The sequence below is a fragment of the Amia ocellicauda genome, chromosome 8 (genome assembly GCF_036373705.1).
Source record: "Amia ocellicauda isolate fAmiCal2 chromosome 8, fAmiCal2.hap1, whole genome shotgun sequence".
Lineage (NCBI taxonomy): Eukaryota > Metazoa > Chordata > Actinopteri > Amiiformes > Amiidae > Amia > Amia ocellicauda.
The window spans coordinates 33,242,488-33,364,383 of NC_089857.1; the positions used below are offsets into that span (position 1 = coordinate 33,242,488).

Below are 121,896 nucleotides of genomic sequence, written 5' to 3' on the forward strand. Positions count from 1 at the left end.
TAATCGAATTGGGAGATTACCCAGCCCTACCGATGGTTATACATACTAAGGAAATCTCTGGAAAAGTCTGGACATCACCAACACCACTGTTATTGCTGTCATTCAAGAACAAGGTGGTCTAACCAAAAAAAATAAAAACATAAAAAATTATAATAAAACAAAAACTAATAATAAAAAAAAAATATATATATATACACCTATCAGCCATAACATTATGACCACCTGCCTAATATTGTGTAGGTCCCCCTTTTGCTGACAAAACAGCCCTGACCCATTGAGGCATGGACTCCACTAGACCTCTAGAAGGTGTGCTGTGGTATGTAAGTATGGGACTAACTTACACCTACTCCAGCTACAGACTAACTATGAACAGTACTGTACTAAGGGGAACAAAATGTGTCAATCACAATGTATTGACTACTTTAGTTACTCGATTCATAACTACTGATCATTTTGTTTTACATATCAAATAGTTATGTTTTTCTTTTTGGCATTGACAAAATGTACTGTATTAATAATGCTCTGGTGTACACTGGTGAAATTGACACCACAGCTAACAAAAAACGTAATTAAAGTAAGAACCAATGTACAGATTGTCGGTTGAAAAGTTTTATTAAATGCTATGAAATAACTGAGAATATATTGAAAGCTGTACAGTAATTATTACCCAGCAGGAATTGTAATGCAATATTATATTAATTATATAGTTATAATACAATTGTGCTGTATGTAGCCTATAGCCAACTTCGTATGTTATATGCCAATATAGTATAGTAGTATACCGTGCCGGGCAGGGCTGAGAGCTCCACTCAGGCCGCAGCTCTGTGCAGGGGCGCTGCTGGGCTGCAGTGCTGGAGGCACTGGCTCCGAACCTCTGCCTGTGCATTACACCTATTATTTTCTTTTAAATAATTCAGACCAAAGTAGGGCTGGGCGATATGACTTAAAAATAATATCTCAATATTTTTAGAAGTTTGGTCAGTACACGATATATATCTTGATATTTCTTGTTTTTATCCAATCAAGCTACAAAATAAGACCAAAGACATTTAAACAAGTCTTTATTTAATCATTAAATATGCAAAACTAACAAATACCACATGCAGGCTGTCATGGTAATTATATGCAGAATGCAACACATTACAGTGCAAGTGTTGTGTGATCACTATTACGTGTGTTATGTTGTTATGTGATATATATGTACACAAATACACAGTATGATTTACTGTCACATCATAACAATAACACAAGTAATAGTAATCACACAACACATGGCGCATTGAGCATCTGCTACACTGGGACATTTCTTCTCTGTCGCGTTTCGATTCTGCTTACCGGTACAGCACGTGTTAATACAAAATAGTTATTATGATTATGATTATGATTATGATTATTATTATAAAAACTGTTGTACCACTTCACCGTCATAATAAAAAGAAAATGAAACTTTCTGCATGTGTTTGCATTGCTTTCCAATTTATTAAAATGCAAACCAGATTTATTATTTAATTTTATACATATCAATCTAAATTAGCGGGGGTGGGGGGTGCTTGCAGATCGAGTTTAGCTCAGCGACGAGAGCGGGGCGGAACGTATGCGCTTGCGCATTAAAGTATCTTTTGGTTGTGTTGGTTATTGTCAGGTCTCTCCTCGTGTCTGTCTGTTTCTGATGCTCATTTCTTGCCGCATCCAGCACGTGTGGAAGAACCAGGAAGAACGCAAAGCGTCCAAATGACCAAAAATACTGCCGTAAAGAGTGGGATTTGCGACACAACGATATGAAATAATATGAAACGATAGACGTTTTTCTATCATCACACGATACATATCGTCATATCGTACAGCCCTAGACCAAAGTATTAAATGCTTAGTCTAGATAATGTTTTGGGGTCTCGTTCGGGTAAATAAAGTGCAATAGGAAATGCAATTTAGCTTTAGCTATATATTTTTGTGCCATAAATATCTCGAGTTTAAATTATTAAATTATATATATAACATCACACACACACAAAAAAAAAACCATTACTGCAGAAATTGTATTATCGATTTTGCTACTAAAATAAATGTATCATTATATCGTGTTATATGACATTTGCATTTTAACTCAATTAGCATTGCCAAAGCGCAGCAGTATTAGCATGTCAGCACCGGTGCTCTGCTCAGGTTTGAGGCCCGGTCTCTTCACTGACTTCACTTCCTGTTTGGTAGCATAACACACTTAAGCCTTAGTACGGTACTAAAGCTGGGATCAGCTGGTCTCCAACTTTGCTCCGCCTATTGTTTCGTTGCAATGGGTACTAACGCAGCTGGGGATGATCCCGAGATACCGTATGCAACTTAGTACAGAGCTCCGTACTAACTCTGCGAGTTCGTTGCAACTGACCCACTGAGTTTATCATCATCATCATCATCATCATTATTATTAGTAGTAGTAGTAGTAGTTGTTGTTGTAGCAGTAGTAATAGTAGTTGTATTTTATTATATTTTTATTAACAGCACCTTTATATAATTCAGTGTATTTTTGATCCCGTTTAGCACAAATTGTTCTAGAATCTTTTCTAGTATCGTGCAAAGTGAGGTATAACGGTTTACATTTGTGCTCAATAGTAGTTTTAGTATGTCCGATTATTTCCTAATTCTGTTTACCAGCAAATACACTGCACTTAAATTGTTTATACACTTTTGTTTGTACATGGGATTTATCTGCAGGGTAACAAATTAATCTGATGTTTAAAAAAATTACAGCTCCTAAATAAAAAGACAAGGCCTGGAGCACAGAATTCTTTTGAGCAAAGGGTAAATGTTAATAATAATGAGGACTGCCTACATTCAACTTTTATTTCTGTCACTCCCTGCCTTTATAGCTGTAAAAATAAAATAAACTCCATAGTTTATTATTTTATTATCTGAAATATAGTACACATTTAGAGAATTAGGCTAAATTGCATGATTTATACCTTGGTATACCAGTTATCACAGTATTTTAATTTACAGTTATAATAATGTGGAAATTGTATACCGTCCCATATATATATGTGTGTGTGTGTGTGTGTGTGTGTGTGTGTGTGTGTGTGTGTGTGTGTGTAAGATCACAAAACCTGATTTTGCTGTGTGGCTGTTATTCCTGGAACAACATTACAGAGATGGTTATGGTTAGGTCCAGGTTATATTATTCCAGGAACTACAGCTACACAGCAAAATCAGGTTGGCATTGACTTTTTTTTACCATCTTTCTGATCACATCTGGTAATTGTTAGCCAGTAAAATAGGTGTAATATAAATCATGAATAAAAAAAAATGCCTGCCTTAAATATCTCAACACAGCATGTTTCCATTTGACTGTCAAATGTCTTTTTTTCTTACCGTTTATATTTTAGATTGGATAATTTGTACTTCGAAACAACACTATTTCATCACCAGCCAATGTAACTTTGTTATTCACCATTTCTTTCATTTTCAAATTGCTACAAAACGTCAAGTTACTTGACATTTAAAAATGTTTCAACTGGGGCATTGGGAAATCATTGTAATCAGGCCCTTTTAAGATTCACATCTCCCGGTAGGTCACCTATTAGCTAATTTCCATCAAATTCCATGTAGAGCCATCAAAAAGCAGGGGGAAGCAAAAGAACAATAAAGACAAGCATACTTGATGGCAGCCTCTGAGTGTTAAATTGTAAGAACAAGTATGCTACACTTACAAGCAGCATTTCCAAGGTTAAAACACAGTGAAGCAGTTTGCATAAAGATGTTTTGCATTTTGTAAAGGAGTTTAAATGGAAAGGTTGTGTTGCCATACTAAATGGGGCTATTATTGTCGTGGATATTAGCGTGCTCTAAAAATAAAGTAAATAAATATGAAAAAACATATAAATTAAGCCATCAGTCATTCAGATGATAAGCTAAGAAATCTTTAATGTCACATTTGTTAACTTACAATACCTGTCAGGCTCCTCCGCTGTGACATTTTCCCCACCGATATGTGTGGACAGAAAATTGGCCACCTGTCGCTGAGATGTATCTAAATATCTCTCAAACTGTATGTAATAATCTCTTATTATGTGTAATGGCCATTTTGATAATAGTCTTTAGTGAGAGTAATGGCCCTGCTGAGTGCTTATTACCCATCTTTAGTGAGAGAAGTTAGATGTAATGGTCAGAAGGGCAGCAAATTACTCAGGCTTCACTTTGAAGGCGTTTTGATGGAATATTTTTCTCAACTCGTTGAAAAGGCAGGTTTATAGAGTGAGACTGGAGTTGAAGATTATGTTCTTAGAAATACTGTTTGTGAAAATAATTGTGCACATGCAGGCTTTGTTAGATATATAAAATACTGAAGGAAGTATAAATGCAGTTTATACAAGGACATTAATGAGTTAAATTACTCATTTTTAAGTTGGTTAAAAAACCTCCTCTGCTATAAAGATATAGTGAATACAGGTATTGGCGTGGGTGGTATACTGGTATGAATGTGAGTACCGTTATGACGTGCCATGATATGGATTTTGAAAATTAAATTAATAAAAAAATAAATTAATTAATTAGGCAAAGGTGTTTCAGCCTATATTGTTTTGTTCCAAATTATAGTCATGTAATAATTACATATTTTTTGCTTTTACTATAAATATACTGTAGCAAAGAAAGAAAAACTAGAAACACGATATCATATTATTTTGTTCACATGAGCAGACGGGTATCACGTAAATTTGTCACGCACTTTACCTCGTGAACATTTCATCATGAGCTTTTCATCACCAGCAACAATTCATCATGGACAGAATAAGACTGAATTACGGTGGCTCGTTGAGAACATGAAAAAAAACAAAAAACATAGCCCCTCTGGTTATCTTGTGATCACGACATAACCTCACATCAGGAGATAATGTTATTGATAGCTATCAGAGAAAACGGAAGTGTTGTCATTTTCATGAGACAATGCTGAGACTGGGGCAGTGCTGTGTAACACATTCGGTTTTATTGTCAACAAGGCTAATATAGACAGAAATTGTTTAAAGCCTTTCAATAACTTAAGGACTACACATCAGTGTGCGCCACCTTAGACGTCAACTTGCCAGACTTAAGACTTTACAGACACAAACATCAAAGTGATCCTGAAACTGTAGTGAGCTTCATTACAACACAACTTATTGGCTAATGTTTAGGCTACCCATTGGACTGAAATTTGCATAATGCATTAAACTTCTGTGAAGTTTGCTTATTCTCTCCGTATCTCGCTTATCTTTTCGAAGTGCATTCTGGTTTCCTTCCATTTTCACCCAGTCCAAAGACATGTGGTTCAGGTTAATTGGTCACTCAAAATTGCCCATTGTCTGAGTGTGTGTCCGCGGTGCCAGTAGGGGTTCGACAGAGTGGTCTGGACCACCGCGCACTAGTCTTACAGCAAAATGAATGCGCGTGGCATTTGTTTTAGTTTTCTTGGCACAACTTATAAAAACTATCCAAACTATAATCATAATAATCGTAGACATGTTCATATTAGCATATTCTACGTGTGCCTGTTTGTAAATAGGCTCATTCTGCATAATGAGCATGTTACAAGTGATGTAACCCCTCAGTACAGCATTAAGCATCACTTGTAGGAAGGCTATGTGTTGTGGTGTAGCGAGCTGAACACTCTGCTATAGTGGAGAGCACTCAATGTACACGGCTCAAATCCCGTGTGGGGAGTTTCAAATGCATCAGTCACACATGTATTTATTGTTATTACTATAATAATGTTTTTACTGTTGTTATGATTTCATACAATATAGGGGTTGGAATAAGTCTGTTAACCACTGAGTATAGTTATGCCTGCTTTAAGTTACATATTTGAAGCTTTCATCTGTGTACAATTGCTGTGGTCCGAACCACACTGACCGAGTTGTCCAAGTGGTCTGAATCACCACACAGTGGACCCTTTTGACATGCATTAAATTGTTTGTGTATGGTTTTATACAGTTTTAACTGTTACATATGTAGCGGTCTCAGTCCACTGCACGTTTTTCACTTTGATTACTTTGATTAAATACACCTATATCACATTTGCACATTTTAATTTATGTTCTCCCCCTCCAGTCCCCATGCAGTTCAATGTTTAATTGAATAATTGAATCGAGTATTTAAAGCCACTGTGTCGCCAGTTAAGGGGTGGCCACTCCTTTGATGTGCAGTCCTTCAATTATTGAAATGCATAAAACCATTTCTGTCTGCATTAGCCTTGTTAAATAAAACCAAATGTGTTGAGACAGCACTGCCCCAGTCTTAGCATTGTCTCATGCAAATGACAACACTTCCATTTTCTCTGATAGTGACAGATAATGTTATCTTTTCATCACGACATAATGGCCCGTGATCACGACATAACAACTCATTATGTCGTGATCACAACTTAACCAGAGGGGCTAGTTTTAAAACAAAATGTCATGTCCTCAATGAGCCACCGTACTGAATAAACTGTATTCAACAAGTTTTCTGTTAGAAATCCCAACTTATACTCACCAAATAAGGCCACAATGTATGATAAGCTGTGCTAAAAATAAATAGCACAATAATAAATCATAAATAACAGATACAGTACATATTCACTTACAAATTATATAAATAAAAGCTCAATAGCGCTATTAATACATAATAAATAACAGATACAGTAAGTATTCAATTCAGTAGCTACATAAATAAAACCTGATCACTGACTGTCTTGTTTGATTTAGATAAAATATTTCTTAATGTCCTACAACGATTTAACAGCCTTTAATTAAATCCTACAGTTACCCACAGCAGTTGTAGTCTTTTCAACTCTTTAATCTCACCCCTTTATTTCGATAACTCCGGCTACATAGCTGTAAGCAGGCTTCCTACATAAAAATACCAACAACCATGCACACCACTCTGTCAGCATGTTTACATGGGGTGCATTCATGTTGCCCACACTTTTGTCATTCTGCACAGAATCTGATAATTTAGCCAATGAATGCTCAACCTTTCTGCAGATTCTGTGCAGAATGAAAAGTCTACTTGTCACGTCATACAGTGAGGGAAAAAAGTATCTGATTCACTGCTGATTTTGTACGTTTGCCCACTGACAAAGAAATGATCAGTCTATAATTTTAATGGTAGGTGTATTTTAACAGTGAGAGACAGAATAACAACAAAAAAATCCAGAAAAACGCATTTCAAAAAAGTTATAAATTGATTTGCATGTTAATGAGGGAAATAAGTATTTGACCCCTTCGACTTAGTACTTGGTGGCAAAACCCTTGTTGGCAATCACAGAGGTCAGACATTTCTTGTAGTTGGCCACCAGGTTTGCACACGTCTCAGGAGGGATTTTGTCCCACTCCTCTTTGCAGATCCTCTCCAAGTCATTAAGGTTTCGAGGCTGACGTTTGGCAACTCGAACCTTCAGCTCCCTCCACAGATTTTCTATGGGATTAAGGTCTGGAGACTGGCTAGGCCACTCCAGGACCTTAATGTGCTTCTTCTTGAGCCACTCCTTTGTTGCCTTGGCTGTGTGTTTTGGGTCATTGTCATGCTGGAATACCCATCCACGACCCATTTTCAATGCCCTGGCTGAGGGAAGGAGGTTCTCACCCAAGATTTGACGGTACATGGCCCCGTCCATTGTCCCTTTGATGCGGTGCAGTTGTCCTGTCCCCTTAGCAGAATAACACCCCCAAAGCATAATGTTTCCACCTCCATGTTTGACGGTGGGGATGGTGTTCTTGGGGTCATTCCTCCTCCTCCAAACATGGCGAGTTGAGTTGATGCCAAAGAGCTCGATTTTGGTCTCATCTGACCACAACACTTTCACCCAGTTCTCCTCTGAATCATTCAGATGTTCATTGGCAAACTTCAGACAGGCCTGTACATGTGCTTTCTTGAGCAAGTGGACCTTGCGGGCGCTGCAGGATTTCAGTCCTTCACGGCGTAGTGTGTTACCAATTGTTTTCTTGGTGACTATGGTCCCAGCTGCCTTGAGATCATTAACAAGATCCTCCCGTGTAGTTCTGGGCTGATTCCTCACCGTTCTCGTGATCATTGAAACTCCACGAGGTGAGATCTTGCATGGAGCCCCAGACCGAGGGAGACTGACAGTTATTTTGTGTTTCTTCCATTTGCGAATAATCGCACCAACTGTTGTCACCTTCTCACCAAGCTGCTTGGCGATGGTCTTGTAGCCCATTCCAACCTTGTGCAGGTCTACAATCTTGTCCCTGACATCCTTGGACAGCTCTTTGGTCTTGGCCATGGTGGAGAGTTTGGAATCTGATTGATTGATTGCTTCTGTGGACAGGTGTCTTTTATACAGGTAACGAGCTGAGATTAGGAGCACTCCCTTTAAGAGATTGCTCCTAATCTCAGCTCGTTACCTGTATAAAAGACACCTGGGAGCCAGAAATCTTGCAGATTGATAGGGGATCAAATACTTATTTCACTCATTAACATGCAAATCAATTTATAACTTTTTTGAAATGCGTTTTTCTGGATTTTTGTGTTGTTATTCTGTCTCTCACTGTTAAAATACACCTACCATTAAAATTATAGACTGATCATTTCTTTGTCAGTGGGCAAATGTACAAAATCAGCAGGGGATCAAATACTTTTTTCCCTCACTGTATGTAACACATAGCTCTCAAGTTTTCAAAACGTCAATGCGTAAAATTTGTCACTTGAAAAAGACAGAAATCGATCAGCCTGAGTGGGGGTGGGCGTGTGTACATAGTTTGTTGAGTGTGATCCTGTGGTTAGTACACAGCTCCGTACTAAACTAGTCCACAAGTTTAATACCCATTGCAACGAACTTAACTGAAGTTCGTCCCCAGCTGCGAACTAAACAAGGTCTCCATTGCAACGAACCCCAAAATCACTGCTGCCCTCTAGAGGAGAATAAGTATGGGACTAACTTACACCTACTCCAGCTACAGACTAACTATGAACAGTACTGTACTAAGGGGAACAAAATGTGTCAATCACAATGTATTGACTACTTTTGTTACTGAACTACTCATAACTAGATTCATACTTATGTGTTTGTTTTACATATCAAATAGTTTTTCTTTAAGCTGTACAGGAATTATTACCGAGCAGGAATTGTAATGCAATATCACACCCAATGCGCGTGACTTGAGAGCAATGTAACATACACTTCCTATCATAACAATAATACTGTTTAATTGCTTATGACCAATCTAACTTAAAATAAAATGTTATTCTTACAGTACTTGATCATGGAACAGCTACTGCGAGATTAAAACCCCGATCTCCACAGTGCAGCGACCTTACTGCATCACTAAGCTGCGAGGCTTCAGAATCGCAAAATTAATAATAATAATAATAAAATAAAATTACCGGTATTGAAAATAAATACTTTTTCACCTCAGTGAGGCGATATACCGTTTACAAGCACAGCCCTAGTTATGTATGTAGTTATGTTTTGTCAAAAGAACCAAAGATAATACTGTTTGTATTGAAAAACTAAATCATGAATCCTTTTGGTTCTGGATGTTTTCTGTATTTAAAAAATAATTGACAATTCTCATTCATGTAATATACACCTTGCCCCTGAAAATATCTCATTGTGCCAGTTTCCTCCTTTGAGAATCTGCTATTGTGCTGTTTTGTTGTTAATCTTTTTGTTTTCTGCACCAGGCATAGGATGACAAATGGGAGACTGTCTCTTAGTTTGAGAACATAATTCTATTTTAATTAATGCTTTCCAGATTTGTACAAGTAATCTTAAATAATTGATTTTAACAAATATCTTGTGTATGAAAATATCTAAAATTATACAAATACCAATTTCCATAAAGTGTACAGCCTTTGTTTTCAGTGCATATGGTTGTCACTGATATGTATTTAAACTATGAGCACCTGAAGCAAACACATCTTGGTCCGTGTTGGTCGTTTTATGAAAACTGTACCATAATGTGATCTCTGAACACGTGTCCATGTCTTAATTTAAAGTTTTTGTGAAATGCAAGCCATGGACACATTCATTTACCATTTGAGTGTGTGCTCTGGACTACCTTTGAATTTAAAGCATGTCAGCTATAAATGCAGTTCATCTACCTACTGCTAAAGATACAGCAGTCATAGCCCCTGTAATTTCAACCCAGTCGGAGTAACTACCTCAAACACATTTTTCGCTTAACCCCAATTCTTTGCATCCTCTGCATTGACTTGACAGAATTTGGTATATCTTGACATGACCAGAAGGCCATATGTAAAATACAAGAGAAAGCAATTACAACAGAGTGAGTTAAGTTGAGTTTTGGCTATTTTATGCTTCAGGGACCGTGCTAAGATCTTTCTATATTATTTGCTCCTGTGAAAGCATGAACAATGAGTGACACTATAGGTTTGAGGTAGTGAAGTCTGAATATGTGCATCACTCTCATAAGCACTTGTAACATGATTAGTAGACCATACCTGGGTATGGATTATGGGTCATCTTATTAAAATGAGACAATACATTGGAATTCCTTCACAATTTTAATATTTGTATTATTGTACAATATTTGCCTTTGCATTTCAGTACTGTGTTGTTCATCAAAATAGGATCTTATATTTTAGTCAGGCACCTTCTTGTGTAGCTCTTGCTATGTTGGATCATCTAGTGGGTTTCTCTCCCTTACCTTACTGTCTGTGTCTCTATTGTCTACTAGGTACAGATCTGCTAGGTAAAGAGCTGCTGTAAGTGACTCAGTCTGATACTAAGGTACCTTTGCATTTATACTGTATTTGTATGTGTGTTCATGTTAAAGTTCATGAGTCAGTTTAAAAGAGGAAAAAATTTAAGAATTTTGTTGATGTGTATGTTTGTGCACCAGAACTGACATAAAAAATGATGATCCTGGTTCTGATAAATTGTAGCCTAATTGTTATTTTCATAAGATTATTAATGATGAGAGATTCTTACCAAGACTAAATAGTAGACTGTCATATAGAAAGTCCATCTACATTTCTAGCAGAACTTGCTGCATATTTTGTTGATTTGGAAAGTAATTTTATACTATTAAACGAAAACTTGTTTGGAGTTGAAATACAGGCTGCAAAGCATTGGAAAGTTTTGAGAGTAAAATGCTTCACTTTCTATTGTGATATCCTTGCATTCTATGGTTGCAGAAAACAAGTAGTATAATCACTGCAGTACATCAAAATACTTTTTTTGCTTCAATTGACAATTCAGCAGCAAGAGTTATAATCAAATTCCAGTTCAGAGCACAGCATGGGACCCAGCTTGCTCAGGGATTGATCTGTCATACTCTGAATGGAGGTCCTTTGTGTTATAAACGCATGTTAGCTACATTATCATACCACTGACCTCCTAGCTCTGTACCTTCAAGTGACATTATTTTGACATCCAGTTTTTTTTTTTGTACTTTACACGTTGAGCCTCTAAACTATGTATAATTTCTGTTAATTGGTGTTACATGAATCCCAGAAAGCGAATATGAAGTAAAATACTTTCTGCGCTTGAGTGTCCTCATGTTAATGAAATAAAACATGATAGATTGTCCATTAACGCCAGTTTTTGTGCATTCTTTCAATTTCCATCTGTGTCAGTATGTGTGTATAGTGCACAGCTTTGTAAAAGAGACAACAAATCACATGCACATTCATAGGCGCGGGAAGGTGTTTTGAGCAGGAGGTGCTGCAGACCGAAAGTACAATCATGACGTCATTGCCATTCGAAATATTAGTTGCTTAATCAATGTATTTGTTTAAGTTGTATTTTGCAGGGAGGAGCTTAAGAATAGATAGTCGTACATACACCATCCACACACATACACGAATCATGGTCACATAACGACGAGAAAAAACTGATTAGCCTACTTACACAGACATTTCTGCGCGAAGAGGATTATAGTTAGCCGACTCTAAACGTCCGATCGCAACATGCATGGAATAAACAGACAGCACAGGCACACACGTCAACACACACACACACACACACTGTGGACACAGCAAAACAATACAAAACACATAGGCTAACTCCCGTTACGCTCTCAACTACATAGCCGAAGCCAAACAGAACAATAAATATTCACGTATTGACGATGTAGACGAAGTCTAATCAGCAGCACGTAAAAAAACAGTATAGTGCTGCAGCGTTGGAAGAAATGTCTTACCTACAACTATGCTAGTACTACCAGCACCTGCTTCTGTGATGTTATTGATGTTGTTGAGGCTCTCCTCACAATGAACAGTGTTTTTTGTATTTTTGGGAGAAACCGTTAAAAAGAAAAATCCGATTTTCGCTTCTGCCTCTTTTACCTTTTGCATGCCCACTCTATGTGAGCGATAGTTTTGCTCTGGCGCGCATACACCAGCAACCACGGCGCTGATTGGCTGTTGTTAAATTGAGTAGGCTACATATTGTCTTCCCTCAACAAATCACGATAAGCTATTATTGTGCCCGCCATTTATTTATGAAAATCGTATATATTGCGATCCTCATCGCCAGCAGGTAGTGCCGCCCCAACAGGACCTCTGCTCCCGAGCCTGTGTGCAAAGCAGAACAATTATGGAATAAGGACTACAAGGTAATGGACCACAATGCTACTAATGCCGGTTTCTAAAACTGACTGGGGGAAAAAATAAGTCCCTTAAGTTTCAAAAAATGGTTATAGACTTAGGATTGAGAATTAATAACAAGCACTATATGTTGAGGTAACTCCTCCAGGTCGCGTTCAATGCACTCAAGCCTCTTATGTCATTTATTTTATTGATGCAGAGAAGGCTCAATATTTCAATATGAAAGGTGGCATTATTAACACCACTATTGGAGCTGTCCTATGGGAAGCCCACATGTACAATTACACTGAGTAATTTTATTTGATCTGTGGCCAAAAGCAAAAGTAGATTTCAATTAAAAGTTTGACACAATTCTATAGATTTGGGGATTTCCTAGTATTTACATGAAAGATTAAAGTGAAATGCATACATAACATGTGTTCTGGAAATGTGAATTGCTACACAATGTAAAACAATAATAAAAAACATTAGAGTGCTCCAGTTGTAATGAATTGCTGTCTGCAGATTCCAGTCGTGCCAGCAGAGAAACATATTAGCTGATGGATCTCTTTAGTTGCTCTTTAGCTTCCTGATCCACTGTTCAGTCATGTCTTCTTCCCCAAAAGTTTTACTTCTGGAATATTTATGTATTTATATGTGACTTTTTTGAGTGCTATAATAATAATAATAATAATGATTATATATATATACTGGTACAATTCATTACTTTTTCATTTTTTCCATAGAAGAATACTGAGGGTACAAGTGGATTGTATGGCTTTTTTTACACCTCAACAGGAATACATTTCGAGGTTACTGTGTATATATATATATATATATATATATATATATATATATATATATATATATATATATATATACATACATACATAATTTTGAATTATAGATCATTTAAGAGTAATTTAATCCTAACCCCAGAGGCCTCCTTTCTCTATTCCCTTTTTTCTTACTTTTTATAACAGAAAAGTAGGATTCTGATTATTTCATTGCCCTGGCATTTGGCCATTTAGCTTTTACATTAGGAATGGTGGTGTGTTCATATCTGATTGTACAAAATGAGTTCAGCTCAAGGTGCAAGCCCAGCATATTTGTGCTTCCTTCCAATAAATGACTTTAAAGCTGTGTCCAATCATATATATAATTTCTGATTTTTCAATTTCTACTTGCTGCTGTGTCAGCGAAGCCTTCCTCCATACGTCTCACGCGTTTAGCTTAAAATGAAACGGATGGCATTTCATTACCTAGAAGATAATATTTTTGAATATGTTTACTGCATGGCAGGACCTGTCATCTCTGTGACACACTGTATTGTCAGGAAATCACATTTATTAATGATTTCATATATTTCATTATGATGTGTGATATTATTGTATTGATGCGACATTCATTGTAAACATATTTATCTATATAAACAAATATCTTTGATAGCAAAAAACAAACTTATAATAGTCTTCTTAGTTAAAGGTGACCCACATGAAATGATAACCATCTTTATATTTATCAGAAATAATGAGATAGTTTCATGTGTGTCCATACAACATAGGTTGAAGGCTGGAAATTCATTGTTTCTGTATTGAGAGTTTTCTTTCATACAGTTAAAACGCTTCCAAAGAACAACCTCACCAGCAACATTCAGAAGTGCCTTTTCTGCAGTAGTCAGGGGACACACCCTGATGCACAGATTTCTGGACTATGAAATGTATTTTTAAGTAGATTTTTACATGTGAGATGTTTGTCAGAATGTTAACAATGAAAATAAGGATTACTAGAACACTTCTTGTTCGCATTTAACAACATATGATGGGATATATCTCTACATCTTTAGAAGCCTTGCTACTTTATATGTATTTTTTAATACTGCATGTGTGTGTGTATATATATATATGTGAATTTAATTTCATTTAAAGACATAGGAATGGTTTATAAGAGCAGAAGCAACAAAACAGTTTACCAATATAAAAATGTAGAAAAAGTGACAGGTTCACTGAAATAGGTGGCAAAGGGGTGGCAACAAATCTCAGCATCCGTATGGAAAAGACTTCAGCTAAACTTCAGCAGAGGTGTTAGAAGGTAGATTACAGTTGCATCTGTCTCCCATTGTATTTGATAGCACATCATGTGATGTAGGTAAATAATGTGTTTCAAATAAGTCTTAAAAAAAGGCACACTAGATAAAGGTCAATAACCACAGAGAATATGTGGGTCAAATGTACAGTTTGTAAAATGGCATATTTTAGCGTATGGGGGATGAAAACTATGAACAGCATTAGGTGAGAGTTAATCTCTACTGCTACAGAAAGATGGTACAGTATGATCTACAGAGCACTACAAACATCTAGAGCCTGTACTATAGAGGGGGTACTGTACAGAGTTAATTTTTTACTATGAACTATTGGAAATTTTACTTTTAAATGTTTTCATTACATTTTTTAACATGCAATTCTGGCACTGCCATATGTAAAAAAAATAACATTAAAAAAAATGCCATAGAATTATTTACACTTGTGTATGATTTTCACCATTTCAAGTGCATCATTCTTGTATATTTTTGCATTCATTTTACTATCCATGCGTAAGATATTCCAGACTCAAAACGGTCATTAATAATCTCCTATTTGTTGTGAGATATGTTTAGTGCTACATTCGATTCAGAGTTTCAAGAAAAATGTCTGAATCCTTACTTTTTCTCTGCGTTAAATTAAGCTAATCAATTACCCAATCTTATTCATGCAGTGTTGCTCTCTTGAATATAATTAATTGACCTCTCCTCTGTGAATTCTTTTTTGAAAACTGTATTACTTCAGCAAAGTGGAAAATTCAATACAGGGGTGTTGGGGGGGGGGGGGGGAGTATATGCCTCTAGTCTTCTGACAGTGATAGGCTTTCCCATAAGAATTCACATCTCCGGTACTGTATCCGATTCATGGATTCTGAGAAAACAAATGTATGAGATGCATTTTTTTCTATGTACGTTGATTATAATGCGAGTTGACTTCAGCCTTGTACCATTAATTAGATTTCTTCACACCATCTCTCATGGCAGTCAAGCCCTTGATAGGAGAAGAGATTGATCTTGTACACCAGGATTTTTGTATTATTATTATTTACTTAGCATACTGGGGTGTTTGAATATAGGTCATATCTGAATATGACAGAAACATAAGGTTAAGTGTAAAAACAGGCTAATTACTCTGAAATGAGAACTGAAAGTGACAGAATGTAAGAAGAAGACAAACAAGTTTTAATTTTAATAACATGGCACAGAAAGATTGAACACTACCCACATAGCTAAGATTGTTGCTTAGCTCTAGAATAAAGTGGCATCAAGCTTCCAGTGTGGTATTGCATTCAACTTACTTTTGGGATTAATTTCAAGTAAATAATTCTTGGCACAAATAGTAGAAAACAAACAATGGTAAATGAATTGACTGCAGATTAGGTCTGATGTTGTACTTCTGTGAAGAAAAAAAAATCAGTTGAATGCATTGTATGTTGAAATACTAGGCATTTATATCAACGCTGTTAATGTGAAAATTTGATGTAGTCGTGGAGCATACTGTAGCTGTGTCATGTTTTGTTTCCTTGTCCTTGTGTTGTACATACCTGTCTGTGTTTAGATACCGCTCTGTCTGTTTTTATTTAACCAAGGCTTAAAACAAGTGATAACAGGCTTTTAATTACAACAATTCATCACCTCAGGGTATGCATCCAATTGTAAAAGGAAAACAAGCACTGCATACCTTTACCCTATAGTGTAGAGGATATTGTCATAATATAGTGGAGTTAATTTTCCATTTTCAGTCATCAAAGGTCAAAGTCAATTTGATGGTGTAAGGATCCACTTGGTACGCATGGACATAGCATTTTAGAAGGAAGTATTTGAAGAATGAGGTGGTGATCTCCAGACTCAATGTGTTGAGCCATTATCATTATGATTTAAGGCAGTGCAGCACCTGCAGTGTTTTGAAGTGCAAGAACTTGTGTCCATGGAAACCCAAAGGGCAGTCTGGATTGCAGCAAAAGGATCCATGAGATTAGAAGTTGTGCAGCAACATTAAGATAGAGAACAAGACACCGGGATGTAAATCAATACATTTTCAAATATACTCGGGTGTTCTTTTGCACTCCACAGGGAACAAAAGCATTTCCTTTCTTTTAACTATATTATTATTTTCTGTTGGAAACGCTCCGAAATCATTCATGTATTAAGTTTTACAGTGACCAAATCCTAATGATTTTAAAGTAGATGTTCTTAAGTTTAGCCAGTGAATATAGAATAAATATAGAAACTGGATCTGTACAACCTTCACCTTGTCACTTCTTGTGTTTAATGGGAAGTCTGTGACAGTGGCTCAAGGACATCACTATAACACCTGGTCAGCTATTGGTCACTAGGGTGTCAGTGACCGATGAAATTACGATTGTTGTTATTGGCCACTGTCCTGTATTTGATGTGAACAGAACAGATCGTTGTAAGAGGTTCAATGCGAGAAAATTTGGAAAAGGTTCAGCAAACACCTAATTCCATTTTACTTATACTTTAGTCGTGTTGCACTAGGCTAAGTACAGGTTAACAGCTCAAGTGCCTTTTTAAATACAGCTAAGTCATTTCACATATTCAGGTTGCCACCAAAACATCTGAGAGCTTGCAACATAATGAGTGTTGGTACACTGATTGTTCTGAAAGGGTCATTCTTCAAGAACAATACTCTCTATGTCTAGTCATTTTATTGTGAGAATATATAAAATATCTCAGTTGTATTTAAATAGCTGAATGCATTTTTCCACACCTTATATTGTGGTCAAGAGCTCTTAATTCCAGAGGGAAGTGTGGAAATTCTAGTTGTTTGCTTATGAGGTTCAACTCACAAGGCTGGTAGTGCCGGGCAGCTCCCTGTGGGTTTGAGCTGAGACCCGGAGTTCAGTTTGTAAGTGATTCCTCATTGATTTCTCACACAGCCTGAATCACAAGGATCAGCTCCTGGAACAACAACCAATGAGTTTAAAACCTTTGTGCTTCAGTGTCCATTTGTCAGACAGAACCTTTGTGATAGAGAACTGATTTAATGAAACATTATTTTTCATACTCCTTTTTTCCTTTTTCTTTTTTGTCTTTTTAATAACTACAATTTGTTCTTCTTACCTGGGAATGTGTACATTAAGGGTTAAAACTGGTTCAGCCAGGGAAAACCTGGTGGTTACTGTTCACAAATTGTCTAGAAAAAGATGACTTAATTCTTAAATGACTTAAGTGTTGAGGGGTTGACTTTCAGAAATCATTACTATGAATTAATTGATTGAAATTGTATCTGAACGACGGCTTGGGATATCCTATTTCATTACTGGAAGAGCACAACCTGTGCTTTTTGAAGATTCTGCAGATGACATTACAATCAATGTCCATTTTGTTCCCCTGAAGGTTTTCAGTTAGTGTCATCTTAGCTGAAAACACTTGCCTTGGAAGCACTGCACTCTTGTCACTTGATGACATACCTGCTGTAATGGATGACCCCTACTGGTTGGATATGGTATGTGAAGATGTGTTTCCTGTCCTATTCTATATCTTGGTGTTGCCCCTAGAGTAAAAGTCCCATATTCCATCTCTAACCTGGTTGTTGTTAAGCATATTGTTGTGAGAACTTGGTTTTGGAGTTTGAGTTTGGCATTGGATTTATTGTCTTTCAGAAATATTCAATCTGGTTGCCAGCCAGATAATTGTCTAAATCTTCCTTCAGATAGGGAGGGATTTTGAAGTCATAGTCAACAATGTAACATAGACTAACAGATGTTTTAGTAACTTCATAGGAATTAGTGTAGTAAAGATACAAGGCATAAACAACTTATGGTGTTACTCAGTAGGTGTGCATGGTGACATGACTTAACAGACAAGTCACACCAACCTGTTGTGGAGAGGAATCCCCAGCCCGGCCCACAGCTTCTTAAACTGAAAGTTTCTGTTATTGCCTTTACAATAAGTGTTTCGAAGCTTTTGATTGTTATCGGAGATGTATGTTTACTGCTCATGATCTTACAGTATGTACAGTACAGAACAGTATGTTATGATGATACATGCTGAATAGTGGCTTTAATCTAGTTTTGGTGTAATTCATTATTATATTATTATTATTATTATTATTATTAATAATAATAATGACTTGCCACTGGTTAATACAATCTGAGAAAAACTAGTATTGGAACAGTATGTTCAATGCTTTGGTCTTCATGATCATTCAGATTCATATGCTCTAATGGAATTTGCTCTTAAGATTAAGTGTCAGTGTAGAGGTGGGAGGGTTGTAATATTTATTGTCATGGTATTACATTTATTTCAGGCTGTTTGAATTCAAGTCTTGGCTATCTTGTTACTGGTGAAACTGTGATTATTGTAAAACTCCTGAATCACAATGTGTTTGTTTAATGTGGCAACATATTCATTAATACATTATTAGTGTGGTTTTAATGTAATGTATGGGTTTTCAAAGCTATATCAACATCCTGTACAGATGTGTCCATGAGCTTCACAATTTAAAAAGCTTTATTTTTTGTTCTATATGTAGGATTATTCTGCATTCATTTGGACCAGTCATGACAATTTCAAATCTTTTTATAAAATTCCAACACAATGAAAATATGAAGGCTAAGCAAAAATTCACAATCAGAGTTTTGAACAATTAAGCATACGCTCAGTTGCTAGGTGCAAGTCTGTATTTTATTCTTTGTTCTTCGTGTCTGCCTTAGGCAGTGGTCCCTGTCTTTTCAAATGTATGTGGGAAATAATGTGCACTTGAAAACAAAAGAGACATATAAAGAGACATTTTCTACCTCAAGAGAGTTTTTTTAAATCTACGAGTGCTAATACATTTTATTTTTGGAAAAGAAAAGCACACAATAAAGGTGTATGCTGAAATAAAGACTTTTAATTTCTTTATAATTAAATTGAACTTGATCTCCACTCTTAACCTTGTTTGCTTGGTAAAAAACACACATATATACGGTCTAATTATTATAATTTCCCTAAACAGATTATTCAGCAAGTTGCTGTTGCTAAGCTGGATATTTTTCTGCCATTTAATAGCCTTTAAAAGGATGCAGAGTCTCAATTTAAACGTCTCAATAATAATCAGAAATGCGGTTCATATTCATTTTACTGCTTTGACTAATATTTCACAGAGTCACAGTAACTATTAACTATTAATAAACAAGAGGTAAGGAATACTGGATACCTACCTCGATTAGCATTAACAAAGTGAGTCATATTGAAATAATTATACTGAGCAAAAAATGCATATAGAGTAGTACTTTATTAAGAACTGCTGTTCTTTCTCCATTTAAGACATTTTATGACCCGAAACATATGTTTAAATAAAAACAAATTTAAAGGGAAAGTTAGGGAAAGATTTGTTTGTCTTACATGCATCCAGAAGAGAAACCCTAAGTCCAGAAACAGCTGCAACAGCCCAAAGTGGTCAATGTCTCAATTGAAACAATGACAAACGGCCTGCATATAAATACAAGACCCCATGAACCATGCATTGCCTACTGACAGCCAGCCCCCATGGTTACAGTGGTGTAGATTAAATCAACAATTGACCGAGGTGTACTGGTCCCATTTTCTCACATGTTAGATATCCAAAATACTCATGAAAGGGTATATCATATAGTGTGAGATGGTGTTTATCAGGCTCCTGGAATGGTTCCTTGGTGTTTTGAGTGGCATCATTTTCCTAAGTAGAACTGGTCACCAACTTTTTTCAGTGTCATACCACCACTGTTTTCTCCCAAAACAATAAGTATAAATATTCCCGCATTACAATGCCCCGGCTTACTACTGATAGCTTCCAGAGCAGGAATATTCTCATGCTACCTTGGCCAGCAATATCCCCAGACCCTTCACCCACAGACTGTGTTTGAGACATCATTGCAGATGGGCCCAGCAACGTTGTGTGCCTTCACAGATGCTCCAGGTGTTGGAATTATCTGTCCAAAAGGAGTGGCTTCGCATTGCTCTGGTACAGCTGGATCACAACACTTGAGGCTTGAAACGCCACTGCCAATGTCATCTGAAGTGACTTCTTACCCATGAAATCAATTTGTAACCCAGGACTACCACTGACTTCCCCGCTGGATGTTTTAGTGCTCCTGAATGATACCTATGTGAAGTGATTCTGAACCAAATATAGCTAAAAAAATAAATGCATGTTTGACATTATTATTTATTCATTTGATTTAAAACTTTTTCCACTATAAGCAGGTTGAAATAACTACCAATACATTAAATATATACATTTGCCAGGAAAAACAAATAACAGGATTTATATAATTTATGTTTTATAAGATCCTATAGTAGTTTAGTTTACATAGTGCTGGAGCAAAGTAGCGATAAAAATACATGGAAAGGCAATGCAAAAGAATACACAATACAATTTATATGGGCAGCAAAATGGGAAACCCATGATGCAGAGCAGCTGCAATTGCAAGGCAGGAGCAGACTGCAGAATGTAGAAGTGCACCCGGAACAGGAGAGAGAGAAGGTGCAAAGAGTGCATTAGAAGGTCAAATCTAGCAGGATCAATTGCTTTTTTCAATAGTAAATCAACAGCAGCCCATGCAGTTGAGCTATTTTTGTTTATCTTTATCTCTTGGCTTATGTGGTGCATTTCGGGCTCAGAAAGTACATATAGCAAGGCCCAGCTTGGTTTATATCCCCGTGTCTCCATGGTTCCTGGTTTGGGCTGCAATGTATGTCAACACCACAGTGATCTCTGTGGTTTGAACATGGTCCCTGACTCAGACTGTATAATTTGATGATGGATATCAAGAACTTGCACAGTCTGTATATTATAAGCCTTGTTTTGCACAGTGGTGCACTAGATGGGAAGTCGGTTAGTAGTTATGACCCTCAAAGCTCCAACTGTGAGGTGTCAAGCGTGCTGAAAGAATATTGTTGATTCTGAAATTGCTCTTAAAAAGTAATATACCATAACACTCTTCTGGAATGCAATGGCAGAGGCAAGTCAACCAACGTAAAGACATAAGACTGTAAATTAGGAATTTTAATATATTTTTTTAATAGTGTGCCAGGCACAGAGAAACTACTGTGGTTGTGATTGGTTTTGGAATTGTATCTGTTTGTCGCTGTGAAAGATATTGTTTATATACAGATATATATAAAATAATGGAACTGCTGTAATCCCTCATTTGGACACACAGTAGGGAATCAAATCACAATTGTTTCATTAGAACACCACATTATGTATGTTTTTAAGGCACTGGCAATTAAATAGTGCCCTTTAGGGTGTGTTCTGAAATGCAAACCTTTCTGACCATTTATACACCAACTCATACAATGTGCAGTGTTAGGACCAGTGCATTTGTTATTTTTATTTATAATACAGTACTATGAAATCATATTGCTGTTATTGTTTAACAGTAAATTATAATTACTATATTCTAATTAATCAAATCAAATGTAATTCCACCCTTTTTTGTTAATAATAATAATTTGAAAAATAGTACATCTTTCAAATGTGCTGTTTTGATTGGAAATCATTAAATATTATGTATTATGTTTGGAGTGAAGGATTAACTGAACATTCTAATAATTTGCTTTTAGTTAAAACAATGTTGTGACCCTTTGCTTGCAACCAAGAATTTTATATCTTTAATCTGAAGGTACTGATGAGTCATATGTTCACTCGGCCAGTGCTTTGTAGCAATCATGCATCAAATAATTCATCCTTTTTTACATATGCTAGAAGAGTTGGATTATTCCATTCTGATAACAAGCACTTTATGTGTTTTAAAGGATGCATATATGTATGTTTGTATGTATGTATGCATGTATTTATTTAATCAGTTAATAATGGAAATGCAACGAATTGTTCGTGTTGTTCTAATTTCCAAAAGATCTGACTGCATTCTACTTGAAATGCTAAAGTGCATGATTCTGACCTTTGCTGTCACTTTTTTATTATTTTATAGGCAGTTTACAAGATTTCCTACTGTGCAGGTCATGTTATAGCCTTCACACTGCTCTCCTAGGTGTTAGAAGGAAGCTAATGATTACATTGAAATCATGCTAATTAGGCTCTGTTGCTACACATTGCCCTTTGGGTCTTCTTTTGTTGTCACATAAAATATTTTGTAGAAAAATAATTGGTGTATTTTTTGCCATCCAACATTTCTTTTAGTACAAGATAATTAAAAGTCTGTCATGTAACCTATTGCTGATAGTAACAGTGCACCATATCTAAGCTAAATTCACCAGGTGACTTCTAAGAAGCCTGAAAACTATAGCGTAGTGTGAAGCAGCACTCTTTATATTCAACCTCTTCTATTTGTAACTTACATTATTTACAGAAATAATTTAATTTAAAGAAATAATGGTTTGTGCCTTATCTCAAATGTAATAATAAAAAAAAATCTCTATTCTGTTTAATATTTCCTTACTGGGTATCAGGTAAAATAATTGCCATAACAGGATTCTGGACAATTCAACAACCTGGAGGCAACGCTTTAGCTTTCAGTCAGAAGTAAAGATTGGCCATTGCCTCAGACGTTGACAAGATTACAGGTACTAAACTACAGTAGTCTTTTAGTGGTGTGATTATGACATTAATATCCCTCTCATTGTGCGTTAGTGACAGGTTGTACAGACCACAGAGGTAATTGTGTCAACACAATCAATGGGAAATTACCAGTGAGCTGCAAATGTGATGAAAAATTATTATTAAAAACATAAATCAAATAGGGACAGTCTGGCTAGAGGTGATTGCTGAAACATAGGTAATGACTTACCAGGTGTATTGATGCACTTGATGAGACATCTTTTTAGATTCATCTTATATAACATGAATTATAAGGATTTTGGTGTTATCTTATTTCCCATATTAAGCCTGTAGCAGATCATTTCCAGTAACTCAGTGTTGCATTTGAAAAGCTGTGATACTGTGTAAACAATCTATGCTAAATATTAAGTGGGAAAAACCTAGGAGCCCTCTGCTGAAGGTCACAGCTAGCTATGATTATAAAACTACTGATGTATAAATAATTAATTCTCTATATAAATCATACCTACTGTTGATTCCTTCAGGTTAATTAGAGAAATGTTGTCATGTTGTGCCCAGGGAGCACTGTAGAACAACTGAAATCCTCTCAATAATTAATTAGTTCAAAACAACAAGTAATCAGGGGGTCTTTAGCTCTAAGTATGTTTTTCTTTAGGATAAAGGATTCCATACCTTACAACAATATAAATACAAATAAATAGTAAAATATTATAATTTACTACTCATCCAAAAGTATTTTGCAATGACCTGCACATAAACTTTGTAGCTTTGAAGAAAATTCACAATATGAATACCATATACACAAAGCACTAGATGCTGCTTATTATTTAATATTTTCCCCAGTAAAGTACATATGAATGAAAGCAGTACACACATGTGCATGTTTGTACAGAGAATTTCCAAATTCAGCCAATTTTTCATAATGCTGTAGAAGTGTGATTCAAATCGAAATAGTCTGTATTTCCTGTTTCTTTTGAAGTTTATACTCATTAAATTTAGAAGTAGCACGTTACAATTGTCAAGCAGTTTTGTATCTACCCATTTCAAGTGTTTTAATTAAGAATAAACCATACTCTTTGTGTTAAAATAGTTAATAAGTATGAAAAAATCTAAATAAGATGTAAAATCGCATGTTAATTCATGGCTGAATAAATATGTCCAACTTCCTGCTTTAAAGTAATTTTTGAAAGGCCTTTACCCATATCAGCTTCTGCCACAAAAAGGAAAGGATTTGATGCCCAATTAGATTGTGGAAATAAAAAAAGGGCTCTGCAAACCTCAGTTAGTCCTGATGTCTTATGAAAGCCATCATTTCCAAGGTATAATTATACACCAGTGTTTGACATTTAGCGTCCATAGATAATTTATTCAACCTCTGCTTCAGAGGTACTTCTCGAGAGCAATGGTAATCACTTCAATTAGGCTGGAACCCTTTCAGTGTTACAAGAATTTGTTTGACTCCCTGTTAGAAGCAGCACATTTCAACATGCCTGTTAATTTACCGGGAGCTGCTAATTCTAGGTTGTGCAGGAAATGGAATGGTGACACTTAAAACATTTTCTTATTATAAAGCCGGGAGACTGAAGTTTGTGTGAGGAGACAAACCACAGAGCATACTGCATACCAAATATCTTGTCAAGTTTCAAAAACGGGAAAGCGCTCCTCCTTCCCAGATATTCACTAACTGTAAGAAATCCAGTCTATTGTCTGCAAAATCATCCTCTTTGCTACCTGCTGTTTAACAGCTCTTCGTTAGCATTAGAGTAATATTTGGCAAGGTTATGTACAGTATGTAGGAAGATGGATTTTAAGCCTAAGATAGCATTCCAACTAGTTCTAGGGCCATGCCAGCGTTAGGGTTCAAGTTCTTATTAAACTTACACTAATGTGGAGGCTAGGGTTGTGTTTGAACTAATGTGCACATGGAGGTACTGCTTTAGTTCAGCTTCACAAATATGTGTGGTCTAGTTTTGAGGTATTGCGCACTGTTGGGGTTGTTCAGGGAGCAGGGTTAGGGTTAGTTAAGACTTAGGTCAAGGATTAGATTTAGATATTATGATGTTGTGCGCACCTAGAAAGGGCTTGATGTTTGCCTATTTGAGCAAAGAGGTGGATGGAGGAGGGGTGAGTAACACTGCTGGTAGGCATGAGTCGATGAGTCAGGGATTATGGGGAGGAAAGTATTTTCTCTTTGGACATCTGCAAAATCAGTGGCATGCTGCATTTTCAGGGTGTGTGTATGCACGTTTCATGCATGTTATATCAAATGCGTTCATTAATTTATTGAGCATGTTAATGCATAATAACAAATAATGAATATCGCAAATTTGTTTGCTTGGAATATGACATAGTTTTACATTTAAAAAAATAGTTAATTGTGTTTTTTGTATCAGTGCTGTTTGACACATGGCTCAAAATCCGATGTACTTTTTCACACATATTCTGAAACCTAAACAGTAAATAAGATGTGAAGTAATTAGGAGTGTAATGAAATTGCAATAATCACATTAGTGGTTCCATTGAGGAACAAATGATAGCCCTGTGTATGTACTTGTATTGGCTTCCTAACCACATTACACCATGCAGAACTGTATCAAATACAATTAGAACCATAGTCAAAGATTTAGAACAAAATAACAAATTAGTAAAAGAAAAATCTGTATCATAAATGTCTGTGTAACAGAAACACATATATATATTGCTTGTGATTCTGTGACAAAATAATATATTTCTAAATTGCAATAAAATATATCAACCATGTAGCCTACATTTTGTAAGTTTGAACATGTTTTTTACATATTTTTCAGAATTATACTGTCACTCAATATGTATCAGTTATTATCTACAATTTGTAGAATAATTTAAAGTGAATAATGTTTGCTTAGGTCTGTGTGTGTTGAGACATGGCAGGATGTTTAAACAGTGAGCCTGTAACAACAACAATAATAATAACTAGTGATACTTGAGATAAAGATAAAAGAGAGATACTTGAGATAGAGATACAGATACTTTAAGATACTTTGTCTGCATGTGACAGTACTTTTAGGTACTTGAGATAAAGGTGCTAGAGATAAAGATACTTTGCATGTGACAATACTTCTTGAATGATATATTACTGTATATATAATATTTTCTGGTAGTATGCAGGTTAATATCAATGATAGTGTGTAAATGAAGTAGTAGTATAATTTAGGTTAGTAGTAGTATGCGTCAGTATTAGAATTACAAAGTATTACATCAAATACATTTAGTGTGTTTACAGAATGAAGGATAAGTGTACTTACTTACAATGCCACAAAGCTATCAAGCAGAGTGATTAATAATAATCAGTACTAAAGAACCATACATATTAATTTTATTTCACATTATTATTTTATGTATTTATTTATTCTGCCATGACCCTCAAAAGTGGGCAAGATACGAACAACTTATTAGTATTAGTAGTGCAAGTATTATATAGTATTATAACAGGAAATCAAATAATATGTGATTTTAGTTTCTAGGGAAATCCTGGTGCAGCACAGGAATGTGGAGACAATAAACATTACTTACAGGGAAGGGAATGCACAGACATAGTGAAATTGACCGTTATTTAAAAGGGAAGCCATCTGTTTCAAATGTCTGTAATCCTTACTGTTGATTGGCTATCAAACATATGTTTGACTGTTGATTGGCTATCAACCATACAATGAAGAATGTGCTGTGTGAGGACTGCAGACTAATCATTATAATTAAAACCATTATTTAAATTTCAGTGTGAATAACTCCTAGATTTTAATAAATAATATCCCAAATGTACTGTATATGTATGGCTTTTTTATTTCACATACTAAATGAAAGCTGTCACTCACCATGACATAAACGAATAAGTGTTAAATGTCCAGTGTAGCAACTTCTTATCATAAATGGATATCATTTAATGTGTCCTTGCTTTTGTGATGTGTCGCAGTCAAAAGTATTTTTTTTAAGTTTAGTAGCATACCACAAACACAAACTCATATGTAGCTCTTCCATGAGAGTGACAATCCTTAGGCTACACTTTGTACAGTGTGTCTATTTCAAGCTCAATATAAAGTTGTTCATAGCATTCCTGTACTGAATGTGATGGTTTTAAATGTGAAAGACATTCCCTCACTCAAACCATGCAAATTACAGCACAAGTGTCAATTTTACTGATGTCTCCTGGGAGCAACGTTTATTAATGTAGTTCTCAAGATAGAATCATTTTGCATATTTAGAAATCATTGAACCCTAGACCACAATATTTTTTCATAAGTACCATGGGAGATTTGTATTTTTCCATAGAGTGGCCATAAAACTTTTACGTAACTAAAATCTAAACTACCACTTATGACCAAGTATTAGATTAACACTTTGCTCAATTAATTATAAAGGAAATTATAGCCATGGCACACACCTAGAGTATTGGCTTGGACACAGTTCCTTTAATTAGTTTAGTGGCTGGATTGCTGTTTCCTTGGAGTTGCTTGATTGACTGATTGGCCAGCATGAGACTGCAGTGGAATTCCTAATTCTTATTTGTAAAGGCAAGGAACCAGTCGGACATCACGAGTAGATGCCTTGAGCCAAATGAGGCCACATAGAAGGTTGTAGTTCAGTTTTGGACTGAAACAAATTGCTGTTTTGCTATTAATTGGTGTTTTGGTCAAAGTCAAGCCTTTGTTCTTCCTTGCCTTGTATTTTGGTGGGCTGATGTTCTTCTGGTGTCAGTTTATCATTGTTAATTTGTAACATGAAACTGAATTGTTTTTCTGATCATCCACACCTCAAAACAAACAAAATCCAGAGGAGTTGCAAATTAATTCCAGTATTGCTCATTGTGAAACATCTGTGGAAAGTAACAAGACATTGTAATTATTGTAATGATGCTCAGGGCAGTAGCTTCATTACAAAGGCAGAACAGTAATGATAGTTGTATAATTAAAATACTACATCTTTCCTTTTATTGTTTGCAAACACATTACAGAGATTTATTTCAGTCTCTGATAGGAATCACATTTTACATACCTGTGGGAACTCGCTTCTATAAAACATAATGTGTCCACGAGCCTCTGCACTGTTTTGGTTTTATTCCAACAGGAGGCAAATGAAAGCCCATCAGTGAGGCATTACCTGCTACCTATCAGCTTGTATTCGAGAAAACCCCAGGACCAGCTTGACTCCCTGTGTAGAAATCCTACGTGACAGCTCCCTCTCCAGAGGCTTAATAATATTACAAGCTGTCTCTCTGTCTCTCTCACCCTGCCCCCTTGGCCCCCTCCCACCCCCAACAAAAAAAAAACATGTCTCCCCTCCCTTTAGTGAATTAACTCATTCTGACTGCATGACACTCTTCTTGACTATCCACTATGACACCGGGAGTGGGGCACATGGTGCTGCATGCAAGGGCTGTCAGGATGCTTTGCGCACAATGCAGGGCAGAAATCACGTCAAGGGAGATAAACTCCTCCAGAGACTGAGGTATGCAAGCAGCTCACAGCCTCCCAGTATAGCTGTATGGGTTTTGTTCAGTTCAAGGACAGTGCCACCAGCAGTTCTTAAGTGACAGAAGTAGCAGATACATGAAGTACGCCTGACTGGGGTCCCCGAAAGGCTATCATCAAGCATTCACTGTCAATAATGTATTTTACAGGGACAGGCTCTCCAAGTTTATTGCCACTGATAGGACTGAAGTAGAACAGCCTTTGTGACTGGAAAGCTTTAGACGACTGAGAACTCTTTCACAATGTGTCCTTTGTTATTAAACATTCATGTAGAAAATTCTTCCTGCAGTCTTTGATCCGTGAAGCTCCACTACATGTTGAAAGCCTCCAGTGATTAAATCAAATCTGAACTACTGTTAAAGCTCTAAATGTACAGTATTTGGAAAAGTTGTCACTTTGTCTCTCTCTAGCCTCCCGCCCCCCCACCCACACACGCACACTTTCTCTATATATATTTTGTGTTGTATTTAGATTGCATTCATTTAAGGTCTTCAGTCAGATCATTATCAAATATCTGCCCAACTCAATTCATATGGACTTCAGTAATTTTGAGGTTGTAAGTTATGTTTTTTGTGTTGTTTCTTTATTAAGAAAAATAGTGTTTGCTTCAGAATAATACCATTGTTGTAGGTAACATCATCAGAACAATGCCACAAATCCAACTTTTAGGCTTCCAAAATTAAAATAGTCTATATTCATTTTCTACTGTACTCTGTTATTAAGATGACTTTGTAAAGCACTCTGTGAGGATGTTCACAAGCAAGTCACATTATAAAAATATTACATTAATTGGACTGACAGATTTCCAGTATGGCACACAGAAACGTAACTTAGAAAGTAACTGACCTATAAAACCAAAATCAAAATATGGTCAGGATGTTGACTCTTTCTCTGCAAAGGGGCTTGACAACAGAAGTCTATTATTAAATAAAAACCTTTGGTCACAAAAAGAGATTCTGATTTTATGTATTTTAGTGTTTTTAGGTTAACTGGATGTTGACTTTCACCAGGCTACACGATAGAGTGTGTAATGTATTAAATAAAAACATTTTCTTTTCCTGTTCAGTACTAATACCAGGCACAGTGGATATTACGCCAGCTAATTGAAACTGTCTTTCAATGCTCACTTTCAGCTCAAGAAGTGCTGCTGTAAATCAAACAATCCAATTCCTGATAACCTGGTAAGTGTTTGGATAGTGAATGCCTTGCAGCAAATATAAATTGGTGAATTACATTTGCTGAAGTACTTAACAGACAGGAAATAAGCAGAAGCACTGATTAGTCATTTCCAAACATCCATTTTGTGCAGAACACCAGAGTAACGCAAGAGAGGAGCTTCTAAAGCTGAACTCCATTTTATGGAAGACTGAGATTTACAGGTGCATGACAATTCAGCTTACACCTCCACCAATTAACTAATTATCTTTAGGATTATACTTTTTATTTTTTAAATCTTATATTTCATCAAACTAAACACAACACACACAAAAAAAAAATCTTAAGCCAACACTGAAAATATTTTATTATCCCAATACATGTAAAATTAAATACAAAATATATTTATAAATCACTTGCCATAGAATAGTTCACCTAATTAATCATTGATGTGGATATGTAGGTAGTATGACTTTGACATTGTAATGTGAATAAAAACAAAGCTACACTTCCCACTTCCCCCAGTAAGAACGTTTCCAAACTCCATTAAGGGAGCCAGGCTCCAGGCACATGTCTCTTGGAGAACTACAGCTGTGTGAATTGAAAAAAAGTGTTGTCAATTAAGATGACATTACCAGGATAGATCTTAATGTGCAGGGGACTGTTACATCAGACCTGCTTCCATGGGGATTGTGAGTCATTTGATGTGATTTCTACATATCCAGTCTTTCCATGTGTTCAATCAAAGGGACTATTCTTCTGGGACATTCTACATACAACTGTCTCTATGCCTTTGCCCTCAAAATTATTATTATTGGGCTTTTATTAATGAAAAAAAAAAATTGATATCCTAAGTCAGAATACTACAAAGTCAATATATATTTTATAGTTGCCTTTAAATGTTTTCGTACCCTTGAAGGCACAGAATTAGTGCAGAAACAGTTGTTTCAACTTATTGAAACCCACAAGTCTATATCAATACAAAATCCTTTTTTTTTTTTATAATATACGGAATAACCAAGTTGTCCTTTTTTAGAGGGTGTAATTCACAGACGTGTTAAATTACCCGCAGAAATCATTGACTGGAAGCTGAAAGAAACCTGTCCTGTCACTCGGGGATGAGGAGAAATCCTACTTTCCCACACTCTCTGTGTTGCAGTAATCACACTTCAGGGAATAGTAGACATCTTCCAATCAAACTAATGGCTTCAGTTACTCCAGTCCAATTTATTGCAGTTCCTACCAGGATTTTTTCTGATCTGACAGAGTGGAAATGATTCTCTACTCCCTGCAAACATCTCTGTAAGAATCTCAGAACTTTAGTGAGTGAAATTGCATACAGAGCATGTGTCCATATGGTCTGTTCTATAGAGCTGTAGTTTAGTGTGTTTTCAGTCGTACGAGAAGTAGACACATTGTGGTCATTTACAATCTTCTGTGATACTGCATATACTCAGACATGCATATAGTAAACATATTGAAATGTTTTCAATACAGTAAGACTCAGGGGAACATTGAACAAAATAATTTTAAACATTTATTTAATGCAGATGTCTTTATATATCATACTTGATACAAATACTTTCACAAAAACATATACTAATAATAATGTTGGTTTACATCTGTACAGGGTCCTAGACAGCACCACTGCACAGTACTGTAACAGACGAGAAAATAATTTCCCTCTTTAACACCAGATCTCCTTAAATATATGAAGGTCTTAAAATTGTGTTTGAATGTTCATTTTGAACATTTGTACTGTACAATTGACGTCATATCCAACATACAAACCAAATACATAGATATGATAAACATAGTAATTCAGAACATATATTTCCATAGGTTGCCTTTAATGTGCTGTTAATGAAATCATACTTTGTGAAAAATCTAAAATAAGATACCTGTATGTTTCTCGAGAGGGAAAATACTATGATAGCTTTATGATACTGTAGGGCTTATGAATTTAATCTCTTGCTTGTATCAGCAAACAACCAATTCCCAGCACGATCTACATCATTTTATACATTAAAGGCTAATTTGATAATCCCATAACCATTTCCTGTCACATACTATCGGGAAAAGCTTTTCCTTAGTCCCGAGCCCAGATCAATACAAGTAAATCATCTTGATTCAACAAAATAATACTGTCATCATCATTGTTCAATAATTACCCTGTCTGTGGAAGGAAACTTGAAGAACTAGAGATTCTTCGTCTAATATTTATAATCTAGATTGAATGGCGCTAATGAATGAGTGGGCGTACATTAGCTTGAAATGTAATGGTATTTGATTTATACAGAGTCCAGGTCTGATTACTAATGTTAAATCCATTAAACTGTCTCTTACATCTGCTTTAATGTACTTCCCTGAATACAATACAGATTAAATAAATCCATTTGCTCTGCTTGTTAGAATGCTTTGAGTTCTTTTCCCTTCATAACATACTTTTTTTCCCGATTAGCTACGATAATGCAATTTTTTGAAAGAAGATTTAAGAGCTTAAATAACTGCAGACTATGTGTATGCGTGTGTGTGTGTGTATTTTTAACTTGCTTTAATGTATATGTATTAAGAAAAATAACATAGTATGGTTTCCATGTTATATGTGTGAAGACAAACCAATACGTTTATAGATGAGATGAGGCAGAGTCCAGTTGATCTGGGCTTTTCTTCTTTCAAAATCTACTGATATCACTAACAGTGAAACAAATATATACCGATGCTGTGATGTGAATATCCTTGATGAAAAACATTACTTCTGACTCCTCCTTGTATTGCAAATCTGGGGTAGAATATATTTAGCATTACATTACTTTTCCATTACACAAAAAAATGTTTTTAGAATTAAATTATACATTTAAATTAAATTAATGTGATATAACCACCACCTCATTCCTTAAGCAGTAGTTAATGGTAGATCAACTAACAGGTTAACACAATAAGAAACAATGTTAAACTGGTTGTCACACTACAGAGTTTCATCTTTGGAATTCCTGATCCCACCACCAATAATGTTCATTCTGTGTTGATCTAATTCAGTTTTTACTGTCCGACATGTTCTGCAAATACTACCAAAGTACTATGAGTTTGTTAAACAATAATTGTCTAAATTTATGTTAAGATTCTGATTGGTTTAACTGAGTTAAAGGGAGGATGTAAAATTTTGACCTCCAGTTCCTCAGGTGTAAATAATATAGGCCTAGCAGTTTTTAACTAATATCATAATGGAAATGTAAACCTCATTTAAATAAATTATTGTAAAAGAGAAAATGTTTATGTTACAAGCTGACAGCCATGCATGGCAGTGTGTTTTTGACTGAACTTTTATATTCATTTGAACAGAGATCTTGTGCATTTTCTCATAGAGGAGAAAATAAAGTGTCCTAGACCAAATCAAAGCTTTGATCTACTTCCAAATCACAAAACACATCCAAGCACTGGTTTATTTCTAGTAAACGATTCCTGGGTATGGCATAGTTTTGACTGGGTCCCAGCCTGTCTCAGTGCATGGTAACCTCTCTATAAGAATAAAAATAAAGGAATACTGATTCTATCAAAATGAAACATTGAAACTTTTCTTGGAGTATATAGATACTTCAGCACCTTATAAGAACTAGGATGTGTGGAATATGTTTCACTCTTTAACCTCCGTATAAGAACTCACAAACACTTTACACACACATTCTTACTACCTGTTTGTTTTTATTTATTTATTTAATGTTACTGTTTGTTTAATGTTATTTTTCTTCATTTGCTATGGTACACATGCGCTATAGTCTTATATTCCACTGTTTGCTTTGTCGGAAAGAATCACTTTCCCTTGCACCATGAAAAATGACAGGGCCTGGATTAAATGTCATGTTTTATGAGTGAAGTGAACAACATCAATGACTTTGCGTTGTGCTTCTCTTGCTAATGATACGGCAGCAATTATAATTTCACCAAAAGGGATTTTTTTATGCAACCAATATAATTAGACATTAAATATGTATGCAATAATATGACATTAATAATTGCTTAATTTTAATTCCTGATTTAGTACCAATTTATTTTTCTCTGAATTACACAAAAAATGTTTGTCTTTAGTGTAAAAAACCTAACAAAGTAGGGATGTATAACAGCAACAATATTTCCTAGTTTTTTATTTGAATGCTTGAAAACAAGCCACATGCTTTTTGCATGCCTTGTAGCTGGTGTTGTTTCAGGTAATCTTCAAAGGTATTCCTCCATTTGTTTTGAAAAGCGTCATGATTCGAACTGCAATCAAAGATTTGTCTTTTAAAATAAGGTCCATGCAGATCTTATGATGCCAGAAAATTAGTTGTGAACAAAATAAACATACTATATAGTAAAATAATAATAATAATAATGATAAAAGACAATACTGACTTTCAAGATAAGAAAGGATTAGTAGTGGCTAATGCATTTTCCATGAGTGGATATGAGCCTCTTTGCTCCAGGAAATGCAGGCTGCATACAAATGAAAAGAATAAAAGAGCCGGGCCTGGGATGAGTGTGGAAAGGCCCGGTGCTTTGCTGGGGATGACTCCTAAAGTTACAATAAATCAGACAGACAGCGTTGGCCTTTGAGGATAAGCCTGTGATGGCTTGTTGTGCCTCTCTGAACCGCCTCAGAGGCCCAGGGACCAGGAAAGTGCCTGAATGTCACATTAAATCTACCAGGAGGATGGAGCACTTCAAAAAGAACCACAATCATATCTGATGGAAAATACATTTTCTGAAAGCCACTGACAAAAAAGTAATCTTTGATGTGGATGTTGAATAGCAATTGATATTGTCTTTCCTGACATTTTTCATTATTGCTGTCTTATGCTGCCTACTTCTTGTATTAAAGTAATATTAACTGTTTGACAGGAACAGATCCTCACACTATCACACAGACAATTGTTTTTGAACCGTCTTAGCCCTCAGCCAGAAAAGAAGGCTCCCAAACTGCTGCTTTTTTCCCTTCTTTTCTTCCAACAAGACACTGCAGGGTTATTTTTGTATCACCTGTTTGAAGACACCCTCAGTCACATTGTTTTAAAAATTCTCAGTATTCCCCAACTTTATGTAAAAGGAAAAAATATATATTCTCACTTATTCAACACATTAGTCGTTTTATGTATTGAGATTACATTTAATGACACCGGCAGCAGGTGAACCCGTTATTTGAAATTCGTATGCACAAATTAAACTAAACGCTGGGCTTCTGTAATGCCAGAATGTCATAAACATGACTGACAGTTTTGTGGCACACCACATCCAACAGTGTAATTCTCACAGATGCTGCCTGTCACATATTGCTGAATATTACAACAGGGTTGCCAGTGATAATTGTTTAATTAAAATATGTACATTGCTCTCTTCACTTGAGTTTTAAATTAATTGCATGTTTGTTTTTCATAAGTAGATGTTATTTTCAACAGCTGCTGTACAGCACCATCCCAAACTCTTCAAACCGCTGTACTACATCGGAAACACAATCATCAGGCTAGTATTTGCGTGCAATTTCTGGTTGAAATGGTTGTTTTTGTCTGTCTACTGCTTTCCTGGGTCAGTGCATTGGTGCAGTGGCGAGTGGTGTTGAATAGCAATGGGTAACTCTAAATTGAGAAGTAAAAATGGAAAATAATTGCTACTGCTTAATTAAAAAAAATAACTGTGACATGTATTTCAAATATCAAATAATTCATATCAGCATTCACACTGAAGAGCATACTGTTGACGTTTAGTTCACTATGATTGCAGTTTAATAATCAGTGATCCCGGTATTGTAAAATATACATGTGCATGTGTATATTTATATATTTATACTCTGTGTTATATATTTGTAGATGGACAGGTGTTTCGATATTTAGTGTTTCTCCTAAGTTTCTCCTAAGTTATTCAATTGAACCTGTTAACTATCCTATATCACTATCAGACGATTTACAATTTCTGAAAAAAGAATACATTAAATTGGTTATATTACATATTGAAACTCCTTATAGCAATGCAGTGAATAAATGTTAGTTGTTATCTTACAAATAATCATTCATCATTAAGGATTGTTCTGATTGTATTGTCCTCAAATGGGAGATTTATTAAAGCTAAACAATTTTCATTATTTAACAGCATGCATTGGCTGTAGATTTTGGTTTTCAGACATCACAATGTCTCCTAACACACAACCAGATTGCATCGCACTTAGAAGAAAGCATGAGATACCTCAGTGACCTGACCTTAAGCCAGTTTTGTCTTTCAGTAGTGTAATTTGATAAGTGAAATTCCTGCAATACATGACCACCATTGTATTTATTTATTCTATTCAGATAGAAATCAAAACTTTATTCTGATTTGTTCTTTCACAGTTACATTTCAATACGATTTGAAGGTGACACCCATCATTTTGACTCCCAGTGCATTTAGTGTGACAAAGATGTGAATCTGCTGTCGTCAGATCATTTTTTCAGCCTTCATGTGCACCTTGGCATTATAAATTGTTCAGTCTAGAAGGCGTTGAGAAACCTACAAGCAAGTCACTTTAGAGTGGGATCAGCAAGTATGTACATAGCAATTTTTGTAAATTGACTTGCATCTCCATGGCAGTTTTGCCTTTGATATAGACCATTTCAGAACTGGCAAGATGTGGAAATCCTCTCTGTCCCCCACCCACCAAGGACACCATTAATAAAATGTGTTTTTCAATGGATAGGGGTGTGGAGGGGGAGGGGGGTTAAATCCATTAATTCTCACCAAATTAAATTTAGTTTGCATTGAACCTAATTAGCCTAGATCTGTTTGTCAGGTAACTGTGTTTTACGAGAAATGCATATGTTAACTGCAGGTGGATGTTTTATATCCTTTGGAATTTTTGTGTAGTATCTAGAAATGATAGTAAACCACTAGGTGGCAGAAACTAGACATCCATTAATACTTCAGATTAGGAACCGTGACTATCCTTCACCCCGTGTAGGAAGTGCAGTTTGCTGTGTTCCGGATGAGATATTATGTAAGCCAAGGCCCTATTCGTTGGTTGTCAGATTTGAAGATGACTGGACACTGCATCAATAGAATTGAGTCATGGGCAAATCTAGTACTGATCAATCAAGGCTGCCTAAAACCTATCCATGCATTCTCTACTTTATTCTTTATGCAGACTGTCCCGGGTGTCGGTGTGTTGTATAGAGACACTGGAGAGCTGCCATTCCCCTCTACCCTACAGGAGGATGCCTTCAATTCTGTCTTCAGCTGATGGGGGGAATGAATTGAAAGTCTAATGCAGACCCAGCCATTTCAGGTTTCTTGAGAATACAGCTGTTAAAATATATTCAAATTATGTTTTTTTGGAGGAATATTTTAACAGAATACGTTCTGATGTCTTTATCAAAAATGACTGCCATGGCTGATTATTTTAATACCGTTGATGATGACTCAAGAATATAACTCGGGGTATGACTGATAAGGCTTAAAATACTGATAAGTAGATGTTATGTCAGTAGTTTCATTTAATATCAGCACACAGTGATTAGCATGGTGGCTTACAGCAAAATGCATTAGCTGCTTTCTTAATTTGTTTCTTTATGTTCCCATTGAATACCAAAATTGCTTAGAAAAAAAAAATAGAAATTTTAATTGCAAGTACTTGTCATTCTCCTTTTTTAAAATTAATATTTTTGTAGAACTAGGAATCTAGTATTTTTACAATAATGTTATGTAAAGGAGTCATAATGCACGAATTGAGTCTGTATGTCTGTATCTACCTTTGGGAATTCGTATTGTGCCTGAGTTTTATATTTTATATATACATTTGCACATTTACATATGCACCGTGTAAGCATGAGGGTCTTGTACTTCAAATTGGGGGCAATAGGAAGTCTAAGCCGGGTGTGAAATAGAAGAGTGGCTTGAGAGAAGTGAGGCTGAGACAGCAGCGCATTGAATGGTGAAGAGGGTGAATGGAAAGCAGGAAGGCCAGCCAGGAGAGAATGGCAGTAGTTCAGTCTTGATATGCCAAAAGCCTGGACTGAAAGCTGATTAGAGTAAGGAGTGAGAGATGGGACCACTGTGTATCTGTAAGGTCTTAGAAAGGGTCTCAAACACAGGTTTCCTGAAAAGAGTAGACCTTGGATACAAGATATTTTTGTGATATGAAGATATTGAGCAGAAAATATGAAAGAGAGGCAAGAGCTCCAACAATGTGCTTGGAAATCAATGAGCTGATGAAATAATGTAAATTGTTAACATCAAGTCTCACAATAACCAATCTGAAATTATTATTTAAAAATAATAATATATAGATTCATGTATTGACATTTAAGAGAAAAAATATGATATGGCATTTGTCTAAGAAGAATCTTGGAAAAAAAAGTGGATGTGTGCAATACCTTGGCAATTGTCCTCCATATTATAGGATATGAATGTTTCTTTAATGTCTAGAGTCAACATACACAGGATGCTTTTAGAGTGGAGCAGATAAAGTTAATGTGAAAAGACACAAGAACAGAGCGGGAATGAGGGGGAGGGAGAGTAAAAAAGGAGATAAATTCAGCAGCAGAAAATGCATATCCAAGTCTCTGGGCTCAGTTTCAGCTACAAGTGATTACCTGCATTCCATTCCTCACTGTCATCCAGAGCAATCCTGAGCCCAGATGCTGTCAGTACCAGTGGCCGTGTTTCTGGCCGGTTTGTTCAGTTGGTAAGTTTGAAAATATATAATGAACATTTTTTTTTAATTCACTGTTGAAAGTCTCTCCCTTTTTTTCTTGTCTGAAAGTATTTTGGCACCTTTGCTACCAATGCAACAGATCAGCCGTCTTTGTTCTCCCTCACACAATCACATGCCAGGGTGAAATTCCACTCATGTTTGTTTTGTTATGGCTCACAGATGGGCTTCCAGCTTTGGATGTTGTTCCTGAAGGTCTTGCATGTCTTATAGAAGGTGGGCTGGTGAGGTATACCACGACACTTAGACTAATTCAGCAAGACAATGCTGCGCTTCTGAGTTTCGTTTATATTACATTTCTTGTTGACTTGACTTTGTACCTAGAGATCCTCAGTTGTTGCCCTGTAGATTTGGATTGCCAATCTATTAATTTAATTCTACCAAAAATAGCTTGTGAAGATATTGCTCAGAGCAGAATACGAGGAAGAGTTGTGGAGAAGTATATCTCTTCTGCGCAGGCTTCGGTGCTCACTGCTTCGCCCAATGTGTTTCACAGGATAGCAGAGGTCTAATTTGTTTCCCCATTGTAATTCTGTGTAGTCAGCTGTGGTGAGTCTTCTCAGAGACTGTTTTTATTTAGCATGACAAATACCAATCTACAGCGAAACAACAACAGAGAGAAACACAGTACACATATAACAGGATATAGAAGAAAGAAATGGAATAGGAAAATGAAGATATGAGCCACTCAGAAGCTGGAGAGGTGTCGATGCACATGTGCTGTGTGGGCACAGTGGGATGTCAAATGTTGCTGTATTTCTACATTGCTGTAATAAAACAACTGTTGTCATTTGTGTTTTTAAATATCCCCAGATTCATTATTGGAAGTGGATGTGGTCATATCTAATCATAAGTTATAGAATACAAGATCCACAATCTACAGAGACAGCAGAGCAGTTTCCAGTGTTGGAAAATGCCACAGATGAAGAAATAGAGTGCATTTCATTTTAGTTTTGTTTATTTTATACAGTAAACCATACAGAAGACAGATATCATAAACATAAACACAGTTCCAGAATAATGTGGATTTAAGCAAAATCAAAAAATATAAAAGTGTTGACAGAACCAGACTGCCTGTGGATTGTTGTCACATACTAACTACATTGCAGTGCATTATGGTACTTGTCATTAAGTTTCTTTGTAAATGTACAAATGTGCTGGCTGGCTGCCATGAAGACCAATGATCACTTCATTGATGTTGATGGGAAAGCTTTATAATTGGGCCATGTTCTGTGCTACACACTTTTAAAGGGCTTAATGTTGTGTAATTAACATATTCCAACAGATCTATAGATGCTCTAATCAGGCTATCCTGTTTATCTGTCTGTGAAGAGCAAAGGCTAGAGCACAGCTAATGCAGGAGGACAGCAACTCCTGTCTGGAATCTGTTACATATGTATCCATAAAACCAGGATACAAAACCGAGCCTAAAGCAATTGTAGTTTTTACATGTGTCTACAACTGCTCAGATTTCTCTGATGAAGGAGAAGATGTGGTTAAGACTAAAAGATGTAGTTAAAAAAATATTTCAATAACACTCCAGTGTGCTCTGTGTTTAATAGTCTCATATCTGAGTTTAAATCTGATTTCAGAACCTTGGAGGTCTTGCTGCAGCTGTTCTTTGATCTGAGACATATTGCTAAACACAGACCACATATGTCTGCAACTGAAATTTATAGATTGCCTCATGTCTTTATTTTGTCAAGGTTTAATTCACTGTGTATAATGCCAACTACTCGGTCACACTAATTACTGTTCTGAGAAAAAAAAAAAATGTGCCTCACTGCTTGTATCCTTGTATTGATTTAATATGAAATTAATGGATTTTAAGATTTTAGTATCTTAAAAAAGACTCTTTGTATTTATAATCAGATGACAATACAGCACTAGAACTGTATGATACAGAATATTTTGAAATACAGAAATACAAACACAGTAACTCCTGTTCTACAGAATAAATAAATTTAGAGCTGAATTATTTTATTTTAAAATGTATTAGATTTTTTTTTATGTGTTCTCGTAATATAATTGCAATCTTACCAAATATGTATTACAGAATGAGCTACAATTTGTGCAATTGAAAATCATGTTAAGAAACACATTTTATTTTATTTTTAAGTATATATATATATATATATATATATGTTAAATGAAAGTACAAATGAAGAAAAGGGCAGTACCAGGAGCTTCAGCTTTTCTTTTTTTTCTTTAAAAAGTCTACACTGCCACCTAGTGTTCATTTCAGATCTGCTATATGCATTAATTTCACTGTTTCATTTGTTGCTAGGGGGTACCTATACAATGGCAAAAATACAATTAAAAAAGAAACATCAATTATATAACCATTCTAAGAAGATTATTTTAAAATCAAATGTTATGTTTCTACATTTAGATATAGCATGCATAGTTTTCATATGACATTAGAAAATAATAAAAAGCACAAACTCATTAAAAAAAAGATTACTATGTAAGTGTTCCTAAGTACTGACTAAACTGATAAACTGACATTTTTCCATATGAAATGTGTAATTTAATTATAATGTATGAACAAATCCCAGGGGTCAATTGGTTTAAAAAAAATGTGAGACCTCATACATGTATTCATATTCAATTGTCTGAGTTAAAGGATGTGAAGAACCCAGTTTATACATACAGGTGTGAAAAAAAAGTTGAGGATAAGAGTACTAAATTAGCCATGAAACATAGAGGAAACTATAATACCAAAAAGGAGTGTTCCCACATAGTTTAAAATGCCTGCAAACCAGTTTAATGAAATTATACATGAAAGATTGAATTTTTATTTTGTGATAGCAAAACAATCCAGAATTAATATAACTATTATTAGTCATTTATTAATTTCAAGGAAGTTCAGTACTCAATCCAAATATGGGCCAGTATTACAGCTTGTTACAAAAACATATTCTGACCAGCCATTCATTGTGCAGCATGTTACCCTACCACAAACATAACCTGATTGAAATAAGAATATATCATGATATTATATTCTTGCTATTGGGTTGGATTTGTCCTTTAAATTATCCTTTGGTGGGGCTTGACTTTTCTCTTGCAACTGTAACAATTTTATGTTTTTTTTTCTCTCTCTGATAAAAAAATATATCTTGCCTCCTTCACTGCAGCAAGCCTGAATGACTTTTCCAATGCCTTCTTCAATCCATTGCCCATTTATAATGACTTGTATATAGTAAATATCTCTGTACCATGAAGTCGATATAAGAACAATTAATTTCACCATGCACCAGAGATAAAGAGAAATTAATTTCTGAGCAAATCTTCTGCTTCAGAGAAGATCATTATAAAAAAAAAAAGTCAAGCATTCCTCTAAAGTCATTTGAAAAAAGGTTAAAATTTAATACAGTATTACCGCAGACTATTTTCATTATCTGGCCTTTCTGCCCTTTGTATTCTCTCCCATAAAGGTGTGACTTTTTTCAATAAGGATTAACCCAGTCACATTTTTCACAGGAGTTTTCCATGTGACAGAGCACATTGCAATTAGGAACCAGTAATTTGCTTGTAATTCAAGTCAGGAATTAGTCACAGTAATGGGTGCTTGGTGGAGAGGTGGATTTCCTTGTTAGGAGCTAAGCATGGGATTAGCCAAATTCTCCATGGAGAAAACTTGATTTGTTCAAGGTCTTTCATGTTTTCTACAGAAAAGGGATTATGTCTGCTTTAAGCGGGCCTTGCTTAAAAAGCTACAAAGTATAAGAAAAAGGATTTAGGCTGGCTGGGCCGGTGCTTATTTGAGTAGCCAAAGAGTAGATGATTTCAGATCAGGGGATTATTTAAAGCCTCAAACTTATTTTTTTTGTTTATGCGTGTGTGTGTGTTTATATATATATATATATATATATATATATATGTCATGTGTGAAATTATAGATCAATGATTCGGTAACAACAAAAGTATTTTAAGCATTATTGTGAACATGCCTTGTCAGTTCTTTAGTCGAAATGAAGCTGCAGCTTGCCTGTTGTATAGAATATTGAAAGATAACCTTAATAAGGAGGACTGGTGGAAGTAAATCATAACTGTTCATTAGTGGCAATGCAAAATGCTATTATTTACACTGAAAGGTTTTTTCTTTTCTTGAAAAAATAATAAATGCATTTTCGCTATGCTTGTCTATTTCCTAAGTCAAATCAACGTGGTAAGTAAAGCAATGTCAGGTGAGTTTAAATTGCTGAAGCAGTCATTCTAAAATAATTATGTTGTTCGGTTTTTCCAGGTTCCTGAATGGTGGGATTGCGTTCTGCAATAATTGCTGCTGTGTGTCAGAACCGTTTTGCTGAGTGTTTCTAAATTGTTTGGAAAACACTTTTGTGAAACAGGAGGAATTAATATTATTCAGCATGAAAACTAAGTGCAAGGTGTGCTGAAAAGTCGTGCCTGTGCTGGGGTTTTGTGTTTTTAATTTGAGCATTTGGATAGGTTTTTTCTTTTCTTTTTTTTCAGGCTTAACTTCAAACACCAAATCATGAAAATATTCAAAAACCAGACCCGAGGCATGACACTACTATGGACCTGTGAGCTGAGCAGCCATTGCATTACATTCTCCAAAAAGAAACTCAAATTTTAGAAATCAGATCCCTGTATAGTTTGCTCTTTCCAATTGTTCATGCTCACTTGTTGCACGTTTAATCTTACATCTACCTTTTAGACGGATATAATTAAATTCCCCTCAATTTAGAAGTGTTCTTGAAAGGTAGTGTTTAGTGGAATACTTACCCAGCGTATTCACGTATTCTGGTTACTTTTTGCCTTTGTCACATATTAATGTTTCAATAATGACACCATTAACTGGATACATCAGCCCTATCATGGTTTGTGATTGTGCTGTTGTACTAGCTTTTTAGGTATGTAAATTCAGAAGGATGCAAATAGTTTCTCTATCACACTGTGTACACACGAATCTTATCAGGACTGGAATAAACAGTGGAGAATTACTACTTATTAGCTGTACTGAATCAACATTAAGCAATACCGTGACTGAAATATCTCTCATAGACTCACTGGCATTAAAAGAGCCCCTCAGACCGATTAATAAAATTACATTGCAACCAGTATTATATTAATATTTTAAGGAAACCAAAATCTTCCAGTAGTTTGTTTATTTGTCATACAGATTATATTATTGTATTATTTTGTCAACACTTTAAGAAGGACATAAGGAGATGGTACAACTGCAATTCATGTCTAAAATCACCTATCACTCTTGTGTGACACAGGTAAATCAAGGACATTTATTTGTCCCAAACCATGTTGATTTTTTTTTTTTTTTTTTTGCAACAGTTTTGCTTTATTGTGGATGCGTTTGTAAAAGCTGAACAATAACTAAGATTTAATCTCCAGTAGAGGATAAATATTAATGTCTGTGGACTTAAAAATCTTAGACGTGACAAAACAATTGACAGTAAATGTAATAAAACAATTTACCTGTATGCGAACAGTACAGGGAGTTTCAATTAACATAAATACAATTCAAGTGAAAAAGTAATAAAAATATCCTATGTGCATGAATGGAAAACAAGAAGTTAGCATAAATGAAACGGCGTGCCAAAACCCAAAACGTGCTTTTTATGGAAGTCAGATTTTTTTAAATAAGGGGAGGAAAGGAATTTCATTATTCGATTTCTGCCCTCCAAAGATAATAGCAGAACTGTGATCTTATCATATGTGATTTTAGCTGTGTAGCATTATGAGTTAAATTCACTAAGACATAAGTGCCATGGGCTTTTCAAAGTAGTATGACATTGCCAGATCAAGAAGATGTGAAAAATTATAAATTGCAACACAAATTCCTTCTGCAGTACAGTGTAATTGTGACAGAAAAGATATGCTCCGAATAATTACTACATGCAGATTATATAAAGTACATTCACAGCGTCAGAATCAACAAACATGGCAAGAAACTAAAAATATTCATGCCTTACACAGGAAAACTCAGAACTTTGACCCACCCACAAATTGCAAATTACAAACTAGTATCCAATCTTTATAATTTCTACCACTCTAACACAATGGGTACCAGCAATTTGTGGTTATGTCATAGTTTTGATTTGGTCCAGGCCCAAGCATTAATACATGGTAACCTCTGTATAAGAACTCACTACCATTACTACAAACTGGCATCAGACAATGAAATCAACCTTGATGGGTCTAGGCCTAAATGTAGACTTCCTGTATGTAAATCATGCTGTTTGTTGCCTGCTGAAGGCTGTAGTAGTGCAATGCTGCCTCCAGAGATCAGCAAATTCAGCCGTCATGCTGGCTGTATGGACCAACAAGCTGCCTAGAAGGGTTTAGGTGGGGGATTTCATGTAGGTCACCCCAATCGTCTAGACAACTCAACAACCAATCAGACAGACTGGATGCCATCCCACCCAGTCCAGCCCAGCTTGCTTATCTTAGTCATTCGTACCCTTTAATTTCCCCTGAACCACTGCCTGCACCTTTCTGCATCTCTCTAATATCTCCCCCTCTGTTTCCTGCTGGTTATCCCCATGAGACACACTAGTTGCTTGTGAAACCTCTGAACACCGTTTCCACTGGGAACGTGACACATCGCCCAGCCCCTATCCTCATCTGTCAGCTGTCAGCGCTGTGAACCTGCCCACTACCCAGCATGCTCAGACCACCTAAGGCTGTTTGGCAGTCGGGCTGATTCTGCGATGAGACTGTGACTATGATCTATTACCAGTCCTTTTCTGTTGTTGGGATGGCTTCTCTTTCAGGGGGCTTACTATTAAAAGCAGCAGGCATTTTTACTACAGAGGAAAGTGAGGTGTAAACTTGAAATCCTGCTCTGAATCACGAGAAAGCGTAGGCATCCAGCTGCTATATACATGAAGAAATTGTACAAATGAGAGTTTCACTGTCACAGACATTTTGATTTTGCATATCAATCATCAGTACCCTGCGGCCTGCGGTAATAGAACAGTACAACCGTCTGGATTGGTATAAATGTACAGCTACAGATTTTGTAAAAAAAAAAATGTTATGTACTGAGTATAATTTCTTGCAATCAGAATAATTTTCATTATTTAAAGTCTTCAATGCCCTTCACAGAACCTAGGTGAATAAATATTATCCATAACTGGGTTGGGTAGCAGATACCTGAATCTACTTGACCTTGAAGCAACAGTGCAATTGTCCTCTACTGAGTTTTAGCTCCTGCCTGAGGAAAGGGGTGGGGGATATGAACGAGAGCCCATGGGAAGCCATAAACTGGACACAGTCATGTCAAAAAATTCATAGGAGAGTAGGTATTAATTTAGTGCAGGTATTCTTGTTTGTGTTGATTTAGAGTTGTTCTGCCTTACAGCTCTTTCTGTCTCTCCCCGAAGGCCCCTCAATCCTGCCAAGAGGTAATGAAAATAGAGACTCCCTGTTACCTATATACTGCTTTGTTGTTTTTCCACTAACCTCCTGTTAGAATTTCAGCGATAAGCAGAAATCATAACCGCCTTGCTGGATCGCTGTAGGACTGACCTCCCTTGACAGTTCTTGAATTATTCAGCTATCAAGGGCCTGCTAAACATTAAATTAAGCATCCTCTCTTCCCTGTCCTGAACCATTAAGTTATGCAAATGTGCAGATAATGGGACATATGACAGCTGGAGGCATTAATCAGGCAGCTCTGGCTCAGAGCTGTTGTTATGTGGAAACCACATCTGCCAACAGACAGAACAGACACAATTAGATCTCACTTAATGCAATGATAAGAAACTGCCTCGCCCTCCTCAGCTGTGCTGGGCTATAAACCAGGTGATGAATCGCACACTGGGGAGCATGCAGCCATTGCCTTCTTATTCACTTAATTATTATTGTTTGTAAACAAGCCTGCTTTCATAAAGCACATCCACTCCTCACAGCATCTGTTCTCCAAGAGTGCAGTATACTGTGTGCTGGGCTGGCCTGGGCTGTGCTAGGCTGTGCTGGGCTCCCCTACCCCCCACCCCCCCCACACACACACACACACACACAATTAAATGTACTGCTCCATTGTAGAAGGTCACCAACAAAGTCAACATTTAAAAATACAGTCATGGCCTATGAAAGCTGAAGAGTATTGTAGGTGAAGAAATGAATTTGTCGTTAGAATTCACCATTACTTTGTTGCATATTAGGATTACAGATGCTTCAAAAAATACTCAAATTGAATGTAGAGATTTTTATCTTTACTAAAATTGTACATGTATAGAAGATGCACACATATAGATAGATAAATAGATAATATTGTCCCAGTTCACTCTTATTCAATAGACAGACACATAGTATTCACATTTTCATGGAGCAGCTGTAAATAAGGTCTTGTTGCACATGACTGCCAGATAGGTGCTATGATCCAACATTATGATAACATTGTGCTACATTCTTCTGTTACAAGTGTTATTTTATCATTTTTTAATGTAAAACAAATAATCTTCTGAAAGGGTCACTTTTATTTCTGTTGTTTTTGCACTCCTGTTTTTTCAGTGATTAAGTACAAGCACAAAATAACAAATTTGGCATAAGGATTTTGTAGATTTGTTGCATTTTGACATAGGGCTGGGACATTTGCTTTGGTTTAGTGTATCAATTTATAGATAGATAGGTAGATAAAAGATTGGAAGATGAAATAAATTTTGCAGGCGTAACATGGAGAAGGGAAGCTATAGGTCAAAGCAAATGGAAACATCTTGGGGAGGCAGTGTATCTATATGGGCTGATGATGATATATATACAGCCCTGGAAAAAATTGAGAGACCACTTCAAGTTCAGAAATCAATGTTAAGTGGTCTCTTAATGTTTTCCAGAGCTATATATATTTAGTTTTTCAATTTCATACAAAACAATAATCGACAATGTGTTGTTTTGTAAGGACTTTCAGCACCATCTTGTGACCATAGAGTGTAACAGCCCATACTGATATAACTCTACACTAATGATTAACACTAATACAAATACTGTCATCGAAAAGGTACATACAGTATTTATGAGATTTACCTTTGCCAGTGAATGACGAGACAGAACTAAGGAATATTTAGAAGAAAAATAAATTGTCCTATCTATAGTATTTTCTACATACTGTTTTATATTTATTTATTTTCATTAACAGTGTTCATCTCAGTGTTACTATCTAGTTAATATACCAATATATCCCATATAAATGTTACTACCCCCCTTTAAACTAGACAGTACAGTTTATTTTACTCTCTCCTGTAGATGTCACTTTGGTGTTTGGGAAAAGTATCTCTATTTAAAGAAACACAGCAAAGTCCACCTTGGGGCCTTTCTGTCACGAGAAAATGAGAAAGAAAGAAAACTGAAGTAGTAGAACAAAAAAACAAGTCCCGGAGCTCGGCTTATAACACAAAAACTTACATCAAATATTCTCACTTCAGTGTTCAGAAAATGGGAAGCCATGCACTTCAAAGACCAGCACATTCTCATTCCAGGCTATTCTTCAGCTATATTTGCTCCTGCCGTTAGGTATAGGACTGTAGTGCCCTATAATATGCCATACACAAGGCTTATCAATGGTTATCATTACCCATCTTATTTTATTCTCCTTAGTGAAAAGTACAAACACATATGGGTCCAGCAATTCAATTATTTAATTTGTCCAAACTGTCTTCTTTTTAATTATTATTAAACTTACATTTTAGTATACCACTTGTGAAAGTAAATTAAGCTGTAAAATTGTCATATTAGTTGACACCTTTATTGAAGGCACCTTAAATCATAAAGATACAATGATATTTGAAACCTCTAATAATTTGTGTGTCTGTGTGCTACCACATTGGTAGTTTTGTTTATAGATGATTGCATATGTATTGGCTATTAGTCCAGTAGCATTAATGAGCACCACATATTACCATAAGTGGAACTGGGGAAACTGAATCTATGATCACTTTTTCAAATAAATGTGATTAATATGGTGGATGCCAGCTTTGAATACCCTATGAGATGATAACTGTCATGTTAAGAGTAACACTGTATAGGCAAGTAATTAAAATAAGGAAAATAACATGTCCACACCTGAAGGTTACCTGATTTGTATATTATGCAATACCAACACACCAGATAGTGCCTGAATTCAATTGTCTGGGACCTGATCACACGAAGAAAAACAAAACGCATCTCTGTAGAGGACAACTTGATATTCACACTCCAGACTGAAGCTAATGGTTTTTCTATTAAATCTTTGGCATAGAGGCATTGCCCATAGCTCGTCACTATCATAATGAAGAAAATTGGCCAATACATCAAATGCAGCGTAGCAAGTACAATTTATAAGACGATTGTTGGAAGATTATAAGATGTAGAGTTGTGCATACTGTAGGTTCCAGAACAAGCTGAACATCATTAAAGTGATTCATAATACCCTTTAGTTTACTGCCCATAGGTGAATTCCACTCTACATTAAAATACTCCATCATAATCAGTGACTGCAAAGTTTACACGATTGAAAGAGATACACCGTCAAGTGAGATCTCCAGCATATTAAGAACGTATAATCCGATTACTTCTATAGCTTTTGACTTCTTTGGAATCAAACTGGGCCACCTGATATTTTCCAATAACGTGGAATGACTACATCCTGATAGAGTGGTGAAAAATTTGTGAGAAGCCTTTTTGTTTGACTTTAATATTGGTCTCTTACTGCTGTGGCACTGCTTTTATGTGAATTTACATTAACAGTAGTTTTCTCGTGCTTATCTAAACAGGCGGATACATTTGGGCTAATTTACAAAGGAGAAAAGCGAAAAAGCCTAAACAAAAGTGGTTTGTGATGGATGGTATGGGGCCAAGTTAAACATACTTGGCACATGTGAGCACAGGAAAGTGACTCAACCAGTCGAACCGTGTGCCTAGAAGGTAGGGTTCGACTCACAGCATGGATGTCATAGTATGACCAGACCACACTTCACGCATCCAGGACCCTGGGAATTCCAGTGGTGTCCCTAAACTGAGCCAAGCACCATTGGCAGAAAACAAGGACTCAATAAATCACCTCCTGTAGGACTGGGCCTGTTCTCATTTCAACATTAGTTCTTGTCATTTAGGTTCTTGTTCACAGAGCAAAAGCGAAACAAGGACGGGCTCTCCAAGTGTTTATGGTAGCCAGACTCCATTATCTTCTGTTAACAAATATATACTTGACAACGTACGGCTTTTTTTCCAGACCTATTTGAACAAATGACTGCACTTCCAACAGATACCGTTACACAGGTTTTGTTTTTGTTTTAATGTAATGCAAGTGTTGTAAGACCATATTAGACAAGACAAAACAACTAAAAGAACTATTTACATTATGAAAGTACCTTTGTACAAAACAGCAGTCCTGTAGTAGCTTATTATTAAATGTGAACCAGGTGTACAGAAAGGCAAGTACAGAGAATGCATCAAAATGATAAGGCACAATAACCAGAATATTAAAAATAAACACTCAGGAAGCAGACTACAGCAAGTCCCTGCTGTGGCATTATAAATGCAAACCGATACTTTAGAATTAGTGTTCTCAAGAATGAGGTCTACTCTGACTCGAATGGATATAAATGTAATCAAATCCAGTTTGTTTTTATTATCACTCCACATAACTCCTAATGGGAGTTACAAAATCGCACGATGTAACTAACTAGGTCTTGTGTTTCACAAACTCGTGACTTCATTCTTCCAGGTGTCGTTCGTCTAGTTTTGTGCTTTCATAAACTGCTTCATGAAATCGGCCAGCGTCCTCGTCTCCTCGACTGTAACAGCGTTATACAGAGAGACTCGGATTCCTCCTACCGACCTAAAACATAAAGAATAAAAGAAAATCAGGTTTCATCAACACTTCCAATTCAGTTAGCAGACTGCACTGTTCCCATTTCCAGCACAACAAATCAAAATGAAGCCATTGTACATGCTATATACTATACTATAGATTGGATCACCTGGAACAGATTAACAGATGCCAGTAATATAGTCTTAAAAGACAGAGGCTCTTCAAAAGAACTAGTCTCAGGGGCTTGCACAACAGATATTGCGCTTTGAATTGAGGGTTACTATATATGCACAGCTTGGGTACCAAATTCAAATGATTTTGCTCAGAGAGTGATGAAATAGAGTCACCTTGTCTTCAATAGTGGTCATGTAAAAATACCCTGGTCAAGAAAGAAATGTAAAAACATTTGAAAAAGTTGCACTGGAACTGAAGATTATTTATATTACTACTTTTTAATTAAATAATTTCTTCAGGAATAGGAGTTGTTGTTCAGTGTCCCATTGGTCGTATTCTGTATTTCACACAATACAGCAAATGTAACAATATTTTCAGACGATACAATAACTCAGTTTATTGTACACCCTGTTCAGAGTTAGTAATTTTTGTGATCTGTCCAGTGCAAATGACACTGATACTATAAGTGCACCATAGCTACCTCATTGTGTTATGGGAGACCCTTCATGATTGCTTAGCAAAGGCCTATATAAAGTGCCAAATCAACTTTCTAGGCAATGTGCTAAACTACAGCCGTTTTAAAGGATGATACAATGGAAAAAGAAAAACCTTAAACCTTAAGTTAATCATTATACTTTACAAACAGGACAAATATTTCTCCTTCACTATTTAAACAACTTCTAAGATGCTAAGGGGAACATGATTCCTGTGGCAGAGTACAATATGAATTCTTCTTCTTTAAGTTAACAAAATGGGCACAGATGCCTGAGTATTTCCACAATGAAGATTAAAATCTAGCATGTGTGGTACAGTTGTCTAATGCAATCAACCAAAGGATTCTGCTGTAGTGCAATTCCTGTTTTTCTCGCCTGTATATATGTGGTTGGGATTTATGCTGTAGTTCAATAGATCCAAACAGGACAAGTAGAGGCAATTCAACAGAATATGATGTTGGGGAGAAAAAAATTAAAGAAAAAAAGATACAAAACATGAAATATATGTACCTGTGGCCTTTTAGTGAAATCATGCCAAGCTTAGAAGCTTCATCAACAAACTTTTTTTCCAGGGCTTCATCTCCATGTTTGATACGGAGTGTAACATTCATTCTGCTTCTGCTTTTCACGTCAACTGGACATCTTTAGGTTTAAAAAGAAAGGATTGATAAGGTTAAATGTTACATTTTACTAGCTATTTTAGTAGCTACATACATCAAAACCAAGGTGCATGCAGAGATAAACCCAGATGAGAAGCGGTTACCCTACTTAGGCAGAACATTTTGGGGCAACACCTCATTATATGAATGAATTAGCCTACTACAGTACTTACCTATAGAATCCATTGGATTCATTAATAATGTCATAAATCAATGATGATTTTTCCCTGTTGAGCTTCTCCATCGCATCGGTACCTCCATTGTTCTTTATCCATTCCAGGACCAAACCCATGATGTAGATACTACAGTTAAATTGAAAAATACAAGGCTGAAATAACATTTTAGCACCCACACACAAAAAAATGTATCCAATGCTAAAAAGAAAATATTAATGAATTGGGATTAATTGGAAATACAGTTTTAGATCGAGCACAAACCAAAGCCAACCATATTCTAAACATTATCCTATCAATAAACTAAAATTGATCAATATTTAAACATATAGCATATATATTGAAACATAAAACAAAAGTTCAGAGATAACTGTAGAGATGTGTGTAAGCATTGACACAGAACATACAATAAATGTTATTCTGGTTTTAACCTTTCATGTTGCAGATCAACAAAACCGTACTATTAAAGGCTGAACAAGAATGCTCAGGGGTATTTGTGGTCATTCCATATCCAGTTCACATTCTTGTACATTCTGGCAGATTCACGCATTACCTGAAGCATGGTGGAGTGTTATACATGGAGTTGTTCCCAGCCTGCACTTTGTAGTCCAGAACAACAGGACACTCTTTCAGCACTTTTCCCAAGAGATCCTCTCGGACAATGACCACAGTCACCCCCGCACAGCCAATGTTCTTCTGAGCTCCCGCAAAGATCAGGCCAAACTAAAGAGGAGGGGGGGGATACTCTCTTCATGAAACGGATACCTAATTTTACTCCAAAACTTTTTAGAGTATTTGCAGACTCTTTCAGTTCGGAATGTCATGTGATCATCCAAAAACTCAAAGTCTAGTTGGCAATAACATCCATCATTGCCAATACCTAACATGTTTTTTTCAGAGATCCGTAGCTTTGCTTACCACGTTTGTCATTCAGAGAGACAAAATAACAGTGTACATGTATTACGGTTTCTCCAGTCATTGTAGGGTAAGGTGTACAGGCAGTAAGATCAGTTCCTTACCTTTGAGACATCCACTGGCCGAGACAAGAAATTAGAGGACATGTCACAGACCAGGACCACCCCTTTTGTGTCAGGGATGAAGTTGAACTCCACACCATGGACCGTCTCGTTGCAGCAGTAATACACATATGAAGCGGAGGGATTCAGTTCCCAGCTGCTAGGATCTGGAACCTCTATTGGAGAGAATTATTTTTTCAATTAAATATTTTATCATCCATAATATGATTTTACACACATGATGCAATGGGCAGCTGCAAGTAGTCGCAAGGTTTTCATTTTTATCTATCGAGACCACATGTGAAAACATTTAAAACTTACTTGTGTAGCTGTCCAATTTGGGGTGGACAATGTTTACTTTGCCATATTTCTCTGCCTCTTTTGCAGCCTTGGCAGACCACGTGCCCGTCACCACATAATCAGCATGTCTGTCCTCTTTTAACCCAATCAGATTCAGTGGCACACCGCTGAACTGACCAGAACCACCGCCTTGAAGGAAAATCACTTTGTAGTTCTCAGGAACATTGCTGCCAGACAAAGATATAAAATAATGTATCATACAGGGCTTCAAAACTAGCTTTCTTCTTCCATTCACCTTCTTTACGTACTACAAAGCCAAGACTTACACTCAGAGTGTACTCTAGTTAATATCTTCCACACATATCTGTTGATTTACCAGTACATCAAGTGGCTCTTTAAAGTAAACTGATTGCAACATATTGTCAATTTAAACTAAAGTGGGAGCTGAACTGACTTGAATGAAAAGGCATGAGAAGTACTGTTCACTCACAGGATTTCCCGCAAAAGGTATTCTGCTGTATTCAAGATTTTGGTGAAATCAGATGATCTGTGACTCATCTCTGACAAGAAAAACACAAAACAAAATATGAACAAAACAAACTAGGAATGAATGTGCTGCAGAAAAACCCTAAAATAATTGAGACTCACCCAAGACACTCATACCCAGTCCCTTGTAATTCACCAGCTCCTTCTGAGCTTCCAGCAGCACCTATTTAAAGAATCAAGGAACAGTTTAGTTACTCTGTTACTATTTTTCTTTCTTTTCAAATGTAGCAGCTAAAAGCCCGAAGAGAACTGTAAATACATTAAATCGCTAATAAACTCTGCAATTGCGTGGAGCGCCCCCTATTGGTATCACGAATCAATCAAGTCTGAACTTGAAATATACGTTTTCAAATCAAAGGCTGATGCAACTCCTTTGCCAGCCATGCACTTTAAAACTATAGATCATTAATTGCAATTTCTACATGTCTACTTTATACCTCAAAACTACACAGAGTAGGATGCATGTCTCTCTCTACCTTTACCTATATCCATTTCTGCAGATTTCTCATCCTGATCTACATTTTCATGTGCATGTGTGCGCAGCCTTTAAAGCCTAGACACACATGTGCGCAAACGAAGACAGATCAAGCAACTGCCACGCTTTCCATTCCCTGCAAATATAAAACCGTCGTTTCACAGTAACTTCATATACGCACGTATATGAAATAGACCGTTTCTCAAAACGCTGCATTACCATATTTCTCACAAGACACTGTAACATTTTGTAATAGTGGAAGAAAGCAGCCTATGCAATTTCGCTTGTAAGTACGAATTCGTTCCGACTGTATAATACATTGCTTACACACTTACTGCAGGTGGGATTTTAGCTGGTCCAGCCCCGAAGTTGATGGTTTGCTTCCTTTCCATTGTGATGGCGATTTCTTACTGAGATGCGTGCGGCGGCGCTGAGCGGCTGTGAATGAGCGGACCTCTCGGCTGCGCCAGGCTTCATCAGAAACAACAACAAGTGTTTCGGCGGTTTTCATTGGACGGTTTCACATGGTGCCTGTGGTTGCTGTCAGCTGATTGGTTCTCCCAGGCGCTACTTTGTGCTGATTGGCTGCCTGTTCACGGGAGCAGCTCGTGATCGCAGAGCTGCTTGCAAGTCTGTTTCCAGATTGCACCATCCAGCGTGCAGATACTACAGCACGCCTTCCTGTCTGCATCCCCGATTTCATCAAAAAGATGCATTGGAACTGGTCATGTCTTATATACATCCTCTACCTCTAGTTATGCAACGGTGTTGTATGCCTCTGGAGGAATATCCAAAAACTAGCACCCTCGTTCATTTTGTAAAGGTTGGTTGTATTGCCAATGGAATCTGTTGGATACTCAGTAATGGCTGGGCTTGCTAACCATGGACACATTAGATCAACCGGGGTTTGCTTTGAAAGCAGGATGAAGTGCGTTGAAATATCGAAACCTTAACTAATACTTTAATTTGGACCATTAAACAAACAAGCTGGTGCCACAGGAAACGTTTATGAACTTTTCAGACAACCCTCCCAACCTTAATAATACTTAATAACAACTCCTATCCCATCCTGTTTATTTAAAGGACAGCTGTAGAGGAAAATCAATGTCTTAATAACAGGCAATTTTATATAGTAGAAAAACAATTACTCAACAATCTTGGAAATATTCTTTAATTTTACAAAAATGTAGTAAATGGTTCATGTATAATTGTGTACAAACTGTAAACAAAAATATATAAAAATAAATTAATATACAAAAAGTGTAGACCACTAACTTTATATTACAAGACATACATGGTATACCTGGATGAAAATTCATGTTGCATATCCTCATAATATTAATATTGAAATATCTTAAATGGTGATGGTCTGATTGCTTTTGGAGTAATTTTAACTTAAATAACAGATTTCTTTTACTTAATATAATTTGAGGTATTAAAAAAAGATGTTCAAAGCACACATCAAAATGTCCACACACACACACACACATCACAAGGAAGACAAAACTGAATTGTTTAAATACCAATGGCACCCAACCTACTATTCAATTAAACACTGCAATGGAATCTCAAACCTGAATGAAAGAAAAGCTGACAGCAAAGCACATGACTGTGGGACAGAATCCCTTTTCACTGTGCAGCAATGAAGTGCTTTCCCTGCACACTACTCCACAATATCTCAGTAAGTAACCAGTAATATATATTACATTTATTTTGACTCTACTATTGTGACGAATGGCGTTATATCTCAGCGCAAACAAGTATAAAAGGAAGGATAAATGTTCACAGTACACATGTTCTTGGTAGATTTGCAGATTGTTCAGCATTTGGCAAATAAAAGGTGTGCCCACTCTATGTTCCTGTCAAGGGAACGTTTCCACACTTAATTCCTCACAAACAAAACATGATTCAATGATCATGTCTCAATTAGAATCAGAATATTAGTATTATCCTCCATTTTATTTTCCTTAAAAGGTCTACCCAGTGGAGAAATGGTAAAAGCTGACATTATTGACATGTTCACATATCCTTTAATGTCTTACAAAACTCTATCTTGAATTACAATGGAGCAGAGAGGTTATGAAGAGATGTTACTGGAATTCTTCTTGTCACATCAGACGTGTCTGCATTTTGAGTGCCATTGTAGAAGTTTTGCTCTGGGGCTCATGGATACAATGCATACCAGTGCACATTTACTCAAAATCCCTCTTCAGACTCATTTCCCAGACTGCCTAGGGAGTGGATCTGCTCATGGAGCTCTGAACCAGACCTGGAGAGCTGGTCTTCACGAGAATCGGGTGATCTGGGTTCACTCCTGTCCGCTCCCTCTGTGGTAACAACACGAGCTGCACTGTTGCTTTGAGATCCACTCCTTTGCGATCCGCTTTGTTCACTGACACTTGCACTGGATTTCCTTCCTCTTTTATCATATCCTGAGCTAGATACGTCTCCAAAAGCAGAGGGCATCTGCTGTTTCCCTAGATCATCGCTAATCTTCACTCCATTGCTTAAGGAAGCCCTCCCACTTTCACTTGGGTATTTAAAGTGTACTTCCTCTGTACCCTCTAGTGTGAACTGAAGATCCAGTGTTTCCTGAATCTCCTTCCATGCAGAAGGGGCACCATTGACTTGGCCAGATTTATATTCTGAAGCAGCAAAGTTTGTGTTTCCAGCTGCAGACTACAAGAAACAACATATAAATGAAGAGCCACCACTAGGGAAAAATGTTATTATGAAAAAAATACATAAAAATAAAGATAGTTTTCACAAACTTTACAAATTCCTATAGGACTGATTGCTTTTTTCATTAATTTGTTTCCAGAATCTGATTAATGAAATAATACAAATGCACAACCAGCTAAATGCATTAGAATTTACTGCACAGGGTCTGTAGGCCATGTGACCATACTGCCAGGAGCACATGATTTAACAGTTTTGCATAAGATTATCTCGTTATCCAATTACAATAATTTGTTTTGTTTTATTAAAGTTGAACTGGATGTATGATATCTATAGGTACTACATACAGTGGTCTTATCAGACTATACTTAGTTTGGAAAGATCCTGAATGTTTCAGCATTTGTAATTCACATTATATTAAGGGCTATGACACAGGGTAACCACCATTTTCAATGCTTAGTTTTACCAGCTGAGCTCTAAACTTCATCCACCATACTTACTGAGGACATTTCACCGCTCTTGTGTTCTGTCTCTTCGGTACCCTTTTTATCGTTTCTACCAACAGTGGAAGACATTTGAGGCAGTCCCAATGGGCCAAAATCATTTTGGTCAATTCCTGCCATGGAAGCTAACTGTCCCAAGCTGTAGAAAAACAATATGTAAGATTTGGAAGAAAAAGTTTTTTGTTTTTTTTTGTAATAGCTTAAGCTGGTAGGGATTTACCTACAATCTTATGGAAACCACAAACAATAAAAGTTGAGTAAAGGAGTAGAAGCCCAAAAAAAAAGTTGCACGAAGTGTTTAGTTCTATTAAATCGATTCCCACTCATTCAGCCCTCATTTCTGAAAAAGTAGATACTCTATAATAGTTGGTTAACATACAATAATATACTGTAATGCACTGAATAAATACAACTACTAAACTAAATGTATATTTTAGCTTGGTAAAAGCATACTTTTGTGCTTTTCAACAACAGAGGTCTCAAACTAGCTGCTAAGCAACATGCTGGCAGTGCTTCAAAAGGACATTGTGGATTTCACTCCACACTGCTGCTCAATTAATAAACACACAGCAGCACAGTCAGCGAGTTTCATTAAGTTTGAAATATAATGTTACAGTGTAGCAAGAAAAATGTGAAACAAGCTGCATTAATATACAGTATATAAGGACACATTAATGACCTTGACCTGTATTTGCTGGAGACCATTATAATTGTAAAAAACTCAAGAACAATAAAGCAAATAAACACTGGAAGTAAACACTGGAAGTCCACTGAACTTAACTTTATATACTAGATGACTCTAAAAGGACATACAAACATGTTAGCTTTTACTGTCAAATAGAAACACATTTTGCATTTTATATGACCATCCCAGCATTTCCCCCAATCTCTCTAATGCATTACTGCATCCATTATATCTGCTCTTCCTGAAATGAGTCTTTAATATGAACACAAACGCAGCTGCCTAAACTCTAATTCACCTGAGGTACTTAGCCAAGATATGCAATGAAAATGCACTGTGACAAAAACATTGAGAGCTGTAAAGACAATTTAGGGTGTGAAAAATGCAACGGTCTGGCTGACAGCCACAGGTCATTTTAGAAAACAAAGGATTAAGCTGGTCTGGCCTTAGTATGCAAAGCGTGTCCTTATTTCAGCATGCTCTAAATACCTTAGAATCTAGGTCATGAGAGAAATAAGCCCACTCCCTTTGTCTGCCCTCTGAAACCCCCTTTTATCTATACAGCTAGTTGTTTCAAAGAAGATTTTTGAAAAACAGTGCCAAGATAAAAGTTTAATCAGAAATTAATGCTGCCGTCTTTATAAATGTCATTACATTTGTAAAGAAGATAACATGTATTATCTTGTATCTCGTAAAAACACCCAAGCATGATATACACATTTCATATTAATATACAATTCAAAAAGGTACCCTGATAAAATACATTACTAAAACTGTACAAAACATTACAGTGAGCAAAACTGTAAACAAAAGTGGATGTGATGGACTCTTCCTCAAAGCTAAATTAAGTCTGCTAAAATAAAAATGTATAGGTCCTGACAGGGCTTAATGCCTAGTGGGAGACTATTCCACAGTTATTGTTCAGTGTAAGTAGAAAATGATGTCTATGAACATAACGCCTAATATCAGCAATATCTGCCAGAAAATATTGTTCTTACGGGGATTTGAGTCCTGAAGTAGTCTTGAAGGAGTAATACAGAATGCCTGAGTGTGCATGTTAACATTAATTATGTTTGGTTAGGAAATGTAAGCTTTTATATGAGTTTGTGCAGGTCTGTCTGTTGGTCCTATAATGAAGAAAACTAAATGAAAGCATCTTACCCTGCATCTTTCAGAAGGTCCAGAAAAGCATGGAATTTGTGGAAGGAAGTTTCAATGCTCTCCAACACAGCCTCATCCTCAAGGACACTGGAAGTCAGTGACTGAGTGCGCAGGGCCTCAGACATGGACAGGTTTAGATTTCTTAATCGCTTGTTTTCAACCTCCAGCTGAAAACAAGGGAAATACAAAGCATGACAGCCATCATTTCTGCCATTGAAAAATGCAATTTTAATGTAATTAAATTATTTTATTGTAGATGAAGAAATACCAGAGATGTTATCAAATAACCCTAGCCATTATCGATAACAATTACATTGGGAGGAAAGTCACATTTTCAAAATCATAATATATATCATAATATATCACTAAATTCAGAAATGAACATTAAAACCTTTAAGCTCATCTGGCTATCAAAATTACTTTAGTCATATTCAATAAGCATACATTTCTTTAATCACTAGTAGAACTATTTATTTAGGCAATTAGAAAAATGTAAATGTCTCTAATCCCGTACCATGGAAGACAAAGAAATGTGTTATGTAACAGAAGCACTGTTCTACACCGGAGAACATGTTCATTGATATATAGCAGCCATTTAGTTATCCCAGAAAGATGGTATACAATTTACAATGAGTACCTGGACCAGTCTGGCATCTGCCCTCACCCTTGCCCTCTTCTCCTCCTTTAGCCTGAGCCGGCATTCCTCTAATTCCACCTTCACGAATACAGAAAAACAAACTGCTAAGTTTGGGAAATACATCCTCATTTATTTGAATAAAGGAAAATGTATAACCTGCCATGTATCCAATTCCAACCCTTACTGCTTCCCAGGACTAATGGTGATTGGATGTTAAAGAGAGTTATTGTATTCTAATACACATTTTCAACATGTATACCAGTCTCATTCTAATACATCAGTATACATAATTACATTTATTATTTTGTAATTGTATCGTTATTTAAAAAAATAAACTCCATCTCCACCATTAAAAGTGCCAAAGTTATAATTCAGGAGCAGTTCAATTCATATTCTTGCAACACTGCAAAGGTTGTATTCTTCTCAGATTTGTTTTCTTCTGCGTTAGTGCCAGAGGGGAAGGAATTTCTCAGGCAGAAAAAGCAAATGAATAAGGTAATTTGAAAAAACTTAATCTGAAAAGTTACTTTTCTCAAAGACAAATTGTGTTCTTGTGATCACATTTCATTCTCTAATACACTTCATCTAGGATTTTTTTTTTTTTTTTAAATGTGCAGGTGAACACTGAGATAACATCTGATAATGCCACAAGAGGGCATTATGCTAACAGTCCAGACGATTTGCATTTTAAGTCTCAGACTTGTTTCTTTAAAGAAGTTTATTTTTAAACTAAATGTTTTCAAAACCCCTGGTTTTCTACAGACATTTTTTAACACCCCCACCCACCCAAAACTAAATATTTGTCTCCCTTGTTGTATCGTATCAATGTGTATATTCTTCGCAGTGTAAACTAGAGAATGCAGGTGCAGTGCTGGCATTCCACAGCAGCCAGTGCTGTTTATTGCAATCACTACAACACACACTCTCTGGGAATCATTGTGCCGTTTAACAAATGAACAGGGCCACACTCCAGGTCTATTATATAACACTTTGGTTACCTGTTTCTGCTCACCAGGTCTGCCACTGCCTGAAGATTGGAACTGCACCACCAAGTAAATTTGGATTACATGTTCAAAATGGCTTAAGGTATTAAGACAAAATGAAAGCCTACAATAGCCTGAAAAATATTCCAGTCTGAAATTTGAAATGATTTATCCAATGTGATTTATTATTTTTGCTGTATACCTGTAATCTCTTAAACTGCCTGACAGTTATCTTCTCTGGAGTGGAGGGTACATGATGGCTCTGTGTAGAAGTGCTAGGTTCTTCCGATTCATAGTCACTTTCAAAAAACACCTTCACAGGACTTCCAGCCTGAAAGCAAACAGCAAAACATGCTTACAAAGCATCTTGTGGAATCATACTTTCCCAAAGTTGATCTTCATCTAACCTTTGTTCTTAATAGGTAAATTATTCATATAGATATAATACATAGCAGGCCTGCAGAGGTTGTTTTCTGACACAAATGAATTACTCTGAATCAGATTCTTACTATCTTGGGAGTGCAAGCAAGGTTTTACCTGTGCTGGGTGCTCTGTGATCACATTATCTTCGTGCACATCTTGAGAAATACCTCTGAAAACAGAAATGTGTTTTATAAGGAAATTTTAAAAAATGCATCTCCACATTGTAGACTTTTGACAGAATACATTTTGATTTAATTAAATATTTCAGTAAGGTGTATACCCTAAAAATAGCCATTGTAAAAGTATTTGAACCTGAAGTAGTATTTTAACCAGGTCATATATGACATTTATTTCAAGGGCTGTAGAACTTACATGTTGGAGGCATCAACAGATTCTAAATATTTAATTATATTAATTTAAATGTTGAATAAATAAACATAAAATAAAATCAAAGATCAGTACAAACAAAATGCTAGATAGTTTTCTAAACAAAAGCTCCTCCCTCCCTCTCATGTTAAACCTGTCTTACCTGTGTCTACAAGCACGTGCTGCAGTACGCCACGGTATATACCCAACAGCCCCAGGAGGTAAAGGATGTGGGACGTACTGAGTACCAACTGATTGGCGACTTCTTCCATTTGATGGTGATTTCCGAGGTCCTGAAACATAAATTAGGTTTACCATAAGTTTCCATATTGAAAAAGTAAAACATGATTGAGTCTTCCTATCACTTGTAACCTTATCAGGTTTCTTTAAATCTTTTATTCAGATAATGTGAACAGGACTACAAAATAGCATACTCATGGGAACATATTTCACCTGAACACACCCACAAGGGAACCAAAACTGATCAGAAAAACATTCAGGTCTATACAAAGACTTGAAATAGTAATGCACCTCCCAATTTCACAAAGTCTTGTCACTGGGAAGAGGTTACCAAGTGTTTTTGTTTCTAGTAGGAAATTACAACAGTATTGTCTCCAAATAACTGAAGCAATGGTAGAAAACATGAGACTACATGATAAAAACAGCTTATCAAACAGAGAACACATTTACGATTTGATAATATTGTTAGTATAGCTGAAAGTTTGACATTTTACTGAACAAAAGCAATACCATTTTGTTTCTTCTCTTAAGTACTTAGATATAGAAAGCTTGTTTTAAGCTCCAGCAATATGCCCACAATCAAGTCCAATGCGTATCGCTTAAGCACACTACAGTGCTATAAAACAGCTAGACATTGGTTACTTTAAAATCCATAGCAAAACAAAAATCAGCTGCACCAATTTTAACACAATCTAAACCTTTACCACCACAAAAATACCATACCTGACTACATCAGCATTCATTTAAATTATTAAAGTTTACCTATTCTGATGGTTGCCTTTCCTTTGACTCCATTCCCAAGCAATATGGTTCTTTTCTGCTGTTTAGGTTTCATTGGGTCCTTAGAGGATGTCGGCTTTATCCAGTCATACTACATGCAACCCAAGGTGCAGAATAAAACAAGTATTATCTTAAATGCTCGACCTTCAATGCATTTAACAATCAATCATTTTATTACAGGTTTAAAGATCTGAATGATAGTAAACGCATGGTAAAAATGTAAGTGTCAGAATGTGGTACTGTTCTGTCTGTGTGATGCAGTGCAGAGAGAAACTGTGGCCGAGAGGAAGGCAGTGCAATGTGTATATTGGAAGGGGGTCCAAGGAGAATACTGGACCCAATTAATGTCTTGCCTGGAGGACCGTTAGACGAAGCAGTACTATGCATAGCCGGGTTGTGGGAGATAAGGGTTCAATGCCCAGCTCTGACTGGTAGCCCACTCCAGCAATACATCATGTTCCAGTCTTATTTTCACTATATAACTCACTTTTTTGTAAGGAGATGTAAAGGAGTCTTAATAAACTATACAGTATTCACATTTTAAAATTGGAAAGGTCTAAGTGTTTTTTGCTCTTAAATTAGTTTGTTTCTTTGGAGGAACATTCAAAAGACTAATGTCGCATGCCAGGAAATACTTTATCATTCTAATGATATCGTAAATAATAATAGCATTTGCAAAATCAAGCACTGTGAAAGAAAAGAAAATCTATGTTACAGCTATGCAATTGATATGATAAATTTAACCTAAAAAACATACCTCAGGATTGGCTTCATTAGCATTCACAAGCACTCTTTCAATAACCAACTTTACTAGGGCATTATCTGATAAAAGAATTCACCAATTAATAATGGAAAATAGCACAATTCAAGACACATTCAGAAGGAAGAGAATAGCTTAAGATCTGCATGCCCTTTACCAGGTTGTCCTCAAATCACCACCCAATTCAAAGCTTCACACACACAGGCATCGCAGGAACAATTAGCACTGAATGCTTATGAATATTTTTAAGCACTTACTGTCCTTTCATCACAGTGAGCACATTATTCTTTCTAATATATTCCTTTCATATTTTTCATAATAGGACCTTCACAAACATAAAAGGAATTAAATGGAACTGTACAGTCCTTAATAAAAGCACCAAGACAAATCATAGTTGGAAACCTTGGATTGTGTATTATTAGATACAGTTTTTCTGCTCTTTTTCTTTCCTGCTTGTACTGCATTACAGAAAGATAACTAAAGTTCTTCTATTAAATCACAAGCAGAAACTCTACCACCTATCACATTTCCAAGGTTTCCAGTTATTTTAAGTATCGAACTGCTGAATGGAATTGAGGGAAACATATTCTAATAATAACAGTGAATCAAAACTGCTCACCCACGAGAGGATTTTTGCGTAGATCAAGAATGCAGATGGTGTTGTTGGAGTGAAGCATGGTGAGCAGGGCTTGAGCTCCAATATTGGTTATCCCACATTTTTGAAGGTCTAGGGCTGCATAAATAAATGACACCAATGTCACCTTTTGTCCTTTAAAAACTAAGTAGGACTGAAAGTAAATAAGAATCATGCAAACCTCATGGGTGAGTTCAAATCTAACAATTCTCTCAGTCCAACGCCTAAAAGAATTTTACTTAAACTGTAATAAAGCTACAGCTAAGTTGTTTTCTTTTTCTTAGTCGACTCTCCTTTTGATAGTTTAATGGTGGGCTTGACTGACAGCTTGCAGGTCAGTCACATCATTCTAATTTGTCCTTGAATTCTTCAGGGCTCAGACTAATCTCACAAAGATAATATCCCATCAAAATGTCTGTACTAGTGTTAAAAGCACAGTGTCCACATTTTTCATATTAAGCACACTACAATTTCTTTGTGAAAGCATTTATCTTCAAGGATACACATGTTGATATACATTTTGAAAATCACTTGTTCCTCCTTGAAATAGCAACTCTCATGGCTAAGACTCATAGTGAAAATTTAATAATATATCAGCATTTCTGTGTAGAAATGACCAATTAATTTAGCTTTTTAAATATTCTCCAAAAAAACAAGAACAAGGCACTTTGACCACTTTGCTTTTCCTAAAGGAGTCTGGATGCTAATGCGATCAAAGTGTTGGCTGTTGACTGAAGACTGGCTGACATGTCCCATCGAAGTATGTGCACATTACCCATGTGAGCTCATTACCTTTAAGCCACAGATCCTCTCCCAGGGCATCTGCCAAAGCAACAGCCCCTCGATCCCCTATCAAAGTGTTGCAGCACAGGGTGATTCTTCGGAGGCCGGTCATACAGTCCAGGTCAGGCCTCCTGTATCGGAGGCTCTCAGCCCAAGCTTCACTGTGTCGTTTGGTTGCCTGGTGCTTCAGGGGTGAAGAAGATTTAGATCATATTGTTTCTTAATCTTCCTTTCCTTCACAGTAAACCATATGTGAAAACAAACCATTTTGTACAAGTAATAGGAATAAATGATAGAAAAACACTACTCTTGTAAGGTTGTGTATATGTAAAAGCATTTGAGTTTCTTGGATAAAGGCATCTGCTAAATTAGTAATAATAATAATATATTTCTCAGTAATTCCTGTCTGTGCCTCTTCACATTAAGGATTTTCTTTCTAACAACGGAAATGTTCTCTTTATATAAACAATAAGCTACATATAAAACAAGAGGATAATGTATACAAAAGTTTTACCTTGATAATATTTGCCATATGTTCAGCCCCTCGCCATGTCAGATTACAGCCTGTAAAATTGACGGTCTTGATTGTAGATGAGTTCTTCACACTCTGGCATATAACTTAGAAAAAGAGTGGTCTTAAAATAAGGCATGATACATGGTAGATATAAATAATAGAACCCCCCATACACATACACATACTATTTTTAAAGATGCAATTTAACTTTTGTGATATCGCACACAGAAAAACCCATAATACATACCCTCCAGGCCTTCATCTGCTATAGGGCAGTATGCGAGTGATAGGTTCTCCAAAGATGACGATTTAGATAAACCCTAGAAAATCGCATAAGAAAGGAGTGAGCCCTCTGGTGCACTGTTTTTTTTTTTTTTTAATGACATTACATTTAAGAATAACTTTCCAAAAGAAGAATTGTACAGGATTTACACAACCTTTGTTAAAACAATTAAATCTCTCTCTCTTAACGGAAGTCCTTGTAGTTCCAGGGATTTGAGAGTGCATGAAACACTGAGGCAGTCCCGAACGGCTCTGCACAACCGCAAAGTCATGTCCTTCGAACGGAATGCTGGGATCCTTTTCTTGAAGGATGATCTATACCTGTCTGACAAAAATAATAATAATATTAACGTCTTCAAAGAGCAATCAATGAATAGAGCAATCAGAAAAGGCTGCTCCCTATAGGTCAAAGAGGTGAATTTGTTATTTCTGTTTACAGTACTACAGAAGAACACAACAAACTCCTCATTATACATATTTCTATCTCTACAGATCAGTCAAAAAAGTATAGTGATGTGGAACTGAATTAGTGAAGTCTGAGATAAATCCATACGTGATACTTCACAAACCTGATTCACCAAGACCTGGCTGATGGTAGCTTCTCAGTGCAACATAATGCAGGTGTTTGTTGATAGAAAGAGAGTTTAATATAGGCGTCCAATCAGCCAGCTTTATCCGATCGCCATTGATATCCAGAAGTCCCTGGCTTAGGTTTGCTGTGACCGCTGGCAGTGGGACCATGTCTTGCAGAGCACAGGCGTACTCGTAATATGACTTGAAGTCAACAGCTCCCCTGCGTCGTATTTGGACAGTATCCATCATTGTGGACCTGGAAGACAGATGGACAAAACAAAACAACATCCAGCTGGGTTTTCTCATGTGTTAATTTCAACCAGTAACACATGTAAGAGCATGTGTTTATCTTTATCAGTCATATCAGGGAACAAAAAAGCATCCCATTGCATACTATAGGATAGTATAGGAAAATGTGTTGAATTCATTGAAAAGATTTATTCTACAGTCTCTTGTTTATAACACCAGAGGCTGGGGTTTTCAAACTAGTTATCATATCATAAAATGTAAATACATACATTTGTGAAGCCAAAACAATATTAGTAAATAGCTTTGCTGTTTAATCAGTACAAGGGGAGACAGTTAATTAAAAAAGGATTACATTGATCTGTTTTTTGTTTTGGTTTTTAATACTGTACTTTATGGGTCTCAGTATTTTAAAAACCGGGTAACATACCAGCAAGAGCTAGATAATAAATGCTCAATTCATAGTGACTTCAGCATGCTTAAGTTTCATATTGATTCCAGTCACGACGAGACGCTAGAAGGTAAAATGTGCTATTATCATTTCCATATTTTACAGCAATCGCCAACGAATCGTGAGCATCTTTTGCAGATTCTTGTATTATAAGACACACGAAGGAATGTGTCAATGTTAATAAACACAGTACTTACAATGTACCTTAGTGCGTTACTCTCAGCTTCTTCAGATTCATAGGAGCGTCTGAACGAATACACAGTTGTTTACAGTATCGCAAGCTGTAAAGCGTGCGTGCCCGCTTCAACTGAAATTAGCAATATTATGATTAATACAGAACAACATCAAGTCTTTGGAGTATTACCATCCCCTTTACCCGTGAGAAGGGATAGTCTCCCCCGAGTCTAAACAGTTACTGTCTCCTTGGTTTCCTAACCGTCCACCCACCAGTTAGTGTGACCGGAGACTCACTTCTGCCGCTCCCGTTTGAAAATGGCCACCTAGGCCCGCCCCCCAACTCCCAGAAGCCTCCGCGGCTTCCCCATGCTGAGCCAGCCCTGCTCTGTTTATATGCGCGCCACCTGCGGGGAGGCGCTGTCAAAATCTGCACTCTGCACAATGACATATATAATTAAAGTCGAATTTATACTATCTAGGTACTAGATTGTTTTGATGCACTTGTTTATTTTGAATTCACTTTGAATGATTTTAATGATAGAGATTTTAGAATTGAATTAAAACAATATATATGTTTTTATATTGTGATGTAAAATACTAAAACAAATAAAAGTATTTAGGTACTTTTACTGCATGTAACAGTACTTTTTGCATAATGTAATATTGAATATGTAATATTTTTATGGTAGTGTGCTGGATATTATTAGGTTAGGTAGTAGTAGATAGTAATAGGTAGTAGTACTAGGTTAGGTAAGGAGTAGCGTCTGAATAATAAAATGGTCAGTACAGTTATATTATACAGTACAGTACTATATATATATATATATATATATATATATATATATATAGTCATTTATATCATTAATGTATTTAATTCAGTATTCTAAACAAAAAGAAATACTTTTCATTTTTTACTACATTTTGAAAGTGGAATGGAGCTGAGGACAAAAGTTTAATACAGAAGAACACGTGTTGAAGGGTATAAGGGCATGTCATAGGAGACAAAAGTGTTGTAGCCTCATCTTTGGCCCATATAGTATACATACTTATTATTTTACCACTTCACCTGGTCTGCGTGTGTGTGTGTGTGTGTGTGTGTGTCAGTGTCTGTTTGTCAGTCAGTGTATGTGTGTGTGCTGTCTTCTATTTGGTGAATAGTGAATGGTGAATCTGTATAGTTTATCTGTATAATAATATGCAGTAATAAAACATATCTATAGGCTGCAAGTGATTTATAAAGCATTCATTAACAGAATGCTGCAGTATTTGGTTTTGTCTGACTCTTCTACTGTCTATGCACCATGTAAACTGTGACCTGATGAAAGAGATGTGCTTCTGCATCCCTTCTATACTGTGCATTTACCTCCACATTTACCTCAACGCAAGCATACCGCTTCTTCAAATGACCCTCTTCAGTTCACTCAAAAGTCAACAGCTCCAAATTAGTCACATGCTTCACAAAATGTTACTAATCACTGAAACACAGCACAAACCATGTATGACAAACAGGAACATTGATATACACCATCAAATATGTTATGTGAAAGATTAAAACACAAAGAATTAATGTAGTCTGAATTAAGAGGGTTTCATGTACTGTTGGCATAAATCTGTGAGCATTTGGTTCCCTAGCCTAGATGAAAGATCTAGGACAAGACACTTGGGTCTGATACTGAATTCCTGATTTTTTTTAACAGTATTCATGACATTATATGGGTCATTTAAGCTGTGAGTATTTAACCCTTCACTCTATTACAACATTTTCAGTTATCACCTGAACAATGCTGAAAATACAAGTCGAGTTTATTTTAAACTGTCACAGGAATTATGTTGAAATATAAAACTAAATATTATGGGGAAACTATTTAAAAATGACCATGTCAACAAACACTTTTTTCTAAGTATCTCAGTGTGTATCTTCACATGACCTACTACTGGTAATAAACTCCCAGTAGACTGAAAATAGCTGTGATCCTAACTGTTGAATAAAGGTCAAAAGACACATACATCTTTCTAGTGTATACACCTATCTACTTTAAATAGGTTAATATTGTATGAGGGTGACAGCAATAAATATATAATAATACTTATCAGACGGATGCATTACCTGATGTAAAATAGTGTAAATTAGAAACACTTAAGATTTACAGACATTCAGTATTGTATCTCCGACTGTATAGAACACTTCAATCAATTTAAATGCAACATTAAACGCTGTATGATACTAAACTTATTTTCTGCATTATTATATAATCAGAAACAAAAAGTCTTGCAGGGGAGAGGGTAAATAGTAACTCATTTAGACAAAGTGCTTGTTTGGTTAACAGAAGATTTCAATATTTAGTCCACTTACATCTAAGCAGCAATAGGAATGTTAGTCTTTGTTGAGACAGTTTGTGGTTTGTCCCATATACAGTATCATTTAAAGTGTCACAGGTATAAACTTACTACATACAACATTCCACAGCTGTTTTGAGTTTACTGAAAGTGTCCAATACAAGATCTGTCTGATAATAGGTTATAAACTGATCAGGAAGTGCAAATACATGATTATCACAGTGTCATAGTTTTCATATAAAGGTGGCTGAGCTGCAGTATACATAAAATATAAGTTAAAAAGGAAAATGATTCGTCATTTGAATGTTACTAGTCTTACTAATGAAGACAATGGAATGATAACAATTTGCAACCAACTGTGTTTACAAGGAAGGTGCTGTATATTTGATTGTTTTTAAACTAATATAACTGCAGGTTAGGCAACAAATGAAGTCAGTGCAGCCTACTTATATTAAATTTGTGTGAAGAAACTTCTAATTAAGACAGAATGATTGGAGGTGTGACGAGGACATCTGCCAGCAGAGTTGCAAATGTTTGCAGTTTTGCACTTCATGGATTAAAAATGAAGCATACATGTTGTATCAGTTATTGTATTTGGTAGCAGATGGATGAGTTGCAGGGTATGTGTTGACACAGGTAGTGTGAAACAGCTTCTGAAATGTGTTTGTCATCCACTAGGTGGCAAGGTCTAATCTACAGTAGAATAACCTTTTATAATTATTTGACAAATGATGGGCATTCATCCTTCACTGTATTCCACCAGGTATGTTTTGAAGATATAAATGGACACATACTGTGTATAACAGGAGATGAACATCAACAATTCTCTTATTCAGACCCTATTGTTTTTGTGTTTTTGTAAATGTATTAAACCGTGTACCCAGTACATGATGTATCTTTTCAGAGGAAGGATAAAACATATTGAATAAATGTAAAGTGCTCCATGGTGTGAGTTTCTGTGCAACCTCTGCGATGACAAGAATAATATTAATGTTAAACAAACCAGTTAGATTATGATGAAATAATAACAAAATGCCAACACACCAAATACTGTAACCACATTCTAGACATTCAAGCCAATACTTATTTCTTAAAATTACAGATGGTCTGTCAATCTCTCCACCTCCCACGCTTGAATTATACCACAGACCAAATCGCGGCCAATTACAACACTCTTCTCATTGGAACTACACCCATTACCCTCCCACAGCTATATTATTTTATTCTCAACAGGCAAAATCACAACCAATCACTACAGTACACTACACTACAATACAGTCACTCATCCCAGGGGCCATTGCCTACCAGTCCTATAATCAATCAAAGCCTAGTTTCAAATTGACTAAATGACTATCAGTCAGTCAGACTCAATCAGTCTGTCCTTGCATCTTATTGGAGCGGAGATTGAGTCGGGTAGGGCCAGACTCTGGGCAGGTAATTACACGGTAAAATAAGCAAGACTATTAAGGACTTATCTGTTGCATCACATTTTTCTGCTGGTTTTAATACAAACAGTGTTAACTGTACTTTAATTTCATTACTCTAAAGCTAGCCACTGCATATGGTGCAATATGTTCATGTTTGGATTACTGGATTTGAATTAGCAATATTTGTTTAGCATTTTCATTGGAAGCTACAAGCTGACATATAAATGTAAAATAGCACATTACATAAACACAGCAACTAGTCATAATTATGACCAAACATTTTAATTGCATGAATTGTAAGATATTTTACTGCCCTTAAACAGTAGCCTCAAATATCAGTCCTACTATTCACCCAGTAGTTAATACAATTCTGTTTTACTCTATTGCTAAAAACACCCTTGAATTTTCTAAATATTACTAATTATTACTTGTGGATGTCCTTATGTTATTTACAAAACAAAAATTATCTGAACATACCATTTCACAAGATTTCCTAGGTATATTTCCATAAGTAAAGTATTTCTACTTTCTTACTTACATATCCCATGATTTGTTGTATGTATATGTATTTGAAACAATGCCAGCTCTGACTCAAGTCAATAGTGGAGAGCTTGAATTTCTAGGAATTTTGCTATTGCTATTGCTACTTACAGTGGGTTGAATAGAATTTATTGTAGTCATGCAGAAGGGCAGGAGGGAAAACTGGAATATGTTGCTTATCATGCAAGAATATTAGCTTCAGAAAGAAAGAGTAAAAATGACAGCTAACCCGAAATGGACCACTTTAATAAAGGAGTCACAATATACACTCACCTAAAGGATTATTAGGAACACCTGTTCAATTTCTCATTAATGCAATTATCTAACCAACCAATCACATGGCAGTTGCTTCAATGCATTTAGGGGTGTTGTCCTGGTCAAGACAATCTCCTGAACTCCAAACTGAATGTCTGAATGGGAAAGAAAGGTGATTTAAGCAATTTTGAGCGTGGCATGGTTGTTGGTGCCAGACGGGCCGGTCTGAGTATTTCACAATCTGCTCAGTTACTGGGATTTTCACGCACAACCATTTCTAGGGTTTACAAAGAATAGTGTGAAAAGGGAAAAACATCCAGTATGCGGCAGTCCTGTGGGCGAAAATGCCTTGTTGATGCTAGAGGTCAGAGGAGAATGGGCCGACTGATTTAAGCTGATAGAAGAGCAACTTTGACTGAAATAACCACTCGTTACAACCGAGGTATGCAGCAAAGCATTTGTGAAGCCACAACACGTACAACCTTGAGGCGGATGGGCTACAACAGCAGAAGACCCCACCGGGTACCACTCATCTCCACTACAAATAGGAAAAAGAGGCTACAATTTGCACAAGCTCACCAAAATTGGACAGTTGAAGACTGGAAAAATGTTGCCTGGTCTGATGAGTCTCGATTTCTGTTGAGACATTCAGATGGTAGAGTCAGAATTTGGCGTAAACAGAATGAGAACATGGATCCATCATGCCTTGTTACCACTGTGCAGGCTGGTGGTGGTGGTGTAATGGTGTGGGGGATGTTTTCTTGGCACACTTTAGGCCCCTTAGTGCCAATTGGGCATCGTTTAAATGCCACGGCCTACCTGAGCATTGTTTCTGACCATGTCCATCCCTTTATGACCACCATGTACCCATCCTCTGATGGCTACTTCCAGCAGGATAAAGCACCATGTCACAAAGGTCGAATCATTTCAAATTGGTTTCTTGAACATGACAATGAGTTCACTGTACTAAACTGGCCCCCACAGTCACCAGATCTCAACCCAATAGAGCATCTTTGGGATGTGGTGGAACGGGAGCTTCGTGCCCTGGATGTGCATCCCACAAATCTCCATCAACTGCAAGATGCTATCCTATCAATATGGGCCAACATTTCTAAAGAATGGTTTCAGCACCTTGTTGAATCAATGCCACGTAGAATTAAGGCAGTTCTGAAGGCGAAAGGGGGTCAAACACAGTATTAGTATGGTGTTCCTAATAATCCTTTAGGTGAGTGTATAGAATATGTAGAAAAATTGTTTTCTAAAATCCACTACAAGTTTGATGAATGCGTTTATAAATACGTTGTTTTTTTAACAATTAAATACTAAACAGCATATTAAATATATATATATATATATATATATATATATATATATATATATATATATACAGTGAGGGAATAAAGTATTTGATCCCCTGCTGATTTTGTATGTTTGCCCACTGACAAAGAAATGATCAGTCTATAATTTTAATGGTAGGTGTATTTTAACAGTGAGAGACAGAATAACAACAAAAAAATCCAGAAAAACGCATTTCAAAAAAGTTATATATTGATTTGCATGTTAATGAGGGAAATAAGTATTTGATCCCCTATCAATCAGCAAGATTTCTGGCTCCCAGGTGTCTTTTATACAGGTAACGAGCTGAGATTAGGAGCAATCTCTTAAAGGGACTGCTCCTAATCTCAGCTCGTTACCTGTATAAAAGACACCTGTCCACAGAAGCAATCAATCAGATTCCAAACTCTCCACCATGGCCAAAACCAAAGAGCTGTCCAAGGATGTCAGGGACAAGATTGTAGACCTACACAAGGCTGGAATGGGCTACAAGACCATCGCCAAGCAGCTTGGTGAGAAGGTGACAACAGTTGGTGCGATTATTCACAAATGGAAGAAACACAAAATAACTGTCAATCTCCCTCGGTCTGGGGCTCCATGCAAGATCTCACCTCGTGGAGTTTCAATGATCATGAGAACGGTGAGGAATCAGCCCAGAACTACACAGGAGGATCTTGTTAATGATCTCAAGGCAGCTGGGACCATAGTCACCAAGAAAACAATTGGTAACACACTATGCCGTGAAGGACTGAAATCCTGCAGCGCCCGCAAGGTCCCCCTGCTCAAGAAAGCACATGTACCGGCCCGTCTGAAGTTTGCCAATGAACATCTGAATGATTCAGAGGAGAACTGGGTGAAAGTGTTGTGGTCAGATGAGACCAAAATCGAGCTCTTTGGCATCAACTCAACTCGCCATGTTTGGAGGAGGAGGAATGACCCCAAGAACACCATCCCCACCGTCAAACATGGAGGTGGAAACATTATGCTTTGGGGGTGTTTTTCTGCTAAGGGGACAGGACAACTGCACCGCATCAAAGGGACGATGGATGGGGCCATGTACCATCAAATCTTGGGTCAGAACCTCCTTCCCTCAGCCAGGGCATTGAAAATGGGTCATGGATGGGTATTCCAGCATGACAATGACCCAAAACACACAGCCAAGGCAACAAAGGAGTGGCTCAAGAAGAAGCACATTAAGGTCCGGGAGTGGCCTAGCCAGTCTCCAGACCTTAATCCCATAGAAAATCTGTGGAGGGAGCTGAAGGTTCGAGTTGCCAAACATCAGCATCGAAACCTTAATGACTTGGAGAGGATCTGCAAAGAGGAGTGGGACAAAATCCCTCCTGAGATGTGTGCAAACCTGGTGGCCAACTACAAGAAACGTCTGACCTCTGTGATTGCCAACAAGGGTTTTGCCACCAAGTACTAAGTCGAAGGGGTCAAATACTTATTTCCCTCATTAACATGCAAATCAATTTATAACTTTTTTGAAATGCGTTTTTCTGGATTTGTTTTTGTTATTCTGTCTCTCACTGTTAAAATACACCTACCATTAAAATTATAGACTGATCATTTCTTTGTCAGTGGGCAAACGAACAAAATCAGCAGGCGATCAAATACTTTTTTCCCCCACTGTATATATATTCTGTTATAGTCATATGCCTTTGTATGCTTTGCACATTCTTAAATGTGTTATCTGAGGATATAATCACATGTTTTTGTATGTTATATATACCATGGGGATAAGATTTGTAAGCTGTGAATAAAAAAGAACAAAAAGTTAGTTTGGCAGTCTTGTAAGAGGGGCTGCCAGCCTGTATGCACTGTGGGTGATACTTTCCATATTACAACTTCTTCAATGCCTGCTGTGACACCATGTGCCCAAAAGGTTGTGCTCATTATTGTGTTGTTTATATTTGGCAGGCCAGTGTTTTGTATGTTATTGTACTGCTTATTAAACCATTTAAATAATATTGCACCGTTATTTTATTTTCTGTTGGCTCATCTTGTATGAAGTTGTGCAAGCTGTTTACTTTGTTGACATTTTTCTTCTGTTTTATAATTCTTGGAAGGATGAGCTGTGCTTGTTCCTGGTTTAACTACCCCTTGTAATTTCTTTAATCAGTATACAGGATCATATAAACAATAAAGTGTCAGACACTACTGATAAACGTGTCAAATTATAATGGTGTGTATTCCAGGGAATACAGGTGTTCAGAAAAAAGACAAGATCAAAGCTTAGCTGCTTTTTTAATGCAACATAAAGAATGCAAATACAACAGATAAGAAATACACAAAGTGTTCTTCATACATTGTTTCCTCTTGGAGCTAAATAAATGTGGTCCATAACACTCTAATCCCTAATGTTGTTTTCAGCCATCTGTATCCTTTAGTACTTAGTCTAGGCATCTTTGTCATCATCACCAAAGAGCTGCAGCTTTCTTCACTACAGGTTCTTGAAGAGTTGTCTTTATTGTTTACGTTGATATGGTAACATTTGGATTTCTGAATAATCAGTATATCTGGACTTTTAGATAGTTTCCTCTCTTGTTTGCACAGAGAATGTATTTTCAGAATCTGACTATTAAGGTCTGCTTTAAATCATGTGACAGAAATGGCATTTTCTTGCAGTTTCTTTCTCGGAATACCTTAATTTATTAAAATCAATCAATGATCGTGTATCCATAATTATCCTTATTTCACTCCTTCCTTGGAACTGTGGTACCCCACTCATTTTAAACTTATCTGTAGTGCCACAAAGACATGGTAACGTTAATACTGTTGATTGGTTTTAGTATTTTACATTTCAATTAAATAAAAACATTCAAAATTTTAATACTTATGATAAAAAAAAAAAAAATCAATTCCTAAAATCACTTACAATTTTTAAAATCTTAATGTGAATAATACAAACTAAACTAAACAAGTGCTTAAAACAATAAAACAAACTTGTGATTAAAGCAAAACTGCAAACCAACAAAAAGGTCAAATACATTGAAAATAACTGTAAATGCATCAGATAAAGCAAAAAACAAATAAAACCATAAAATAAAAACAAAACCAAAACAATCTGATGCATTTAAAATTAAAAACCAAACGGCCAATGTATTTGACAAAATAATAGAACAGAACAACCAAAAAAACAAAAAACAAAACAAGTGCCTTTAAAATCAACTCAATCTTTTAAAACAATCATTCATTAAAAAAGGTTAAAAGATCTTGGACTCGGGCTCCAGCAGGGGGAGATGGCCGTCCCCGGAGGTGGGTCCCATCACGGGATCCTGAGCTCCCCCAGATCTTGTATTTGCCAGTTCTTAAAGGCTTCCTCCTTGCCCCTCTGGTGGACCTCCAGATTGACATAATCCCTGACTAGTACCATGCCCCTCCGCGCGATGACGATTGGGTCCAGCTCCTGCTTGTTGAATAGACATATGTTCCGTCCCTCACACAGGGCCTGTTTCACTGCGCAGACGACACGCCACCAGCACCTAAGGGTTGTTGATAAAGGCTGGCTGGACCATAAAGGATCTGCTGGGCGGTCGCCTGCACAGGAGCGGCAAACCTGTGGAGGAACAGAGAAAACAGGAGCCAGACCCTGCAGGCGGAGGGGTAATCCCTAAAGATATGAGCCTCCGTCTCCTTCCCCAGGCAACCCTTGTAGGGGCAGATGTCATAAGGGGCTAGGCCCCTTCTGTGCATGAACACTCAGGTGGGGAGACACCAACTCACAGCCATCCAGGAGACATCTTTCTGCATATTTGTGAGGCAAACGTGCGTAGCGTTAGCCCAGATAAACCGGCAGGTTTCGGGAGGGAAATCTTCTATCCGGCTGGTCTCCTGGGTAGATCTCATCTGGCTACAGATGGTCTTATAATCCCAGGAGGCCAGCACAACTTTATGGAGGCCTACTTCGAGCGCAAAGGCTCGGAGCGCCCTGTAGAATGGCCGGGGATCCCACGAGTGCAGCCTGGTGTTATCCATGGCGCAGAGGCCGAATGGTCTCAGGCTGCTGGCGAAATAAAAGCGGTTCATAAAACTCACTTTCTTGCCAGCAGCCTGGATGTTCTTGACCACATATCCCAGCCCCTGCGCCTTTATAAGCCGCACAACGTCCGGGACCCCCCTGTCTCCATCCAGGGTACCCTTCACCTGCACTCTTTTCAGCCTCTCCATTTTGCTCCCCCAGACAAACCGAAATATAATTCTGGTCACTAGTTTTGCGATGACCTTGTCTGGGGGGAAGATCATTCCTAAGTAGACATGGTAACATTAAGGCGTAAGAATACTGTTTTATTGTATATAGTATTTTACATTTACATATAAAAACAATTCAAATTTTTAATACTTATGATTAAAAACTTTTAAAATCAATTCTTAAAATCACTTAAAATTTTTAAAATCTTTGTGATTTTAACGAAAAACAAAATAATTAACTTCAAATAAACATGTGCACAAAACAACAAAACAAACGTGATTAAAGCAAAACTGCTCACCAACATAAAAGTCAAATACATTGAAAATAACTGAAAATGCATTGGACAAAATAAAGAAACAATTAAAAAGGTAAAAATAAAAAACAAACAAAAAAGGTCCAATGCATTTAAAATTAAATCCAAAACGGACAATGTATTTGACAAAAGAATATAACAAAACTAAACCAAAAAAACCCTAAACAATTAGTGATTTAAAAACAACTAAATCTTTAAAAACAGTTAAGATTCATTTTAAAATCGTTTTAAAAACAATCATCCATAAAATAATTAAAAGATCTTGGACTCGGGCTCCAGCAGGGGGAACTGACCGTCCCCGGAGGTGGGTCCCATCATGGGATCCTGAGCTCCCCCAGATCTTGTATGTGCCAGTTCTTATAGGCTTCCTCCTTAAGGCGTAAGAATGTTTTCAGAAGATACATTTTTAAAGGTACAATATCAATCAACTTGCATGGATTGCAATATGGCAATGACCTGAAATACACAGACAACTCACTTGTGGCTAAATTAATTGTGGGATGAGCTTCACAGCACACTGAAAAAGAACAGACACTGCAAATATGCTCTGGGAGATGCTTAAAGGGGAACTAGCATAGTCCCTAAAATTAGAGGTTTATATGTACTCATGTGTTAGTAGGAGTGCATAAGTAAAGTACATTTGATTTGTCGGTTCTATTCTATACTTTTAGTAGCTTTTTAAACATAATAATACAACCTCCATCCCAATCACGGCTATTGTAAATAACCCAAAGGAGAGTTCTTCTTTTTAACACTTACCTGATAGCACAAAATACTACATGTGCAATGATGAGATGTGTCTTCCCACAGCAGCATGGGTAATTACATTCAGTAGTAGTGTGACTTCATAGCTCCATGTAAAATTGAGTCTTTTAACACTGCAAAACTCATCTTCTTTATTTGTTTGCCATTATTAATTTGATAAAGTTGTGGTTTATCACCAGTTAATTATTTTAAAATTATAATTTTAAATGCAAAATGTAACCTAATATTCATAATTATCCCTATAATCTACACACTTTATGCATAATGGCTGTAAGTCTGCACTGTATGTTTTAGGCCTTGTTTTTAGGTCATATGACTATACTGTATATTGCTGTAATTTGTAATTTGCATGAATTGTACTTTATTATGTAAATAATAGTGGATTGTGTGACAAATAAATATCTGCTAAATAAATAAATAGGACTAACTAAATATAGGTGAGGTCTCTCTTGAATGGTCGATGGCAGGAATAAGAACAGTTGATCAGTGTTATCTGCGCCACTTCCCCTTGTATGACTGAAATGACACAAATACAGCAAAACACCACTGAAGTGTGTGACAATATCAACACAATATATTCAGGTTTGATAAATCTTTGATGTAATATTATTGCAAATCTCGGTGTCTGATGTATTTAAGGTTACCAGTACATTAATATGTGTATTTACAGTTTATTCTTGTAGGCCTTTGTACTAGAGCAAGTGTGTATAGGATTCAAGATCAATGTTATATAAGATAAAGATAAGAAATTGCGATTATAAACATCTTGGTGATGCCTTGATCCAGCAGTGGACCAATGTAGGCTGCATATATTGTATATTTTTGTATACTTAAAAATATACACTGATCAGCCATAACATTATGACCACCTGCCTAATATTGTGTAGGTCCCCCTTTTGCCGTCAAAACAGCCCTGACCCGTCGAGGCATGGACTCCACTAGACCTCTGAAGGTGTGCTGTGGTATCTGGCACCAAGACGTTACCAGCAGATCCTTTAAGTCCTGTAAGTTGCGAGGTGGGGCCTCCATGGATCGGACTTGTTTGTCCAGTACATCCCACAGATGCTTGATTGGATTGAGATCTGGGGAATTTGGAGGCCAAGTCCTTGAACTCGTGATTCAACAGACCAGGCCACTTTCCTCCATTGCTCTGTGGTCCAGTTCTGATGCTCACGTGCCCATTGTAGGCGCTTTTGGCAGTGGACAGGGGTCAGCATGGGCACCCTGACTGGTCTGCGGCTACGCAGCCCCATACACAACGAACTGCGATGCACTGTGTGTTCTGACACAGATCCTTACACTTGCCCATTTTTCCTGCTTCAACACTTCAACTTTGAGGACAAAATGTTCACTTGCTGCCTAATATATCCCACCCACTGACAGGTGCCATGATAACGAGATTATCAGTGTTATTCACTTCACCTGTCAGTGGTCATAATGTTATGGCTGATCGGTGTATATACATACATACATATATAAGCTTAAAGTGTGGGCTACTTAGCCCCCAAACTTTTTTTTTTTTTTTTCCTGGAACAAAAAAATTATATTCATTATTAGTATTACAACTAAAACTTATAATAAAAATAATAAGTGAGAACAAACCATACATTACCATAAGTTGTCAATTGCTTTAAGGGGAATGTTAATATATTTCTTAATTTTTAATAATAATAATAATAATAATAATAATAATAATAATAATAATGTTTAACGTAGCGTTATTTTCTTTGACTTGGTCAATGCTTATTATTTTTCGCGTTTTGCTTTTAAAATATAAGAAAGACAGCTGTATTACTTTTTGCTGAATTGTGCTTTTTCATCCACAGGCTAGCTGTGTGTGCGTGTTGTTTCCTTCAGTCTGTCAGATTCTCCCCTCCCCGCTTCCCAACGTCACTTTGCTGGGAGTGGATGGTGTGTATAATAAAGTTACAGGCGCGGAATAGAGGAAAGGGGGAAAGAGAATATCTGCTGTCAGTTACATTTGATGCAAACTCTTTGAACACGACACTTCTCTATGGACATTTCCTGGACTGTTACTATATTACTTGTTTTGCGAGTCATGTACCTGGGGTCCTGATCCGTTTTTTTCCTTGGGGTTTCATCTGGAGAGATGTGTATTCCCGTCCAGTAGTGGAGTGGAGCGGACTGGAGTGAAAGTCCGCCATATTCTGCTTTTACCACGCCCGGGAACCCAGCAATTGAAAAAAGGCTGTGTGTGTGTGTGTGTGTGTGTGTGTGTGTGTGTGTGTGTATATATATATATATATGAATATATAATATATTTGTATATATATATATATATATATATATATTAGATCCACATAAACAGAAGGAAAATATATATTAATTTATAATACTGTATCAATAAAATAATACCAAAAATAAGATTTAAGAAACCAACTGTCAAGAATGAAAACCCTTAACAAGATTAGGTAGAGAAAGTCTGCTAAAAGGATCTGTTGCTCAAAGTGAGCAGGAAAAGCAGATTAGCCCTATTAGGATTTTAATAGGGTTCCGGGGGTGGGGGGTCTTCGAGTCACTGTTTCGCTTAAGACGGAGCTGCGGATCGCCAGCAAGAAATCAGCCGGGGGGAGGAGGGCAAGTGTTAGGGAAAAAAACTAAAACCCTTGGATATTTTTGGTTTAATTTTTGTTAGTTTGTTGTCCCATTAATCGTGAATATGTCTGTGTTTTGCCGTCGACTGGACTGAGATTGATCTGCTTGAACACTGCACAGGGTCTGGATGTTTGTTTTTTGTGTTTTGTTTGGTTTCTATTGAACACATTGATACAATTAAAAGGCACTAGAGTGAAGAGGATATATATATATATATATATATACATACAGAAGAATGACTCTGGAGTCCATCATGGCGTGCTGCCTTAGCGAGGAGGCGAAGGAAGCGAGGCGGATCAACGACGAGATCGAGAGGCAGCTGCGCCGGGACAAGAGAGACGCTCGCCGGGAGCTCAAGCTGCTTCTGCTCGGTAAGAGTCTGCGGCGGACAACCGTCATTTTAACCAAAGCGACGGGACAGACAGTCATTTCCACGCTGTGTGTGGGAGACGTGGTCGCAATCCGCGTCTGTTATTCAAACAAACCTGCGGTGCATGCAAATAAGGTGGTTTCAAGGAAATAATCAGATGTAGCGATTCTTTTCCAGGCAATTATTCCATTGTAGTTGTATTTATTTGCAACATTTGTGTCTATATGAATCTTGATCTTTTATAATGTTACAACTTATCAGATAGTTTCCGCCCTTATTCAGAACAGGCCAAAGTCTGGGTGTTATATTGATGGTTAATATTAGGCTGGGCAACTCTTTGCTGGCCAATTATTAACTATTAATGTATAAAGCAGTGTAATAATATATACATTGAAACGGTAGGCTAATACATTGCATTGGGGCTTGCATCCTCCGTTCTAGTGTCAAGTCTGGTATTTTTTACACAAGATATATGCTCAATTTAATTCAGAAACCAGTTAAACTAAAAACAAAGCAGGATGGGTGACTTGAAATGTTTGATTTTCAATACTATATTTTGAAACTTATTAAGTAGCCTAGAAAAAATACGAGAAGAATACATTATGTGGCGCTACTTGTTGGGCATGTTAACCATAAATCCAATAAATCAGTTGATAACGTTGCTTATTCCTTGATGGAAGTGTATGATTTGCATATTATGTATTAGTATTCCTCCCAATAGAAGCACTGGCATTACTGTCTTTATCAATAGTTTTGATTTGAAGCCTTTGGTGTAGTGTTAATATTTCGGAAGTATCTTCTCTATACAACATATATTTCCAGTGATGTGTAGCAACACCCTTTGATAAGACCCCCACAGTCTGTTGTACACTGTGTACGAGCTCGCCAAAGAAGTCAATTTCATTACATTAAAATGGTTTTTATTTTACAATTGTATATGTGTGTGTACAATATTGAATGGATGGCAATGCCTGCTAAACTGGTTTATGCTATGTCTTTTGTTCTTGAAAGTGTTGAATCCAGTTTGGAGCTTCCTAAGAGAATAATGCAACAGACACAAAATCATGGACCTGAATGAAGAAAATCGTTTATGAAGTACAGTTTTTTGGTCACACTTTGATTGTTTGCTAAAAATATTACAGATGTGATGACCCCAAAACAGACAAATAGGGGTTCTGAAAGTGTGAGATGAATTAATTTGATGTAGGTAAATGGAGAAGGAGCGACATTCAAATATGTAGTCATTCATTTGTGAATTAGTGAGCCACATCTATGGTAATGATATGTTTTGATATGTTTGTATGTATGTGTGTTTGAAGGACCCATTCATTCAAAAGTTAGTCATCTTATTACCTGCATAGTTGGATTTGGTGTTTGCAGGCTTCTCAACATAACTTCAGTCATTAGTGATATTTCTAAAATTAACGTGATTTATCAACTTTTTACCACTTAAGATGTGTGTAAACCCACAAAGAACAGGAGTCCCACTCTTGGGAGAGCGGTATATTTGCTTTCCTATGGGAGTGTTAATGTTTTGAAGACCTACTGTCTCAGCAAGGCAGTGCCCCTCGTAAATCTAATATATATATATATATATATATAGGAAACTACTTGTACAGTATTCATTTTAAGAATATAAGAAGTTAGTGCCTTTGTGTACTAGTAATCCATTATGATTAACATGCCCTTTTCTCATTGGACTCAGCTGTGCATCTCTGATTATACATTTCATTATTTGTCAGAAACTCTGCAACTTAACCATGTGACTTCTGTTTTAATGAAATGGTGAAGGCTTATACCTAGTATGAAAGTGTTCACTATAACAGAGCATGTTCTGCAGTTTGTCAGTGTTGTGTTGTTAATGGAATTATTCATTTGGCCCAAGGGCACATACAGTAAGAGGATCTTGGTTTCAGAAAGTTTGGCAATTTGTGTGACAGTTGCTTGATCTTAGATCAGCAAAAGTGATAAGCTGGCTCTTATCAATAATAGACATAATTTAAAACATATATATGCAGTGTTCTTTTTATTGAAAAAATGTAAAGAGATTTTCATATTCAGCCTGCATGCTTATCAAGCTGGATGTGTGCTGGGATATTTCCATAACGTTGCCAGGCCACACTCCCCTATACTCTTCTGTGTGTTTGTGTTATGCCCAAAATGCTTGTGCTGTTTTATTGTGACTAAATACTCCTTCAAAATCAGCAATGCGCAAGATAATGTTTAGGCCTTATGCCATCACTGAGATGTATGGAAGAGTTATAGAGTTATTTGTAAATTATCCAAAATTAAAGATGGCTCCTATCATTGAACACTATAGCAGTGGTGAAAATGATGTGAATAGATTTTCAATATAGGACGACAGTATATGTTGAAGATGCTGACTGAGGGTTGTCTTTGTCTGGAAATATCATGCAAGTCTGCAAATTGCCAAAGACTATTTCAATCTTGTTTGTTTACCTGCAATTTTGAAATATATTTATAATGTAAAGTGTTTATAGATAGCAGGTTTGCTGGTTGCTGGGCGTGGGTGTGGGCATGAGGCGGTGGCTCAAATTTGAGCTGGGTCTTACCGCACTAGCTTAAAATGTGCCAAATCAGTTGTGATGCTCCATTTTCTTAAGTTTGAATGGTTATCATTTCTCTTTTTCAGCAACCCAGTTATTACCTTAACTGTAAACTAGACTTTCATGAGGATACATAAGATTGGGAAGCAACGTCTGAAAATCTGGGTTACCTGAACATGGGAGTATCCATCCTTAGCATATTCTGCATTTATATTGAATAATTAATTTTTCATATATGCGTAATGTGAGCATGTGAATATTAATGTAGAGAGACATTTATTTGACAACTTGTTGTTGTTGTTGTTGTGTACTCTGCAATTTGACCCCCCTTTGTCTATCAATGCATTATACTTGCACTCTTTTTCTGAAAAAATCATGCATTTGTGTTGCAAATCTTAACTAGTTTCCTGAAGGTATGTCTTTTAAAACACTTAGAACACCTTACATTTCTAACATTCAAGTTTTCCTATTTGGTTTAGCATTTTACTAAAAAGCATTGCAACTAGAGCAGTGGGATTCCCTTTGTATTGTTTTCAATTAAATAGGCCTACCCTAGACTTCTGTTCTGACATTCATCAACAAATAGTAAAATGGCAACAAAAGTGTTTTTGTGTCCTAATCCAGGGAATGTATTCATACTTGGCAGCATTGTAATATACTTCTGCATTGTTGATATCCCTAATGAAAATGACACAGAATTGCAGCATGTAAGATGACACTATGTCTTTCGCATTACAAACAAGCAAAATATTCGTAATTCAAATAAGTGTTTTCATGAACTAGTAACCTATTCTCAATAGTAATGTGAATGCTGGGAAGAAATTCAAAATACAGGAGGTTTTCTAATCTTTGTTTACACAGCATGAAAGCCCAGGCGAAAAGTAAAGGTCACGTGAAAGCTGTTTCAGTTTCTGGACAGCAAGTCAAGCAGTACTTCGTGTTCCCGGACTCCCATAGGTTGTAGAATCTTAAGAATGAATACAAAGGGTTCTTCAGAACTAAATTAAGGTGTTCAGGACTTTTTTTTTTTAAGAACAAAACATTTCAAAACTACAACCGTTTGTGCTGGCAGTGTTTTTTTGGGCTTAGCAAGACCCAGAGTCTGAGCTGACAAAAACATTCAAGAATTCACAACTTCCATATCCAAGTCAGAAAAACATACAAACATGTCTTCGTTCAAGTTCATGTATGATTCTGCCTTTTTCTTTAAATAACATTTATTACACTATGGATTAGCCTTTGTTTTTCACCTACAGGATGGGTTTCTTCAGTACTGTGGCATTGTACTTATGTTTTGTAAGTCGCCTTGGATAAGGCCGTCTGCCAATAAATAAATAATAATAATAATAATTGTGCTCTGGACAGTACGAGCTATACAATTATTTTGATTTAGCTGAATTACAGCCCATCCTAATGTAAAATTAACAGTAAAGAGAAGTGGCATGTGTTGTCTTCCAGGTAGTACTTTGTCTAACATTCATGTTCACTTAACTTACTTCAAATCAGTAGTTATGGATGTTCCCATCATTATCCTTTTAATAGTATATCTGACAAAGTGCTTCTGTCAGGCCCTACATCCTTTACTGCACTTCATTGTTCTCTCCTTTGTAGGCGTTAAGTGTACCCTATTTTTAAATCAGAAATACCACTATTGAAACAGCCAGCAGTTGGCTTGCTTAGCCACTCAGACTGCAAATAGAAGTGACAGTCTTGTCAGAAATGGCACTGCAAACAACAAGGACTTCACAGGTTAGAGCAGTTATGGACTTCATTCTGTCTGGTAACATGCACATAAACAATTATGGCATCAAGTAGTATAGTGTCACACTATACCATCTTTTCACTGCATTTTTCACTCTATAAAATCCATGTATAATATAATTCACAAATACTATAATGGGACAGCAACCAGCTTTTTGCATAATTCAAATTAAGAAAGCTTTTGAAGATTTAATTTATTAAAGTTTGAGAAATGTCTCATTTTTAAGCACCTTAAGTTAGTGTTAGAAGAGAATCCTGTGAGTTTCTGATGCTTGATGAGAATAGTCTCACTGTCATTTGAGGGTATTATTTGAGATATAATATGGTGGTTGCATTAATTAATTATCAGTGTTGATTTGATGTGAAGAACAAATCCACTCCATAATCTGAAATAAATGAAATGGTGTGGATTTCATAATTTCACTGAGTGTGCAGTAGTGTTTTAACTAAAATCAACCAAAACAATGGTCACCAAGACAACACCAAATAGAAATAGGATGTTACTTTGTACTTGTTATCGGAACAGTATGCATTTTTTGAAAATGGATCTTTCTTGTCCAACATAGTATACATTTAGACTAAACCAAATTTAAGAGAAAATAAGTTAATAACATTGAGTTAAACCACTCAATTATTGTGCATTTTCACAGTGCAGCCATGGGTTTCTCTGCCTAAAATTATACACTAGAGTCTGCACTCTTAACTTCCCTTCAGGTGTATGCTGTACCTTACCATTATTTATTTAAATTATTCTCCAGAAATTACAAATTTGAAGAATAAATAACCGCTTTCACTGAATTTATGTAAAATGTAATCAGGGTGGGTAAGGTTTCTCAAACTGCAAGTAATTCTCTGAAAAGGATGTTTTCCTTCAGAAGGTGGATGTAAAAGCACTATTAGTTAAATGAGATCAGTGGGTTGATATTAAATGCATTTTTATTAATATGGTATTTTGGTTCAGTTGCTAATACTCCTCCAGTGACATGGTAGTAACCTTTTGCACAGCTTTAACTGAACGTAGGCCACAGTTGTTTATCAATAAAGGAGTGGCCACTTAAGACGGTGTTTATATTAAATATAAAATTAAATTAAATTAAACTCACAGGTCTTCATTTTGAAGGCTGCAACACTTAGTCAGATTATAAACTCATTCACCACTAAAAAGCAAATATGTGTCATTGGCTGAAATATGTTAAAAGGTGAAGAAACCATCCATAATTTAAACATGTCCTCTCTACACAAATTGTATGTTGAGCTTGGGTTACAAATGCAGACATGTGAATTAATGCTGTATTGCAACTTTCACACTTTTTAAGATCACATGTTTATGGTACCAAAAAGTAAATGATCAGACATCAAATGTTTTCTTTTTAAATGTTGTATAAGAGACCTAGAGTTCCTAAAGTAACCAAATTGTTAGAGAAACCTCTAAATAGATAGTTTTGCTATATAGGCTATAATCTGTGCCATAGAAGTGATTTCTTAGGGATTGTTTCAGAACAAATCTAATGGAAGGTTGCCTTAAGATTAGATAACCATGTATGCCACACAGATACTAGAAGACATTGCCTACCTTGTAAAACCATTTAGCAGTTCATTACAGATTAATGAATTAATTAAAAGACTAATTAAAATGTCTTGTTGTGAGGATCTGTTCATAGATTCAGTGGGTGGGAGCCATCCTACTGTTAAACTGAGGAGATTACCATGTCATTCACTGTTAGCTGCACTTAAGGCAATGTAATACAAGCCCATTGTAGCGCAGAATGCAATGTATGCCATAAGGATTGAATTATGTTACCCATCTGCCAGTTTCTTAACTGCAGTCTTTAGCTCTTTCAGACTGTCATGGTCAGGGTGGCATTACTGAACGTCACTGTCATAGGAAACCGATATAATTACTCGCAGAGGCATAGTACAAGGGGTTACTTTTCTCTAACATTGTTATACAGCACTGCAGTTACATGGCCAGCTGTATTACATGCTTGATTTTGCTGTCTACTACATGGACTAATTTAAAATAGCCTGTGTAAGTTGTAAAGTAGAAAATTGACATAAAAAAACAGGGTGTTAATCAGTAAGTTTTAAATGTGACTTAAAATTATTACTACTACTTTTACCACTTTAAATATTGTGGCTACAATTATATGTATTTTTACTTGTATTTGTATATTAGACATGTGAGGGGAATAAAGCCTGAAAAATGTTGGAGGAAGTAATAAATATGCTTTTAATTGAATGCAGTTATTATAGCTAGCCCACCCATTTCCTTCGGTGCTATTCTCTGCTATTCTTTATTTGAAATCGATCAAGGTTTTTTCCCTAAAAAGTGTGGGATGTGATACAACCTTTATAATTCAATAAAAATAGTATTGTGCATAGGGAAAAAATTATAATTCTTTGCTTGATTGGCTTGGGGTTTATAGTGAAGTTCAGGTTCTTATCAGAGTAACTACGATCATTAAATATCCACACTTTTGTGTGTGTGTCCTGTATTCTTCTGTACAAATAGTTGTAAATCAGGTATACATGTTCACTGATGTTACAAGCGACAACATTTTTTTATTTAACTGATGCAACCAAAATGTGTGAGTAACTGGACATATGCACTGATGCAGTGCAGTGATTTTTTTTACAGCATATGAGAGGAACACTGTCATTCTGTACATTGAATTTAGGGAGAGAGAAATTACAGTTCTAGATATGGTACAGCTTCAAAGAATTTTTGAAAAGCCCTACATTGTAGCATGTAGTACTGTTGCATAAAACAATAGTCCTTTCTGTATAGTAAATTGTGGATTTTAAGTGCATTGAACATGGTTATTGATGTCATTCAGTGCACAATGCCAGAGTATTTGTATATGATTAAATTTAACCACAATTGTTTCCCCAAGGTATTGTTTTTTCACTGGGGGTTCACTCTGTAGAATCTGGTAATTACAAAAGTAAATAAGGAATAAGGGAATAAGGAAACGGTCATTTCAATGGTATACGAGCTTTCAGTTCATTCTTGTGGATTAATTTACTCTCAGTTTTGCATTTAAATGAGGAACATTAGAATGTATGATACTGAAATCAGTATGGATGTGTGTAAATACTTAGGGCCCCAGTTACTTTTAATTTCTGTTTTTTGAAAACTTCAACCACACGGCTTGTTATCAATCTAGTATTTCTGGGAAGTTAGGTTGAAAATGATCATTAAGGAAATTATGGTGTAGGTCATCATTAAGCTTTTGAACATTGAAAGGTTTAGAAAAAACATAAATGTGCCTTAAGGTTTTGTATCACATATAAAGAATGGTTTTCTCAAACAACCTTATCCTGTGAAACAAATGGGAATTTAGGCTACCTGTGGAGGGAAAGTTGCTGAAAATCCATTGGCTCAAAGCCTTTCTAATGACATTTGGGCAGGGTAAAAATAGACTAACATTGAGAACTTCTCAAAGTTTTATTTATTTAAAATTATTTCAGTATTGGTATCCTACATCAAGAGATCTACAGTTTTATAGATGTCATATGAATGTACATGTTTTTTTGGTAAGGGTGTTTTAAATTATTATAATGATACATTACACATTCTGCTCAGCATGTTCAATACCATGTACTATTCAGTCATTTTCTTGTTTGTTTGTTATGTAATATGTTCTTTAGAAAGTTATAAAAAGTTTTAAAGGCCCAGAAATAGTCCATCTGATTGTTATACTGCTTGTCCAAATCCTCCCAAATGTCAAGGGTTAATTTTTGTACTCCCAACTCTGCTTTCTTTCGGTCTCTTTTGGTGTAACAGATTTCTTGACCTTGGTTTGCAGATGTGTGGTATAAAACCAATTAAATAAATTGGAATGACTGAAAAGACATTTCTGGGTGTACACACAACTGGTACACTTGTAAGTGTACAGAACAATTTCTGAAATTGCTGTTCTCCAAACATTGCTCCATCCTCCATTCTGTAGGATTGTAGTATAAAGTGAGATTTTGATACTTTCAAATGTCACTGTAACGAAAAAAAATAAGATCCACACATGTTTATAATCCCTCAGCTCGAAGGATAGTTGGTTATTCCTCATTATTTTTTAAAGTTGAACATGGTGCTACACATGATTATAAACTCTAAGTTGAATTTAGGGTGATTTTAATGTATCTATTTTTCAGGTCACTTTTTCACTATAGGCTCACCTAAAGCCTGAAGGGATTTATTAAAGTCAACTACTGAAGATCACTTGTTGAGTTTCCTTGATATGACCACTCAACAGTTCAATACTCGTTTTATCCAACTGATTCAACCAGAATACCAGAATGGGGTTTATAAATAAAAACGGCAAAATAAATTCAGGCATTTGTGAACAATTGGCTGTAAATTGTTTCTGTTTTGTTTTGTTCTGTTAGCCAAACACTAACCTGCCAAATTCTAAACAGTTTTTAAAAAAGTTACCAAAAAAAAAAAAAAAAAACCCGTAGTCCACTCATATGTATCAAACTGGAAATGTAGAGGTCAGGTTTGAATGAATGAGAATGAATTTCATCAGATTACCTAGTTACAGCTGGGACTGTGGATCAAAGCCGCAGCTTGATATCTGTGTTTAACACATGGTCACAAATTAGATCTCACATCAGTGCCAGTCATGTGGATTCTGCTTTTAGGTTCTCAGTCTGCTGTTGGTAGGTGTCAACTGACGAAATGCATGGTAAATGAGACATTTACTTTCTGACCACAGAAGGCTAAAGAACTGAAAAAGTGGTTAGATTTGTGAAACTGATTTTATTAGAGTGTAGGGAAGATGATTCAGGGGCTTCATACATCTCTTACAGAACTGAATTTATGGTGTCCCTTTGGAGATTAAGAATTGCTTTCATAATTTAACTCTAGTTCCATTGCATTTAAGGTTCTGTGAACCGGTAAATTGTATACTGGACTGGCTAATGCTCGGCAAGTTTTTCTGTTGAGGTGGATTTTTGTGTGTGCGTGTGTTCATTTGAATTGAGATTTGGTTGCAATACTTTCAAGAGATGTATTTGGTGGAAGTCCTAATTATTACTTTGTTTTATATAACAAATTATGAAAGAAGAGAACAGCTCTCTGAAATTAACCTTCTGCACAATAAAGCTTAAACACTCAGTCCATATCACACCTCCCTAGTATGTGTTACTTCACATCCCTCCTCCCCCCAGTCACTGTCTCTGCAGAAGCTCCTTGGCTTGGCTCCTTCCCTGTAAGGATGGAGGGATTCAACGGTCTGAACCCAGTTGCCAGACCGGTGGTCCCTCAGTCAAGCGAGTAAAACCAAACATCATTACACTTAATCACTCACAACAGTTCACGATAGGGGTGGTAAACTACTGAATGGATGTAGTGACAAAACACAGTATGCTGTATTGTACAGTGTTTGGGTCCTACATTTCTGTCAATTTCTGGTAACTTCTTTTTTTATTTGTTTCTGTCAGTCTAGAACTGCCAAAATTGAACTTGTTTTTATAAACCTTAGACTTGGCTTTTAAATGTAAAAATAAAATGGGAATTTAATTGAGTTTTCCTAAATACTGGTAGTCATGGAGACAATATTCCGGGTTACTTACAGGACGAGGGAATCAAAACTGCAGCATCTGGCAAGTATGACGAAGCATTTGGCAATTTTAAATACACTCTGGGACTGGCTCTGGCTTTACTGCTACAGTTCTTCTCTGTATTTCAGTAATGCCTTTCGGGCCAACTCCAAATGAGAGCAAATATCGTGTAGCAGTTTAAAGGGAACATTAAACAAAAAGGTAGGCTTTAAGGCTGATTTCTCTTCCAAAAACAGTGCTGAGTCAAAAGCCACATTAATTCAGCAATTGGCAATCCCAAACAGCAATCATAATTGGTTTCTCAGTTAATCTGAAGTAATTAATAACAATTTTCAATGTGGGAACCTTTTGCAGCTCTTCGTTGATTGTTTTTATGCCACACTGTTAAGAGCACAACTCACTAGTGCAAGCCTTAAACAAGTTCCGCATCTTATTCTGTATGTAATAGGCATATGTAATAATGGGAGAAGCATCCTATTCTAAAACGCAAGGATCACTTTTGTTATGAATCTGTTTTTGGCACACTGAATAAAGTTAAAATAATTCAAAATAGCACAGAGAATCATTTTGAGATTCCTTAATTTCACTTCCAAAGTGAAAGTAAAACGTTCTCGGTTAATTTCCTATTTTTAATTATATCAACAAAGAAATGTCTTCAGGGCAATTCTGCTTCATTGTTTTAAGGAAATAAGCCTACTTATTATTTGAACTGGATACTGCATACTTGTAATTTAAATTATTGTTCATTTATACATCTGTGTATAGACAGTCTAATCAAATGAGGTATTTTAACCATTTTAAGTTGGCCTTGTTTCATCTGTATTGTGCCAGTTTAAATCCTACACTGTAGAAAAAAATAAGAATAAATATTTGATATGAACACATACAGTACCTACCTCACAATCACTGTTTTATATATTTGTATTGCTTTTTGAGAGGATATATTTGTACCTTAAGCTGGCTCTGACCAGCGATGCGGTGCCTGTTACAGTGTACACGTCATTATGCTTATATTCATGTACGAAATCGTGTTTTTAATATATTTTGTTTATTCCTTCCAGGTACGGGAGAAAGTGGCAAAAGCACATTTATCAAACAGATGCGAATCATCCATGGTTCAGGGTACTCTGATGAGGACAAACGAGGCTTCACAAAACTGGTGTATCAAAATATCTTCACAGCCATGCAGTCTATGATCAGAGCGATGGATACGCTTAAAATCCCATACAAGTATGAACACAACAAGGTGAGCCTTTAAAATGTATTTGTGCTAGTCTTCTCTTTGCTGCTGAAGAACACCCACCAGCTTTTTTTACACACATATATTGTACTGTACAGCAGGGTGGTTAAGAAAGTAAAATTGTATTCTCATGTGCCAAAATAGCTTTTAGCTTCTTCACAGCTTTAGTGAAAATGTAAACTCTTGTGGTAAAAAAGTGTTTAATCTGCACTGTTTTTTTTCCCCCTAACATACTTTTAAGATCTTAGATGGGTCTGGGTTATTTAGGAAAAGTGCCATTCTGATTTTTATTTGAATTGAATTATAAAACAAAATCCCTGCCAATGAATAGGCCTATACTTCTAAGTTTTTCTTTGGTTTTGTTTATTCCTTTATATAGTACAGGGGAGCTTCATGATTTGCAGGATTTCAGATTCCAAATTAAATGTAAAAAAAACTTGTTCTTTTTAAGGAAAGTGCAGCTTGATAGCCAAAACACATGGCCAGAATTACACACACCACATTTTATCAGCAATGCTTTTACAGTTAGATTAATTTTTACTTCATAGTTCTTTACGGTTATCTTTCACGCAGAGGCTGAAGCTTTCATATGATCTACCTCTTGAAATGAACAATACAGAATGAAACATTCACACTATTTATAGTCCAGTATCCAGGTTTTGAATAGTTTATTTTAGCTGTTAATGTTTAGCTGTTCTTGTTCTTTCTGTTACTGCTGTTTCTTTATTTAACCCCTTTGCTTAGGGGGGCATGTCATCCCCCTGCTCTTAATGATTTTTAGTGAATTATAATCATGCAACTGTTTAACTTTGTTCTTGTTCTAGTAACCCCCATATATTAGTAGATTTTATTAACACTATAGCTTATTTATACTCACACACAATACGTTAACCATGTCCCACTATGAAACTGGTTAAAAAATATTAATGTATTCTGTGATTTTAACATGGCAAGTAGATATTTTGTTTTTAGATCTGTACACTTTCTCTCACACAGACATGGGTCAGATAAGAAAATCTAACCAACATTTTCAGCCAATTGAACAAAAATGTGCTTCTCATTTTCTGCTATAACTGCTAAAATATTTGAATATTGGTTTTATTTGTTTTTGTCCCATGTTGTGGCCTTGGATTCTTGCCTGTTAAAAACTGCTATGTGTTTGATCTGATCAGCTCACTTTAAATGTGATTTAGCCAGTTTGTCTTTACTCTTCAGTAATCCGGTGCACTAAAGGATATTTCAAAGGTTAATTGTCATTGCGTACTTTCCAGCATCCCTGCTCACATGTTTACCAGCTGCAGGTTTAATTATGAGCTCATACACTGCTTCCATTAACGAAAGGTCATCAAGGAAAAGTTTCACCTTGTTCTTTGTTTGCAGCTTCACATTGACACTTTCTCTACTCTTCTGCACATGCAGAATCATTTTAGCATTGTAATAAATTCAGTAGTAAAAACCGATGTGTCATTTATCTGTTTCCTGTTAGCATGGCTTTTAGTTTTGTCACTGTAAGTACACTGGCAAGTGATAACACATCGCTTATCACACTCAACAGACAATGGTAGTATAGTGAAGGTGGTATATGTGTTCAAAGTTTTTACTGATTTGCTCTCATCAGACTTAGTTTTGTCTTCCTGAGCAATCTTGAGGGTGATTCAGGAAAATGAAAATGGCAGACCCTGAAGACAAGAATGTGAAGATGTACCATTTGCAAATATCCATGCAGGTCTTTGTAATCAACAAGCATGCACTTAAAAAAGTAACCTTTTTTTGCATCCATTAATGCAATATTACAGAGCTTCAGATACACGTGTAATGCCATCCCATCTCACTTTAAATGCTCCAAATCAAAGTCTAGGGCCCTTGTACATGCTCGGAGAAATGCAAAATGGGATGTGTACAGTTGGATGCAGGCATGCACTTGAAAGCTTTCTATCGGTCTTTGGCCTTGAAGAAGGCAGTCATGAATAGCAGTCAAGACCTATGATGCTCATTATTCATAATCCCTCCTCCTTTCTGTGGTATCTTGTCTTAGGCTCTGGTTTAGAAGTAGTAACGCACTGTGACATCGCTCTCCTCTCAGCCGACTCTTGTTCAGGGCCCTTAATAACAATCCCTTTTTGATTCCTTTTGTTGGCTGCAATTATATCAGTAACAGCATCTCAATAAATCAATGCATTTGAGACTGAAAGCCTGAGGGAGGAGAGGTAATGGCATTTGAAAGACAATGGCTCTGTTCAGTAAAATAGTGGGCTTTTCTGTTTATTCAGCAACCACAACAAAAAAGAAAGTTTTCTTTCAGCTCGTAATTATCTATTTCATTGTTTATATAAAAATGATTTTCTGGCTTCTCCTGCTCTAGTCTCATCTGTTGCTCTTTGGATTTGCATCAATATTTGGAAGAGATAAAAACTTTCCAACTCTGCCACTTTACTAAATGTTCCCTTTATATCAGCAACCATGTTAATTCACTTGTACTGTAGTAATTGTTAAACTGCTTTTACACTGGTGACAAATCAGATAACGGATTAAATGCACCTTGAAACAATTATTTTAGAGTTATAAGACTAGGCTAAATGTTACATTAAGTTTTGTAATTGTGTGTGTTTGTGTATATGGCAAGGAGAAGCTGTAGATTTGAAGCAAGTGGAAACCTCTTGGGGAGGCCTTCATCCAGCAGTGGAACAAAATGGGCTGATGGTGATGGCGATATATAATACATACACATTGCATTCTAGGTCTCTTCTCATATCAGAATGAACTTTCATTTGTTCTTGAGAAAGAATCTGGTATTGTTTTATTTATTATTATTCATCAGACCAAACCATGCTATTATGTCAGTTTTGTTTATGAAAGTTTTGGCATACTGAATTAATTTTATTGTTTATGGTCCTCCTTTTCTTGTGCTGAATATTGCCCCTTGGCCTGTGTCCAGTTATACACTGTCCATCCAGAAATTGTGGTGCTGTCTTCAAATGAACTGATCTTCCAGATGTATGTTCTTGGCGTTAGTTAGCTGCTCTGTATACTCAGTGTGTTTTTATATCAACATCTACTCATGATCAACATAACCATGTTGATTTTCAAACAGCTTGTACCTGTCATGGTCAAAGCAGAAGTTGATAAAATCATAATACAACCTATTTAAAATAAATATTTCCAGTAAAATTAAGTTGGCACAAATGCAAGAAACCTCTTCATTAAGTGGTAATGGGGAAAATATAAATATATGATTTCCTGCACTTTGCAGATATTGACCATGATTTTGTTCAAACATTTTCAATTCTAGGTTTCAGAAGTAGGTAGGCCTAACTGTTGCTTATGAGCTACAGTTCCAAAGTGTTTTTTCCAAAGGCTAAAATGCAATAATGTTAGTATTTATAAGGTACAGTTTAGTAACTTGAGATCTAGTGCCAAGATGGATGCCGAAGTTAAATGTTTTGTTATTTTTCCTGTATTTCTCCTGTATCTCAGCAAATTGAGAAATAAAATGCAGGATTAGAGCCAACAGAAGCTGCTAATCAGTTTCAGACTGATGAGAGAGCTCACACCTTAAAGTACAGTACACTTCACAATCCTTACAGTGAAAATGAAAATACCCATTCAAGTACCATGGATGCAATTATTCAAGCAGGTCCTCTGCTGTTTGCCAGTTTTGTATTTCAGAAATATTTTTTACACCGCAAGAGCAGCAAAACCACCACCACTATCGGCAACCTAATCTTAAGAACCATAGAATAACATTGTAGATTAATCTTGGCCCACCTCCTTAATGGAGGGTGATGTATGACTCCTATAACTGATCATTTACACCTTTCATTTATTGTTTATGATTTTCAATTGCTGAAGAGGATCTTGCCCACATTCCTCAAACGCAGTGGAGGAATGAATTAATGAAAATAACTGTTCCTGACTGCTTTTTCACTAGTTTGAGTTTTGTTTCTTTATTTGTGCTGGTGTTTATAGTCTCTGTATATTAAATATTATTTGTCCCCTGGTCAAAAACATTGGGAATTTAGAAACTGAGATGTTTATATGCCTGAGGATGTCTCATCCAGAATCTGTCCATTGCTTGTAGCCTTTGTAGTAAAGAACTCTGTAGGGCATTCACTGATGGTAGATGACTCAGAAAGGGCATGACTTAAAGATCGATGTACAGCTCATGAGACCTTTCAAAGCACAGACGGTGGGGGTGCACTTGAACAGTAGTACTCTTGAGAGGTGTCAGGCAGAGGTCAGAACCACATTGTCAGCCAGGGTTGTAATTGTACTGTCCACTATGTTCTACTAACACACTAGCATTTAGCTGATGAGTGCAAAACAGCAATGCAAGATCCATAATGCTGTAAGTATTTTCAAAAGAAAGGAAAAGTAAACCATTGCACTTTTTCAAATTTTGTTCAGTACAGTAGTTGCTCGAGTCTTATAGAAAAGCCTTAGGCTAGATGTGTTTCGCTCGTACAGAGGTGAAGTGTGTAATCATCACAACCTTTCTTTTGTGGGTTTCCTGTGGGCAACAATGGCACAACCCAGGGGAGATTTGCTTGATTCTTTTTTATTTTTATAGCTTCCTGTCTTTCTGCCTGTGCATTATTAAACCAGGTTTTAAGGTTAAACTTTGTATTTCAGAATGGTCTTTATATGCATAAAGCTTTGAACAGAGGTTTCAACACTGAACTTGAAGGAAATCCTTTATTAAGGAATGTGTTTGTGTATATGTATGAATGCACGTGTATATGTGTGTGTACATCTTTTTTTATTTTATAGCTCCATACTTTGAGTACTTAGTTGTGATGTCTTTCTAAATGGAGAGTTTTTACTATTAAAAATAGATGGACAGTCTAGTTTTGATGTACATTAAGAATACATTAATTTCAACTATTGTTTCCATCTTGCGTTTTAACAATCGCAATGAAACAGAAATGCTGATTTAGGTATTGTATCTGCAGATTTGTTAGGGTTTGCATTTTCAGTTATGGAAACAAGGATGTCTTGCATAAATATCATGCATTTTGTTTTGATAGAGTTCTAAACTGAAGTCTGGGAGGAGGACTACCCTAATCCCAGGTCTGACATCCACATTACCAATACCATAAGTATCTGTCAACAAACACACTTTCCCAGCATCCCTGCAGCAGGTTCTTGGCTCATTCCACCTAGTGGAGGGGTCCAAATGGCATAAGTCTCATAGCCAGGTCATCATTACCTTAGACAAGTGAGTCTATGCCAAAATAAACTCGGTTTACCTTCTAGGTATGTCTATTGTGGTTGTCCGAACTCCTCAAATATAACTTAGTGTTTGGATACCAGTCCCCTCCTTTTTGAGTACAGTAAATCAAAAGCAGTGCATCCCATAATCCCTTTCTTTTACACAGTTGGGTAAAGGCACACAAACTGCAGTGTATTGCATCAGCCCTCCCCCTGTGAATCACATCACTTTATAGAAATGTAAAGGAAACATTGTTTTAAGAACTATTTCAATCAGATGACCTTGGACAGAGGTCAGATACTGGGAATTGAAGAAAACTCTTATGTGATCTAGAAAAATGCTTAAATGGTGCAGAGATTTTTTTTTTTTTTTTGTGCTTTAGACATCCTCTACAACATTTAATCTGAAGATGCATATAAAACACAGCTGAATTTATAACGGTGACTGCACTTACATGGCCACTAATATTCAACTAGTATTCAGAATACTGAATATTCTGAATATATGTATACTGCCATGTAAAATGCATATTCTGCATATGAAGATTCCAGCTCTGATTATTGCTCAGCTCTGAGTGGGATATTCCGTTAGTATTCAGGAGAGCTGGTGAAAGAAGAGCAAGATACTTGTTATCGGATAATGAAATTACGGGTTTGTTTAGGATTTTTAAATTAATTGAAATTACAAAGTAGCTTGATGGAAAAACACAGATGTACTGAACTATTGCAGAAAAAATCTGAAAAGGCCTACACATCTTAAAATGTAAATATTTGAGAAAATAAACAAATGTCTTGTGAAAAATGTAGGCTACAAGAACACCATTACAGGTGAGCTACAAACATACTTTCACAGCTCTCAGGTGTACTGTGAGAACTTGATAACTTAAACTGAATATTTATTGTGCCATGTAAACATGGAATTTCAAGAATTCCAATCCACTTAAACAGAACATTCTGAATATATTGCACAGTCTTATAATCCGAATACATGAAGCTCACAATATTTGTGTCATGTAAATGTACTAAGTAAGGTCTTTTAGTTTATCTCTGTGGCTTTAGTGCTACCTTTTTCTACCACACAGTAAACAACATAATTTAATATATTATTAACACAAAGTTTGGTGTCCTGTTCTTTGTTGCATTGTAGTTGTAGCAAGTACTAAAGAGAATTCAAACCTATTAACGTTATTGCAAGCAAGTTCTATAACAAACCATCCTACAGACTTCTGGGCCATATGGATTTCCTCAGCAGCAGAACTGTGCAAGATCCGGTTAAATGTGAATTGTCTTGCACATTGGTTCTGCAGAGATTACATGGTTATGGTTATGAATATCAGTCAGTGCTGAAGATTATTTTGGTTTTCCTTTTAATGGATTGCAATACTGTGCCCAATGTGGCTGTTCTTGCAGTTGTTCATTTTTGACAATTAATATTTCACCAAATTTATTTCAATGATTTAGGTGTTTATGCTTTAAAGGTACAGGGATGTAATATTTCATTGAAGAATTCAGTGACATCATGAGTTGTGAGCATAATGTGCAGTGTTGGACTGGGTTTACTGGAATATAATAATAGATATGTTTATAATCCACTGACTGGAGTAAAAGGTCAGGAGAAGAAAATGTTGAATCATGAATGAACAAAGTTCATGTTGCATCATTCTGTCCTAGTTACCGTCCGATTTAATAATACAAAAGCAAAACAGTTTCAATCTTCTAATGAACATTTCTATGTCCTCACCCTCTGTGTATATTATATGCATACTTAAACATGCCTCTAGAAATGAATCTTCCTTCATAAGATTTCTTATAATCTTTAACTTAGTAATTGGGAGGCATTTTTACTCCAGGCATTCTGCTTCATATATATTTTTCCCAATTAATTGCAATAAATTCCACAGAATTGAAAGTGTAGATGTGTGCAGGGGACATTTCTGTCAGAGCAAATGGCTTTTAATGTGATCAATTTCAATGAGCTATATTTCTATTCCTTTTAAATATGTAGTGTGTTTTAAGTGCTTCTGAAAATCTGTGGAAACATAGGCCTGGAAGTAGTAATGTATACACTATCCACAGGGTAGATCCAGAAGGAGCAGTCACATTCTGAAATGTTTCAACAGTAATTCACTGGTATCTGTCACAATGGGCATCAGGAAATTACTTCTCCCCTAGAAAATGAAAAGGTCTCTTGCTGTTAATGTGCTGTGATGGAAGTGTAGCCTCTTGATTGCTAAAGTTTTAGAGCCCTTGTCTCTAGGGGGTGCTAGAATGAAAGAAATATGGAATTCACTCCCTGAGCCAACTGTCCTACTCCTTGTTAGAGTTGCTGAAAGAGGATTATAAAAATGTCCTGACTCTCTCTTGACTTCTTCCCCACTCTGTTTGCATGGTTAAATTAACTTGTCTGATGTTTTCTACAATGGATTTCAAAGGCTTATTGCGTGGGGATGAGAGGTGTCTAAGGAAGCTGGTAAACTTTCATAAAATCCAAGGCAAAGCTTAATTAGCTTTAATTGACTTGAGAAGTAATGACACTCAGAAGTGTTTCTTTTATTTCTATAAATGAGAACAAAAGATTATATACCTTCAGGACTTTGTAGCTATCAAACTTTATGTTCTGCTAGTGGCTTTCTGGTCAGTCCACAGATTATATAATTAATTTCATGGCTTGAAGCTATATTCTCATTTGGGAGCATTTCATAATTTACTGAAATGAATTGTCCCTTGTGTGTCATATTGTGTTCATTGTCACATGAGTTGGCCTAATTTTACATTTGAAAATGTGCAGTTACTGGATATTTAAAAAAAGATTAGATTGAATTGCTATTAGAAAATTGTAGCACAGGATACACAGACTTTGAAACGATCTCCGGCCTCCAAGGTTTCCCCCTCGTTTTTAATAATAATAAAAATATATATATATACACTCCTTCTGTGATTATGAAACGATTATAAATTGACAGATGATAGGCCTGTTAGTATTCAAATTGTAAAACAACAACAACAACAAAACTAAAATAAATTCTTGACTGGCATTGAATATTACACCACACAGAATGTACATGAGACAAAAATACTTGAAATATCAATTATAAGATTGATATTGGGTCATCTGAGTACAACTGTACTGTAGCTTTTGTTCTTTACCTGCATGTTACATAACATACTTACAAATGCATGTGGAAGAGATCTATTGTTAGAAAACAAAACATTGTTAATGGCAATTTAAAATTGACTTTCTAAGGGTGATAAAACAAAATAACCAGGAATTACAGTTGCTTATCTATTCATCAATTAGATCTCTTCATAGTTTGAACGCTGGCTCAACCTAGAGAAGTCTAAACATTCAAACTGATGGAAATCAATTGAGTAACAATTAGAGTTTAGCCCCTCCCACCCCCATTTTAATTTAGTTCAATCAACTGAAATCTTTAAATTTCTTTGCAGGCTGAATCAGTATTCAGTAAACTTTTAAAAAGATCAAAAAATGTGTAGCTTAATGAACAACATGTATTAAACAAAATTAGCTTTGACTGACATAACAATATAATAATCAAACATATGGGGAACAATTTGAGTATAAGCCACATCTTACCATGAGGATAGTTTTCAGTTGTCAGTAGTTTGTCCCTTTTGATGTGCCGCAGTCTAATTGTACTGGTATCTAAATTGAAAGCCCAGGTCCATCCACACACCCATCTCTGTCACATTGTCTACGAAAACAATCGTAATCACGTGTGCAGTATGTGAACCTGAACAAGCGTTTAAAAAAAAAAAAAAAAAAATCGAGCAACTGCAAGAAGACACAGCATCTCTTACTGCTGTAATTATGAGGAATAGTACCTGGTAGTAATTCTGATGGGCTCCACCATTCTTTTACATGCAATAAAAATGCCAGATAACATCAACATTTCAGTAGCAGCTCAAGCTCCCTTGCCTTGTTGAGGAGTCAAAATAACATTAAGCAGAACATGCTGCTAGCAGGGCGCAGCTTGTCCTCTTGTATAGAAAACACACAGGCTTGCGAATCATGCCAACATTCCTGGGATTTATTTCGGATTGTTGCAGACCAAGATACAAAAGCTTCAATCAAGGCCAAAGCTGTGCGTTCCTCTCTCAGTACTGCCTACCTCAGTAGGCATTAGTGCATAGTTCACAATAAAAAACAGAAAACACGTTGAAATAACATTGTCTGGAAACCTGGAGGCAATCTTACTGAATCAATTCTCAAATGATAAACAGACTTATTTTCCGAGATTGTTCCTTAATATAATATATATTTAAAGACATTTACATTTTGGGAGAAGAGTAAATTCATTTAGACTGCATAAAACAATCATAATTTCTGAAAGAGCATTTTAAACAATATAGTAATGTGAATGTCATTTCAGAAACATCTTTAATATTGCTTTTTCTGTAAGTACCTAAACCAAAGGGTCATAGGAAGTGACCTTATGACCTCGAGGGCACAAATGAGCATGTAACCAAAACATTTATTATTCTTTTTATTATTATTACAGAATTGTAATGACATTTGGACAACTATATGTTCTAATCTAAACTATTATTGCATCTGCTCTAGAGGTTCTTATGGGGCTTTTGGTATTTTCAGGATGAGCAAGTTTCAATACAATATCTGCTGCAGTTGTTTAAAATTGCCCTCAAGAAGCACATTTTGAGAACTATCGAATTCCATTTGATAATTTATGTATCCTAAACAATTATGCAATGGTAATTAAGATTACATTGAAAGCTTTATACACTCACCTAAAGGATTATTAGGAACACCTGTCAATTTCTCATTAATGCAATTATCTAACCAACCAATCACATGGCAGTTGCTTCAATGCATTTAGGGGTGTGGTCCTGGTCAAGACAATCTCCTGAACTCCAAACTGAATGTCTGAATGGGAAAGAAAGGTGATTTAAGCAATTTTGAGCGTGGCATGGTTGTTGGTGCCAGACGGGCCGGTCTGAGTATTTCACAATCTGCTCAGTTACTGGGATTTTCACGCACAACCATTTCTAGGGTTTACAAAGAATGGTGTGAAAAGGGAAAAACATCCAGTATGCGGCAGTCCTGTGGGCGAAAATGCCTTGTTGATGCTAGAGGTCAGAGGAGAATGGGCCGACTGATTCAAGCTGATAGAAGAGCAACTTTGACTGAAATAACCACTCGTTACAACCGAGGTGTGCAGCAAAGCATTTGTGAAGCCACAACACGTACAACCTTGAGGCGGATGGGCTACAACAGCAGAAGACCCCACCGGGTACCACTCATCTCCACTACAAATAGGAAAAAGAGGCTACAATTTGCACAAGCTCACCAAAATTGGACAGTTGAAGACTGGAAAAGATTTCTGTTGAGACATTCAGATGGTAGAGTCAGAATTTGGCGTAAACAGAATGAGAACATGGATCCATCATGCCTTGTTACCACTGTGCAGACTGGTGGTGGTGGTGTAATGGTGTGGGGGATGTTTTCTTGGCACACTAGGCCCCTTAGTGCCAATTGGGCATCGTTTAAATGCCACGGCCTACCTGAGCATTGTTTCTGACCATGTCCATCCCTTTATGACCACCATGTACCCATCCTCTGATGGCTACTCCCAGCAGGATAATGCACCATGTCACAAAGGTCCAATCATTTCAAATTGGTTTCTTGAACATGACAATGAGTTCACTGTACTAAACTGGCCCCCACAGTCACCAGATCTCAACCCAATAGAGCATCTTTGGGATGTGGTGGAACGGGAGCTTCGTGCCCTGGATGTGCATCCCACAAATCTCCAACAACTGCAAGATGCTATCCTATCATTATGGGCCAACATTTCTAAAGAATGCTTTCAGCACCTTGTTGAATCAATGCCACGTAGAATTAAGGCAGTTCTGAAGGCGAAAGGGGGTCAAACACAGTATTAGTATGGTGTTCCTAATAATCCTTTAGGTGAGTGTATATCCCCTTTGATAAAAATCATGATCTATTATTCAAGTATGGACTTCCATTTGTGGTCCATACTTCAATACAGATAGTGCTATTCTAGTGGTTTCACTCAAGTGTTGGTTGTGATTTTCCTACTTTTATAATTTATAAGGTAGAATTTTGAAATCAGCTATTACAAATCATCATGAATGTTAGAGATTTTATACTACACCCTCCCTAACCCATACTGTGGATTATTAAAAAGCTGAGGTATGACATCTCAGCATGGTTTGTCTGGCAAAGCTGCACATTTAATTTACCAGAAGGGGGCCCAGTGTTTCAACATATGTGAGTGAAACAATAATACAGCAGACTGGAATTTGTATCCAATTCATGAAACGTGTCATACTTGTGCGGGGGTAAAGAATATAACTGTGCATAGTGTAAGGCTATAAAACGAGCTGAGCGGGAATCAAATTTGTTTTCCTACATCGGCAATGCCGCATTCTTGGGTTGATAAAACAAACGATAAACTGATTATTTATAAAATGCACGTTCCCATATAGCCTTGTCTGGAGGCTAATTAAGTTTATGGCAGTGAAAACGATGGTTCATATACTGAAACACATAATGAAAGTGCAGGTACTTCAGTTTCTACATCTCAGACACTGAAAATCTATTCTAGTTAGTTCTGCCTTAACAAGGTTAACAAGGTTATAGGAGTTCTCCATAGTAATCTGATAATACTCCAGTATTTATGATGTCAAGAGGTCTGTATTTTAGATTTGAATGATGTGCACATTTGTAGATTTGTGGAGTCGCACTGCCACATAGAAGCTGAATTTGGTTACTCCCAGTACTGTGTAGCATACTCACAATTTATATTAAAGGAAGAAAACATGCACTTAACAGAATGATTTGGCTTATTTCAATAATGTTTATCAGTATTTAGTGGGTCACCTTTTACCTTCAGTTTATTCACAGATTATGATGTCTATCCATCCTTTGTCTCCCTTAATAGTGAGACAAAGTGTAGTTTTTAAATACATACCATGATTTTCCACAGGGGAATATTAGGTCAGATATAAATGTGAAAGATAGTTGACCCCTTTCATAGAAGTCAATGATCGAGAACTTTAAACATCCTTTTTTGTTTTATATTGGGTCAGTAGGGCCTACTTGTAAAATTAGTTTTTGACTCTCCTTCTGGAGTATGTCACTGGAGACTTGAAAGATAATGAGGTGTCTTGATCTGAGAGAGTCTTGGGAATCCACAAATTAACTTTCTGAAGAATAAGAGTGTTATACATTATTTGTTTCATATTTAGGTAGTACAGAGGTAGAGAGACCTCTACTGGATTGGTAGTTCTAGCTTATCATATATGAAAGACACCCTTTCGTCCTGATTGTTGTCCTAAGCCAACATTTGTCTGATTATTTTATTACATTTGATTTGCCCTGTTACTCGTAGGTATGAATAACCTAGCGGGAAATTCTAAGATCATTTTGGAAACTCTATAGTAAGAACTTCAATGATCTCATGAAGGAGGCCACGCTATGTTTTTCCCTTTTCATATCAGAATGCAGAGTGCAGATACATAGAATACATTACTTCTGTACTAACGGACTTAATGGAAAAAAGTGAAAAGAAGTGTAGGGGAGTGATTTTTATAATTTGTGAATTGTGTTTTTAAAAAAATGTATGTGGGCTACATGTAAATATTTTCCCATTCTTTCTCTTTCAGGGCAATGCACACATAGTCCGTGAAGTTGATGTTGAGAAGGTTAGCATGTTCAACAATCCCTATGTAGATGCCATTAAGAGCCTGTGGAATGACCCAGGTATCCAGGAGTGTTATGACAGACGGAGAGAATACCAACTTTCGGATTCAACCAAATAGTAAGTTATCTTTTTGGTAATTACTAATTTTCATAATAAAATAAACCCACACACTATTTAGGTAATAGTTTGCTATTCAAATCTGATTCCATGTCTTCAGGCACATGGCACTTGACCTTACATTCTTTAAACGGAATGATTTCGACATGTAAATCTCAAATCCTTGTCAGTGTCACACCATTAAAAAATAGATAGTTATGCATTTTGAAGGGTGTATTCAAAAGTCTATAGTCTGAATGATCAATAATATATTTCATATTGTATGTAATCTCTGGGTAATGTTTACATGTGTTTTGTATTAAAACAATAATAATAAACTAACTCAATCTCATGGTTTTAAAGTTTTGTTTTTCCCAGAGATTTCTAAGGAAATATGCAAATCAAATGCTCTACTTGAAATATGCAAAGGCCATCTATTTCACACTGGTTCATGGAAGGTGTGTGTCTGTTCATCAAGCCAAAGAATTTGCTTTCCCCCCCACCTTGCAAAGTTATGCTCTTTCTCCATTTAAACTGGGGGATATATCTACATTCATTAAATAATTTTAAACTTGCTCAGAGTAGTATTGTTTGTTAAGCTAGCTTGTTTTATAGCTGTGGGTAGTACATTTTCTTGATTCATCTACTCCTCAAGAGTATCTCTGTAGAAGTTAAATGGGAACTTTTGTCCTTCATGTTTTGTAGGTTTATTACCAACCAATGGTTCAATCTTTAAAAAAAAAAAAAGATTAATGGTGGAATTGTTAGCTGGATTAAGTGTTAATCAAATCAGGCAAAGAATTTTCCTTAACATCATTTGCTTGCAGTACAGATTTGCCTTTTCTGACCTTGTCAAAGCATGCAACATTAAGGCAACAAATCTTTAAACTGTTGACTGTAGTACATTTCTAGAACTATCATCCATTCGTAAGCTTTGACATTTTATTTTAACGTTGTGTGCTACTCTTGATAACTAATATAAAACATCTAACATGACATTTACACTCCTGTTTTCTTTACAGGGAACTTACTGCTGACATTGTGTTGCAGTATTTTTCAGTTAGTTACTACACTTGGCCTAAACTGTTGTGCCATACAAAACACTGAATATAATGTACTGCTGCTGGCCAGAGGTGTCTGAGCAAATTTGTGGATTGTTTTTTTATTTTTTATTTTTTTTTCTCCCCCTTAAATTATGTAAATGCTACAAATGGGAAGACCTATTTTATCATTTTGTTTCAGGTTTTTAAAACATTTAATACAAATATGAGGTCAGATACATCTCAGAAATAAAAGCCCATGCAAAACTCGTGTGGAGTATGTCAAGCACTGAGTATAGTAAATCTGGAAGTAGATACAACACTGTCAAATAAATTTGCAGTTCAGAAAAAACTCTGATCTGCAAAGCTTAAGTACAGCTCAATATATATATATATATATATATATATATATATATATATATATATATATATATACACACACGTAGTTATTTACAGTATGGAAGTGCTATTTTGCTAGTTCTACTTTGTCCTTCCATATTTTTTTGGTACAATTTATTGATTTACAGTATCACCTCCTACTGTTCTATACTACTGCTGCAGTTCTTGTGTTGATGCATGGTATTAGATTTACTGCAGCTTATTCTGCACATGTAAGTACAGTCACGCTGTCATTTGTAATGCAGGTGATTAATCAATTTTATGTAAACATTTTGTTTGCTTACAGCCTGTGGTATACCTTGCACCTGTCTGAAGGAAAATAGTGTAACCATACTCATTATGTCTCTTTTTAGTGATAAATCCCACTAACCAGACTTTTTCAGTTGCTGAAGGCCAGACTGTTTTTTCAGCAGCAATGTTGTCTGTGGTTTTAGTTTTACAGTATTCCTTTGGAAATTGGTATTTCTGCCTCTAGATGGCAGTGGAGTACGTCAACTTTGTAAACCTTTTTTTCAAGCTGCCTCCAGTTGCAGAATCAAATAATGGTTACAGAGAAGACTGAATCCTTATACTGTTTAATTTCCATTGTCTTCAAGGCTGTCAAGGCAGACCAACATCTGATAATGTGTAACAATTTATTTCTTGAAGTCTGATCTCATCACCAAGAATCCTAGTTTTCTGTGATGCATATTTTTTATTTATTTTATTAGATAGTTTTTCTGCACTAAATATAGCGTTCAAATGAAGTATTACTTAACAGAATATACACCATATATTGGCACTATTATACACTTTTATACAAATATTAACTATTTTAATCAATGTTGGATCCCATAGAGAGCCATCAGCCTAATTCCCCCCCCCCCCCCCAAAAAAAAAAGTAATACAGGCTACATCATTTTAATATCATTTTAACTGCAAACCGTATTCACTATTCTCTTTAAGAAAGGTGATGTTTTATGTACAGCCAGAAATGAAATTGAAAATTGCATAACAGTTTATAGTTTATCCTAACTTTAGTTTTCGTTAACCTTTTGGATGCTATTGAAGTAGAGACACAGCATTCCAGACACATTTTCATTTTCGACGTTGAGCACAGAAAATAACCCCAGGTTTATTAGTTTTAAGTATTAAGGAACTGATCACAAGTGGACGATGTTGCAAACAGTGCATAAAGTACACCCAGTGGTAAGATAAACATTCAAAATACATTAATTGGCATAGTTCACAGATTTAAACTGACAATTCTGTGTTTTTCCATGTTTCCACAGCAAATAGATTTCTAGGAATCTTGCTTATCACTCCTAGTGTGTAAAAGCCAGTATAAATTTGATGTATATTCAGTTAATTATCATATAAAAGTCATTACACTTGGTCTAAGCATGATAATTGGAGAGTAGGTTTTATGAAAGGAAATTATGATTCTTGACTTGCACTAAATAGCTTATTTTTTTTATGTATATCATGTAATGAAATGTAGCAGTCTTTATCAAATGGTTGTAATCTTCAAACTCCACTGCATTTTAAATAAGATAACCAGACACAAGACACTTGTTTCTTTTACACTTCCTTGTATTAAATGAACACACAGACATCTGTATCTGTGTGGCCCGTCACTGTTTATGTATAGACCCAGATCTTTCTTGTTCATAGAATGGGAAAAAATGCATTGTTTAATGTAAGAGACCTCTCTCTCTCACGCTTATTTCTGACCTACATTTTTGGAGATGCTGGGACACTAAAGCTTATTTAAATAAACTGATTTTGTATACTTTCATTTTTTTTTCTTTCTCCAATGCAATTAATTTAACTCTGAAAAAAAAAAAACTTAAGACTCGGAACCACAAGCAAATAGGTTTTTCCAAGATAGGTTGGCCTGCAGTACATTGATCTGTGTTTTACATGATACAGATTTGGGCTATTTGTTTACCAAATACTATAATTTAGTTTGTTCTGAATTGGTATTTTAATGGGTTGTCAACAGGCCTTGTTTTCATAGTAAAAAATAAAAGAATATACTTCTTAACATACCTTGTTCATGTGTCTTTCTGTCCTTTCTTATGGATACAGGTTTTCATTTAATACTACTGCATCATGTATAATCCCATATGAAGTTGCCTGGTTCCTTAACACAAAATATTGTATTTAGATTAAAAAAATATACATTTTATACCAGATTCATAAGTAGTAATGTTACCTTTGGTATACAATATAATGATCCTCAGAAACTCTGGAGTATGAAACAATGAAACCCTTGTAGAAAAATATTGTATGCCACATTCACGGTTGGCATCAGGGGAAATGGATGTCATTCTGCTGTGCACCACGAGCCCTGTACAGGAACATGCCATGCTTTGCTATTGAAACCTTGCTCCCCCTCCTCGATTCCTGTGCAGATTATCACTCGCATATTCTGGGAATATTTGATTTATGTGTTATGACCCGATTTTGTATTATCATCTGCTAATTGAGGAACTTCATGTGAAAAGGCAAGAGCAAGGGCGCTTGTGTTTTAATATGACTTGGAGGTAATAAAAGTCCTAAGGTTCTAACATCCTTTCTTATTCCGCAGCTACCTTAGCAATACTGACCGTATTGCAGTGCCAGGTTATCTGCTAAGCCAGCAAGATGTGCTTCGAGTTTGAATGGCCACTACTGGCACTGGCATCATTGAGTAGCCATTTGATCTGGAGAATATTCTGTTCAGGTACTGATTGTGGCCTGTAGTACATTTACTAGTCACAAGGGTTGTACACTCCCAGAATCCTCCAATCTAAAATTTCCTGGCCTTACATTAAATCATTATCCGTTTTATATGGAAATGTGGGCTTTTTAAAATAACAAATTACCGTGTTGACTAACAGATGTCTAATGAAAACTAGTCTCATAGTGGCTTATGTTTTAAGAATATATATTGTTGGAGTTTACAAACTAAGGAAATTCTTGAGACACTCACCTAGTCACTGGGAAACCATGGTTGGCCCAGTCTGGCTATAAACAGGGAATTCAGTGCACCATCGTTGGGCCTCTCCCAGTGCTTCATCGATGAGGAGGATCCTTGTCTGCCATGACAGAGAGTGATGGGCCCGTTTCCCTCCTTCCCTCCTTCCCTCCTTCCCTCCCCTATAACCTGTTCTATCACCCTGCCTCTGTTCCTTCCTCCCTTGCTTTCCCTCAATGGGATCATCGTGTCATCGTGTTGCATTCCTGTTTCTCCCTGTCTATAGCTATCTAAATGATCTGGACCGTATAGCAGAACCTGCCTATCTGCCCACCCAACAAGATGTGCTTAGGGTCCGAGTCCCAACCACAGGGATCATTGAGTACCCTTTCGACTTACAAAGCGTCATTTTCAGGTAGACGGTCTGTTTCAAAAACTTGGTTTAATTTTTACAGTGTTCTGGAATTTAAATGTAGGTCAGATCATGGACCTGATTGACAAATAGACCCTGAACTCTACTACTGAAGTTATTTAATTATTGCATGTTTCAATACAGAAGTGTGTACTTCAGGCAGATTTTGTTTCCCCTTTAAAGCATTAGCATGTCTGACTAAATAATTAACTGCATGCAACTGTGCCTTGCATGGACTATTTTCACTGTGTTGATATGGTTATAAACTGTTGATTTATAAAGAGATGTTGCATTCAGAACATTGACTGCTTTGCTGTGTTCACTGGAGAATCCTAGATGTTGCTTTTGTGTAGCATAACCAATTAACACTGTCTGCATGTTTGCAGGATGGTGGACGTAGGTGGGCAGCGATCCGAAAGGAGAAAATGGATACACTGCTTTGAAAATGTGACCTCCATCATGTTTCTGGTGGCCCTCAGTGAATACGATCAAGTGCTTGTTGAATCTGACAACGAGGTGAGTGGGGATGAACACAGGATTCATGTTTCTGTGTTTTGTACAATGCAATCATGAAAGTGAAATGAACCCTTTAAATATTTTGTTCAGCTTATTCTGTGGGCTTATGTTCAGACGGGAATATCAGAAACCAAGAATTATGAATTATTACATCCAATGCCAATAGTGCAGACTACAGGCACCTTACATTCAAATATTTGAATTATTTTGCATTCGTGCATTTATTTGCTTGTTCGAAAAAAATAAAATAATAATAATACATATATATAACTTGTATCTTGGTATAACTGGAGAAAAACGGTTACATTTTCTACACATGAAATATGTTTCATTTGTGTGTGTGTGTAGTGTCTCTCTCTGATATGCAATAATTATGGTCAATTTGTTTTACCACCATTTAGTGAATGAAACCCTAAGTGGCATCTTTCCTTGTTCTGTTTGATATATATTACTCTTCTCTAATTTACTTAAAGCCCTGTGGTATTTTTATTATGGAATGTTTATGTGGATAAAATCTAAATGTAAAGGCAACTGTGATATAATTTGTTGCTTTAAATGTACACATATGCATATACTGTAGCACATTTCAGGGGTACAATTTCAACATTTCACCTCTGTATACATGTATACAGCCTTATGATCTGGTCTTACATTCTCTTATTTCAGAAAATTCAAAAGTGCATATCTGCCATACACAATTTCAGACATAAGATTTCTCACAAGGTGTTATTTTGAAAGAATAATTTTGGATCATAAGTGCTGTTCATGTGTAGTGTGACTGAAGGTGACTGTCTCCATACTGAGTGAGAAGGCATTGGTTTGTTTTCGGTGGCTGGCAATGGGTTTATACAGCTGTTTCTGACTTCCATTGATGTCCATTCGCTTGTACCTACACTTATGGGATGCTGCCAAATCCAGATGTATTCTTCTGCCAGACACATTTGCACACACACTGTTTTACAAAAGAGACTCTAAACCATTATCTAATATATTTTTATTGTTTTCTTTTTCCTACAACATGTGTGAAATGCACAAATTTAAACTGGCACCAAAGCACACCAAACGGGGAGAGGGGGGATGCTAGTGCAGGTGGATTGTTGGCCGATTGGGGGGGGGGGGGGGTATTCGTAATCGACCGGTGTGGGGGGCAGAGCATGTGCATTGTCTTATTACTAAAGTACATCTTAAATATAATATAATGGCAATTTGCAGTTCCTTCTATATTCTGCATCCAGCGTGGCACTATTATTCAAAACCTTAGACAGATGAAACACTCTTCCCACTTACAATTTACATTCTCAGTAATTCAGCAAATACTTTGGTGGAGATATTTCCATGCTGGCCATAATACCATATACTAGGATACCATACCACAGCATGGGATATGCAGAGACTCATTAACAGCAACAGAATATTATGTTTTTTGAGACCTCCCAGTATTCAGATCTTGAAACATTTTACCATTTGGGTTAATTATCTTTCTGTAATATAATATAATCAGAAACTGCATGACTTGCAAAACTCTTCTTCACACCATCATTTTATGATTGTTTGAGTTTTAAATCTTGTATTCCTTTCTTTTTGAACATCATAGCATGTATTACAATACACACATTAAAATGTTTTATCAACCGCCTTCCCACACAAGCCACTTATTTTGCTGTTGGTTTGGAATACAGCACACATGGGTTCCCTTATCTCCTTTGGCTCAGAAAAGCATTTTATCCACAATATACAGAAGACACAAGTGTTTTACTTAATATGCATTTAATTTGGGAGATATGCATATGTGCGTGTGTATCATTTGCATCCTGTAGTACTTTATTTTACACTGTAGAAGTGCAACATGTATGTTGAAATGTTTGACGCACTACTAGTCATTCCAAAGTACTACTTCTCTTTTTGTTTCGATTTATAAAAATGTTTGCAATGTGGAAAAACTGTTAGCTGTGAAAGGTTACAGTGCTAAGTAAGGCAGCTGAACTATTTCAGACTCATCAGTGCATCTGTATTGCTTTAGGGTGGAATTTTGAAAAGACCAGAATTTATCAAACTTGGAGGCACCACAACCAAAAACCAATAAATCCTTGACACTCAGGGCTATCGGGATTTAATGACAACCTTAACCATCCATCAGAATGGACGGTGTTGATTTTCTTGCTCTGAGATTTTCTTTACATTCTGATGAGGTTGCAAATAGATTTACAACACTTTGAGAATGAAGTAGAGTTTATGGTAAGCTCTTGTAAAATAAACCTCCTTAAAAGGATGACCGAGTACTCTTCTCGTTGAGTTTCCACTGCTTCTTAACATGCTTTGTATTACTCATTGTAGGAGTTAAATGAATTGCCCAGGGAGAGGGAAGGAAATAATTAAGGCTGCTCAATTCTGGGAAGAAAGCGCTTTTATCTGACATCAGTTGACCCAGTGAGGCTGAGAGGTTGTATACTGGGGAAGTAAACTCTGTAGACGTTTATGTCACTAAGGAATAGTTTGGACAAAAGCCTACAACCAGTGTAATTGATGTTGAATAATCACAGAGCTCTTGGATTCTAGTAGAATTGATCTGCAGTTTCTGGGGGGTCTTTTTTGACCTGTCCCACCCAGGCCACATCCCTGCATAATGCTTTAAAATATAGATGTCTAATCCAGTTGGTTAAAATCAAACTTTTCAGTTTGCCAAAAAAAGCTAATTAAAGAACTTATGCATATATAGTCCATAAACAGTAATTTTGATTTAGCCAGTGATAACAGCAGGAGCTACTGTTAGTGAATCATCATATGTCTTATAACCATAGATCTGTATATGCTTTACTTTTGATAGTTTCACAGAGACCAATAAGTAAAGTTAAGCATTCAGTATTGTCACTAAATATAAAATTATTAAAAAATAAATCTAAAAAGCATGCGGGGAACATCCACTTAACAATAGACCCTGATCTCTGCTTTGCTAAACGTTATGTACTCTGCCATAGTATTTACATTATGGTAAAGGCTCTGCATAATTCAAGGGAATGTGCATATGTTTATGAAACTTTCAAAAATTATTTCCTGCTTTTCTGGATATATATAACTTTTGACCACTGACCAATTCAGCGGTTATTGCATTTTTTAATTATTTTCCGCTACTGAACGATACACTTCATTCCCTGTTCTTTTTGTTTTTGTCTAGATCAGAACAAAAGTAATACAAATTACATTTAAACAATGTGAACCATTTTGTGATCTAACCAGAAAGACCTGGCAGTTCCTGTCACATAAGGAAGAGCTTGCAATGCGCTATAAGGCCACATCCTATCTAGTCCGGTTTGTATGGCTTCAAGACTGCTGTCTCTGCTCTAATGGTGATGGTTAGTCTTTCCTTTATTTGTAGGAGTAGCTTTGTTTGAGGATGATGCATATAATGTCTGTCTTTCAAGGGTGTTCAAGGGATTTTAGAGGTGTACGATGTTGTGTAGTGGGTCAGGGATGAAGGTAGCTTAGGCTCTCGTCATATTTCTAGTCTGCTGCTTCCTTGTTTTTCCTGGAACAGACAAAAAGGCCAGTTTGCATAAGCTCATCATTCCTGTTACACACTGCACAGAGACCGCAGTTAGAAGCCTGCAATGTTGGATACACAAATGGACGATACGGTATCACCATCAGAGATGGAACATTGTGTTAATGCAATGCAGATTTATCTATGGTTTGTGTAAAAATAAAGATTCAGTAATTTTGGACTGAAACTTGTAAATTGACATTCTGTGTAAACAGCGAGATGTATCATACTGAAATAGTGTTTTATGTCCTCCTTTAATACCTTTTTTAATGAAGGACGAAGTTTGCTACATGTTGCTACCAATCACAAGTCATGACTGGGAAATTTCCAAATGTTTCCAACTACAGAATTTGTCAATGAAAAGTTTTTATTTATGGATACATATGAAAGTAGCAATGGTCTTAATGTAACATTTATTATTTTGTGACGTGGCAAATTAGGGTTACATTTAGGTCTGACCTAGGGTTAGAGTCCCCAGTGAACTCAGGCTGTTCAGATTAGGAGTTGATGGAGTCGTGTGTGACTCATTTGTATGGGTCTAGATTGACAATTTGGTTTTGGCTAGGGTTAGGGTTCAAGCTGCTGTTTGGCCTTAAAATGAGGCAGGTAACCTATGGTTGTAATTCAATTATTTACTTTGAAAAATCTCTTCACTGCAAGCAGATTCACAGTTCAGCATAATGATTCAGAATTTTGTATTTAGCTGATCTACTGTCGTGTTCGGCAATTCCGCATCTAAGGAATACATCAGACTTTAAACATTTAAGCATTCTTTACCATGTTTTTAAGTCAGACCGAAGCCTGGAGACAGTTCAGTACAGTTCAATAAATATCAAGCTGTTAGTTTTTATAGGATTTATAAAGTATAAATGTAAAGTGAAGAGTATGTTCTCGATATGCTATTGCTAATCTGCTAAGAAAAAGGGCAGTTATTTTGGAGCCTTAATATAATTTAAAATTGTGATCTGTTCATTGGCAAAAACTGTGGTATAGCCTATCAAGTGTATGTGAAATGTAGGGTCAAGACAACAAGAAACTCTTAGTCCCTCATTTGTATCTATGCAGTGTGGTTTTTATACGATTAATCTTTGAACATGGTGATGGTCACATTTTAAAGGTGTTTATAGTGGAAATGGTTACTCAGAAACCTGAAATATAAGGAAGCAGCATAAACAATTTAGAGGCATTTTCAATGTAGAGGAAAATGTTAAGAAGGATGTATGCACATTTTGTCCAGATGTCTTTGCCTGACCAGCGAGTGTTCTGTGCAGTTAAACTGATTTTGATGTACATGCCCAGTGGTACCTTGGAAAGCCCCATCCTGATTCTATCACATCATATGTAGTGCAACAATTCACAGCTGCTCTTCTGTTCATCCACTAATGATAACCTGATTCAGGATAAGCATATCTCATTTTGCTCATTTTAGTATCTAGATTTTGCCTTTCGTTGACTTTAAAGGGTTGTGGTGCCATAGGTGATGTATGTAAAGAGCGTCTTATCTTCAACCTATTAATGAGTTGGTTGAAACCGGAAGAACACTTTCAAGCAAACTAATCCCATTTCAGGCCTTAGGTAAATATCTCCAAATAAAAAATAAAAATAACCATTTTGGCAGTTTTAAATTAAACCCGACATCTTAGCTTACCCTTTCAAATAATTCAAAATACAAACCCCCCACAACATGTTGTAAATTTACAGTGTGTTTATTGTGCAACTTGTCTTTTTTTCTTTTTGTAATAGAATCGAATGGAAGAGAGTAAAGCACTTTTTAGGACAATAATAACATATCCCTGGTTCCAGAATTCATCAGTCATTCTATTTTTAAACAAGAAGGACCTTCTAGAAGAGAAGATTATGTATTCTCATCTTGTTGATTACTTTCCTGAATATGATGGTAAGTAAACTTTGTTGGGATTTGTATTTATTTAATTTTATAGATAATGTTTACCAAACAAACTGTTGTAGGGGTAATGTTGCGAACCTTAAAACAAGGTTTGAAAGTTGAGTGTTTTATAGCATTCCAGGTTTTCAGTCAGTAAATTAGGAAATTGGTAAATAAAGGCAGGGCAGTTAATGTTAAGCAGTGTCATGAACAAAATGATGGGAATTAAGTATTTTACTGAAAATGAAGAATGAGCACAAACTTTTTTAAGAAAGTGCAAAACATTACATTTTGCATGACATCATTCCTTGTATTAAAGGTTTTATAAGTTATGTTAAAATGTGTGTTTTTGTGCAGTTTGTGAAGCTCTGTTTTGGATGATTTATAATTATAATGCAAATATTTGGCTTTTAGTTTAGATTCTGAAAACAGTCTTCTGCTGAAAATGATAATTTACTGAGGGTAACCGGGAGAACACCAGTTAAACATACTACCATTTTCTTGTTTTTATTTATTGTGCTCCCTTTTGAGTCATACTGAGTCTCACTGAGATTTACACTGTAATGTTGGCCACCCGTGCTGAAAGTAATTTTACTTAAATTAAGCTACATCATTATAATTTACTGTTTTTTATGGGGGGGGGGAGGTTATTTTTGCTTTATGCTATGGGCTGTTGTCACTATAGAGGGTTTTTAACTAACTGATACAATCCAGTTTGCAGCCTTGAAGACCTGTGAATAATGACTTCACATTAAGTGTTTTGTTTTCTTTAATCATAATCATATATTGTCGTATATTTCAGGTCCACAGCGTGATGCCCAAGCAGCAAGGGAGTTCATTTTGAAAATGTTCGTGGACCTGAATCCTGACAGTGACAAAATTATCTACTCTCACTTCACCTGTGCCACAGACACAGAGAATATCCGCTTTGTCTTTGCTGCTGTCAAGGACACTATCCTACAGTTGAACCTGAAGGAGTACAATCTGGTCTAGAGGCTCCGCCTAGATTGGGTGATGGAAGAGAATATGAAAGTGACTGTATTATCTGTGAAAAACAACAAATAATTGCATAATACTAATTTATTGCCATCCTGGACTCTGTGTGTGCAGAGTTTATAGTAAATATTATGATTTTATTTAAATTGAAAAATAATTGGGGGTTGGAATATGCTGTTGAACACTTTGCAGCACAATTCCTAATTTCTAGGCAAAAACGTGAACTTTTTTTCTCCCCCCTCAAATCTCATTTGTGCACTCAAAAGGGTAGGGGTAAATTTTGATTCAGAAGCAGATTAAAATTAGATTAAGCCATCTGTCTTCTGATTTATGTACTTTTTAGTGAAGGATGAGAATTATTGATACTGTGATTTTTAAATTATTGATATGTATAAATTATTACATCCAGTTAGGTACTACATATCTTCATCTTGGACTGCAAAGGAAAACAAAGACAGTTAGCCACTCATTCATAAAAAGGTAGATGCGTGCGTATAAAATGTATAAGTAATATGACGTGGTTATCCTGAAACACAGACATAGGCAAAGGTAGTTCTTATTAACAAAACTTTTATGGAATTTACATTTTGATTACACTGTGCCACACTTGCTTTCTAGGATCATTTTTTATTGCAGATGCCAAACAAAAAATGCCATAAACACTACATCTTTCCCAGACTGCTGAAAGCTTTCTGGAAGCCGCAATTTTGTGCTTCTAGATTAGCTTTTTTGTTTTATTAGTACAGTTTTACATTTCCATGAATGTTGATTCCCCATTCTTTTCTAATCTGTTTTATTTCTTGAAATACCAAAACCACTGATTGGAAACTGACTTGATAGACCCTGAATGCCAAGCCTGAAGCCTGTGTAAAACTTTGTGGCATCCCCTCATAGGGTTTGTTTAGAAAGTGTTGTATAGTTAATGCCAAATAAAGCAAATTGATAAATATGTAATATTTGAGTGCTCTCTGCACATTGTGTAATATTTTCAGATTCCAAGCAATCCTATAGAACACTTTGATGTCTGTGCGTGGTTGGTCGTATTATGTTGACATCTTTTAATATAGGATTTAAGATATTTATGCAAATCTACTCGCAGAAAATAAAGATTGTTTAATGGAGCAGCTGCTGTTTGGCACTGCCTAAGTGAAGTACACATTTTTTTCAACTTAAACATGTTGGAGTAGATGAGTTTTTTTAATGGCTGTTTTTTTCTTACTTGTTAGAAGTAATGAAAATGTAGAATTTGGTGGGGGGTTTTTTGTTGTTTTTTTAGGTGAGTCGAGCAGAGGACCTCGTTAAACCTTTAGACTGAAGCTGTTTCTTGGCTATGAGCTGATTTCTTTCGGAAACTGCTTTTAAGAAGACATTGATTTAATTTTTACTTCTTGATCCAGTTGGAACTGCATCTGAGCTTATAAATGTTTTGTTTTCAGAAGAGAAAATAAGTTTGTTTTTTTTATGTACCAAAGTTAGTGGTCATCTCTAATTTGGCTTTCATTATCCTTCCCCCATTTCAATCCTCTTTTGTTTTTTTGGTTATACCCTTAACATACGCCTGTAATTTAAATTGTATTGAACCTGGTTGTAGGTATAGTGCAATTACGAATGCTATAATCATTGTACATACATCTCTCTCTCTCTCTCTCTCTCTCTATATATATATATATATATATATATATATATATATATATATATGGCAGCATCCATATTGGCTTTGTAATCATTAATTTTGGCAGATTGAATGTGCTGTATTGAAAATATGTATCAATGTAATTGTATTGTACGTCTTCTAGCTAAATCACATTATGAATAATGTTATTTACTTTAAGAGAGGAGAATGTACATTTTTGCGAGTTCATGTCTCAACTAGGATCATTAGTATTATTTTTTCGCACTTTGATTTTCAAATTTTGCTATCATACAGAGCAGTATACGAGTAATTACAGTAGATGTTAGACATTTCATAAACTTAAATTTGTATTTAAAATTTCCCAATTTAAAATACGGGGACCTGTCTAGACCAGAAACTGGTTCCACAAATAGAGCACTTGCCATTTTAATGGTTTCTTCCAGAGTAAACCCTGAACATGTACAATACTTCGGTTATGTTGCAGTAAATGAAGGCAATCTGGTTCTGAATTCAGAGCAATACATTAAATGTGAGGACACGTGTGTGCATTTATATACAGTATTGTAGTATGTCCTTCCTGATTCTGAGTATCACTTTGCTAATGAAATCGCTATGTGCACGGAATTGGTGCCTATAAATGAGATCATCTCTGTATCAAAAAATAAAATAAAGATTTCATCTGCTTCACCTAACTGGGTGAACTTCTTAAATCAATGACGAGTCAGTACAAACATGAACTGCCTGTAATGTTATGGGAGGACTTCGTCACCACTTTTATACCTGAATTATGCTACGAACATTTACAGGATTTGTTTCAGTAGCTCATTTTCAGAATGTATTCCTTTTCATTAAACTTTATATTTATTATAATTATTGTACATATTGCCTTATAGAATTAGTTGTGCCTGAAAAACTGAAGGTTAAATAATCCTCCTCACTTAAAACACCCTTTATATTGAATGTTGCTATTAAACTGTACAATTACATTTGTTTCCTAAATATTGCGGTGGGGAAAAAATCCAAACCAAATGGCAGTTTGGAAAGATGAAGAGAAAGAAAGTAATATTAATAATGTAGCGTTTTAACTTTGAAAATGAAAATGTCTGTGTGGATAGCCCTATTTTCTTTTCTTTGTTTTATACATGGGTTACACACATCAGGGAGTAACAGTTATACAACCAATTCCTTACTTCTGTGTGAAAAATAATATTTTGTTAGACTGAAATTCATAAGTAAGTTGATTTGTATTCTGAAGTAATGTGTAGCTGTTGTGTAAAATGTAACTCTTCTGAAGCAATTACATATTCTGATTGGAGCTCCACTCTATACAGTGCACTGAGGAATGTTAAAGGTGCATGCTTAAGGATTTTTAAAACCAGTCCAAAAGCCCCTTATACAATCTATTACCTTTTCCCCCATTCCTGCATTTCACTAGTAAGTTTATTGAAGGACACTTTGCCACACAATGTACTTTTTAAAAGTCTTTTTACTTTAGTGTGCTTCTCCATTTACATTTTCTGGTCTGATAGTATTATGTAATAGAAGTGTAAGCAACGGATAACGTGCAGGTGTATTGCTGTGAGTATAACACTGTTTGACCTTTTAAATATATATTTCATATAGTTTATAGAAGTTACTTCAGTGAAATATTTTGGTAAATCTAAAGTAAGTACTTTTAAAAAGAGGTAAGAATTAAGTTTACAGACAACGTGGCCTAAAAATTACAGGTTAGTACTCAATTGCATACAAAAGATTGCAATGCATAAAACTTGATACTAGAATAGACTTTTTGCCATATTTGTATTAAGCAAGATGAATGGTTGCCACCTACTTGTTCTGCAAATGTAAAATCTGATTGAGCTCTTAAAGTGAGAACCTGTAGGCTTGTAATAGCCTACAAAATAAATGTTTATTTTCATCACTGCTCTGTCGATCAGTCTATGATGAATTTCACCATGTTGGCACTGGGACCAGAAATGATAAGAAAAGTATAAACTTGAACGAAAAATGCTTGCTTGACATTCACGGTTTTGAATGTGGAACTGTAAGTACCACTTTAAGCATGGTTCCTATGCATTCAAGACAACACTACAGTAGTATTTTTGGGGGGGGGAAAGTGACCAAATGCTGCAACTGAAGAATCATGACTGTTTATTTTTTATTTTTTTGGTAATGCCTTAAGCAGCGTTTAAGCAGCAAACCTTCTTTGCCACATAGAAACATGTATGTTGAATGTATATATATAAACACAGATAGTGTGCCACTCTGCCTCATACATGATGCGAATAGTTAACAAAAGGTTATGCAAGACATGAACCAGTGGCTATATCCTGTTTCTGTTTGTCATATCCTATATGCCAATGTGGTGGAATTCCTAACTAGACCTGCATATGTATTTGTATTTGTATTATTTGTTTGAAAGATGAAAATTTAAATAAGAGTAACATGCAGTATTTCAGATGAGAAAAAAGGGTTTTACAACTGTTCAAATGCATGTATTGTCTGTTGTTTTGGGGAAGGGAAATCATTTTGGGAAAAAAAACAAAAAACTACTACGATTGTGGTATAAACTGCCCCAAAATGGTATTGCTGGTTAAAAATATAGTAATTTTTGGCCATAAGTTTGTACTACTTTGCATTCCTTGAATTGTGCTTCTCTCAAAGTATTACTGCTTGTCTTTCTTCTTAAAATGCTTTCTAAACATTATGGAATAAATTATTCCCATTTATAAGACTGCACAACTCTTTATCAATTTCAGAAGCTATATGTTGGAAAAGTAAGTTTGTTTATTGGTTTTATAAGAAGGTGCATCCAGCTAACCTTTTGGGCTAATGGGCTACCTTTTATTTCCCCCACACACTTAGTTTTCCCTTAGCCAGTCTGCCATCGTACTCCAAGGGAAAAACAAACTAACAATAACAAAGGATGCTTCAAAAGTTTTAATGAACATACTTTGACAAAAGACTTGATATCTTTGGGCCAGGGAAGTTGGTAACAGAAAAACACATTATCTAGATCTGCACAAACCCCATTATTTTTTATTTTGAACTTTTGTATAGGAAGCAAATATTGGATATTAATGAATAGATTAATATAACTGAAATTTGGTTACAATAATATCAATCTTAAACTGATTAGGTACATTTTTCAGGTATATTTTAAAGTGATTTGTCCCCATGATTGTATATAACACGGTGTAACAGCATAATCATAAATCTCAAAAAACTACTCACTTCTAAATGTTTTGTAGTCATTTGTGTATTATGTTAGTATAAATACATGTTAAT

General features: G+C 36.1%; 3 protein-coding genes across 5 annotated transcripts; 1 reads left to right on the top strand and 2 right to left on the bottom strand.

The window, feature by feature from the left end:
• Positions 1-49,696: 49,696 nt before the first annotated feature.
• Positions 49,697-54,553, bottom strand: psat1 (phosphoserine aminotransferase 1). Its single transcript, XM_066711104.1, has 9 exons — positions 54,417-54,553; positions 53,709-53,769; positions 53,551-53,620; positions 53,082-53,287; positions 52,764-52,936; positions 52,298-52,467; positions 51,745-51,873; positions 51,423-51,554; positions 49,697-50,271 (listed from the first exon to the last, which is right to left on the bottom strand). The coding sequence occupies exons 1-9, from the start codon at positions 54,471-54,473 to the stop codon at positions 50,169-50,171; spliced, it is 1,101 nt and encodes a 366-aa protein (XP_066567201.1). The 5' UTR covers positions 54,474-54,553; the 3' UTR covers positions 49,697-50,168.
• A 683-nt stretch (positions 54,554-55,236) lies between these two features.
• cep78 (centrosomal protein 78) lies at positions 55,237-67,306 on the bottom strand. 2 transcript variants are annotated; one of them, XM_066711105.1, is made up of 17 exons: positions 67,226-67,306; positions 66,976-67,085; positions 66,078-66,337; positions 65,664-65,833; positions 65,474-65,546; positions 65,227-65,330; positions 64,722-64,896; positions 63,915-64,028; positions 63,293-63,357; positions 62,518-62,626; positions 61,679-61,808; positions 61,264-61,318; positions 60,929-61,057; positions 59,744-59,821; positions 59,107-59,273; positions 57,261-57,402; positions 55,237-56,760 (listed from the first exon to the last, which is right to left on the bottom strand). In XM_066711105.1, exons 3-17 carry the CDS (start codon positions 66,328-66,330, stop codon positions 56,278-56,280), a joined length of 2,247 nt encoding a protein of 748 aa, XP_066567202.1. In that variant the 5' UTR covers positions 66,331-66,337; positions 66,976-67,085; positions 67,226-67,306; the 3' UTR covers positions 55,237-56,277. The 2 variants fall into 2 exon arrangements, with proteins under 2 accessions (XP_066567202.1, XP_066567203.1); XM_066711106.1 differs by lacking the exon at positions 67,226-67,306 and having other exon boundaries at positions 66,983-67,219.
• Positions 67,307-80,454: 13,148 nt separating this feature from the next.
• On the top strand, positions 80,455-121,342 carry LOC136754892 (guanine nucleotide-binding protein G(q) subunit alpha). Of its 2 annotated transcripts, none has more exons than XM_066711107.1 (7): positions 80,455-81,109; positions 92,060-92,244; positions 105,115-105,269; positions 109,915-110,043; positions 110,427-110,556; positions 115,838-115,991; positions 116,782-121,342. In XM_066711107.1, exons 1-7 carry the CDS (start codon positions 80,974-80,976, stop codon positions 116,970-116,972), a joined length of 1,080 nt encoding a protein of 359 aa, XP_066567204.1. In that variant the 5' UTR covers positions 80,455-80,973; the 3' UTR covers positions 116,973-121,342. The 2 variants fall into 2 exon arrangements, with proteins under 2 accessions (XP_066567204.1, XP_066567205.1); XM_066711108.1 differs by lacking the exon at positions 80,455-81,109 and adding an exon at positions 90,979-91,199.
• The last annotated feature ends 554 nt before the right edge of the window (positions 121,343-121,896 follow it).

Coding starts and splice junctions, on each gene's coding strand:
- psat1 (XM_066711104.1), bottom strand. CDS start 54,473: ATGGAAAGGAAGCAAACCATCAACTTCGGGGCTGGACCAGCTAAAATC. Junction 52,937..53,081: donor CAAATTGGACAGCTACACAA/GTAAGTTTTAAA, acceptor TCTCTCCAATAG/AGGTTCCAGATCCTAGCAGC. Junction 50,272..51,422: donor ATTTCACTAAAAGGCCACAG/GTACATATATTT, acceptor TTTATGTTTTAG/GTCGGTAGGAGGAATCCGAG.
- cep78 (XM_066711105.1), bottom strand. CDS start 66,330: ATGATGGATACTGTCCAAATACGACGCAGGGGAGCTGTTGACTTCAAG. Junction 65,834..66,077: donor GCCAGGTCTTGGTGAATCAG/GTTTGTGAAGTA, acceptor TATTTTTGTCAG/ACAGGTATAGATCATCCTTC. Junction 61,319..61,678: donor GCACGTGCTTGTAGACACAG/GTAAGACAGGTT, acceptor TTCTGTTTTCAG/AGGTATTTCTCAAGATGTGC.
- LOC136754892 (XM_066711107.1), top strand. CDS start 80,974: ATGACTCTGGAGTCCATCATGGCGTGCTGCCTTAGCGAGGAGGCGAAG. Junction 110,044..110,426: donor TTACAAAGCGTCATTTTCAG/GTAGACGGTCTG, acceptor GCATGTTTGCAG/GATGGTGGACGTAGGTGGGC. Junction 110,557..115,837: donor TTGTTGAATCTGACAACGAG/GTGAGTGGGGAT, acceptor TTTTTGTAATAG/AATCGAATGGAAGAGAGTAA.